General features: G+C 39.3%; 2 protein-coding genes, 1 long non-coding RNA gene and 1 pseudogene across 4 annotated transcripts in view; 3 read left to right on the top strand and 1 right to left on the bottom strand.

Annotated features, from left to right (window-relative positions):
- Abca9 (ATP binding cassette subfamily A member 9) overlaps nucleotides 1-30,835 on the top strand; it is a 72,046-nt gene extending 41,211 nt beyond the window's left edge. The window contains exons 23-39 of the mRNA XM_059272042.1: nucleotides 3,531-3,638; nucleotides 6,542-6,715; nucleotides 9,134-9,247; nucleotides 11,990-12,109; nucleotides 13,996-14,064; nucleotides 15,604-15,695; nucleotides 17,263-17,383; nucleotides 18,301-18,418; nucleotides 19,384-19,475; nucleotides 22,236-22,396; nucleotides 23,029-23,104; nucleotides 23,178-23,272; nucleotides 24,148-24,267; nucleotides 24,456-24,596; nucleotides 25,597-25,676; nucleotides 29,023-29,078; nucleotides 29,577-30,835. Of these exons, the coding sequence (XP_059128025.1) occupies nucleotides 3,531-3,638; nucleotides 6,542-6,715; nucleotides 9,134-9,247; nucleotides 11,990-12,109; nucleotides 13,996-14,064; nucleotides 15,604-15,695; nucleotides 17,263-17,383; nucleotides 18,301-18,418; nucleotides 19,384-19,475; nucleotides 22,236-22,396; nucleotides 23,029-23,104; nucleotides 23,178-23,272; nucleotides 24,148-24,267; nucleotides 24,456-24,596; nucleotides 25,597-25,676; nucleotides 29,023-29,078; nucleotides 29,577-29,675 (1,836 nt within the window). The 3' untranslated portion in view covers nucleotides 29,676-30,835. The remainder of the gene's footprint in view (nucleotides 1-3,530; nucleotides 3,639-6,541; nucleotides 6,716-9,133; nucleotides 9,248-11,989; nucleotides 12,110-13,995; nucleotides 14,065-15,603; nucleotides 15,696-17,262; nucleotides 17,384-18,300; nucleotides 18,419-19,383; nucleotides 19,476-22,235; nucleotides 22,397-23,028; nucleotides 23,105-23,177; nucleotides 23,273-24,147; nucleotides 24,268-24,455; nucleotides 24,597-25,596; nucleotides 25,677-29,022; nucleotides 29,079-29,576) is intronic.
- Nucleotides 17,180-24,251, bottom strand: LOC131917903 (uncharacterized). The gene is made up of 3 exons (XR_009380772.1): nucleotides 24,022-24,251; nucleotides 23,130-23,341; nucleotides 17,180-17,541 (listed from the first exon to the last, which is right to left on the bottom strand). It is a non-coding gene; the product is annotated as an uncharacterized LOC131917903 (long non-coding RNA).
- A 3,342-nt stretch (nucleotides 30,836-34,177) lies between the features above and the next one.
- Abca8 (ATP binding cassette subfamily A member 8) lies at nucleotides 34,178-111,566 on the top strand. 2 transcript variants are annotated; one of them, XM_059272040.1, is made up of 39 exons: nucleotides 34,178-34,913; nucleotides 39,103-39,204; nucleotides 40,763-40,967; nucleotides 52,119-52,283; nucleotides 55,811-55,914; nucleotides 56,610-56,836; nucleotides 60,080-60,221; nucleotides 60,485-60,670; nucleotides 62,093-62,234; nucleotides 65,457-65,622; nucleotides 68,702-68,760; nucleotides 69,358-69,468; nucleotides 70,384-70,559; nucleotides 70,986-71,105; nucleotides 71,295-71,433; nucleotides 71,875-71,965; nucleotides 72,602-72,741; nucleotides 75,527-75,646; nucleotides 77,709-77,898; nucleotides 79,159-79,325; nucleotides 80,297-80,430; nucleotides 81,761-81,898; nucleotides 82,680-82,787; nucleotides 87,244-87,417; nucleotides 88,089-88,202; nucleotides 91,195-91,314; nucleotides 92,457-92,525; nucleotides 93,567-93,658; nucleotides 95,413-95,533; nucleotides 97,472-97,589; nucleotides 99,751-99,842; nucleotides 104,916-105,076; nucleotides 105,537-105,612; nucleotides 105,897-105,991; nucleotides 106,662-106,781; nucleotides 107,018-107,158; nucleotides 108,764-108,843; nucleotides 110,614-110,669; nucleotides 110,836-111,566. In XM_059272040.1, exons 2-39 carry the CDS (start codon nucleotides 39,109-39,111, stop codon nucleotides 110,932-110,934), a joined length of 4,854 nt encoding a protein of 1,617 aa, XP_059128023.1. In that variant the 5' UTR covers nucleotides 34,178-34,913; nucleotides 39,103-39,108; the 3' UTR covers nucleotides 110,935-111,566. The 2 variants fall into 2 exon arrangements, with proteins under 2 accessions (XP_059128023.1, XP_059128024.1); XM_059272041.1 differs by lacking the exons at nucleotides 39,103-39,204; nucleotides 40,763-40,967 and having other exon boundaries at nucleotides 34,179-34,913.
- On the top strand, nucleotides 83,462-84,532 carry LOC131917901 (transformer-2 protein homolog alpha-like; annotated as a pseudogene).
- Nucleotides 111,567-144,179: the final 32,613 nt, after the last annotated feature.

The raw sequence follows: 144,179 nt of genomic DNA, 5'->3' as shown, positions 1-144,179 counted from the left end.
GCTTGGGTGAGCGGGAGATCCCAGCTGGATCAACAACAGAGAGGGAGAACAAGGAATAGGAGACCATGGTAAATGAAGACCACATGAGAATAGGAAGAAGCAAAGTGCTAGAGAGGCCCACAGAAATCCACAAAGATACCCCCACAACAGACTGCTGGCAATGGTCGAGAGACAGTCCGAACTGATCTACTCTGGTGATGGGATGGCCAAACACCCTAATTGTCGTGCTAGAAACCTCATCCAACTACTGAGGGATCTGGATGCAGAGATCCATGACTAGGCCCCGGGTGGATCTCTGGGAGTCCAATTAGCGAGAAAGAGGAGGGTTTATATGATCGAGAATTGTTGAGACCAAGGTTGGATAAAGCACAGAGACAAATAGCCAAACGAACGGAAACACATGAAATATGAACCAATGGCTGAGGGGTCACCAACTGGATCAGGCCCTCTGAGTGGGTGAGACAGTTGATTGGCCTGATCTGTTTGGGAGGCATCCAGGCAGTTGGACCGGGTCCTGTGCTCATTGCATGAGTCGGCTGTTTGAAACCTGGGGCCTATGCAGGGTCCCTTGGCTCGGCCTGGGAGGAGGGGACTGGACCTACCTGGACTGAGTCCACCAGGTTGATCTCAGTCTGTGGGGAAGGCTTTGCCCTGGAGGAGATTGGAATGGGGGGCGGGCTGGGGGGAAGGTAGGGGGGGAGGGGAGAAAACAAGGGAATCTGTGGCTGATATGTAGAACTGAATTGTATTGCAAAATAAAAATTTTAAAAAAAATAAAAAATAAATTTAAAAAAAAAGAAAGTCCTTGTAATGCAAGAAATAACATCATGTCAGTTTTGATGAACCTGATGATCTTATTTATAGTTTATACATAAATAACACATATTCCTGCATGACTTAGCTGTGAACATAAAACAGTATAAACAGTATGGTTTGGGGGCATTGAGACAGCAAGAAGTACTATTAATTGGAAAAACTTTGGTTTTCCTTTTTTTTTTTGCAGCCCTTGATAGTGGGGCATAGTTGTAGCAGAAGTTTTTCAATATTTGACTATGTATCCTTCTTTAAAAAAACAACTGATTTTTGTAGTCTTTAATACACTAATTAACAAAATGTACAAATAAAATATCACCACAAAAGTTTCTGCCAAGGTAAATGTGGTAGGGTGTGCACCCAACTAACTTGGTTAAGGTAGTACAAAGCCAAACAATGAGGCATGAGAATGTAGGTAATTTGCTCAGTGAATTACAGTTCTGGTCATTATTGCTGTTAATACTATTTCACTTGGAGATGCATTAAGAGAATCTTTCAATATAGAACTTCCACCCTTGACCAGATTAGCGTGATTATAAGTAGGAACATGGCAATAGTTCTTGATTATTTTAAAGGTAACTATTATATAAAAATTTCAAACACGTTAACAGAGAATTTAATAACATACCACATTGATAAGCCAACTTCAGTTATTATAAAAAACAAAGCCTTAAGAGTATTTGAACTAAATTTAAGATCATATTATTGTATCTATAAATATTTTACTGTATATATCTGTTAAAGGAAAGAATTGTTGTGGTTGATGAGATGGCACAGTTGGTAGAACATGCTTGCTGCCCAGCCTGATGTCCTGAGTTCAACCCCCGGGACCTACATGGCAGAAAAAGAGAACTGACTCTTGAAAGTTGTTCCCTGCACACACACACACACACACACACACACACACACACACACACACACATACACACACACATACACACACTAATTTTTTAAAAGAATCATTTATGAACAACTATAATATCCTTATCACATATAAAAGTAGCTCCTCAATTATATCAATACCACTTTTCTTTTTCTTATGTAAAATATGTTGTCCATATGAGCTTACATCCTCTAACAGTATCTAGGTTAGGGAAAGGATTGTAGTGTTGAGTCATCATTTTACCTTGCTGTGTTGAATTTCTTCTGTCTTAGAAAGTGATACTATGAGCATATTCCATTGTTTTTAAAATCGCCTTTTGTTATTAAGAATGTGCCTGCTCTTGGGACTCTCTTCCCCCTGTTGGTTTGCCTTGTGCAACTTTGATATGATAGTTTTTGCTTCATCTCATTATAGTCTATTTTTCCATGCCTGATTGTTACCTCTTAGAAACTTGTTCTTTCCTAATGGGAAACAGAAAAGGAATGAATCCAGAGGGGAGGGATGGTAGGGAGGAACTGGGAGAAGTAGAGGGAAGAGAAACTATAATCAGGATATGTTGTACGAGAAAAGAATCTGTTTTCTATAAAAGAAAAAATCATGCTGCACTGCTAAGTTGTGGTGTGAGACGTGGGGAAGAGATGGAGACTGTGTGTTGCTCCTTCATTTCCTTTACAAAAGTCTGATATGTTGGATTAGAAAAGGAAGTGTGGCTCAGCCCTAAATGCCTGCATTCCCTTTCCTTCTGAGATGGTTGTGGGCTTTTTGTTATCTATCTGTCTATCTGTCTATCTGTCTATCTATCTATCTATCTATCTATCTATCTATCTATCTATCTATCTATCTATCTATCTATCTATTTTTAAGTATCTTGTTGAGCATGGTGCCACAATCGTTTGATCTTGGCACTCAGAAGGTGCAAAGGAGCTCACTGGTTTAATGTCAGTCTAGGCTATATCATGAAACTTGGCTAATGATAGAAATTAGATGTCTTAACAACAAAAAATTGCTAGCTACTAGCTCAGGTGACTTTGAATTTATACATAGATAAATTTAGAATGTGGTCATAAATTACACTAGTATTATTAGTAGTAATAATTGCAGGTTCTCCTTCAAGATCCATGACTTTACTAGCCCTGGGTAGTTGGCTAGGTTTCCTGTACCAGGAATGATTTCCCTTTTGTTGAGCAGGGCTTTAAGTCCAATTAGACAACTGTTGGTTACCAACAAGATAAGAGTCATGTTGGTCATTATTTTAGTTCATAGGCATCATAGATGGTAGGGTTATTGACCTCTGCCACACTGACCTCCTTTGGAAATTCACATGGAACCTTCTGGTACCATGAAAGCTTGTCCTCAGGGAGGAGCTTTCAGATGAATTATTTTCTAACATTCATGTACTTACTACTTTCTATCTGAAAACATTTAAATTTGATACTTTTGCATTACCAGGAAGCAGAGGAATAACTCTTTATAAATGTTGAACTGAGCTGCTTTGGCACAAGTTTCTAAGATTAGAAAAAATATCTTCTCCATTGGTGGTCCAAGAATATGTATTATTTAATAAGTGGTGTGTGTGTGTGTGTGTGTGTGTGTGTGTGTGTGTGTGTATGTGTGTGTGTGTGCAGAAAGAGATATAGTTCAATGTAGATATAGATATGTATACTATTGATGTGTGGAATGCTGTAATCTCAGAGTCAGAAACTGGAGCTTTATGAGGATTTGGGAAGGGCTTTGAGGTGTATCTCAGTTCATTTATTTGGTTGATATGGTAAAGACAGTATAAATGAACCAGAGACCTGGTTTCTATCTGCTCACCGTGTCTGCATAATTTTAGGAGCATATGTTTTATGAGCATGGATACATGAGCAACGCATTCTTCTGGATACCATTGGCTGCCAGTCTCACTCCTTACATCGCAATGAGCAGCATCAGTGACCACAAAGTAAGAAGCACTAAAGTCTTCAGATATTTTTTTTTCCCTGGAAAATTTCCTTTGAATGTTGTGCACATAGATTTTCATGCAGGTAGTGAATCTAATATATGTGTTTACTGCAATGTATAACCAATCATTTCAATAATAGGTTGTCAAAATATGAGTAAAATACATTTTCCTTAAACAGGGAAATATCACCAGCTTGTATTAAAGACAACTTTTAAGTATGTATCACTTAGTCTCATTAATAGACACCTACAGACAGACAGAACCACACTCTCACTTGGTAATGAAATTACTCAGTTAAATAGTCCAGATCCAATCACTACAGTATTTTGACTATTGTTGAAAAAAAAAATTCCCCTTTAACTTAAATTTGTGATGTTTTCACATAAAATTCCAGAAGTCTTTGTCAGTCTTTGTGCCTCCCCGGTACTCCCAGTGCCCATAACGAACCCCTTCCCCCTCTTCATGGTGTTAACATCAGCACCAGGTGCTGGTTTTGTCACACGGAACCATGTGAGTGCCCAGGAGATGTCTTTATGGGCTGGAGTTAATTTTCGTTTCTTCTGCTCTTAACTCTTTGGTTTTCAGGCTGAATAAATTTTAAAAGCTATTTATTCACACACTTGCCTTAGTTTGTCACCGATGAATTGCATGATGGTTACATCTGGGTTACAGCGGGTTCCCATGAGGAGTCGGTGAAGTAATACTTAGTGTGTTTGATGTCTAAATATATAAAGTGTGGTGATTCCCCTACAGGTTTTACAGCAGTCAGGGAAAAATGATCCACCAAGAGACAAGAATGAAACTCTCCTCAGCCTGATTTTGTTGTAACCAACTCTGGATCAGGACTTCCAGAGTCTGACCCAGATCATTTTACTTTAGCCATATTTAAGCACAGCACAATTTTTGAAAAAAAGTATTCAGATAACAATTAACCCAGTCCCAAGTGCACAATTTAAGACATGTTTGCATTGAGATTCCTTACAAAATACGTCTGGCTTCTTTCAGAAGAATGGGTACTATTGACTCAGAGATATCGCCAAAGATTTAGGGTCTAAGAAGAATGACTGAGGTAAACATAATGCCTGTGGGAGTCTGGATTGATCTGGCCCTAAGATAACATAGATGTCACTTAGGCTGTGTTGTACAGCACAAATGACATCATTTTTAAGAGTGGGTTTTATGGTCTAAAAGCAATGCTCACGGTTTAGGGGAAAAGGTCTTGGGTAAGAAAAAACATAAATTTCTGGGAGATAAGGCAGAGGCTGTCTCATTAAAAAGCAAAGGATCACCAGGTTGTAAAGCTACATCATTTCTGGCAGTCCAGGAAGAGCAGCTGTGCATCTCATTAATCTCTTCAACAAGAGATAAGCTGTGTATTTAACTTTCCTGGCTTTTCCAGTGCTTATCTGTGTACACAAGGCTTTTTGCCCTCTACAATAGAGTTTAGTGTGAGGGTCCCCTTTCACTACTCTCAAAATTATCAATGTCTACATATATCACAAACCAGCTGATATTTCCATAGAGATGAGAAATAGATATTTCAAATTTGAACAAAAAGGAAAAGTTTTCCTGGGTAGATCTGCCATCTCTAACCCTTTTCACCTCAGTAAGTCTTATTAATAATCTACATTTGCTCTGGTGTAAAACTCTGGATTTACCTTTATTTCTTTCCTTATTCCTTGTACACTTCATCAGTAATTCCTTACGTTCTGTTCCCAATGATCAAATCCATCAATTTCTTACTGTCGCTGTTTACATCCTAGTCTGTATCACCACTATTCCTGCTTGGACCACGGCAGTAGCTACCTGTTGGCATCCTTACTTGCAATGAATTCCTTCCACCCAACCAGAATGAACATTCAGAAGTTCAAATAACAGTATCTAGTTAACTTCTCCATGCAGCTAGAATTGTCTTAATTTTTTACATTGTCTGTCAGAGCCCTGCACTATTCATCTTCTGTCCATTTCTCCTCGTTCTTTACTGCAAATTGCCCTTTATCTATCCCATTTTTTTAATATGGCTTTCACACTTACCAATGTCAAATATCACTTGATTATTCTTTGAGACCCGTTGTCCTCTCCTTCACCCTGTTCTTTATTTATACAGAAGACTTCCTGTTATTCATATGTCAACACAAAAATAATTTCAGACCAATCCCCTCCCCTGTTTAATAAGTCTGAGTAGATCCCCATCACTGTCATGTGAACTCATTTAAGAAATATATAAGTGGCACTTATGATTATAGGACTTCTCTCATTTGTTAACTGTTTCTTCTCCCTAGCAATGAATACCACTAAAATAGGAATATTTTTTCCTGTAAATTCTGCCTATTCTATCATTTCTTATTTACATGAGTAATGGGTCAGTTTTCATTCTTCTATTCCTTAAGACTTATTTTAAGTGTAAGAGTGTTTGTCTGCATGTACATTATATATCACATGTATGTAGTGCCCAACAGAGGTCATTAAGCATGTCAGATTCCCTGGAATTAAAATATCTGTCCCTGCCCAAAGCAGCCAAGCACAGAATGTGATAGCTACCAATCAAAGAGTCATGCCCAACAGTTTTATCAAAAGGAAACTAGATGTAAAAAGCTTTCAATAAAGATCTATTATTAACATCAATATTCTTGACAGTATTCAACAATGCTCAAGTCCTAGATGAATACCTTTATGGAGAATTGGGTCAATCTATCCATCTCGTTTTGAAATAGTATCAGTTCCTCTCAGGTATGGTTATGACAAGTAGCAATGTCATTTGCCAAACAAAAGTAATAACTGTAAAGAGATATAGTAAAAATAGTTGCTGTAACTATGTATTTACAGTTTCCCTAGTTTCGGCTTTTCAGAATTTTATGATGATCTTTCTGGTTTTTTGTTTGTTTGTTTGTTTGTTGTATCAGAAAAAAATTCTTTCCCAACTGTGGACCTCAGGCTTATACCCTTCTGCTTACTGGTGTGGACAGGCTCTGGTGGATATTCCCCTGTACTTTTTGATTCTCCTTCTCATGCAAATAATGGACTGTGTTTTTAGCCAGGAGGAGATTATATTTATAATTGAAAACCTGTTAATCCAGGTAAGTGTAAAGATTTAGAATACCTTACATTTTGGAATAAAGTTTTATTAGACCATCTTTTCCACGAATGTTGTCACTAGGATCACAAGTCTCTTTTGCAGGTTCTATCTGGGTCCCTTTGATATAAGAATTTAAAAAAACTTACTCAGAAAGGAATTTGAGAATAATTTGTTGAGGTTCAAAAGAGAAAAATTCCAGGACATGCAAGCTGGAAATGTCAGCAACTGCCAAGAGAAGGGATTGGGAACAATAAGAGGAATAGTTAAACTTTCATAGAGCACAAGGAAAAAGATAGACCGTGGAGGAAGGTGAGAACGCTGTGAAAAGAGAAAGAAAGAATGAGGTGGTCATTTTCACTGACAGGGTGAAAAGACGGTCCTTTTCCAAGGTAATAGGGATTTGGGCACAAAATCAGCTCGAAAGCAGCTCTCCACACTTTTGGATCAACAGAGTGGGAACAATCTTACATTAATTAAGATAGCATTGTTTGACTTAGCCCTGTAGTGAGCTGTCAGTTGCTCTGGGGGGCTTAGGCTTCAGGATATGTCAAGGATAAGAATAGATAGTAACGAACTGCTCATGTTATTAACTTACCTTTTGGTTGTATTAGCTTTGGACAAAGAAGGAGTAACAGACACCATCTTATATTGTCACTTTACCCTTCAGTGTTGCTGTTGTTGGGCCATTTTCATTGAAGGCCCTGTCACGAACCTTGCAGTTAGTCACAAGCATCCTGAGGACTGTTATTGCCTACTGAATGGCCAGCAATGTTGTATTGTTTTGATCTTATTTTAAGATGGTTCTTTGAGAGCTTCATACATTTTTTGATCCTATGTATCCCCTGTCTCCCAACTCTTAATTCACCCACTCAACCTTTGTTAATCTCTAATCTGTGAGGAGAAAAGCCACTTCTACAACCGACCAAATAAAGCAAACTTTATTTTAAAGGTGCACCCAGGTCTGGCCAGCCAGCTGTCTCACCCTAAATCAGAACTTTAGAGAGCAGCCATGGGCTAGCTTTTTGAGGTCCCTTTTATGAGGAAGAGCCACAAGGTTAATAGAAAAGAACTGCAAGCGCATTCTCGAGGGCTGTTGTCAAAAGGCAAGAATATACATCATGAAGGTGGAGAGTCATATATCATGGGATTGGTGGCCACGGGTATAGATCAAGGTATCCTGAAAACATATTTCACAAGGCAAGGGACAGTGATGCATCATGGGGTCACAAGTTCAGTGCAGGTTCAAAGACATGTTTTGCAAGGTACAGCAGGTTTAGAAAACAGAAAGTTAGTCTCTCCCACCCCCCATCCCCGTTATTTATTTATTTAAATTAATTTATTTATTTTATATCCCAGTCGCAGTTTCCCCTCCCTCCTCTCCTGCCAGTCCCTCCCCGACCCCGTTCTGTCTCCACCCCCCAGTACAGTCCTCCTCTGTAGAAAACTATTCTTGTAGGGTATGGGAACTTAACAATATGGCTCCTGTGTTGAAGTGAAGCCACCATGGCTTCTACTCTGGCTTCATACCTCACGTCCTTAAAAATCTTTCAAGACCAGCTCATGCTGCCCAAATAGTTTCACAAGTGTGGTTTTCCTCTGGAGATTATGCAACTTACCAGGGGCTACACTCTTAGAAAACACCGCCTCTCCACCCCTAATAATTGCCAGTAGCTCCATGGCTCAGAGTAGAGTTGTGTGCCTAACTTGGGCTCACACAATCTTATGCGTGCTACCACAACTCCTGTGAGTTCATAGGGGCAGCTGCCCTGCTGTGTCCAGATATTTCCTCTTGTCGTCTATCACCTCCGGCTCTTACACCCATGCCGCCCCCTCTTCTGCGGTGATGCCTGAGCCTTGCAGGGTGGTGGGGAGAGGTGTGTGGTGTTTATGTTCCATTTAGGACTCAGCATTCTGCAGTCTCTTATACTCTGGCCTTTGGCCAGTTGTGAGTCACTGTGCTAATAATCTCCATCTACTACAAATAGAAGGTTCTCAGCACTGGTTTATTTTATCAAGCCTTGGAAGACTAGTACTTGAAAATTTGTTACAAGCAGTTTAGAAATGTTTCAGTGTAGCACTTAAAATTTGTCTACTTTGACATTTTTAAAATTCCTTATCTGCCAGGTATTAGCAACCATCAGTCAGGCCATTCATTTGGGAGGAAGCAGACATGTTGGGATTCATATCTCAAATGATGCCTGGAAAGGAGATGGCAGCAGGGGGCCTTTTCATTCCCTTTCCTCCTGCCTAGCCTTCCCCACCATTATTATTATTATTATTATTATTATTATTATTATTATTATTAAACCAAAGAACTTTAAATTGCCATGCTTCTGATGATTTTGAAGAGTTGAGGGTTAAGTATGAATACTTTCCTAAGTAGTAGTCACCTATGTAACCTGAATGTTTCTGTTGTCAGATCCTGTGTAGTATTGGATATGCATCATCTCTTGTTTTCTTGACATACGTAATTTCATTCATTTTTCGTAATGGCAGAAAAAATAGTGGCATTTGGTCATTTTTCTTCTTAATTGTAAGTATGCATGTGATGCTTCTTGTTTTATTTTTAACTCTTTCTTAAATAAATCTAGGAGCATATATTTTATTTTACTTAAAATTTGTTTTAGACTTATTTGTTTTCTATTATGTGTATGAGTGTTTTGCCTGCTTGTATGTATGTATACCACACGTGTGCCTGGTGCCTGTGGAGTTCAGAAGAGGACATCAGATCCCTTGGAACTGGAGTTAAGGCTGTTTGTGAGACACCATGTACGCACTGAGAAATGAACCTGAGTTCTCTTGAAGAGCAGCAAGAGCTCTTAAACCCTGAGCCTTCCCAGCCTCAAGAAGCATATATTTTAATCACTGTACTAAGCAGAGCAGCAAATTAATAATTCTTTTTAGAAAATTTTAATTGCTTTAAGATAATCATAGATCTATGTAAATTGTATTGTAGGTGTGGGTGTATGTATACAGAGCTTGAGGGATCCAGGAGGTAGAGATTTCTACCCCCATGGCCATTCATTTATTTCCATTGCTATACTATACCATTGATAGATATATCCATCAATTGATTTATCCATTGTTGATACCTATCAAATGGCTTCCTGTTTGGGGCTGTTATTGATAATACTGACAGGAAGTCAGTATTGTGTATACTTCGGCACATTTATGTATACATGCCTATATGTATTCAGGGATACAAACCTAACAATGGACTTCTTAGGAATAATTATTTATATATTCGCCTTTAGTATGTCATGCAAATGAGTTGTTTAAAGCAACATGAACTCAAAGAATTAATTTCTTATACAGTTCCTTCAAAACAAAAACTGAATAAAACCATTCAGCACACACAAAAGCTTTATGAATGTTTATAGCAGCTTTATCAATAATTGCCCACATATAGAGCTAACCAAGACATACCAAGATGGTAAATGGTTAAATAAATGGAAGAATAGCCATGTGATAGAATATTATTTACTTCTAAGAAGAAATGAACTCTCAATCTCTGGAAAGACAAGAAATAAACTTAAAGACAACATGAAAGGGCTACATATCATGATTCTAATTACATGACATTCCAGAAAAACTATGAAAATAATAAAAAGATTAGTGGTTGCCAAGAGTTATGGAGGTGGAAAGATGGGTAGGTGAGCATGGGGAACTTTTAGGACAATGAAATACTTTGCATAATACTACAATGGTAAATACATGTTATTGAAACTTCAACAAAACTTGAGATCTACCTCTGCTTCCTGAGTGCTGGGATCAAAGGTGTGCACCACCTCACCTGGCTTAGAAGAAATTTAAGAGAGTAATAACAACAAAAAGTGAAAGAGGACATGAAGCTGGGGAGACCTTGAGTATGTACTAGAAGGAGCTCGAGGGAGGAGGTAGTGTTGGATGGATATGATCAGGATACATTGTATAAATGCACGGTTACCTTCCTCCATAAATAAAAATATTTAAATACTGCAAAAAGAATAATAATGAACAATAACCAATAATGATTGATTCCAGAATGCAATGTTGATTGAGTATTAGCAACTGTCAAAGTAAAGGAGGGAATCACACAGGTTAAAGAAACATCATATGGTTTCTGAAACATGCCCAGTCAAAAATAAACATAAATTCAAGAGTACAGATTGGAGAAGCCAATGGCAAATGCCATAATAAATGTTAAAATTATAAATTACTCATTCAGTGTTAGCTCTTGGACAGTGATGCCTACAATAGTTAGCTATAACACCTTGAGTGATCAAGGCACAGCATAACATACACTCCTATCACGGCTTTTGGAGGAACAGAATTGTCACAAATATTTTTGGAAATATTTTTGACAACTGATTTTTTTTTTTTTTTTTTTTTTTGGTTTTTCGAGACAGGGTTTCTCTGCGTAGCTTTGCGCCTTTCCTGGGACTCACTTGGTAGCCCAGGCTGGCCTCGAACTCACAGAGATCCGCCTGGCTCTGCCTCCCGAGTGCTGGGATTAAAGGCATGCGCCACCACCGCCCGGCTGACAACTGTTGATTTTTAAATGCACAAAGAAGATTTTAATTTGGGGGAGTTGGACAGATGGCTGAGTGGTTAAGAGCACTGGCTTCTCTTCCAAAGGACCAAAGTTTAATTCCCAACACTTACATGTTGGCTCACAACTGTCTATAACTTCAGTCCCAGGGAATCCAACATCCTCTTTTTGGCCTCCCCAGGTACTAGGCATTCACATAGTGTGCAGGCATGCATGTAGGCAAAAACAAAATCCTGGACACATAAAATAATAACAGAAATGAAAAATCTAATAGAAAGATTTTAATCTCCAACACTGAAAGTGTCAATATAGAAAATATTAAGGTATACCACAATTAATATGACCAGAAAAGTCAAACAACAAAAATTGATGACAAAATTATCAACTCTTACACATTCAATCAAGGAAATATCCAGCTGTAAAAATTAATAGTATCCTTAGACTTGGAAAGATATCCAAGACTTACGTTGAAGTGAAAAAAAAAGATGTATAGAAATGAATGACCAAAGAATGCCATCATCAAAATCTGATTTTTACACACATTGTGTTTGAAAAGCGTTGCCTTTCAATAATATTGTGACATGGTTTGCAACACAAAGGAAAAAGTATGATGGCAATGCTGTATCGCATGAGAAACAAATCTATAATAGGAGCATTGATGAGGTGAACTCCTGTTCTCTCTGAAAAGAAGCTGTCATTCATATCACTGTGCTTTAGTGACACTGTACTGTGCTTTCATTTCAGGTCACGATCTTCTGCATCGTTGCTACTGACATAAATGAGTATGGGTTTCTAGCACTCCTATTCTGCACCTTTTTAATACCGCCCTTCACGCTGATTGGCTCTCTATTAATTTTTTCTGAGGTAAGTAGTTTCACTCTTCTCCTACCATCATCAAGTGTAACACTACCAAAGAAGGCCTTGAATATTATCAATTCAGGCAAAGTCTGCTCCGGCTGTGCAATGTTTGAAGCTGTGGTTTTCAGAAAGTGATTTCTCTACAACATGCGAAGGGCACAGCCACGTTCTTTATTACTAAAAAGCCCTGCCCTGGTTCATGAAGGCCAATGGAAACTCCAGACTAGTAGCATTTCACAGCCTTCTCTCCTGGGAACCCTATTATAAGTCAGAAGAAAAGTCCCTCTTCTGTTCAGGTTAGGATGTATTACCTGAAAAGAATCACGCAACAGCCCATTGTATATATTGACCTGGAGTTTAGCCTCTGAAGAGATTAAGACAGCAGATATCTGAGATTCATCAGTTTATGAGTGTTGGTAAAATCAGTATAACTGAGTAATGTGACTTACACAGCAAATAGAAGTTGGAATAAAAAGAGTCAGGACTTGACTTTGAACTCCCAAATTGAGAAGTTTGGAGAGAAGAGTCAGTAAATCAGTGTGAACAGGAGCCAGGGAAATGGCTGACTTCAGATTGTCATCCCCTCGCCCAAGCTCTGCCTCAGCAGTGAAGGGTCAGTTTCCAGGGATGAAATAAGAGTGTTTCTATAAATAAAGACCTAGTAAGCCACCAACTGCTACTGAACAGTCCAGAAGGATGCCAGGTGGAAAAAGACCGTTCTGTCTAAGGACAGAAAGGTCACTGGTGATATTAGCAGTGTCCGTTTCAGTGAAAGCATCAGCTTTACTCAGTGAGCCTAGCAGAGAATGGGAGGCGAGCAAGTGCTGGTATGGCAAGCATGTCTATGCATTTTACGTCAAGACAGTAGGAGTGGAAAATCAGGAAGGTGGTTGATGTTTTCAATTCAGTTTTGCTAAGGAGTGTCATACTGCCCTAATGTGAAATATGAAATTCCCCATAGTAAGAGAGAAGAGCATTGTCCAGGGAGTAAACTCTGAAAAGGTGAATGAAAACCATCAGCATGCATTGTACAAGTGGAGAGGTTGCTGTCCATTACACAGGATCCATCATCCACTTAAGAAAACCGAGTGTGTGGAGATAGAGAATAGGCTGTCTCTCTTTTGGAGAATGAGATGTCTCTCTTTGGAAGGAATTGCGGTCATTAACTGTATGTGACATGTTCAAGGCACAATTAACACTTTGATGCCAGAATAAAATATATGAAAAATTATATGAAAAATTATTTCTGGGATTGAATCAGTAGAATTGGCAGAGCTGTGAGAGCAGAACTCGCTTTTCAAGTGGAGTAGGCAAAATTGAGAGTTAAAGCTATCCAGAAAGATCTCTTGATCTTACAGCCCAAGAAGTGAAATTAGCCATTACCTTTTATCCATGATACAATGAGATCTCCTTTGTTGAGATCTAATGGAATAGGGTATTTAAATGTGGTGCATGTGAAACTCCATGTGAAAAATTTGCCTGGTTTGGAGGGCAGTCATGATTACTTTCTAAAATGAGTGTCAGGAGATAAGAACAAGATGAATCCAGGGTCTGCAAAGGAGGAATAGCGAGGAGTATGAATAAGAACAGAAAAGCAGGTGAACTCAGCTCGGGGAGACGGTTTGCTTCAGAAAGACTTGCCAGCATCATCTTCAAGGGCAGTGTCTGCCAGCACTGCCCACAATCTTGCTCATTCCCTGTGTTGCACAGAACAGTATCCTCCTCCTCGGCCTGTGCACAAGCTCAAGATCACGCAAACACTAGGGAACAAGGGCAGCATACCCAGGTCAGGAACAGACTCTGCCCAGTACCCAGGTTACATGGGTTCACTGCAAACAAGATGAATCATGACCAGAGGAATGTTCACTCGAACATGTCTTCTCATTTTGCAGGTTTCTTATGACTCTGTGGATTACTTAGGAGCCTCAGAATCTCAAGTCCTGTTTCTGGCATTGCTGATAGTAAGATGGTGTTTCCTTTTATTAGGAGACACATTTGTACATTTTTAAGCTTTCTTTGTATTTATTCTATGTGTCTTTTTTACATCATGTATCTTGATGTATTCATTTCCCTGTCCCTTCTAATCCACCCTCTATCCCTGCACTCCCCCCACCCAATAAAACAAAATTTAAGAGAGAAAAAAGGGGAAAAATTAGAAATCTCATCATGGAAGCTACAGTGTGACACAGTGAATCATGAAGTAAACCCCTTTGTCCATGTATCCTTACTTGCAAGTGTTCATTGTGAAAAGTCGTTGGTCTGGTTTGAGGCCTCTGGTTTCTACTACACTATTAATGCTGGGCCCTCGCTAAGGCTCTGCAGCTGCCCAGGCCCAGAATCGGGGTTATGACTTGGCCTGCTCTAGCATCTACCCCATCTAAGATCTGCTGGAGCATATGAAGGGACCTGACCCACAGACCCAAAACTACATGATCTCCATAACACAGGGCAAACTGTAGACAGAAGTTTCTCAGTCCTATCTTGCCTGGCAGTCCAGACAAATCTCTCCCACCCACAGTCCCACAGCTGCTTATAAAATAATTACACAGAGACTTATATTAATTACAAACTGTTTAGCCTATGGCTCAGGCTCATTATTAACTAGCTCTTATAACTTATTTCAACCCATTTCTATTAATCTATATTTTGCCACATGGCTTCATGGCATTACCTGGTCTCTCACATCTTGCTTCTCCTGGCAGCAGCTCACAGCTTCTGCCATGACTCCACCCTTCTTCATCTCCCTCTTCAGTTTGAATGTACCGCCTAACCTTATCTGCCTCGCCATTGGCCAAATCAACCAATGAGAGCAAAACATATTCACAGCATACAGAAAGACATCCCACAGCAGGTAACAATAGGACATTCGTACTTTTTTGTGTTTCTTTAAATTTCAACAAATTATGTGGAAATTTGGAGGCATAAGAAATAACACACACACACACACACACACACACACACACACACACACACACCCCTTTAAATCTGAGCCACTCACATGACAGTGATCATTTGATGACAAGTGTGGAGCCCAAACTCTAAACAGCGTTACTAGTGCTTGTATCAACTCATTACTACTGTTAGTTTTTTTTAAACATTTGTTATTTATTTATTTATTTATTTACTTATTTATTTACTTGGGAGGGGAGACATGCTATGGCATGCATGTGGAAGTCAGAGAACAACTTGTGGGAATCATTTTCCCCTTCCACCATGTGGGTCCCGGGGATTGAACTCAGGTCATCAGGCTTGGCAGCAAGCATCTTTATCAACTGTGCTTTCTTGCTGGCCCACTATTACTATGTCTACAGTATTCCTTTTTTGAGTAACAAAAGGACTAACTTTGACAGATTCAGACAATATCAAGTAGATTATATTCAGGTTTTTGAGAATGTTATCAAATGCCATTTTATACATGGTCAGTCTCATAAATTAACTCCAATATGAAAGCAGTTGTGTTTATGATGAAGCTAATTTTGTTTTTCTTTCTCTGTCCCTAGCCTTACTTCCATTTTCTCCTTTTCTTTTTTGTTCTGCGATGTCTGGAAAGGTACCTCAGGAAGAAATCACTGAGAATGGACCCTGTGTTCAGGTTGAGAGCATTCAAGTACAATTTCATGTTTCATTTCATCTTCATTCTTTAGACATTTTAATTTGCCTAAATTAATTAGTGGGGGGACAACCCATGGTTGTTTTTAAGGGCCTGTGTTGCTAGCAAAATTATTATAATTCATGATCTTACAGTCTAGTAGGCAAAGTGACATTAGCGTACACAAGACCCTGACAAATTAGGAGAGATGGAAATTTCACTGGCACACTTAGGTTATATACAAGAGGTAGTATCTTTAAAAGAATGTGAAAATACAGATAAGCAATTGGATACATGTTGACAGTGCAAGAAAGAAATACACTGAGCAATAAGACAATGGTTGAGATGCAGGCCCTTTTCCCACAGACTTGAGGAGACAGCTGGAACAAATTTAAAGACTTGTGTTGAAGGATAGCAAAAAATAAAAGTGAAGCTGGATATTGGAAGATACTGAAATAGGGAAGTATGGGGAAGGTATTAAAAATTAAGTAATGAGCAACTGATGTATTGCTCTTATGTTTTGCACACTTAGTTACTGTCCTATTTCTTCAAAGAGACACCATAACTAAGGCAACTCTTATAAAAGAAAGCACCTAACTGGATGCTTACTTACAGTTTTAGAGGATTAGTACATGATTAACATGGAGGGAAGCATACAGGCATGGCGCTGGAGCACTAGCTGAGACATTTACATCCTGATGCACAGACAACAGGCAGAGAGATAGAGAGGAAGACTGGGCTTGGCATGGGCTTTTGAAGCCTCTAAGCCTACCCCTAGTGATGCACTGATTCCAACAAGGCCACACCCACTTCAACAAGATCACACCCCAGTCCTTCCAAAGCAGTTTCACTATCTGGTGACTAAACATTCAAATATCTGGGCCTATGGAGGCCGTTCTCATTCAGATCACCACACACACACACACACACACACACACACACACAATTTCTCCCACAAAATAAAAAATCAAACTCAAATCTACATTTGATGAAAAGAAAAAAAAAAAGAGTGGCCAGCTGATATCATGGTTTAGGGAAACCATCCAAGCATAGTAACTAAGGTGAGCCAAGGGAGAGAAGAAAGAATCAACCAACTCATTATTGTTGATTAGAAGTCTTGTTTGACAGCAGCAGGAAGGGCTGACAGACACATTCTTAAGAGCACACCAAGTAACTGAATGGACTTTGGGATGCTGATCGGACACTCTGGTCTGACTGGGCTATATTCCTAATTTCATGTGCTCTGGCCCTTTGTTTTTTATGAAACTTACAGCATCATAAAGTATACCCCACTTCACTTCTAGATTTCTTTCCTCAAGGAAAGCTGCCTTAACATTCATAGCAGTGGGAGTGTGCTGTTTGATAGTTGATGGGAGAAATGTCATCACTCATTAAGAGAACTATATTTATTTAAAACACAAGAATGAATAGGAGCAGAGTCATTTGACTCATTGGTAGAAAAAAATGAGGATATTTGAAAGGTACACAATAGAGCAGAAGACCGGAGTGGTGCTGTTCCCAGTCGTCTATTTCAATACCTGATAAGTTTAACACACTGTTTGGATTTTAGAATTTCTCCAAGAAGCTGTAATGCTTTTCCAAACCCAGAAGAACCCAGAGAAGAGGATGAAGATGTTCAGATGGAAAGAATGAGAACTGCAGGTGCTGTGACTGCCCTACAGATGGAAGAGGTGGAGCTCATAAAAGTATTCTTCCTTTCTTCCTCAAACAATTCTGCCAGCTAGACGAGAAACATTCCAATCTTAATTCTCTTCAAAGCTGGGAGATGGGGGTTCTTTTGCTCTTACAGTTCATCACTTGATGTCCGTAGGTATGCAGTGACCACAAGCTATGAAAGCAAAAGGAACACACACACACACACACACACACACACACACACACACACACACACCAACTTGTTATTTTTCAGAGTCATAGTTTGATATGTACAGTTAAACATTAGAAAATTTAATATTTTAATGAGTTTCTTTTAAAGGACTGTTTTGTATTTTATGTGGACATACATGTGCCTGAGTGTATGAATGGGCATCATTTTACATAGATGCCCACAAATGCTAGAAGCCAAATGAGGGCATCAGATTCCCCTAGAAGTGGAGTTACAGGCAGTTCTGAGCCGCCTCGTATGGGTGCCAGGAACCAAACTCAGGTCGTCTACAGGAGCAGCCAGTGCTCTTAACCACTGTGCATCTCTCCAGCCCCAGCTTTTACGAGTTTTCTAATCAAAGTTAAGCTAGTTGCAAACAATTCAGAAGAGAGTTCTCCTGTGCCTGAGTCTGTGTCTGTGCATGTATGAGTGTGTGCGTGTGTGCATGTGTGTGTGTGTGTGTGTGTGTGTTAACAAATTATTGGTTATGTGTGTGGCCTCATTCCAGCTCTCTGCAGAAGAGCAAGCACAAATTACACACAGCACTGCAAAATCAAATGCCCACAGAAGGACTTGGGAGAGTTCACTTGAAAACAGCAGTCTGTAGCAGAAGTGGTTTGGCTTGTGATTCTATGTGAGGGAAGTCCTGGTGGAAGGGGTGTGAAGAAGTCTCTCCAGGGAAAGTGAGAAGAATGCTGCACTGATATTCACCTCTCTTTACAGAGGCCAGTCATCATTGCTAGCTGTCTGCGGAAGGAATACACAAGCAAGAAGAAAAAATGCTTTTCCAAAGCAAAGAAAAAGGTCGCCACAAGGAACGTCTCCTTCTGTGTTAAAAAAGGTTAGGAACCACGGTTCTGTCACTAGAGCTGTTGTGGGCTCTGAAGCCTGGGCCTTTCTAGTAAGGGGCTATGAGTGTGAGACTATGATCATCTGTTGGTGAACACTGAAAGGCAGCTGGCTCACCAGGAGCTTCAGGCTGTGCCTTCCAGCTGACAAACCTCAGTTTTAATCATAACAGTTTTTCTTTGCAAAGGGAAAGTTAAGCCTCTCTCTTAAAACACACTGAAAGAGGTAAAAAGGATAGCATAGACTTTATTTAATTTTTAAGTATTTCAATTATTTGTTTGCTTTTCAGTATTGAGGATAAATCCAGAGCCTCATGAATGCTAGGCAAAGATTCTACCAATGAGATACATTCTAAGTCCTGGCATAGGGTTGATTAATTCCTGGCACAGGGAAAATTGAAATTTTCCAAAATAGACAGGACTGACTGAGTCACAGTAGTGTATATTTCATTCTTAACAAATAGTTTATGGTAGTTAGGGATAACAATTCATGCCTATAATGCCAGAACTTGGGAGGCTAAAGCAAGAATATTATAAAATGTTCAAGGCCACCCTGAGATATATACATGAGTTTCAGGGCAGTCTGGACTACATAGTCAGAACCTGTCTCAAGTTGAGAAAAAAAATAGTGTTTGCTATGGAAGTAACTGTAATAAGTGTTCTTTGAAATTCCAGCTTGGTCTCTTAGTAACTTACCTTAGGCAAGTTGTCTGCGTTCTTTAAGATTCAGATCTCTCCCCTATAAGATGAAATTGGTAATGATGTCAAGAGTGTGTGTGTGTGTGAGAGAGAGAGAGAGAGACAGAGACAGAGAGAGAACGGGAGGGAGGGAGAGACATTGAAATAATGTACATAGTACATTTTGTATAGTGCCTCTCTGCAGAGAGAGTGCACAAATTGTATTTAGTTTTATTTTTTAACTTATTTGTGTGCTCTTGAGTGTACCTGTTTCTTCCAGGTGAAGTTCTGGGGCTTTTAGGACACAATGGAGCTGGTAAAAGTACAACAATTAGTATGATAACCGGAGACACAAAACCAACTGCAGGGAAGGTCAGTAACACATGAAGAAATATGTTCCACAATGTTGACTAGAACAAGCATTTTATAGTGATCATTCATGTCAACCTAAGAATACACAGTTGGTCCTTAGTCGATTATAATGATATGAATTGAAGACGGTTGATTAATTTTTTCTGCTTAACGCAAAAAATAATTTTTGAGAAGAGCTAATCTTATCAGTATAGTGCCCTTGAGTAGAGAATATTAATAAAAATATTATATACATTATACAAATACACACACACACTCATGTATACTTTCATGAAGACACCATGGCTTTGTTGATTGTCCCGAGAACTTGGTAAACTGAGTTTTCTCATCCAGCATTACACTAAAGACATCTGCTAAATCCCCAACAAGTCTTGCTAATGTGGTTACAGTCATGAAGCCCCATATTTAATAACTGTTCTCTGCTTCCATGCTGTATTTAAAGGCTACATGCCACTTGTGTAGCCGGAGGCCAAGGTTGTCTTTGCAAAGAAGACAGTCAGCCAAACTTTCTGGTGATAACTGAGATAAAACCTGGCCAGAAGGCAGATGGAGAGATGCTGGCAGTGTCAGATGCTCCTGGAGTTGTACTGGGTTCTCAAAGCACCCCCCTGGTGCTGTGAGGAGACCTAGAACTTCCTAAGATGACAGACATTAGAGACAAGCAACACAGCTGTCCATGGTCTAGGATAAAATCCTAAATTGTATATAAACTGAACTTTTCTAGGCCAAATTAAATAAATGATGGACAGAAACCAGAGTTACGACTTCCGAGGAACATACTGTTGCCGTTTGATCTGAGGTGAAGGTCAGAGGGCAGGTTAATGGAGGATTGCTGTACAGGGTACTGATTGCTAAAGATACTTCATGAATTGCCTTTCCGTTTCCGCTCTTACCTGATGCAGCTACTGGAACAGTCCTTTGAAAATGCAAATGAAAGCACATCACTCTCCTGAGTGCAAACTCTTAATACAGTGGTCCAAACTCTACCATGGCTGCAGATGGCTTAGCACAATGTGGGCTGTGCCAACTGCCTCCCTCTTGCTCTGCCCCTTGCTTGGATTGGCCCTTGCTTGGATTGGCCCTTGCATACCCTCACTGTAGGGTATGCAGGCTTGAACTCCCAGTGGACAGAGCAATCTTCAGGTGCTTGGCCATCTGCTTAGTATCACTAAGTTCCACTTGCTCAAAGGACCTTTTATTGCCTGGATTATTCACTTTATTAATTTATATATTAGGTGCATGTATTCTCATGAAAGCAGAGGCTGTCATCAGTCCACCTATGTTTCAACTTATTATTTCCTGTTTTCTCTCTAGAATGAAAGTTCTCCAAGGCAAAGTTAACTTGTTTTTTTCTTCTTTTGTACCAGAGAGAGACAATAACAGAGGATCATGGTCAAAGGCTTAGGTTCTAAAAGTCAATTAGACTAAAGTTAGTTTCAGGTCCCAAGTTTGTCTTCTGTGACCCTTGTGCAAATTTCTCAACCTTTGAATGCATTAGGTTCAAATATCTAATAAGAACACAGCTAACTGTAGGGATTTTTGAGGATAACATAATTTAAGATCTATTAAATGCTTAGGTTTCAGCACACAGGATCACTGAGTGCACATTAGCTGTTAAATACAGCACAGTGCTGGTCTCATCAAAATAATAAATATTACCATTTTGTTGGTTCTCATGTAATAGATACATTGCTAAGGGATTTTTCTCTGTTAGTCACATCAATGTTGCTCAACTTTAGAACGAATGACATTGTGGATTGGATAAATGTTGTGTATAGAATATTTCACAGCATCTCTGGCTTTTACCCACTAGATGCCAGTAGTACCCTTTCTACCACAGAAGTGAACACAGTTGTGACAAGCAAATATTGTGTCTCTAGATAGTGTGAGATGTACCCTGAGAAGAGAAGTGCTCTTTACTAAGAACCACTGCCCTACTGGGGAAATGGAATGCTTAACAAGTATCCATTGTTTTGAACATTTGGATCAGTGAAAGAACTCAAGTAATAAGTCACCGACTAAGCAATCTTAACTTGAACTGCAGTGGTGGATTTAGTCATAAAGTCTAAACTTAGAATCCTAAGATATAATAATGTGGAACATTTGCCTTTTAAATGGTTGAGAGGTCCATCACTTCCCCAGAGCTAAGTGATTACTTAACTCCTTAAACATTTAATGATTTTTGTGTGAACTTCATACATGAGCACTGCATGTACATAATTCCTGCCTCTTCCTCCTCCTCTCCAACTTCTCCCATGTTCCACTCCTACCTCTCAAACTCATGGTCTCTTAATTATCATTGCTACATGTAAACATACAGATAGAGATAGATAGATAGATAGATAGATAGATAGATAGATAGATAGAGAGAAATACACCTCTATCCGTCTTTCTATACGCACATATATACAAGCTACTGAGTCTGAATAGCATTGTTCATATGAACATGTGTCCAGACCTGACCACTTAGGTTTAGACAAGCTATGTGGAAGCTCATCCCTGGAGGAAACTGATTCTTCCTCTCTCAGCAGTCATTGACAAACTGTAGATTGTCATCTGGAGCCTGGGACCATGTGAAATTTCTCTTATCTGGCTTGACATGTCAAATGGTATTGTTATAAATGGTCTTGTTAAAGCAATTGTATTTTTACTATTATGCTCTTAGTACCCAGGTGCATGAAGAGAACATCATTTTTGGTATCACTTACATGCACATGCACAGCTTTGAAATGAATCTGAGAAAGATTTTATTGTGTGTAGGTATTTTTGAAAGGGTGTGGTGAAGGTGCTGCCCTCGGGTTCTTGGGGTACTGTCCTCAGGAGAATGTGCTGTGGCCCGTCCTGACAGTGAAGGAACATCTGGAGCTGTATGCTGCTGTGAAGGGGCTGAAGAAAAAAGATGCCTTGGACACTATTACACGGTACATGGAAAAGACACACTCACTTCCTGCTTAGGAGGGTGATATCTTATTAATGGTGTTCACACAAAATTAAAGATTGGAGCTCCTAACTAGTGGCCCCTTGATTGTGGGAGACTTGGCCATCTAGAACCTAGCTCACTATTGTTTTTTCTTACTTTAAGTCTAGAGAGAAAAGTCTACCAAATTTTTTTAATATGGAAATAAGAGTGTGATGAGCAAAATGGGCTATAAAATACCAGCATTAGCCAGCTTCATGTCACTTTAATCTATGTGTCTGGCTACATTTGAAGAAAAGAGATTTAGCTATTTAACTCCATTTTGGAGGTGAAAGTTCAAGATGTCAGCCTTTGATCTAGCCTTTGGTGAGGGCCAAATAGCAATGATATCAGTGCAGCATTGTTTATGAGTGGGAGATGATATGGCCAGACAGGAAACCAGAGAAAGATAAGAATAAGTGCATGAATCCTTGGTGAGCAAACCACAACTAAACAGTAGTAGTAACCTAAGGGATATCGAAGTTGTGACCACTCTGTTGACTTTTAAATCTCTCACTATTGTAGTATTATTTACATTTGCTTGCTATGTTCCTTCCTGCTCAAGCATAATGAAGATTGACTCATTGTATTTCTCAGGTTGGTGGATGCACTCAACCTGCAGGACCAGTTGAAGGCTCCAGTAAAGACCCTATCGGAGGGAGTGAAGAGAAAGGTATGGACAGGGCTCAGTATCTCACTCTGCATCCCGCAGGCTGATGATAGACGGGTTGTTCCTCTTGTTGCAGCTGTGTTTTGGGCTGAGCATCCTGGGAAACCCGTCTGTGGTGCTTCTGGATGAGCCGTCAACTGGGATGGACCCTGAGGGGCAGCAGCAAATGTGGTAAGATCTCAGGAGCAGTACTCATGTAGATTTATGTATCGTGTAAAAACTGGCTTTCAGCATGGTTTCCTTAAAAGCATAAAGATATTCATCCTTTAGCAGGAAAAGCAACATTAATAGAAAAAGTATGCAGTTTCATATTCTGGCCAACACTTGTAATACAAAAGCAAGAGACATATTCCTTACATCTAACACCCACTGTAAGAATCCTGTTTTCCTTTTGGATCTCAGTATGCATAGGGCACAGTTAGTCCACTCAATCAATTATTAAACTTCAAATCCTCTGCAATAACAACCTGATGTGGAGATGAAAATAAAAACCCCAAGTCCTCAATATATTAATTAGTTTATGAAATTTCTAAAATCGATCATGTAGATACATTATGATTATCACATATTCTAGGAAATTCTCACTTCTTCCCCTATGCCATATTACTAATTCTCCTGCTGTTCAGCACTTTTTTTTTTTTTTTTTTTGGTTTTTCGAGACAGGGTTTCTCTGTGTAGCTTTGCGCCTTTCCTGGAACTCACTTGGTAGCCCAGGCTGGCCTCGAACTCACAGAGATCCGCCTGGCTCTGCCTCCCGAGTGCTGGGATTAAAGGCGTGCGCCACCACCGCCCGGCATGTTCAGCACTTTTGAGAGCAACATTTCGTCACTATCAACCTCCATGCCTGGCCCCAAACCGTTTCTAAATGACACACCCTAACCAAAAGTTAGGTTATGTATCTGTCAATCTTACAAAAATACCTTGGTTTTGATTTCTCCTGGATGCGCTTCTTGTTTTGCCTGTGTGCTAATGGAAACATCTTTAAAAGGTTCTACGATTCCTTGAGAATTCTCTTTAATCAGCGGCTCTCCTTGACCTAACCTTAGGCAGGCGATCCGGGCCACCTTTACAAACACAGAGAGGGGTGCCCTCCTGACCACACATTACATGGCAGAGGCAGAGGCTGTATGTGACCGCGTGGCCATCATGGTGTCTGGGAGGCTGAGGTGAGTACCGGCCAGGCCTGCCCTTGACCCCAAGTTACCTTCTGTGATAGAACACTGCCCACTGTGACAAGCTGGAGAATCAGGGCCAGTTTCTGCCTGGCCCTGCCCCTAGCACCCAGGTGATGAATTGCATGAGCCATAGAGAGCTTTTTTGCCTTGCTTGACTTTAGCCTCCTATTTATCTCCAGATGTATTGGTTCTATCCAACATTTGAAAAGCAAATTTGGCAAAGATTACCTGCTAGAGATGAAGGTGAAGACCTCCATGCAGGTGGAGCCCATCAACACAGAGATCATGAGGCTTTTCCCCCAGGCTGCTCGGCAGGAAAGGTAATGCAAATGTATCATTTTAATCTTTATTTTTGGTGGGGTGTTTTTTTTTTTTTGAATCATGAGAAATGAAAGTTCTATCTCCTCATTGTTTTTAACTTCAGTCAATGTGAGAACCTTCATGACTAAGGAAAACTTATGTTCCAATGGCTGCCACAGGAAATAACTAAGACAATAAATTGCTCATTGGAGGCTGGCTCTTGTGAGGGAATTAGCATTTGTTGGGCTCTGAAATGTGCCATGTACTACTGTATGTTTGTGGCTATATTATCTTTGCCAGAGGGTGTAACAGTCCTTATTAAAGGAGATGCCCCTGATAGGGCTCAGTGGTAGTAGTAGACATCCATCAGAATCCATGAATGGTATCTCAGCATTTGTACTATGTGGTGATAGTAGACATCCAACACAGTCCATGAATGGCATCTCTCGGCATTTGTATTAGTGGTGGTAGTAGACATGCATCACCATCCATGAATGGTGTCTCTCAGCATTTGTATTAGTGGTCGTTCTTGAGGCTCAATAAGGTGATACCAAATAACTCACAGTTTCTGCTTAGATACTCTCTTGTTCCTAAGATGGAGGAACAGTCTTGTTCCCTCCCTTTTTAAGGCATCTTGCTACTGGTCTCCTCTCTTGTGTCCCAGTCTTGCTCCTCACAGACTGACTTCTTGTTGATCAGAGAGTACTGGAACTGCGGCCATCTCAGGTCATAAAATGTACATTTATGCTGGGTGGTGGTGGCGCATGCCTTTAATCCCAGCACTTGGGAAGCAGAGGCAGGCAGTTTTCTGTGAGTTCGAGGCCAGCTTGCTCTATAAAGCGTGTTCCAGGACAGCCAGAGCTGTTCCACAGAGGAATCCTGTCGCAAAAAAAAAAAAAAAAAAAAAGAAAAAAGATGTACATTTACACAAATAGTTGACAGGATTGTTGTTTGTATTCAGGCATGCACGCATCTGAGGGTACAACCTTGAAACCCAGTGTTCTTCCTCCTTCTTCACAGATACTCCTCTCTGATGGTCTACAAGTTGCCTGTTGAGGATGTACGGCCTTTATCACAGGCTTTCTTCAAACTGGAGAGACGTAAGTGAATGTTTAGAACTAAAACTCCAAAAAAAAAAAAAAACCCATAAAAATTCAAACCAGCTTTAAAAAGCATAGAATGTTCATGATACACAATTAATAAATTACTAAGACATCCAATCCAGTGGTTCTCAACAAGAAGTGATTTAGCATGTCCATCTCATAACGCGAAATGCATTCAGTCTATCTTAAAAGTCCCAATTCTGCTCCAAAGTCTTTCATGGGACTCAAGACACACTCTAATTTGTGAACCCTGGTAAAATAAAAGAGAACGCTACATACTTCCAACAAACAATGGCCCAGAGAAACAATTCCTATTTAAAGGGAGTAGCAGAAGGATAGCAGGCAGAGATTTCAGAAAATCACAAAACACGCAAGGTCAGTCACATTAACTCTTGTAGCTCCATGTCAGACATCCAACTCGTGTTTTGGCATGAGGTAACTGCCTACAGCATTTTGTATGCCCTTCCTATGAGTCTGCCACTTCTAGCACATATGACCTCCTTCTTAGGCCTGTTCTACTCAAAACCTGAACACTTCCTTAGCAGATGTTCTTCAGCTCTGGCATCTCCAACATCCCAAAGTCTTTACTGCAACTTAGACTTTACACTTCAAAGCTTCGTGATGGCTTGCCTTTCGAATCTGACTCTACTATACATTTCCTGGCCTCCCAAGCTTTTCTTGGGAACCTTGGTGAAAGACCCAATCACTCCATAACTTTTGCATTATGAATACATGCAAAACTTGCATCATGTGAATGATTCCAGGTTCTGTGGTCAGTTTGAGAAATACCCAGATGCCTTTTCACCAAGGCTGCAGCAGCCTCTGAGTGCCTGGGTATCTGGAACCAGAAAGTTCTATATCCATGATCCTTCACCAGCAGAGTGCCCTGGTACTCTACCTGCTCAGTCACTTACTTTCCAGCTAAGCTTACATTTCTAGACCTTACGGTCTTTTATGGAAAAGTCTGGCTCTCAAGGCAACTTTCCTATTTTTCCACTATTTTTCTTTACTGGCACTGATGATTCTAAGAGTTGCAGCCACTCTCTCTGCACCAACTTTGCTATAGTAACTTTAAATGTACCCACAATCCACACTTTTTCAAGATGTTTATTTCACTTGTTCCTCTCTCTCATTGTAAAATTGGCTAAAGGCAATGAACAATAGTTATGCTGTATTCTGATGGCTATTTTGTCTCAAATTTCTCCACCCAGCTAATCAGTCTAATGCATGAATGTAGCTTCACTCAGATTCTCAGGACACAAACTGGAGCAGACATCTTTTCCGGAAGTCACACAAATGACTTCCAGGCTAACTCCCAATGAAGTTATCACCTGAAACCTCTGAGTTGTTCTCATCTGAAACCTCATGAGTACAGTGTTTACCAGCTGCATTTCTACTGGCATCTGGGTCTTCCTCCAGAAGACTCTGCTTATAGTAATCTAGGATCCTTATAGCCCTCTCCTCAACCTTTTCCACATTCCTCCCATAAACCAGTTTCAAAGGTTTGAGGACCAAATGGTCATGTTTAATCACAGAAATGACCCCACTTCTGGTACCACTTTCTGCATTACCTCAGTGTTGTTGTGACCAACTTCTGTTGTGACCAGAAACAACTTATAAGTAGAAAAGCTTAATTTGACATGTGGTTTCAGACAATTGCAATCCATCATAGCAGGGAAAGTATGATAGGGCAACTCTGTTAGATGGGAGCATGTTACTGGGGCTCCTCACATTATTGTGTCAGACCAGAAGCAGAGCAAAGAGAATGTGCAATCTTCAAAGGCTCATCTGTAGTGACTTACTTCCATTAGTCAGGTCCCATCTCTTAAAGGCTCCAAAGCTTTCAAGTTAGTTTCACAAACTTGGGACTATTTGGATAGCTTGTGAAGGACATTCTAGATTCATACTAATATATCCCCCATGCCCCTTTTTGGGCTGTGCTTTCAATCTTGCCCACTGTCTTCTGTTGAGAACTCACACTGCCCAGCTTGTGTCTTCTTGACACATGGATAGGGCCACTCATATAGGTTGTTCTTTTCTTATCTTACAGTACACTCTTACACTATGGTCTGTTTTCCAGTAGGGCTCATTTTAGCCTGGTTGATAGGTTTGCATCATTATGATAAGGATTCCATGGAGCTCTTATAAACAGGATGTATTTTGTAATAGATAAGTATCAATGGGATTGGTATTCCAGGAAGGCTGACTCCTTGGAATAATGTAAAGCTCTTCTTTAAAAGCCTTCTGATATTTATGCTTTCAGCAATATCATTTTCTAACTTATATTCCTTTCCTTTTATTTAATTTGTTAACATTGAGGTTCTCGTTTTGGGAGATTTTTAAACAATTTTTAATGCCATTTTTCTACCTTATTCTGGGAAGATTATACAAAGTGCCAAATGTAGGTATGTAATTAACATTTCCTCAAGTGTCATTAGACACCATTACGCTCTCAGCTTTAATACATTTATTGAAGGAACTAGGCTCAGACTTTTCAAGAACAATGCATACTCCATGAGCATCCATATAGATTAATTTTTCCATACCAGCAGATCAAATGTGGGTAATGCAAACCCCAGCACAACTCTCGGGTCTTTCCTCTCTCAGGTCACACTTGACTACAACCAGGAAGGTGCATTGTTTTATTTAATCTCTCTTCTTATTCTGTTCTCTCCTTGTCTTATAAGCTGGTATTAGGAGGCCCCCTCTGTGGGAAAGTGGGAAAGGAAGAGAGAAGAAGTAGCATGGCTGCAAGATGGCTTGACCATGGGCACTGTAGTCATCACATCCGTATGAGAACACAGAACATCATCTTGAGACTGTAAATAAGCACAATGGTTACCATTGTCATTGGATCTAAAGAGACAGAAAGACGCAGCCTGGGGCAGAGTGGTGTAGGATTTTTCACCTTGAGAGAATAGTGACCATCAGTCAAGAGATGTCTGTCAGGGAGGGAGTGAAAGAATAAACGCCATGACCTCTCTTTCTTTTTATCCTTTCTGTTGAAAACCCGCTGGGACATGTTACTTAGTACCAGCCCCTGAGGCAGAAAGAAGGGCAGATGTAGGAGGCACATGGAAATTTTCTAGCAAAAAGAGAGCCCTGTTTTACCTTTATTTCAGATTGGTATTTTAGAATATTCTCCTTTTTCATCTTCTTGTGCCTTTGGCAAAACTCTAAGAAAACAGAACAGTATTTCTATCTTTTTATATGACTAAATGGTGTATTTAATTTCTAATAATTAACTCAAAGTACTTATCTTATATTTTTATTATTTGTACATGAATTGGTGAAATTCCTTGAGAAAAAAAATGAGCTCCTAATGGGTATTCAACCTTCACAGTGAAAGAGAACTTTGACTTGGAAGAATACAGCCTCTCACAGTCCACTCTGGAGCAGGTGGGTAATTTTTAGTGATTGTATATCATCCTAGAAATGAGTTAATAGCTGAGGAGATGGCTCATTGGATAAAGCACTTTCTGAACAAGTGTGAAAATTATAGTTTGAATCCCTAGAGTCCACACAAAAGCCAAGTGGGCATGGCTGACTCCTGTAATCCTAACACCGTGGAAGCAGAGGCAAAATCCTCAATCAGGGCAAGCTGGCTAGATGGACTAGCTGATTGGAGAGCTCTAGGTTCAGTTGAGTGTCTGTGCCTCTGTAAATAAAGTGTGAAGAGCAATTGAAGAAGACACGTGACATCAACTCCAGGTCACCACGGATACCTGTACATACACAAACCAACATAATGTGGACATGAATGCATACACATCACATACACATGCAAACACATAATGAGTAAGCTTAGGAAGAATACACAATCTTTGCATCATTTGCAGCTATAGAAGGTAGTATGGTATGCCTCTCATTTTTTTCTTTATTCATTCTCTTTTCCAGGTCTTCCTGGAGCTCTCCAAGGAGCAGGAGCTGGATGATTTTGATGAAGAACTAGATTCCTCAGTGAAGTGGAAGCTCCTCCCACAGGAAGAGCTTTAAAGTTCAAAATGTTCTGTTTATCTTCAAGCTCACGTCCCTTTTAAAGACAGTATTCAATATCATTGATGTGTCTTAGTTATCTCAGATGTGGCGCTAAGTATTTTCGAAACTCATGTCAGAATTTTTCTGAATAATATTTCTGACAGTGGTGACCAAAGTGAGAACAGGCAGGTACCCTCAACCAAGTCACATTTCACATGGAATGGAGTTTTAAAACCCATTTATAATAGTATTGATGTTTCGGAGTAAGCTGCAGCGACTGATTGATTTTCCCCCCTCCCCTGAACTTCAAAACATTAACTATTTTCTTTCCTTATTGACTAGGTAAGGTATAAAAAACAATATTGATTTCAGGGAAAAGGGCATCAGCTGATTGCCCAACAGCACACTATTTGTTTTTTGTAACTCACTTTGACCTGTTCATCATTCCTTGGTTCTTCTTTACTGAACAGTTTGCAGACTTTGGGTTACAGAGAAATGTGTTGTCTCCTGTGACAACACAAGTAACTTTAAACTTGTGGGAGTCAGTATTGCAGTCATTAATGACTGAGTGCATATTTACATGCAAATTTGAACCATTTCTGAAATGTTGATTTTTTTAATGATGTAAATGTGTACTCTTAGATAAAAGGACTAGCTTTGCAAGTCTTTATTTACCAAGTCTGTGTATGCTGAAACCTATCTACTGCAATATCATTACAATTGCCACAAACTCTTATCTATGAGATTTCTGTTGTTACTATTATTTTTACTAGTTAACCAAACATTTACAGGCAGTTATGTGAAAAAATTTACCTTGATTCTAGAGTTGTATGTAGTGTATGTGAATACCAATTGCCCTCAGTGTATGAGAATTCTCACACAGGATCTTGAGCAAAGGCTCCAAGCCTTCAATTAAAAAAAAAATACATTAATACTGGCCCTACTGATTTACCTGGCCTTATAAATGACAAAGTAATTGATACAAGTCAATACATTAAAAGCACTTTACTTGGGGCCAGAAAAATGGCTCAGCAGTGAAGGCTGATGACTTTTCAAGCCTGATGGCCAGAGTTTGATCCTGGCGGCCCCAAATTGTGGAAGGAGAGAACCATCCCTCAAGTTGTTTTCTGACCTGCACACACACACACACACACACACACACACACACACACACACACACACACACGTGTCTACATACATGCACTCAGAACAAACAAAAATGAAATAAAAATATACTGGGTTTCATTGTGGTGTTTTCATATGTACTTTGTTTTTGTTGATCCCTCTCAATCGCTCCCCTCCCTCACCCCTGCACTACTCCTGATGGTCGTCTCCCTCACCCACTAGCCTTCCTCTATTTTTATGGAGCATGCATTCCAAAGTCTTCTTTGACTGTGCTCGCTAGTGTCTCTCAGCTTGACACAGACTAGAATTACTTGGAACAAAGCCACCTCAATTGAGGAATTGTTGGCATGTCTGAGAGGCATTTTCTTTATTTTTATCTTAATTGCATGTCTATCTGCGCATCACATGTATGCAATGCGAATGGAGACCAGAGGAGGGCATCAGACCACCAAAGACTGGAATCTCATACAGACCAGAGCTTCTGTGTGCCAGAAACTGAACCCAAGTCCTCTGGCAGAGCAGCCAGTGCTTTTAGGACTGAGATGTCTCTCCAGCCCCCAGATGTTTTCTTGATTATCTCCAGCCTGCTCTTGATGGCACCATCTTTAGGCAAGTGAGCCTGGGATGGGTAAGGAAGGAAACTGAGCAAACCAGGGCAAGCCAGTAAGCAGCATTCCTCCACGATCTCTGCTTCAGTTCCTGACTCTAGGTTCCTATCTTGAGTTCTTGCCTTACCAGGAAGACAGACTGTAACCTGTAAGCTAAAATCAAACCCTTCCCCTCAAGTGACTTTTGCTCATGGTGTTTGTTATATTAACAAAAGCAACTAGGACTCCAATCCTGAGTCCCTCTTTTCCTCTTTCGTGAGCCTCTTTTTAATTTAATAATCTATTCTCTATGTGTGTTTGTACACACACACACACACACACACACACACACACACACGCACGCACACACGCGCGCGCGCACACACACACACACACACACACACACACACACACACACATCTGAATCTAGGGTCTACATACAAGCATAAATAAGGGGCATTTGTCCCAGTCTGGGATACTTCAAATAACATAGTATTAATTCCACCCTTTTTCTACAAATGTCACGCTTTTAGTTTTCTTTACAAATGAATAAAATTCTACCATTTGCATATACCACATTTTCCTTACCCATCCATCTGTTGTTAGAGCACTAGGCTCTTAGTTATTGGGAACGGTGCAGCAGTAAATATAGACATGCAAATATTTCCATGGAGAGACTTCCAATCTTTTGAGCATGTCCCCAGGCAAGCACTTTACCCACCATAAACCAAAAGCCCAAGCAGTGCAATTATCCTCTTGTTACACTGCTTGCCTCTATCAGGCTTCAAGACTCTCTTCATTTGCACTATGAGCATCCTTGTAGTAAAACACACTAATGAGAATGTGTTGGTGGACTACATTATGGGAGCTAACCAAGAAAGGTATATATCATTTTAGTACCCTGACAGTACCTTCTCCAGGATAAGAAAGAAGGTAAAACTGAGAATGAGACTGTCTCAAGAAGACTTACAGCTAAGAGTTCTATAAAAGAAAACAATACAACAGACTTGAGCTACATAGAATTTCAGAACTGTGTTCATTTCAAAAGCATAATACAGTAATGGCAACATCACTAACATTTAGATGACTAAGAATGCACACAGAATGTGGTCATTTCTGTGAACAAATGGATGGTTTTAGAAAATGCTCCTAACAGTATTGCACTACATTGTTTTTTATTTGCAATTGGCACTGTAGAATGCACGTTTCCAAAAAGGCCCACAGCTCCCCTGAGAAGTTAATGGTTGTTGAGGGAGAAGGCATCATTTTTCCTCAGTGGTATAGATGAAAAGTTGTTGGGAAGTTGGGAAGAAAGGTTTCAGTGAGAGAGGATGGGCACAGATGAAAGGGAAATAGGAGCTACAAACCACTTAAAGTCATTATAGAAAGACATGGAACTGTCAATGATGAGATAAAATTCAAAATTCAATAACTTAAGTAAATGTTAAAATGGCCCACAAAAGATGTCTCTTCTAATCTCTAGAGACCAAGACTGGTTGGTATCTGATTACTCCTTCGTATCTGTTACATTGCATGACACACTTGATATTAATATCATCTGTGTGGGGACAGATAATCTAATCACCTGACTCCAGAGCTTTTTCTGACCAGTGGAAGGAGGAAGTTGCAGAGGTTCAGAGCAGGAGAACCATGCTATCTGCTTGTTTTTGAAAATTATGAGGTCATGAGACAAGGATGTAGATATCCTACAGTGGAGTAGTTGAGAGGAGCAATAAAGAAGAAAGCTGAACTTCTACAAACTGCTTTGTGATATCAAAATAATTGAAATTTTAGGATTGTTTATTATAACAATTACTTAGGATTACATTGACCAAAGTAGTAATTCAAGCCAGAGAAAGCCTATGTTAAAAACCTGAATTATGTGTTTCCCATCCAGGGCACTGATAAACTGTTGAGACCTTTGAACTAAGCCATATTCTCTGTCAAGCCAAAGGTTTGACAATCTTACCATCTTCATACAAAACAAAACAAAAAACAAACAAACCACACACAAACAAGCAAACAAATAAAACAAAACAAAAACCCGGTAGATTTTCTTCATGGGGGAGTTTTGGGTCCTCGCTCTCAGAACACTGAGCCAATCTACAAAAACAACAACAACAACAACAACAACAACAAAATTAAAACTGTTTTAGAACAAATTAGTGAATTAGTATAAAAATGGTCAGTATGAAATCATGTAGTGCAGATGTCACAATAACATCTTATTTTGTAATTCCTGGCTCTTTGCATGTTTACAAGACAACAGAGGTCCCAGTGGTGTGTTGCACAGTAATCTGTAAATCATTCCTGTGGGGGTTGGGGGACTCGACAAAGAAGAGCTAACTCAGGAAAACCTTTGACAAAGCAAATGTGGCAGACTTCTGGACATGAAGACTCTTTTCAAGGAGGACAGCAGCAATTATAGAAGAAAAGGCTGTTTCTTTGAGTGTCTTGACCGGGAAACTTGAAATCAGAGCACAAACATAGACATCAGTTCTTACTGAGCAACAACCCCTTCCAAGAGCTTGTGAGTTTATTTCAATCAGCAGCGCAGAAATAATCTCAGAATTCCAAATAGATGAAGATCTCAGAGATTCAACTGCATTTGCTTGTTTTATAAGTTAAAATCTGACAGGAATCATTGTGTAATCATAGAGACTATTATCTGAAGTTACAAGTAATTTTTGTAGACTTGTATTTCAAAAGTGCACTGATTCACAGAAACTAATTTTCGTTATTTCAAGCTATGTAAGTAAGATAGAATTTTCTAAGTATTGGCTGGACAGTGGCTTATGCTTCTCTCCTTACTAATAACTCTGCATTAAAGCATGGCTTGTTTTACCAAGATGAAAGGCCCTTTTATGGTTGTCTTAGTTTAGATTTTCATATCCTACTTATAGTTCAATGTTGTTCTGAGCCATATTTCCCAAGCCTCATTATGAGCACATTTTAGAAGTGGAGCCTATTGGCTGATGCCGTTAAGACCAGGAACTGATGAAGTAGATAGAATGGAAGATGTGACACAGAAAGAAAAACAAAATCAAGAGATTGATTTCTGTACTGTTCAAAACCTGATTAGATTATCTGACAACATCAGAAAATGAGTTCAGAACTCTGAGCTCTTTATGTTTCACCTTTTAAAAGACAATATTTTGTTCTTTGAAATCTGACAATTTCTTTTTTGAGGGGCATAGACAAGTCACAAATTTGGATTCCCTCTGCAACACACATTTTTAAGCCATTATAGTTAGTCAAATAAGTAAGGTTGGCAGTTCTCTGCTGTGGGAACTGGCTGGAAGTCAATAAAGAGATTTGTTCAAGGGTGGTCACGTGAACACAGCGCTCAGCAGGGCAAGAAAATGACAACCACGGTCTTCCTCCAAAAGCAGTCGTTCTGACGGGGAATACTCAAAACAGGCAAGTGGAACGAGCACAATACAGACATGACAGAGACCGGGCAGAAATAGAAACCATTTTCTTGAAGCAAGGAAACACAGGGGCAAATTAACTTTCTAGAATATTTTCTTCAGACATTCCAAAAGTAAGTTCATTTTTGCTTCTGTCTTGTTTGTGCTATGTAATTACAAATGAGATTTTATGTAATCAAAGACCAATTTTTAGGGAGAAATTATTTTTAAAAACAATGACTTTAGTGTTTTGGGATTTATTTTTTATGTGGTCTACAGGAAAAGGAATGGGTAGTTTTAAAGACATTGTCATATTTTGTTATTCTAAGTAAAAATGTATGAATGTGCCAGTGATGTGTTAGTGATCATGAGGGATGTAAGAAGATCTTCTGGAAGCATTTACAGTGTGAATCTGAACATGGATTTGTTGACAGGCTGCATTTATACACACATGTAATTTTATTGCACAATAATTTGCAGGCATTTCCAATATTCTTTCTCTAATCCTGAGAATTGTTTAGAATGCCATTTAGAGAAATGTTTTTGTATGTCAGCTTGTCATTCTCAAATTTACAGTTTTTTAAAAATGTAAGATACTTGCCTGCACATTTTTATTTGTTATGCATGATGTATTTAATCCTATTGAGACAAGCGCCATTTCATTACAGTAGTATTTCAAATGTCACATCCTTTGCTGTCTATAAGAGTTTATAGTAAAACAGGGTTTTATTGACTGGTGTAGAGAGTCAGTAATAGTCATTCATGCTGAAACAAAATCTTCATTTTTATTTGTACACGGGCTAGCAAGCATCTAGGAATCAGAGAAGGAAGGAAAAGCAAGGAGTAGGGATATTTTAATGAGCTTATTTATCCTGTACAACTGATTTACAGTGAAATTCTGGGATTGGGAGGTAGACTCAGTTTTTTTGCCTACAAAGGGCGGTGGCTGCTTTCTTGGCTGGTTCAAGCTGTCCCATTTCTTAAAAACGTTTACATTACCAGGAGAAATTCTTGGGACTCCTGGACATCCTGACCTAAAACATTTATTATTATTATTATTATTATTATTATTATTATTATTATTATTATGAATTTTTACTAGTTCAACAGTCCCCTCCATTTGTCAGTCCACATACTTCCTAATACCTTTTCTCTATCCTTTTGTAGTACGCCTTACCTAATGGCCACATATTGTTTCCTTTTCTGGAAATAAGTCTGTGAGCCTCTGTCGCTACTGTGGTCCTCCCAATGGGACCGTCCCCTGAACACTTCACCTGGACTTTCTTCCTGGGAAACAGGCAGCTCTCTGGCTGAACCTGTCTCATGAATGGGATGAGAACTTCATGCGGAGAAACTTCTATTCTTTATCTACATGGCAATATTCCACCACAACCTTGTGGACCATTTTTAGGCAACATGGTGGTAAAAAGGTTACTTCTACCAATTATTAGGACCTAAGAGCCAATTGATACTGGCACACCTCCCCCAAAAATCGATGTTCCCTATAAAGTAACTTGATTGTGTGAATCATTCTAAGCAAACTCTTCCTTTACACAATGTAAAGTTTTAATGAACTTAATGAAGGGTTTTCTGTTTTGTTTTCTTTTATGTGTAGCTTCCAGAAAGGCCTGACAAACTGGATTTGTGTATGATTTCTTGGTTCGGGTATGGGAAGATGTTATATTCAACTATGTTCTGAAACTTGTATTTTGGGGAATGTTCTGCTAAAGGAAAATATTTGTATAAGTTTCCACATTGTGACAGTTAATTTCATGTGTCACCTTGGTTGAACTATGGGATCCAACTGTTAGACCAGATGCTAGTTTAGATGCTGTTGTGAAAGTGGTTTTAAATACAATTAACATTTAAATCAGAAAGCTTATAAGGTTTTTTTACACTTATTTATTTATTGGGGTAGCAGGGGTGTGGGTGTGGAAAGGAAGGGTGTCACTGTATGTGATCCGAGGACAACTTGTGGGAATCAGCTCTTTCTTTCCAATATGTGACTCCTAAGAATCCCTCTCAGGTCGTTAGGCTTGGTAGCAAGTGCCTTCACACATTGAGTCGTCTTGCAGATTCATCATTATATTATACACCAATAAGATAACCCTTCATTAGTGTGAATGGACTTCACTTAATCACATGAAGGCCTTGCAAATGCAGTCTGAGGCTCACCAAAGAAATTCTCTTCAGACTTTAAAGCCTAGACGCTCCAACTGAGTTTCCAGCTCGCTGTAACACAGATTTGTATGAAAGCCTGCAACAATTCATCCCTCCATTGGCATCCTCTTTGCCTTCCCTATCGGTCATGAAATAACTAGCCCACATAGTTAAAGGAGCCAGTTCCTGAAAGTAAACTGATTGGTCTTTGTCTTTGCACATAGCTTCTTCTTTCACATTAAAAAAAAAAATCTCTAGATTGCTAGATGTTGATACACTTGTGCTCTATTCTCTCTGTTTCTCTGAAGAGCCTGGAAGAGCACACTTTAGCCAATTCTCAGAAGTCCACAGGCTCAGTGAACACTTTCACTACTAGTGATAAATGCTGCGACTGATTTGTGGTTTCTTCTGGGAAGGGGCTGCTCTGCAGCTACACTGTGCTTCCTGGCTGCTCACACACAGAGTTCCTTCCAAAGACTTCCAGGGCTAGCCTTCATTTCTGTGTCTATAATGCTCTACCACTCACCAAGGTCATCTCTCCATCCAGAAATTCCATGGTACCCATGTATAACACACACACACACACACACACACACACACACACACACACACACACACCAGACATCATTGCTTCATACTATTGGCTACTACTCTCTCAAGAAGTTCGGGGTGACTAGACCTGCCACATACTGCACCCACACCAATCCTCTGCCCCTTCTTCATGCCATGCCTTTCCATGGAAATCCCTGTGGTGCATTTCAATAGGCTTTATCTCAACTTTAGCTGGTTGTCAGCATTGGAAAAAGCCCTGTTCTCTCAAGGCATTCCTCTGAAGTATCTCTCAAGCTATTTGTGAGGAAGGAACATTTTAGTTCTTTTCTGAAGACCACTGCTTAAAAAAAAATCCAACATGTAGAGTTATGTTGCAAGAAAGTTAAACATTGCTATAAAACCTTCTCAAACTCTTCACTTCTTCACTGACTAGTAACCTAAAATACATTGAGTAATGGCACCCTCCTCGGGTGCCTAGTGTGAAATTATTGGGCATGGTGCCCACTGTAATCAGCATCGTTTATCAGAGAAGAGTATTAAGGAAATTATGTTTACTCATCAGGCTCACTCACCATTGTGTATTCTCTACCTTGTTACTACTATGACTAAAACAGTAAATATCACTTCCCCCATTCCCAGCTTCTCCCACCCAAACAAACACACTTTTATGCAGTATGCCTACCTCATTAAAATGACAACTACTTCCTTTTTAATCCGTGTCATTTTGATCCCTTGAGATGACCAACAACAGAAAATTGAAAAATTCAAAGCTCATGAGTTTTAACCCAGCTAAAGCCTACTTGAATCTCAGTTTCAAGGGAAACTTTAGCATCACCTCAAGCACATGCCCAAACACAATGTGGCTTTCCCATGCCAACCTGTGAAATTTATTTCATCACCTATTCAGTTCATAATATATACTATAGTACATCTACTTTGATGTATTATAAAGATAAAACAAACTTCTTTGCAACAATAACAAGGGCTAAGAGGATTAAGCTCCTCACCCAATACTTTCAGTTCTTGTAGACATATTCTCCCATATACGCACAGGGCACCAATACTATTCCTGATACTGATTTCTTTATAGTGTTGGAAAAGCAACCATTCAGATCCAAAATTCTGATCTGTTTTTGGAACTGTTACTTCAACAGTTCAGTGTTTTCACAGATTAAGTTTTTCTCCTAGAGAAAGTGAAATATAGTAGTCTTCTCATACCAAATCAATATATACCCATTACATTGTGTTAGATATGTTGATTTATAAATTATATGTAAAGGATATCCAGGTCTAGATTCATTTAATTAATTCTCTCTTTCTTTCTCTCCCTCCCTCCCTTCTCTCTTTGTGTTTATTATACAAATTAGAATATTAACATATTTACAAAACCAAGAGCTGCATGTCATTTAAGAAAATACACTTGAAGGAGTCTATGTGTGAGGAGAGGAGAAGGGAAGGAAATAGAAGAGATCCCCAGTGGATAAGCTGAGAATTCCCAGAACTGAAGCACTTCCTTGGGAATAAAGGGCAACCAGGCTCTGACATCTGCAGAAAAGGTCCTCTTAAGATCTTAGTATTTATTGGCTCTTCTCTTTTTCTCTTATTAAACAGACCAAAATGGTTAACAGAGAGATAAATGTGTGCCAACAAACATGGGCCTTACTGTGCAAGAATCTGCTTAGAAAATGGAGAATGAGAAGAGATACATTTTTGGTACGACTTGGGATCTGCCATGCTTCCTGTTTATGATAGCACAGTGTGTTTCTCCTGGGTGCAAGTACTGAAGATCACACCCCCCAAAAGAAATCACTCCCCTAAACAGAAGCAGAAGGCCATTATCTAAGGGCTAAATGTAACAAAGGAGGGTGCCAAATGAGAACACAATAAGTACCTTAAAACCTTACAAAGGCATTCAAGCCGGGCGGTGGTGGTGCACACCTTTAATCCCCAGCACTGGGGAGGCAGAGGCAGGTGGATCTCTGTGAGTTTGAGGCCAGCCTGGGCTACAGAATGAGTTCAGGAAAGGCTCCAAAGCTACACAGAGAAACTCTGTCTCGAAAACCCAAACCCAAACCAGAACCAAACCAAAACAAACAAATAACAAACCCCAAACCCAAAGGCGTTCAAAACTGTTTTTTCCTCACAGACAAGATTAAGACAGTAGCAGGTGAAAGTGACTGTGCTAATGGATGCACACACTGATGGCAGAGGCCTTACTTTGTGATCTCTTTCTCTTGTAAAAAGACATTTGGTTACTTAAGAACACAGAGACTTTGGGAAATTGTCACGAAGAAAAACCTTCCCGTATAATCTTTCCATTTAAGTATCAGATAGTGGAACCAGGTAGCATTTGGTAATTAAACTGTAATTTTAGTAAGTACATATTCAGTGAGCTTTTAAAAAGCCAAGTATTGAAAAAAGATACCAGGGTTGGTAAGATGGCTAGGTGGGTAAAAGCCCTGGCATCCAAGCCCGAGGACCTGGATCTGGTCCCTAAACCCATGATGGAAAGAGAACCGACTCTTGTGAGTTGTCACTGACCTCTGCACGTGTACTGTGGTGCTTGTGCATATATATGAGTGCATGTGTGCAGGTGTGTGTGCATGTGCACACACACACATACACACACACACATTCTGAACATTAAAAAACGTTTAAAGTGATGGCTCTTTGTAGCTCACAGGTATCCTTGATGGACACCTATCAAGTCAGAACAGTATTCTGAGGTCCCTGCTTTCTTTGTTGAGTTTTCTACCCTGCAGTTAAAAATATGACCAAAATAGAAATTATTATTAAAATATCAATGCCAAGACAATAATAATTGTTAAATTATCAATGTCTTGGAACTGTCTTGGCTGAGCTGCCGAGAGTTTGTGCCCTATCACAGCCTACTTCTTAGAGTTTTGCAGCGTTTTTATATTCAACTCATCTCCTCACACCAGCGTTACAGAGCAGGAAATTTCACTGCCATCCAAAATTCCCTACAGGAGGCTAGGTGTGGTGTCTCTATGCCCACACTTGGTAGGCTAAAGCAGGGGAATCACAACTTCAAAGTCAGCTTAGGGTATACAGCAAGATAATATCTTTAAAAAACAAGTCGAGAATTATAGGGCAAGTTTAATGGCTGTAGACTGAATATTTTTTTAAATCCATCTAGGAGACAGAGAAATTGGAAAATTAGTCAACAATAATCATAGCTATATGGCAAAACTGATGGTGTTTGACTTATTTTACATCACAATCGTCTGTACTGTTTTCTCTGGCTTTGTAGGAATTCCTGTACACATCAATTATACTGTTTAGTTTATCTATATTTCCTGAAATCCATAAGATTTATGATTTTTCATCTTGGCCTGATGGGGACCTGGGACGTATCGACTCGTTTAATGACTCCACCTTTTTGATTGCATATACACCTGTCACTGAAACAACTCAGAGGATAATGGATAGAGTCTCTTTGGCCTCCTACATGACAGGTGAGTTTTCTGCTAAATCAGAAGGAATCTGTCTTCCTAGTTCATTTGGTTACACACCCTGGTTAATGTATGCTTCACTTGATAAGCTCTGGGGTGTGTGTGTGTATGTGTGTGTGTGTGTGTGTGTGTGTGTGTGAGTGTGTGTGTGTGTGTGTGTGTGTTCCATGCACAATAGCACCCAGGTGTGGAAGCCAGCGAGGCTCAAACAGGATATGGCCTGTCTTCATTTATCACCCTCTACCTTGCCTTGAGATGATCTCTCATTGGGATATCACTGTTTAGGATAGGTTAAGCTGACTGGCCAGAAAGCTCTCTGAGTCCCCTATCTATGTATTTTAATAGCCAGGGTTACAGGCATGTGTAACCATGTCTGGCTTTTTATATGGGACCTGAGAATTGGAATTGAGGTCCTCATATTTGTGGGGCAACACCTTACCCATCGAGCCATCTCTTCAGCACATTATTTAATTAAATATTTTCAAAAAGATTTACTTCTGTTTTATGTGTGAGGTGTTTTTTTGTTTTTTTTTTGTTTTTGTTTTTTTTTTTTTTTTGTTTTTTGGTCTGTGTGTATGCTTGTATACCACATGCATGCAGCATCAAATCCTCTGGACCTGTGCCATAGACTGGCCCACCGGGAGTACCACGACTATAGGAGAAACAGGGCTTGGGTAGTCAGGAAGGCAAGGATTCGGCAAATGACAGACAGACAACATACTCAGAAGTGGTTTGAATCTGCTGCAATTTTACTTCTGCAAATCAGTAGTTTATATGCAGAAAAGAAAACTGTCAAGTCATACAAGGAACAGCAAGAGCTTGGCAATAATTCAATTACATCATCTTTAAAAAAAAAACAGCAAGCACACAATTATTAATTGGCGCTAGACATATCCCTTCACCCACAAGAACTTTATGACCCAAAGAGCAGTCTGTGTTTTTTAAACTTAGTACAGTCCATAGACTTGTGTAGGCTTCTTTTCGGTTACAGCTGTGTCCTTCATCTTATCTAGTTTATTATGCACTTCTACTTTTCTGGTTCTCATGACCCAATTTGGATGCTGCAGACCCTCTCCAAGTCTTTCTTCAGTTCTTTTATCACATCTCTCTTTTAATATAAAACCTTTTTATCTGCTGGAATATGGACTCTTGTACTTTTACGCCTGTAAGGGGAAGGGGTTCTGCTGTAGTCCTTAAGTTTCCCATGCTGAACTTCCTCAACGGGGGGGGGCCCACCATCTGCCTCCTATGAGATAAAGTTTTCTGCCATAAATCACTTAAGTTGGGATTCCTAAAGGATTCCTAGTGAGTGAGTGTTCATTCCCTAGAAGTGCCTGAACCTTTATACTTTCTTTGTCTAGCGGCTTGGGGTCTTAAAGAAATAGCTCATTCTGCTATATCTAAATAAGGTCCATGTCCAGCTTGCCCTTTCCTCCATAGTTCACAACCCAAGCATTCATTAATTTTTGCTGTGCTTTATAGATTAATTAGAACATTATCAGAAAAGCAGTTATACAGAACACACAGCCCAGGGAGCTCATGATCCATGAAGCACGTCTTCTTCGAGAAGGAGGCATAATGTGGGCACTCTGCCAGGGACCTCCAGGAAGCTTAGTCCCATGGGACACGTATCTCCCGTCTGCTATTATTGACATAATTGTTTATGTCACACGGACGACACTGGAGTTGGTGTGGCAGACCTGGAGCTACAGATGATTGTGAGCCGCCATGTGGGTTCTGGGAACTGAACCTGGGTCCCGTGCAAAAGCAGTCAGTGCTCTTAACTGCTGAACCATCTCTCCCACCTCACTTGATAAAAATCTCAGTCGACAAAATTACCTAATAGTACATTAGCATGATATCCGTTGATCATATTCTTGGCCTAAGAATAATTAGCATTGCTTTTTTCCAATTTAAAATTCAATTATTGGCCCTTTAACACCAAAATATATATTTCTTTATTAAATAAAAATAAAATCCAAGACAGGTTCTCACTGTGTGTCCCAGGCTGACCTGGAACTTATAATCCTCCATTGACTTCCCAAGTGCTGACATGGCACTGTGCCACTGTATGCAGCTTCAGCATTCAATTTAAAGGTTCTTTTAAAATGCATCATTTGTTTCAATCTTTTTATATTAGGTTATTTACACAGAAAGAGCATTATGATAGTCAAAAGAACTTGATAACAATTTTTCTTTTCAGAATGCTAGAGTCATTAAATGATTCAGTTCCACTCCAGGTCCACATCAGTCAGTGACTAAAAATGGTTTTGCTATATTCTGATGTAGTACTTCAAGTATTTCCTAAAGTGCCTTTGAGGCCCTTTCTCCTCATTTATAACATAAGGACGATAACGTGTCATTCTAATGTACATGTTTTAAATGAAATGATAATTCATTACTTTTTTGTCTTGTTCTAAGTTTGTTCTGTAGAGTATTGAGAATTTAACAAGTTCAGCAGCACAGGTAGACATCAAGCATGTCTTTCCTATTAGATCTAGCTCAGCTCAGGTTCTAAGCCACCCCAAAAACACACCCAAACCATGTCAACTTAAAAAAAAAAAAAACAAGCAGAGTAGTGTAGTGTTGCAACTGAATCTTAGAATGTTTACTAGAAAAAAGACAAGTTAAATTAGCGAGTGAAAAACAACAGATTTTTTTCTTTTTCTTTTCATTTTTCTTAAATACAAATTCAAATCCTACAGTGTTCTTTTTGTTTGTTTGTTTGTTTTGTTTTTTTTTTTGTTTTTCGAGACAGGGTTTCTCTGTGTAGTTTTGCGCCTTTCGTGGGACTCACTTGGTAGCCCAGGCTGGCCTCGAACTCACAGAGATCCGCCTGGCTCTGCCTCCCGAGTGCTGGGATTAAAGGCGTGCGCCACCACCGCCCGGCCCTACAGTGTTCCTTAATATAAAGCAAGTGGAAATGAATCTCAGTGCGGCAATAGCCCCATGATGTGAGTTGAATCTGAGTGTGAATGCATCTTAGAAGGAACTAGTCATTAATTGGCAGTATTAACATGGTCCATCAAAGGCACTACTGTAAGGTGGTTGACCAGTTGACTGGACACAGTCACTGGAAATCTCTATAATCTTTCCTCCCTTTCTCAGTCATATGCTGTCCACAGAGTTGCTCTGGCTCAGGTAACCATTATTTTTGCATTTGGACTTTGACCTCAGCAGCAGGTTCAATAGCTCAGAATCCACTATCAACACATTGTATGCTTTGGCAAACCACTGGCTAATAGGAGTCTCTGCGGCCTTAGTTCCCAGGCAATGCTGAGGTTTTCCTTCCTGTCTATGCCTCCCTGGACACCATGGGCCACAAGGATACAAAGCGTTCCAAACCTGTCTCCCCCTGACACCTCATTAACCATCTTACTGATATTGACCCCTGAACTTGAATGTCTGCACTGGGCATCTTAGTCCTCAACACTAAATCTACTTCTGACTTAAGATCATATCATGGTCTAAGCTTCCATCCATGGCCCACATCTTTCAATTCCTCCAATAATATTTGGCCTGACTCTTTTTCACAGGTGTTCTCTATGAGATGAAAACACTTCTAAAGAACTCCCGAAGGCCCAAGCAGGAATATTAACAAATAATTGTTAGGTGAAAACCACTTCCTAGGTCTACACAGAGCTTATCTTCACATATACCCATTATCTCTAAGATAACTTAGGGGCAAATGCTTGGGAATTTGCCAAGGATCCCACATATTTAGTTTATGCACAAACCTACTTTAGTGAGTAAGAACACACTTTGTCTACTCCCTTCCCTTTTATGAACACTTCCAACACAGAAAAAAAAGTATTCACTTTTGTTCTTTTGGGCTTGTTATTACTTATGTTTATGTAACATAACATATACTTACACAGTTTAGCACAGTATCTGTATAAAGTAAGGATCATGTTAGTGATACATACTATACTCGTCTCCTAGTTAAGAACTTTACATTGTTTAGACATGTTAATAAAACATAATGGGTTTTTAGAAAAAATGAATTTGAGTAATGCCTTTTCCTAATAAAAAAGCAGTGTCTACCTAAGCTACATAATACTCACTTTGTTTTTGGTTTTGTTTTTTATAAATTCTTCTCTTTCTTTAAATAGTAAATATTCTAATTGGAATGTAACATGAGAGTTTGTTCATTAGAGTATATGAAAGAAAATAACTAATTAAATACATTCCTCTGATTTGATCTACAACAGTGGAAATATGTTTTGACATTTTTAGTTTACATTTTAGATTTACTCAAGGTCATTATACAACTTGGGATCATTTTCATTAAAACTTTTTTATAGGAGGAAATTGAATAAGGTTTCTCTGGTGGTTTGAACGAGAAATGGACCCTTAAGCTCATACATTTGAACACTTTGTCCCCAACTGTTGGTGCTGTTTGGGGAGGATTAAGAGTTGTGGTCTTGCTGAAGGAAGTGTGTCACTGGGGGCAGCCTTTGAGAGTGTATAGCCCTACCCTATTTGCAGGCCACTCTCTCTGCTTCATGCTTACATTTGAAGATATGGGCTCCCACTTTCCTCTATGTCTGTGGCTTTCTGCCAGGGCTCTGCCTTGCCAGGATGGACTCCTTTATTTTTTATTTTTTATTTAATAGTTTGCCATTTATCTTTACTGTTTTTTTTTGTTGTTTCTTTGATTTTGTTTTTACATCCCTACTGCAGTTTCCCCTCCCTGCTCTCCTTCCTTCCTCCCACCTTACCTATGCCCCTCCCCCTCATCCACTCCTCCTCTCTCCTCTGTTTCTATTCAGAAAAGGGCAAGCCTCCCATGTATATCAGCCAGCCATGGCATATCAAGTTGCTGTGAAACTAGGCACTTCCTCTCCTATTAAGGCTGAATGAAGCAACCCAGTAAGAGGTAAGGGTCCCAAAAGCAGATGACAGAGTCAGAGACAACTCCTGCTTCCACTGTTAGGAGTCCCACAAGAAGATCAAGCTACACAACTGTAACACATGCGCAGAGGGCCTAGGTCAGTCCCATGCTGGCTCACTGGTTGTCAGTTCAGTCTCTGTTAGCACCTATGAACCCAGGTTAGTTGATTCGGTGGGTTTTCTTGTGATGCCCTTGAATACTCTAGCTCCTACAATCCATCCTCCCTCTCTTCAGCAGGATTCCCCAACCTCTGCCTAATGTTTGGCTGTGGAGCTCTACTTCTGTTTCTATCAGATGCTGGATGAAGCCTCTCGGATGACAGCTGGGCTAGGCACCAATCTATGAGTAGAGCAGAATGTCATTAAGCATCATTACATTGACTTTTTTTTCCCAGTCGTGTTTGGTTCTATTCTAAATCTCTGGGCTATCCTACCTCTGGGTCCTGGGCCTCAGGGGTGAGTTCCCTCTCATGGTATGAGTCTCAAGCTAGGCCAGTCATTGGTTGGTCACTCCCACAATTTCTGTGTCACCTTTACCCCAGCATACCTTGAACACAGGACAAATTGTAGGTAAAAGGTTTTGTGGCTGGGTTGGTGTCCCAGTTCCTCCACTGGAAGTCTTGCCTGGTTATAGGAGATGGCTGGTTCAGGCTCCGTATCCTCCATTGCTAGGAATCTTAGCTAGGGGTCACCCTCATGGATTCCTGGGAGTTTCCATTGCTCTAGGTTTCTAGCTCATCCCAGAGATGCCCCATATTCCAGTTGTCTCTCCCAGTACTCTTTCCCTTCATCCTCCCCATACCTAATCCCTCCTGTTCCCATGTTCACTCCCTATCCAGAGCCTTCCACACATCCAAAGGCAATGTCTAGTCTATTTCTCCTTTACAGTGATATTCATGCATCCTCCTCCTCCTTGAGTGCTCCTTGTTACTTAGCTTCTCTGGGTCTGTGGATTGTAGCATGGTTATCCTTTACTTTACAACTAATATCCACCTATAAATGAGTACATACCACCTTTGTCTTTCTGGGCCTGAGTTACCTTACTCAGGATGATCTTTTTTAGTTCCATCCATTCGCCACCAAATTTCATGATGTCATTTTTGACAGATGAGTAATACTCCATTGTGTAAATGTACCATATTTTCTTTATCCATTCTTAGGGTAATGGACATTTAGGTTGTTTCCAGTTTCTGGCTATTACGAATGATGTTGCTATAAACATAGTTGAGCAAGTGTCCTTGTGGTATGGTAGAACATCTTTTGGGTACATGCCCAGGAGTGATATAGCTGGGTCTTGAGGTAGATGGATTCCCAATTTTCAGATAAACCACCATATTGATTTCCAAAATGGCTGTACAAGTTTGCACTCCCATCAGCAATGGAAGAATGTACCTCTTGTTTCACATCCTCACCAGCAGGAGCTGTCACTTCTGTTTTTGATCTTAGCCATTCTGACAGGTATAAGATAGAATCTCAGAGTCCGTTTGATTTGCATTTCCCTGATGGCTAAGGACGTTGAACATCTCTTTAAGTGTTTCTCGGCCATTCGAGAGTCCTCTGTTAAGAATTCCCTGTTTAGATCTGTACCCCATTTTTAATTGGATTATTTGGTTTGTTCATATCTAGTTTCTTGAGTTCTTTATATATTTATTAATTATCAATCTTAGCGCCTGTCCTATTGGTGTTCTATTCTGGAAGTTGTCTCCTGTGCCAGTGCATTCAAGGCTATTCCTCAATTTCTTGTCTATTAGATTCAGTGTATCTGGTTTCGTGTTGAGGTTTGTGACCCACTTGGACTTGAGTTTTGTGCAGGATGATAGATATGGATGTATTTGCATTCTTCTACATAGTGACATCCAGTTAGACCAGCACTATTTGTTGAGGATGCTTTCTTCTTTCTATTGAAATATTTTGCCTTCTTTGTAAAAATCAAGTGTCCATAGATTTGTGGATTTACTTCTGGGTCTTCAATTAGATTTCATTAATCAACCTATCTGTTTTTAATGTCAATACCATGTGGTTTTTTATTACTAAAGCTCTATAGTACAGCTTCAAATCAGGATGATGGTTCCTCCAGAAGTTCTTTTATTGTACAGGATTGTTTTAGCTATCCTGTTTTTTTTCAAATATGAAGTTGATTATTGTTTTTTCAAGATCTGTAAAGAATTGTGATGGAATTTTTATGCAGATTGAATTGAATCTGTAGATTGTGTTTGTAACATGGCCATTTTTACTATGTTGGTCCTACTGATGATACATGAGCATGGGAGATTTTTCTATCTTCTGATATCTTTTTCAATTTCCTTCTTCAAAAACTTGAAGTTTTTATCATATGGGGGTCTTTCACTTGCTTGGTTAGAGTTATCCCAAGATATTTTATATTATTTGGGGGCTATTGTGAAGGGTGTTGTTTCCCTGATTTCTTTCTCAGCCCATTTACAGTTTTATTTATAGGAGGGCTACTGATTTTTCTTTTAGTTAGTCTTGTATCCAGCTACTGCACTGAAGATGTTTATCATTTGTAGTAATTCCCTAGTAAAATTATGTATACTATCATATCATCTGAAAATATTGATACTTTGATTTCTTCATATCTAATTTGTATCCCCTTTATCTCCTTAAGTTATCTTATTGCTCTAGCTAAAACTTTAAGTACTATATTGAATAGATATGGAGAGAGTGCACAGACTTCTCTTGTTCCTGATTTTAGTGACATTGCTTTAAGTTTCTCTCCCTTTAATTTGATGTTGGCTATTGGTTTGCTCTATATTGCCTTTATTATGTTTAGGTATGCCTGTAGCATGAATCTTTAAAAGGTCTTATTAAATAAAAAACATAGGAGCCAAATATTGGGGTGAACACTGAAAGATCAGAGAAACAGAACAAGCCACAGCTAACCTCACCTCACCAATTCCTCAGCTGATCTTGTTTCCTCAAAGTGGAAACCTCTGTGTCTTCATCCGAATGGCTCTCAGCTGAACTGCTGCTAAAAGCCTAAAAACTTAGCAAACTTAGTTCCTGGTCCTCATGCCTTATACACCTTTCTGCTTCCTGCCATCACTTCCTGAGATTAAAGGTGTGTGTCACCATGCCTGGCAGTTTCCAGTGTGGCCTTGAACTCACAGAGATCTGGATGGATCTCTGTCTCCCAAGTGATAGGATTAAAGGTGTGTATGCCACCATTTTCTGGCCTCTATGTCTGTCTAGTGGCTGTTCTGTTCTCTGACCTCAGATAAGTTTATTAGGGTGCACAATATACTGGGGGACACAATATCACCACATATGCCCCTTGTAATCCTGATCTCTTCAAGACTTTTATCATGAAGGTGTGTTGGACTTTGTCAAAGGCTTTTTCAGCATCTAATGAGATAATCATGTGTTTTTTTTTCAGTTTGTTTATGTAGTAGATTACAAGAACAGATTTTCCTATATTGAAACATCCCTGCATCTCTGGAATAAAGTCCACTTGATTGTGGTGGATGATCTTTTTGATGTGTTCTTAGATTCAATTTTTGAGGTTTTTTTTTTTTTTTTTTTTGTATTTTTGCATCTGTGTTCATGAGGGAAATTGGTCTGTAATTCTCTTTCTTTGTTGAGTCTTTGTGTCGTTTGAGTATCAGAGTGACTGTGGCCTTATAAAGTGAATTTGGGAATGTTCCTTCTATTTCTATTTTATGGAATAATTTGAGGAGTATTGGTGTTAGATCTTCTTTGAAAGTCTGGTAGAATTCTGAGCTAAAACCATCTAGGCTTTTTTTGGTTCGGAGATTTTTAATGAATGCTTCTGTTTCCTTGGGTGATACAGATCTATTTAAATTGTTTATCTGATCTTGATTTAATTTTAGTAAGTGATATCTATAGAAAAAATCGTCCATTTCTTTTAGATTTTCCAGTTTTGTGGAGTACAAGTTTTTGAAGTATGACCTAATAATTCTTTGGATTTTCTTAGTTTCTGTTATACCCCCCTTTTCATTTCTAATTTTGTTGATATGAATATTCTTTCTCTGCCTTTTAGTTAGTTTTGATAAGGGTTTGTCTGTCTAGCTGATTTTCTCAAAGAACCAGCTCTTTGTTTCTTTGTATTGTTCTCTTTGTTTCTATTTTATTGATTTCAGCCCTCAATTTGACTATTTCCTGTCATCCATTCCTCTTGGGTATGTTTGCTTCTGTTTGTTCTGGAGTTTTCAGGTATGCTTTCAGTTAAATCACTGGTATGAGATCTCCCTTAGCGCTATGAACTTTACTCTTACTTTCATTGTGTTCTGTAAGTTTGGGTATGTTATGCCTTCATTTTCATTGAATTCTTAGAAGGCTTTAATTTCTTTCTTTATTTCCTCCTTGACCCAGTGGTAGTTCAGTAGAGAGTTGTTCAGTTTCCATGAGTTTCTAGGCTTTCTGTTGTTTCTATTGATGTTGAAATCCAGCTTTAATCTATGGTGGTCTGATAAGGTACAGAGGACTATTTCAGTTTCTTGTATCTGTTGAGACTAGTTTTGTGACTAAGGATGGTTAATTTTGGAGAAGGTTCCATGAGGTGCTGAGAAGGTATATTCTTTTGTGTTTGCGTGAAATGTTCTATAGACATCTGTTAGGTCCATTTTAGTCATAATGTCTATTAATTCCATTATTTCTCTGTGTAGTTTCTGTCTGAACAACCTGTGCATTGGCAAGAGTGGGTGTTGAAGTCTCCCACTATTTATGTGTGGGTTTCTATGTGTGATTTACGCTTTAGTAATGTTTCTTTTACAAATGAGAGTGCACTTGCATTTGGGGCATAGATGTTCAGAACTGAGATGTTATCCTGGTGGATTTTTTTCCCTTGATGATTATGAAATTTGCCTCTCCACTCTTTTAATTTTTGTTTAGAGTCTATTTTGTTTGATAATAGGATAGCTATACCAACTTGCTTCTTGGGTCTATTGGCTTGGAAAATCTTTTTCCAGTCCTTTACTCTGAGGTAATATCTGTGTTTCTTGTTGAGGTATGTTTCTTTTATGCAGTAGAATGATGGATACTCTTTTCATATCCATTCTGTTAGCCTGTGCCATTTGATTTTCAAATTTAGTCCACAGATGTTGAGGGATATTAACTACCAGTGATTGTTAATTACTGTTATTTTGGTGGTGGTGGTAGTGTGTGTGTGTGTGTGTGTGTGTGTGTGTGTGTGTGTGTGTGTGTTGTGTGTGTGTACGCATGTGTGTGTCTCTTCTTTGGATTTTGCTGGTGCAAGATTAACTATTTCTTGTGTTTTTGTGGGTGTAGTTAACTTCCTTGAGTTGGAATTTTCCTTCTAGCACCTTCTGTAGGACTGAATTTATGGATATAAATGGTTTAAATTTGACTTGGTCATGAAATATCTTGTTTTCTCCATCTATGGTTATTGAAAGTTTTGCTGAGTATAGTAGTATGGGCTGGCATCTGTGGTCTCTTAGAGTCTGCAAGATGTCTGTCCAGACCCTTCTGACTTTGTAGTTTCTGTTGAGAAGTTTTGGGTGTGATTTTAGTAGGTATGCCTTTTTATATTATTTGGCCTTTTCCCCTGCAACTTTTAATACTTTTTCTTTTTCCTGTATGTTTTGATGTTTTGATTATTGTGTGATGTGAGGACTTTCTTTTTGGATCAAATCTGTTTGGTGTTCTGTAAGCTTCTTGTACCTTTTAAGGCATGTCATTCTTTAGGTTAGGAAATTTTTCTTCTATGATTTTGTTAAATATATTTTCTGGGTTTTTGAGCTGGGATTCTTCTCTGTCTTCTATTCCTATTATTCTTAGGTTTGAACTTTTCATACTGTTCCAGATTTATTGGATGTTTTGTATTAGGAGTTTTTCAGATTTAACATTTTCATTGACTGATGAATCCATTTCTTCTATTGTATCTTCAATGCCCGAGATTCTCTCTTCCATCTCTTGCATTCTGTTGGTGATGCTTGCATCTGTAGTTCCTGTTTCTTTAACCAGATTTTTCATTTCCAGAATTCCCTCAGTTTGTATTTTATTGCTTCTATTTTGATTTTCAGGTCTTGAATAGTTTCCTTCATCTGTTTTTCCCCCCTTGGCTTTAAGGGATTTATTGATTTCCTCCAATTTTTCAAGATGTACTCATCACTTTGGAACCATAAGCTAAAATCAACTCCCTTTTCCTTAAATTGACTTTGGTCATGGTGTTTTATCACAGCAACAGAAAAGTAACTAATGTAGCTTCTCATAGGTATTGCTTATAGGAATTTACTTATAGTAGTAATCTTTTTCTTGAAATTCCAGGAAGAGAAATATTGGCTTTTCCAGATGAAGAAAATATGACAGAACTAATTTCAAACCATTACAAAGATGTAGTGAGGGTCATATTCACCAACACTTACTCCTATCATTTGAAATTCCATAAAGGACTAAGGATTCCAACCATGGAAGAGCATAAGGACCACACAGGTAACTATGAAGCTCCCAAACTGGATGGCTTTCCATTCCTCCAATGTTATAGGAGTATGTAGGGATATGTCCTGGCTAGTTTTGTTGTTAACTGGACAACTTGGGAAAAGGGAACTCAACTGGAGAATTGCTTCCCTTGGATTGGCCTGTGGGCATGTCTGTATCACATTTTCTTAACTGCTAATTGATGTAGGAGCATCTTGTCCACTGTTGATGATACCATCCCTAGGGAGGTGAACCTAGTTTATAGATAAATGTAACTGAACAAGCAAAGGGAAACAAGCTAGTAAGCAGCATTTCTCAGTGATCTCTGCTTCATGATCCTGCCTTGGCTTCCCTTAATGATATACTATAACCTATAAGCTAAAATAAATCCCTTAATTCCCTAGTTACTTTTGGTAAGCTTTATTGGTTATATCACAGCAAGAGAAAGTAAACTTGAACAGGATATTAATTAATGCAAATTAATAAGTTTCAACAACAAGGAACTGAGAAGATAGCTTAGTTAGTAACATACTTGCTGTGCAAGTGTGAGGATGGTAGTTTGATGCCTAGAACACATGTAAAACTCATGGCGTGGTGGTACATGCTTGTGATTGTAGTGCTAGAGAAGCAGTCAGAGATGGCTCCCCAGAAAGCCAGGCTACCCCAATTAGTGAGTCCAAGGTCCTAGTGAGAGACCCTGTCTCAAAAGACATGGCGGATTGCTCCTGGGAACAACACTCAGGGCTGACCTCTGACCGTCACACACATATGCACACATGAGCATACATATTAACTCATTCGTCCTACCTCCCACTATAACAAAGGTAAAGTCAATTTCTAGAAGTAAATAAAATTAGACAAACAAGAAATGTTGCCCACACATACACACACAAGAGTGCACATATATTCATCCTAAACTAAAATCACATGAAAAAGAAAATCACAGCAGCCAGTAGTGAAAGTGATTACTAAACATCAGTGTGTTGTGTTTATGTTTCCTGATGACATATGGGTCTAACTGTTTTTTTCCAACAAGAAGCTTGAGCTTCAATGGCAAATTTAGGATAAATCAGATGGTGTCAAGCTTGCCTCAGTTGGAGCTATGTCATCAGGCTGAAACTTTCAGAAAGATGTATCCTTCAAACCAAATGTAATGACTTCGATCTGTAATCCCAGCACTCGAGATGAGAGGATGAATGTAATGTCAAGGCCAGCCTGGGATACCCACCACGTTTTAGGCCAGCTTAGGTAACAGAATGAGACCCTTTCTTCAAAACTAAAAGCAAAAACAAACAACAGCAACAAAAGATGTGCCTTTCATCAATGGGAAGAGTGGAGGAGGAATCATCTTGTAGCAGAAAAAAATAATGGAACAAGGAAACTTCTTTCTTTTGGGTTCTAGGCAATATTATGTCTTTTAAAAGACTTCAACTTCAAACTTTCAAGTAGAAATAACAGTCACGTGAAAAATAGGAGTGCATCAGTTACATAAATTGAAGGCATTATCAAACTTGTCTGGAATGTTCTCATACCAACCCAGAACACAAAGATGTATTTCTGAGTAGGAAGTCTCAGTTCACAATTACTAAAAAGTTGCTATATGCAAGAGTTCATAGGAAAAAAAGCATTTGATAGTCAGACATACAGAAAATAAACGATGAAGCTGGGCGGTGGTGGCGCACGCCTTTAATCCCAGCACTCGGGAGGCAGAGCCAGGCGGATCTCTGTGAGTTTGAGGCCAGCCTGGGCTACCAAGTGAGTCCCAGGAAAGGCGCAAAGCTACACAGAGAAACCCTGTCTCGAAAAACCAAAAAAAAAAAAAAAAAAAAAAAAAAGAAAATCAACGATGAAACATAAGACTGCAAAAACAACTGTGACTCATAAAAAGAAAAACAGTGTACCACTAGGAAACTCCAGAGGCACTGTTAACAAATGCTTATCAAAGAAAAAATTGAAATATGTTCAATAATTGTAATTATATTATTGTAATATGAAGAGGAAAGAATCTCTAAATAAGAAGAGAAAACCTTTTATGAAATGCTTTAAAAAGGACCACAATAATTCTATTAATGAAAAGGAATCTTATTTTTACATCAGATCAAACGGACCAAAAATATGATTCTGAAAATACAAAAGACATTATTAGCTTGTAAAACTATGTGGTAAGATTTGCATAATTTTTAAACTACTTAGTAAGTATTGCTTAGGAATATAGACATCTTTTTAGAAATCTATAAATGGCCATAAAGTTTAGGGAAGTCGTTGTCATAGGATGATGATAGATTTTATTGGTAGAATAAGACCACAGAAGAAATGGGGAATTTTGCCTTTCTAGTCTTCACTTCTTCTTTGTTTATTTATTTATTTTCTATTCTTCTCTCATATATTACATCCCCCTCCTTCCTCTCCTCACAGTTCCTCTTCCCAACTCCCCTCTCCCACAGATCCACTCCTTCTCTGTTTCCCTTCAGAAAAGGGCAGACCTCCCAGGGATATCAACCAAACATGACATAACCAATTACAAAAAGATTAGGCACATACCCTCATATCAAGGCTGGACAAGGCAACCCAGTAGGAGTAAAAGGGTTCTTAAAGCAGACAAAAGAGTCAGAGACACCCTTATGCCCACTGTTAGCAGTCCCACAAAAACACCAAGCTGTACCATAACATACAGAGGACTTAGCTCAGACCCACACAGGCTCCCTGATTGCCACTTCAGTCTGTGAGTCCCTACGAGCCCTGGTTAGCTGATTCTGTGGGCTGTATTCTTCTGGTTAGATCTTACTTCTTAATGTGTGTGGGTTAATGTACAGATATTTCTTCTGCTTGTATTTATGCCATTTTAAAGTCTACATATGCCCTTATCACTTAAAGTTAATATAGTGTAGAACAAATTTTCCAATTTAATGATGGCTTATCTTTAATAAACTGTAGATAAAATTTCAGTAGAGGAGTAATTTTGACTTTTCATTTTCAAAATAACTTTTCTTCAAAAGACTACCTAATTATTATCTTATTATGAACTCCATTTGCCCATTATTTTATTATATCCAATTATCTCACTAGAAAATACTTGATTGCAGTGGGGTCTTGGTCTTATTTTAGACTACAGAACTACCTTTTGATAATCTTAAAAGTTATTTTAAATCACTAATACAAAGGTTGGGAGTATAACTTACTGGTATAATGCTTGCCTACCAAGTATAAGGTTATAAATTGAATTCCCCCCACACCAAACTTCCTAATAATAATAATAACAATAAATACAAAAGCAGCAAGAAAAAGCTCAAAAATATGAACAATAGAGAAACAAAAGAAAATATGAAAAAGGTATTGACTTAGAAAATATAGAAACAAAGAACACTTTCTAGGGTAATGGCTTTGTATCCTCACTTCAACAATTATTAGTAATTATAAATCTGAGATTTTATGGATTTCAAGGCAACAAATGTGTTTTTGGTATGGGAGGAGATTGTAAAATTCTCTGCTTGCAATAATTAGACTCACACCCCATACTCACATTCTTTTCTTTGTTCTCAAAGCTCATTGTTCTGCATATGAAGATAATATTTTTTGTGACGTTTCATACTTCTGGACAGATGGGTTTGTGGCTCTTCAGGCTGCCATTAATTCAGCCATCATAGAAGTGAGTGCAAAATGTGGGATGAAACACAATTCTGTTCAGTTCTGTGACTGTGTCAGTAGATAGCTGTGTTCTTTCACTCTCTCACTTATTCAGTTACTTGTTCACTCGAATTCATTCATCTACTCGCTTTCCCCGACTGAAGTTCACCAAGGCTGCTGCATTTCCAGTTGTAGTAGAACAATGTAGATAGTAACATCAACAGAATAAGATTTTCTTTTCTCCAGGGAATCAGTACTCTAAGGAAGTCGGATGTGTAATCACATAATTAGAACAGGAAACTTGTACTGTCATGGAATTATAAACAGTGCTCTTATCTATAAAGAAACACACAGTTCCCAGCCTTGATGGAAGAATTCTTATTAAAATGATCTTCTGAATGATCATTTTAATCAATAATGATTAAATTAATGATTTAAATGAGTCACTGAATGATCAGGTGGGAATCATGTCTACCTTATACAATAGAAAAAAAATTCCAAGAAAAATGAACAGCCATTAGTTATCATGAAGCTGATAAGATTCTAAGTAGTGTAGGGAGACCAGGATGAAAGATATGACTCAAGAACCTAAATAGCCACAGAACATGTGAGAAGAAACTCAGGCTAGCATCAGATCCAGTTATACATTCAGGGGAAGCAGGATGTTCTCTGTGTACCATGGTTATGCCTGTTCTCTTCACTGATATCTTTGTTTAGATCACAACAAATCACTCAGTGATGGAAGAGATGATGTCAGTAACCGGAAAACACATGAAGATAGAGCCTTTCATTGCCCAAGGAGGAATAACGACTGATTCTTTCCTTTTTTTATATATTATTTGTTTTTCCCCACTCACCTACTATATCTCAGCTGGTGTTACAAGAGAAAGGAAAAAGATGAAGGGCTTGATGACAGTGATGGGTCTTCAAGATTCTGCATTCTGGTAAGTTGATGGAAGGGCTCGGAAAGTGAGTCTCTAGGGAGAAAACATCATTGACAAAGGGAATGTATTTCAGCTGGCAGAGCGCTTGCCTTGCATTTATAAAGCCTTGACTTTGATCCACAGCACTATATTTACTGGGTGTGGTGGTACATATCTATAATCTCAGCTTGTGGGAGGGAGATGTAGAAGAAACAGAAGTTCAAGATCATCATTGGCCATATATGGAGTTCAAGGTCAACCTTGGGTACATGACACTGTTTCAAACAAAACAACGATCCTTCCAAACTCTCCATCATTATTAAAACGTAAATCTTTCTTGCTTCCATTTCCTGTGAATTACGTGGGCTCTCCCTGGTGTAATACTGCACTGAAAAAGGATGAACTTCGCCATACTTAACTCTGAATTGAGCAATGAATTACATATTTGCCATTGAATGATATTTCAGATATTGTGCAGCCAATGTCTCTTGCTTTAAAATACATGAGAACTTAGAACTTCTAATGTTCAATAAAATGCTTGCTTTCGAGCTGTTTGTTGTTGTTGGATCAACAAGCAATTCGTTTGATCCCTTAAATGGGGTGTTACGCTAAAAGCATAATGAAAAAAAACACTGTGGAGCTGAATATATTAAATGTTATGCTCCTCAAGCAGCAGCTTTAGCCAAGAGAAACAGAGGAGCAAGAAAATAGTATCAGTGTTTACCTACGTCTCACTTGCCCCTCACCAGTTGTTATCATAGGAAAACTGCATAAATCAGTGAGCCTCAATTTCTGCCTCTGCAAGAGTGGGGGATATATCCAACCATACCATCCTTGGATGGTTGTTGACATGATTAAGTATGCTCATTATTTTTAAAAATATATATTTTCTTATTTTATGTGCATGGGTGTTTTGCCTGCCTCCACACATTTCTGTGCATGGCATGTGTACCTGGTGCCTGCATGTCCAATGCTAGATTACAGATATTTGTGAGTCACTATGTGGATGTGGGAATCAAAACTGGGTCATCTACAAGAGCAGTCGGTGCTCTTAACCACTGAGCCATATTTCTGGCCCCTAGGCCCTTTCTTATAAAACCCTAGCCTACACTTTGAAAAGTATTTGGTGATCAGTAGATGCTAAATATTAACATGTGTTTTGGCAGTTAGAGTTATGACCTCTGTATGAAATAGCATAAAACTTCAAGTTGAAAGCCCAAGTTTCTGCTCTTTAATTATCATAAAGTGATATAGTGTCCCTTGGTCGTGGGATATATCAGAATCATGCCATGGCAAAAGCATTATTTAATTCATACTTTTTAAAAATAATAGTCTTTATTTCTTGAGCAGAAAGTAGAGGCAGCTCACTTCTTCCTGTAGACTTTCCCTTGTTAGTCATGTGCATAAATGTTATATATTTACCATAATTAATAAAACAGCAGTTGTTAGTTAATAAAGAGCATATTTAAACTGGGGCTCACTCTGTGTTGCTCAGTGAAATGATTGTCAACAAATGGGTACTGTCTTATGTCTAGAGTCCCAGTATCATGGATTATAGCTTTACTCTCCCAAAACTGTTCTGTGTTCCATTTGTTCAACTTTAGTGTCTCTCTCTCTGTACTCCTAGAAATTACTGGCTATTTTAAGCTCTATAGTTAGCTTATTTTCAAGTTGGGATCTATATTTACAATGGTTTTTGTTTTATTTTTGGGGTTTTTTTTTAGAATGATCAGGAAAATGGTAGGTAGTTGAGATAAAGATATAACTTAAGATTTATATTCTTGGCCTGACAAAATTAATTTATATTGCATGAATAGGAATTGCATGTGTAATCAGGGAGCAGGAAGCATTCATCTTATCAAACTCCTACAAGTTAATATCCATCTGTCTCTGAGATCAGAGGAAGTAAATGAATCATATCTTTTTTTGTAGGATTCTGTTTTGTTAAATTGGGAGAAATAATAACAGCTACTGGAGCTGTAGACATAAGACAGTACCCATTTGTTGACAATCATTTCCACTGTGCAATACAGAGTGAGCCCTCATTTAAATATGCTCTCATTTATTAGTGAACCCTAGTATAAATATGTTAGTTAAATAATAACTAACAACTATGGGCATAACATAAGCTGTAAATCAGTAAATAATAATATAGATAAAGTAGGAAATGCTATAGGAATTATCTATCAAAAATAATAAAACTGGTTAATTTCTTATGACTATAATAATACATTCACACAGTATTTTTTACTGGTCACTAAGCTTCATGTGTTAGTGTATGTGTGTGTTCTTGTGTGTGCACACATATGTGTGCATGTATGGTGGCCAGAGGTCAACTTATAGTGAGGTTCCTCAGTTATTGTCCATCTGACTGAGTCTTTTATTGGCCTGAGATTCTTTGATTAGATTTGATTGGCTAACTAGAGCTCTATCCGTGATCCATTGGCATCTACCTGTCTCTTTTCCCCCAGTTCTAGGATTACGAGCATTCACCACTGTGCACAGTTGTTTATTTTTGTTGTTGTTTGTTTTGTTTTGATTTGTTTTGTTTTGTAGGTTCTGGGAATCAAACTCAAGTCTTCATGCTTGCATTGCCCAGCACTTTACTTACCAAGCTGGCTCCCTGTATACCTCATTGGCATTTACTATAAACACTTTAAGACTGTAATTTGACAGAAAGTATTAATGAAGAAAAGGAAAATGACAAAGGAAAGACATTATAGTGCTATAATAATAATAATAATAATAATAATAATAATAATATGAACCCTCATCTCATGCTATCTCAAACAATATCTGACTGATGTCAAAGTGTATAGAACAGTTAGTGTTCCTATAAGGAGAAAAAGGAACTTTATTGTAAGCACATTAGGGAGAAGAGGGAAGTATAGAATTAGGCATTCTTGCTTCCATAATAAAGCCATGAAAAAAAAAAGTTAGATCAGAGTAACTTTACATGGAATAAAGAGACTTTAACTTAGTTATATTAAAGGATTGAAATTCAGCAAGATACATGTATATTCACACCTGAAAGATGAAAAAGACTGTCAATATTCAGGAGATTCATCTTGAATCTTTGTATTAATTCTATGTAAGGTTATTTACATCCCCAAATTACTCTATTCTTCTTATATATTCTAGAGAAGATTCTATGAAGTCTGTTGAGTGAGTACGGGGCTGGAAGAAGGGTAGTATAAGTAGCCAGAGTAGGGACTCTTTTCCATCTAACTATGAAACACTAATAGAATTTTGTTTTTATATAAGGCTGTCCTGGGGTTTGCTCTATGGTGTCATTGTCCTCATTGTGGCCCTTCTCTTGGCATTTATTGTAAAGTTGGTTCAATTTGTCATTTTGACTGGATTCATGACGATCTTCAGCCTCTTTTTCTTCTATGGCTTATCTTTGGTGAGTTGGTGAATAAAATCTTTCTGTGTCTAGTTTTCAGTCTAAGAAGCAAAGTTGGAACCAATTAGGCAATTTCTGTGTATCCCTATTTTTTATTTGCATGAGACAATCTGTAGATAAATAATATTGATCTATAGTTCTTGATAGTTCTAATTTTCTGTAAAATTTGTAGAGAAAACTAATTCTATATAAGAAATCATTTGTTTTGTTATAGTAATAATTTTCAGATAAACATACATCAACTGGGTCTTCTCTTGTTATAGATCTCTTTGTCTTTCTTAATGAGTGTCTTACTAAGGAAGTCTTTCCTCACCGACTTTGTGGTGTTCTTTCTCACTGTCTTCTCCGGAAGTCTGGGATTCACAGCATTGTACAGATACCTTCCTGTGTCCCTGGAGTGGGTTCTAAGTTTGCTCAGCCCCTTTGCCTTTATGCTTGGAATGGCCCAGGTGAGTGGGAAGCCAGCCAGCTTATTAATGATATTTCTGAAATATCTTTCCTCCCTGGAACTCTATAGTATATAGTCATTTCTACACGTAGCCTTTTGAGCACTGTAGTTCAATGGAATGTACTTGTGAGATTTCAGAGAAGAACCCTAAAAGCCAGAAGTCATTTTCTTCTGGAAAATAAGTTCTTTTATATGTCAAAAAAGACAAATGGATTCATAGTTCTTTAATGTAGTGTAAATGTTTTGTCACTTTCCAAAGTTTATGTTATAAATTGAGTTTGAACTGATGTACCCCAGTTAGCCATCTTATTTAATTTTAAAAGGATATGTGGTTTAATTCTGAGGCAATAACACAAAGCAAAATAAAATGAAAATGATGCTCAACCATTGACTGGTAAATCCCTTTTTGATCCTCAAGTATTTTTTTATTCTCCTTTTCTACTTAGTTCTTAAGCTGAACAGACCAACTCTTTCCCTCAGATATGGAATTATTTAATCTCCATTATGATGTGATGATAAGAATTACTGTAACTATATAATATATATGACATGTAATGCTGATTCTCTTGAAAATTATGGATCAGTCCATTTTTTTTGGGGGGGGGTTTCGAGACAGGATTTCTCTGTGTAGCTTTGCGCCTTTCCTGGGACTCACTTGGTAGCCCAGGCTGGCCTCGAACTCACAGAAATCCGCCTGCCTCTGCCTCCCGAGTGCTGGGATTAAAGGCGTGCGCCACCACCACCTGGCCCATTTTTTTCTTTTATTAAAAATTTATTTTTATTTTTTTCTCTCTCCCCCTCTGTGTGTGTGTGTGTGTGTGTGTGTGTGTGTGTGTGTGTGTGTGTGTGTGTGTATACACATGCTCAACTGTGTGCAGGTATCTGAAGAGGTCAGAAGAGGGTATCAGATATTCTGGAGCTAAAGTTACAGGTGGTTGTGAGCCACTCAGTGTGGGTGCTGGAAACAGAACATGAATCCTCTGCAAGAGCATCAAGTGCTCTTGACCCCTCAGGCAACTATCCAACCCCTTCCGTCAGTTTTCCTACGGTCTTTGTTTAAACATGAAATGCGTTATTAATTTTTTACTGTCAGGCAGCATCTCCCAGAAAGTCTTTTCTTGTCCCTTTTTCCAATTAGCAAGCCCTTATGTGACTATCACACTTTTGCTAAGTTCTCTTTCTACTTAATGTGTGTCTCATTTGGAACATACATTCACTGTACTAAACACGATTGGTAAGTTGCATTATAGTTTTTACATATCTTTGTTTTCCAGTCAAAATCTGTAGTCTTGGCAGTCAAGTGATTTAACTTTGTCTTTCAGGGACCTAGTAAAAGATAACAGTTACAGTCCATGAAATAGCTAAGCTATTTCTAAAAGGTGATTATTTGCCTTTGACTTACTGGGTTATTTTTAATTTCCAGCTCTTACACATGGATTATGATGTGAATTCTAATGCAAACCCATCAGGCAACTCAAATCTAATCATTGCCACAATTTTCATGTTGTTCTTCGATAGTGTCTTGTACCTGATATTGACATTTTACTTTGAAAAGGTTTTACCAAGTAAGTAGTTCCATGATAAGACTTAATAGAATGTTTGTAATCTCATTTATCAATCATATTTTATATACAATTAACTAATTATTTGATAAAAATTTTGATTAATTAGTTAATAATGAATTAAAATGTGAGATTTTAAAAATATGTCTTTCAAATGCATCACCCACATCTCCAGAACATGTCCACTTACAGGAAGACAATGAGCAGAGTCACTCGGGAAGAACTGGCTCTTTCATCTCTCTTGCAATTTATCAGCTCAAAACTGAAATCAGAAGTTTGTGATTGTGGAATATGTAGTATTTTAGATGAGTGTGCAGTCCATTTCTCTTTATTTGTCTCTGACTACTTCCTACAATTTAGGGCTTTTTATTCCTAAATGTTTGTAGTTGCTGAAAGATCTGTGTCTCTACACTCCGTATATCTGAGCTATGTCATGAGCTTTATCATTCAACTGATAAATGAACACATATTTACTACCTATAATATGAAACATATTATGTTTTGAAACATAGCTACATTGTGATTGACTCCGTTGAGCTAATCAACATGTGTATGTGTATTACCTCACATACTTGTTTTTGTGGTAACCTACTACATGAGATTTTCAAGAGTACGATACACTGTTACTGACTGTAGTGCCATGTTCTGAGGTCCCTTGAACTCACTTCTCCCTTTTTGCTGAAACTGTATGGGTTTTTGTCAAAAATCTCCCAAGTCTTACCCTGCCATTTGGCCCCTGGGACCACCATTCTGCTCTGTATTTATGAACTCAACTCTTTATTCCCAAATATGTCAAATCAAGTGACACTTTCCTTACTGTGTTTACTTTCCTTCATTTAACAATAGTTTAGTTCACCCATGTCATTATAGGTGGTTTAAAGTAAGAGCAACTCTGCTCAAGCTAAGCCATGCTTACTTAAATGGTTGCGAGTGGAACCAGGGCACCTGTATTTTCAAGGTCGGACAGGGATAATAACATGCAGCCATCCTACAATAATATATAGTCACATCTGAAGGACATTTATAATTGTATTTCCCTTCAATTTATTAATCCATATAAGCTTCTCAAAGGCTATGATTTTGGTCTTATTGGCTGACTGAGCTCAAACACCCCGAGAGGACTTGGTACATCCTGGGACTCAGTAAATACCTGTAAAAGGTCCTTCCTTTGCTCCTCTCTAGTATACTTTATCTGCTCGAGAGCACAGACTGTTTTTCCTATGTGCATTTCCTATGCAAGACACCGGGGCCAGTGCTCCATCCCAGAGCAGCCACGGGTAAACACATGAAGAAAAGGTGAATCAGTGAGAGGCAGCAAAAGAGAGATTTTCCTTTTTAGTTAATAGTTGATCTTCCTGATTTTGAGTGAATCATACATACATGGTAATTGTCTCTGGTGACTTTCCCAAAGTTTACTGAAGAATAAGTTATTCAATTTATCAGCTTTGTTAATGTGTGTATACATAGAAGATGAATAGTTTATATATACATAATTCTGCATAATTCTTGGTTATGTTTATGTGTGTAAGTATAGTGTTTATATGATATATATGTATCATATATGCTTATATGTTTTATTTCCAGTACTGATTAAACAAAACTTCTAGTGAAGGAGTAATGCATAGTCTAAATAATACTGATCTAACTTAGACAAATTTCCTTAAGAAATGTTTACAATACTTTTTTTCTATGCTTTAGTGTTAAGTTTTTGCCTTTATTGTTAAATTGCCAAAGTCCTTGTTTGGGAGTCAAATTTTAGTTTTTATTTCTGGTGCACTCATTTCAGGTGGCTCAGAATTACTGTAATTCATTCCAAATCTTATTATAGAAAGATGTTACTATATTTTTTAATCCCTAAAAGTTGCTTATTCTTTGAATCCCCCCCCCCCGCCCCAGCACTTTAGTTGACAAAAACCTATTACATCTCCATTGCCCCATCATGGTAATGGCATCTTAGGCAAATGACTTCTCTACAAATAAGTATAAATTTTAATGTTCTTTCTTTTAGGTTTTGATTTAAACCTTATGCAATATGTGATATAATTCATTTTTTCTCAAGACTCAATTTAAAAATTTTTAAATTTAGTTTGAAATATGTGCTTTTCCAATTTTTACTTACCAATATTTCATATTGTTTTGGTATATTTCTACCCAATTATCTTATGTTTACACTAGTCTTTATTTTGCCTTCATTTTTAAAAGATATGTTTACACTGAGTGCAGAGCTCTAAGCTGGCAGATTTGTTTTTATTTCAATAATATAAATCTGCTGTTTTTAATGTTATTTAAACTTGAGACATCACGATCTTCTGTCTTGCATGGTCCCCAACAGGAAATGTCTATTCATTGTTATCATTATTTCCTTTGTAATGTCCAGTTTATTTTTGGCATCTTTTAAGATTTTTATCTTTTCTTTTTGTTGCTTTTAAGCCTTCTAAATTTAAAATGAATTTGTCTCGTGTGTGTGTGTGTGTGTGTGTGTGTGTACACTTATGTGCACACATACATGCTCATATTTAGATTTCCTTAAGATTTTTAAATTTATGACCATAAATTTCATCAATTCTGGGAAAAATTGGGAAATTAATTTTCTTTACATTCGCTGTTCTTTTAGGAGTCCATTTTGAATGAGTATTAGACCAGTTGAGATTATCTCATAGCTAGCTCACTGGCTATCTTTTTATTTTTATTTTTCTTGTACCAAGTAAGTTGACATGATGAGAGGAACTTATAGAAAAATTGAACTTACTTTGATTATATACTTAGGTTCTCCTGCCCTTCATATTGTTTGGATTGATGTGCTGTGCCCCTTTCCACTCTTTCTTATGGCCCATCAAATAATTGTTTTGTTATGTTGTCTTGCTTTAAAATGTTCATTTAATAGTTAGTAATTGTTTAATTGACTGCGTGAACTCATACTATATTTGGATATGTAATTAGTAATTTCCTCATCCTTTTAGTGACTGTATAGACATAATATATTCGGATCTGCATTTTGGATAACCCAAGATTAGAAATGTCTTTGATTTTGCTTTATATTTTCTCTTTATTTTCCCTCAAAAAATCATTATTTATGTAGCTAATCTAATATCTTCATATTTTTCTCTAGTAGTCCCAATGTCAAAACACCTTAAGACAGTGTTTGCTTGTGTTGAAACATATTCACATTTAGAGGGGATTTTAGAACAGTGGCTGATTCCATATGTAATTACACTGGTTTAATAGGTGAATATGGACGACGACATCCACCCTTGTTTTTTCTGAAATCCTCGTTTTGGTCACAACAAAACCAAGCTGATCAGATAGCCCTTGACAATGAGACAGACTATGAGTTTTCTGATGACTTATTTGAACCTGTGTCTACAGAATTCCATGGGAAAGAAGCCATCAGGTGAGATCTCATGTGGTGCAGAGGAAAGCCAGGATGGGGCAATGCTATCCACAGCCTAAAACCTGCTCCAGACATGCATTGCAGTTAAGCCCTGCAAACCCTCCATTGAGTCCTTCGTAGGGTTCCGACCTAATCTCACGTGCATTGTCTGTGATTTTCTGTCCTATATTCTGATGCTTCTAAAAACTATGCTTCTTTTAGTGACAAACTTAAATGTAAGACATCAGCAGCCACAATTCGGCAAACCTCCTCTCTGCCTGTCACTTACTGCTTCTGTTCTCCCCTCTTTTTCTTTTCCTTAGCTTCAGAGATTCATGATTCCACCTTGTTAGTTATACCAGCCATTTTCCCTTTGCTCATCTTAATAGTTCTTCCCTTATGAAGTCATTGTTTCTACTAAGAAGACAAAGAAAAAGGGAAGAATGAAGTGGAAAGGCCTGGAGACAGATGGGAAGTCAGCTCAGTATGCCTTTCAGTCATGCATATCTTCATTCTGGGTTACCATAAAATACCTGTTTCACGTAGTACTAGTTGCATTTATTTCAAATAAGGAAGAAATCCTCAAGGTCCTTATGTTTGCTACTCTTACTTTAGATAGTATTTTTGACTTATTTTTTGTAAATTTTACGAATATATACAGTGTATTTTAATCATATCCAGCACCCCACTAGCCACTTCCAACTCTCACGGCTCACTACTAACATGTCCTCCTCCCAATTTCATGCCCTGTTCATTAATATATATAAATATAAATATTAATATATATCCCATTGAATCCAATGAGTACTGTCCATTTGCACATATATATTGTGAGAATATCCACTGAAATATGGGCAACCAACCTGTCAGTGATCACACACCCAAAGAAAAATGGCTCTCTTAGCAACCATCAAAAGTCAATAGCCCTCAAGTCTGGGTGTGTCTCGTAAGTCCATCCTCCTTTTTTTTTTTTTTTTTTTTTTTTTGAGACAGGGTTTCTCTGTGTAGCTTTGGAGCCTGTCCTGGAACTCACTCTGTAGCCTAGGCTGGCCTTGAACTCACAGAGATCCACCTGGCTCTGCCTCCCAAGTGCTGGGATTAAAGGCGTGCGCCACCACCGCCCGGCCCATCCTCCTTTCATAGTGGAATTTGGACTGGCTTGATCTTGTGCAGACAGCCACAGCTACCGTGAGTTCATGAGTGACAGCCGTGGATGGAGTTTGCAGGCACACTTCCCATCCTCCAGCTTTTATGTTTCTTCTTGTCTCCTGCTCTGTTCCCTGGGCCTGGGCAACAGATGTTGGTATTTTCTAACTTTTAGCCATAACTTTCAATTCCTAACACGTGACCTGCTTTATAGTTACCCTTATTGTCCTGAGTTTGGATAACTTTTAACCTCAGGCAGAGAAAGTCATAGTAAGATAATGGCTGTTTGGTCTACTGGTATCTCTCATTTTCTCTTTGGTATCTCACTGAACAAAAAGTGATGTGGAAGAATGGGGAGTTAATGTTTGAATGAAATAAGAAATCAATTTTTCTTTATTTTTACTTGCAATCTTTTTATTTTCATGTAATATATTTTGATCATATTCTTTCCCCTTTCTCAACTTTCTCCAGATCCTCCCTATCTCTCTACCCACCCAACTTCATGATCTGTGTTCTTTCTCTTTCTCAACCCCACAAAAGAAAAACAAATCAAACAAACAAAGCCAATAAGACAAAAAATTCCAAAACAAAACAAAATGTCCCCTCCCTGAAAAAATAAAACAAAACATGGAATTCATTTTGTGTTGGTCAACTACTCCAGGGCCTGGGGCCTCACCTGGATTGTGGATGAGACACCCAGTGGCGCTCCATGAGAGAAGAAATGACTCTCTATTTTCCAGCAGGTATCAGTTGCAAACAGCTTCTTGATTGGAATGGGACCCCATGTCCACTTCTTCATGCTGGGATTTTGTCTGGTTTGAATCTGTGCAGGGCTTGTACATGCTGTCTCTGTGAGTTCATATGTATATCATCCCTGCTGTGCCTTAAAGATGCTGTTCCCTTGGAGTCATCCACCATGTCTGGCTCTTAAAATCTTTCCACATCCTTTCTGAGCCCTGCTTGAGGGGAAATGTTTGATAAAGACATCTCCTGAGGGGCTGAGTGATTCAAAGTCTCTCACTGTCTGCACAATGCCTTGTTGTCTGTGTGTTAATTACCATCTACTGCAAGAAGCAGCTGTGAGAAATATATTTTAAGCAACATACATAAACCCTGAGTTGCATGAAAAAAGACAGTTGGTGGCATAAAACAAATGTACAGTTACTTGATAGAACACAACCAGATAGAATATGCCTGCATTTCCAGAACTACAGTGGTTTCTGAATTGCAACATATAAATTTAGTATTTCACAGTACTTAAATTATGATTGTTCACACCCCTCTTAGTAACCATAATCTTCATTATAGAATCAATGGCATCCAATACTTTTCATGGACCACTTTCTCAGCATATAACATGAAACACTTTGTTAGTCTTCAAACTAACTACAATGCATGTACTGTTAGTATTCCTTTCAGAGCAGGAAAGTAGTTATAGGGAATAATTATATTTGTCAGCTACTAAACAGTTAAAGTACAATGATAGCTAAAAGCTTCGGATATTGTTCACGACATTTCTTCTTGCCATTCTCTACTGCCTGACTGACCTAAAGAGATTCTGGGCTTCATGAAGATGTCACCTCTAACATTTGTATGTCACTCTGTTCCCTGCTCAGCCTTGTAGTGTTAGCTGTCTATGTTGTATCCTTACCGAGCTTCCCCATCGCTAGATATGATTCAGGTCAGGACTAATGCTCATGGTCAAGAACAACATTCAAGCCTTTGCCCACACTGAAAGAAGCAACCTTTCTTCCAAGGGAGCTCAGGCACTTGTTAAGTTTTCAAACATTAGTTAAAGTACCATTGCTGTTTCATTACAGCTAAACGAAGCTCACATGCTTCCCCTCATACTCTTGCACCCCAAATTTACCCAGATTTTTCAACCAAACTCGGAGCTAGACAATAAAGAAAAATACTGCCTTTTAAACAATTTATTTCTTGCTCTCTTCTCCAGAATCAGAAGCCTTACAAAAGAATACATAGAAAAGTCTAAGCGTACAGAGGCTTTGAAAGGTAAGTAATTAAGATACAGAAAATCTTAACTTTTAGTTAGTTAACATTCTCTCTGTGATGAGTTCTAGACTTTGTAAATAGGTATTGAGTCTCATGTTGTTATTGCTTTGCTCCCCACCTAACTGAACTAATATTGTCATGCTGGGTAATTTTTGTAATCACATGAAAGATGTATACTAGTAGGAAACTTAAGAACACCTTTGTCTACCACTTTTAGTTCAGTATGGCAATCAGATGACCTTCTTCAATATTGTGTGTACATTTGTGAAAGGAGAAAGCAAAATTTTATTTGGTTCATAGGATTTTTAGTTGCATAATAACACTATTGATTTGTTTTAAATTTAAGAAATTATCAAATGGCTATAATGTGCCAAGGTGATGTTGAATCTATTCAGGCAAAACAATTTCCATTCCACTAAAACTGCATACTTCAACATTTTTAAAAGTGAAAAATAGAGCATTAATTTTGATTTAATAAATGAATGAATGTATTCTTTCATAAATTTTAGCTGCATACTATAAATACATAAGCACAATATGAGCCCTGCATTAAACCTACATTTGTGATTTTAAACCTTCATGCCGTTTCCCTCCCAGATCTGGCATTGGACATATATAAAGGTCAGATCACTGCAATCCTTGGTCACAGTGGAGCTGGGAAATCAACATTGTTAAATGTCCTTAGTGGGCTGTGTGTTCCCACCAAAGGTAAGAGACTTTCCTCAAGGTTGACAAGTGGATCATCTGTGCTTTTGTTACACATCTGAGCATTAAGTAAAGACAGAGATAATTAAACTCACAGAAATTGACATTTAATATATATATATATATTTATAAAATGTATATGATATTAGCTTAACTTACAGAATTTTAGTATTTTAGGAATATTCAATTTTCATAGAATTTACATTGTTTCAATAGATATTGATCACATATATTGATCACATTCTTATGTATAGATAAAGTACTCTCAAAACTCAGCAACTTTAAAAATATCAGTCATGTATATTTATCATAATTAGATGGGTTAACTGGAAAGGTCTCTTAATCTTACTGTTTGACTGTAACTTATGGCCTACGATGGTTTTACCTATACATCTGAGATTTTAGCCTTATTCTCTCTCTCTTCATCTCTGTCTGTCTTTCTCTCTGTGTGTGTCTCTGCCTGTGTGTGTGTCTGTCTGTCTCCCCTGTCTCAGTGTCTCTCTCTAGTTGCCTCTCTGTGTCTCTTTCTCTCTGTTTCTGTCTCTCTCTCATCTCTGGAAAATTTCTAGGGCTGAGGTTCTAAGGATTTTGAGCAGCAAAGGAATCAATGCCAATGTAAAACAGCAGTCTCGTGTTCTCTTTCACTATTATTAACTCACATTTCACTGCTCCAAGCAGGTTACACACATAGCTAAGAGGTTTAGAGGAATTGACTTCATTTCTTGGTGGTAAAAGGTAGGATGTACCATATTCTCAAATACAGGTGAGATAGGATACTAAAATGAAATTTGGAATAGATAGACCACAGGAGTAATATAAAATCACATATCTAATTTTATTTTGTAAAGTTTTTTAAGTTACTGTAGGTGAAATGTGCTATTTTATCTTGATAATGTTTTTTGAAACCCCTGTTTATAGGCTGTGTCACTATCTATGATAACAAACTCTCAGAAATGACTGACTTGGAAAGTATCATCAAGCTCACTGGAATTTGTCCACAATGTAATGTACAATTTGATTTCCTCACTGTAAGGGAAAATCTCAGGCTATTTGCTAAAATAAAAGGGATTCAAGCACATGAAGTGGACAATGAGGTACATGATATGCAAAGACTAACATGAAAATTCCAAATGTTTCTAAAATGTTTAATCCACTTTATTTTGATTTTGGTTGCATTAAATTACCTACATACAAATCAATGTATTAAGGTTGGCTGCAAAAATATAGGAATAACAAACACATGTAACCTGTGATACCATCTTAGATCATTAAGTATATTCCTTTAATCTTAAAAAAGCCTTAGATAAGTAATTTGATTTTCTTCACCTTCAAATGAGATTAAATCATGAAGAGGTAGATAATTTCCCCAAGTCATGTATCAAGTAAACATGGAGTCATATGAAGCCCAAGCAGATATCGTTGCTTTTTGAAAACCGTTACTTTATTGCATAGTGTTAAAAGTTTCAAAAAGCATTCTTGTTGTAGCTTAAGTGTATCTTTGTGTGTGTGTGTTTGTGTAGATACAAAGAGTTTTGATGGAATTGGAAATGAGGAATATTCAGGATATCCTTGCTCAAAACCTAAGTGGTGGACAGAAGAGAAAACTGACTTTTGGAATTGCAATTTTAGGAGACCCTCAGGTAAGTCAGAGAAGATTAATAGATAAATTCAAAAATCAATTTGGAAATGACCTTCTCACCCACAAAGGCACTGTGATGGAGGTCCTATGGTAAAGCAGTGGGTGCTGTAGTGAAATATATACATACTTAGCCTCTGTTCTGCCTGCTCCCATTGTCAGTGAAAATTCTTTCATTGGATCCCTCCTCCAGATTTTCCTACTGGATGAGCCCACTGCTGGCCTGGACCCCTTCTCAAGGCACCGGGTGTGGAATCTCCTGAAGGAACGCAAAGCAGACCGCGTGGTCCTCTTCAGCACTCAGTTCATGGATGAGGCTGACATCCTGGCTGGTAATTGCTGACTTCTTTAAGCATCATGATGAGGACTTAGGTCTGAAAATCTTGAATTATTTTCTTGGTGTTTTTATGTTGCTGGATGCTATGACCCAGGTCTTTTTGACAAAAGTTTGAGGTGTCTGTACCCCTTCATGTTCTACAGCATTGTGATGATGCAGAGCATGGCCTGCTTAGGAAGCTCACTAATTGCAAGATAAATGCCATTCAGTTGAATTTCATAATTGAATAAATCAACTTGAAATGTTTGTGCACAACAAACATTCTGTTCAGGTGTTTGACACGTAAATAATCTACATAATCATCAGAGATGATGGCGGGCTTTTCTAACTTAATAGCATCTGACTTTTAAAATTGTATAAACTCCTGTGCAGTTCACTATACTTCATATTTCTCTAAAATGAATGATATCTCCTTTCTTTGTTTCTTCCTCTTCAGACAGGAAAGTGTTCATCTCCAAGGGGAAGCTGAAGTGTGTGGGCTCATCTCTGTTCCTGAAGAAGAAGTGGGGGATTGGTTATCACCTAAGGTAGGTCTTCTAGGGGAGGGTGGGGGGAGATGGGAACTGGGCTAGAGCAAAAGGTGGTGCTGGATGCAATCCTTGCAAGAGGAGAGGGGGCACAGGGATCTGCAAGGAGTTAGAGGGATGAGCAGTGGTGAATACAATCAGCATACATTGTATACGTGTCTGAAATTTTCAAAGAATTAATGAAAATATATTTTAAAATAAAATTTATATGCGTATAAGTGTGCATGTATACATCGTGTGTGTGTACGTGTGTATGTAGGAAGAAGTAAATGGTGGAAGAGAGGGCAAGGTTGGAATATAAGATGACTGTCATATTGTAGAGGAAGTATGAGATAGTATGAGATAGTATAGATGTAGCTAAATGTCTACACTATTTGATTACTCTAAAGTCCAACAACTTTCTCAACCCCAACAAGATTCTACTTAACATCCTTATTCTCACTAACCCAGAGTAGTAATATTGTCTCTTAACTAAAATCCTAGTTAGTTTGTATGTATTTGCATTAACTGACTTACCTCTTTATTTCAAGTTTGCACAACTTGTTTTTTTACATTGAATTTATAAGTGCTCTTTTCTGGTTATTTTTGGATGTTGGAGACTGCTTGGAACAACATATTCCATTTTTTAAATAACAGCTTGCAGCTGAATGAAACGTGTGTGCATGAGAGAATAACATCGCTTGTCAAACAACACATCCCTGAATGCAAATTGTCGGCAGAAAGCAAAGGAAAACTGAACTACATATTACCCCTAGAAAGAACAAATAAATTTCCAGGTAATTCATTATCCATGAGCTATAAAATTAAATCCACAATAATAGTGAATAGCATGGAGCATCAGGTTGATATGCATGAAGTATAATATTAAGCGTTTGAGGTGATGCATCACTCAGAGTTCTCTTAATAATAATAAAAGCTTGATGCAATGACTGTCACATTTTAGACACAGGAAACAGAAGCAGAGAGAGTAAAGTTACTTAGCAGAAGTCACTGTTGCAAAGGCGAGTTCTGCCTCCAACCCTGTCTCCTCAGAAATGAGGGTGTGTTAAATCCTTTGGTCATAGTTTCAAATACTAGGAGCTTTTTCCATTTTTTCCGAATTCCTCACAATGGTGGTGCTAAATACAGGTTTACAGTAGCAATGTCTCTTTAATACCGGATAAAACGACTCTTATTGTTGCTTCATTCTGAAAACTGAGTTGGATGCCTCTTACCAAACAGTAGAGAATAAAGCATAACCTGCCATGGGGGGGGGGGGGGATAAAAGAACAAAGCAAATAAGAGACAATAAAACAATGGGAGTTTATCAAAACCTTCAAGGAATATGTGCATGAGTGTATGAGGAAGAAGCACCTGAGTCATAATGATATATGCTGATGGACAGCAGAGTTAAAGATGATTGCACAGCTAGTGTGTGACACGTGGACTGTTTCATAAATATTCAGAAATAAGAAAATGCTTTAGAGATTGTATCATAATGCTGAATGACTTTTAAGTAAGTCTCTTGTTTGCTTTTCATAGTCTTTCAGTATCCTTGATTTATTATAGCAATATGCTAGAGCTCATTAATCTGCAATGAACATAGTGACTTAAAACTTTTGGCTTCACTCATTGGCTAAAAGTCCCATTGTGTGGTTATTTTATTTATTTATTTATTTATTTATTTATTTATTTATTTATTTATTTATTTATTTGGGGGGGTCATGACTTTAGAAACTATCCTTGGTGTCAGGACAGTGCATGAAATAGAATAAATGTGTTTGGCTTTCAGGGTGTTTGCCCAAGATCATTAGGGACTATGAGAGCCCATGTTAAGTGAACAAGACCAAAAAGAATTGCTATATATATATGCTTAACAAAGGCAGTGCCTTAGTCACTGTTCTAGTGTGTGAAGGGATACCATGACCATGGAAACTTTTATTTAAAAAAAAAGTATTTAATTGGGAGATTGTTTACAGTTTCAGAGGGTTAATCTGTGACCATATTTGTGGGGAGTGTGGTGGTAGGCTGGCATGGCGCTGAATCATTAACTGAGAGCTTTACATCCTGATCCAAAGGCAATAGACAAAGAGAAGAGCCTGGGCCTGGTATGGGCTTTTGAAACCTCAAAGTCCCCCTCCAATGTCACGCTTCCTCCAACAAGTACATACTTATTCCAACAAAGACACACCTCCTAATTCTTCTCAAACAGTTTCAAAACTTATGACTAAACATTCCCAATATATGAACCTATGGGGGCCATTCTCATTCAAACAACCACAGGCAGATAAATTACAAAGGAAGGAAACTCAAATATATACTTTGTTAGGAAAATATAAGTATGCTTTAGAATCATGAGGACGTGTTAACTGAACAATAATCATTCCACTTAAAAAGACATAATCTAGAAAACAACAGAAATTCAGGTAGAGTGAAACCTTGCAATCAGTACTTACTAACCACTGAAGACTGTGGCAGTCCCTCAGCCAGCCACCATTAACTGCCAATAGCACCTCAGGGAAAGGTGAGGTTCATGAGCATCTTTCCATCCATGAATCAGTGTTGAAGGGTCCAGTCTTGTACAGATCTAGAGCAGGTAGTCAGAGATGCTGTGTGTTCATGATTTCAAAAGCCATGCCATATCCAGAAGACAATTTCATGGCTCTCCTCCCATCCTCCAGCTCTCACATTCTTTCTGCTTTCTCTCTTGTGATGCTCTCTGAGCCTTGGAGGGAGTGATAGACATAGATGCCTACATTTAGGGTTGAGCTTGCCAACAAACTCATTCTTAGAATGATGAGAAATTGTGTGTGAGTCTCTGCATTATGCATCATCTACCATAAAAACAGCCTTCTTGAAGGCTCCCTCCCACACATATTTTATTTATTTTACATGTTTTTGGGGAGGGATGCATGAACGCTACAGTTTGAATGTGGTCAGAGGACAACTTGTGAGAGGGTTCTCCCTTTATGCCTTATGGGTTCCAGAAGTAAAATAATGTCACCAGGCTTGGTAGCAAGTGCATTTGCTCTCTCTGTCATCTCTCCAGCTCTAGTTCCATCCATTTTCTTGAAATTTTCTTAATTTTATTTTTCTTTATGGCTGAATAGAAAGAATTCCATTGTGTGCATGCACCACATTTTCATTGTCTATTCATGGACATCTAGGTTTATTCCACTCCTATCTATTGTGAAAAGAGTAGCAATGAGCATTGATGTACAGACATCTCTGTAATAGGATATACAGGCCTTTGGGTATGTGCTCAATAGTGATATAGCTGGGTCATATGGTAGTTCTGTTTTGTTTGTTTCTTTGTTGGTTGGTTTGATTGGTTTTTTGTTTTGTTTATTTGTTTGTTTGTTGAGCTTTCTGAGAAATCTTCACATTGATTTCCATAGTTGTTGAACCAAGTTACACTCTTATCAGCAGTGAATAGGAATGCAACATTCCCCGCATCCTCTCCAGCATTTGTTGTTATTTGTGGTTTTTGATGATCTCCTTTCAGACTGGGATGAGATAGAATGCCAAAGCAGTTTTCATTTGCATTTCCCTGATGACCACATTTTAAAAATTGTTCATTAGATCTTTACAGGGATCTTGAGAGATGCCCAGACCTGGGAATTGAGAACTATGGTGTTTCTCTAACAACATTGAATGAGGTGTTCCTGAAACTGGAAGGAAAATCAACAATTGACCAGTTGGGTAGGTAAAAAGAATGAAAGCCATCATGATATGTCCATTTTGAAAATGCTACATTTCAACAGTCACGACAGTTGTTGTTGTTGCTCTTTGAAGTTCTATAGAAATGAGTAAATCCATCGCCATCTCTTGCCATCTCTACCACAGATATGCCTCACCTGGGATGTCTGACAAGAACTGACCAAGTGTTTATGTATCCTAGATTCTCTATCCTGTGTCTATCAAAATGCTTTCTTGGAAACTTCTATTTTTAAAAAATGATCCATTTAAACTTTGGACATGTGTTACTCATATTACTTGATACATAGGAATAAATTACTTTTTAAAAAGATTTATTTCATTTTTAAGTGTGTGTGTGTGTGTGTGTGTGTGTGTGTGTGTGTGTGTCCATGTCCGTCCATGGAGTCCAGAGGCGTTGGATCCCCTGAAGCTGGAGTTTTAGGCAGTTCTGAGCTGCCAACATGGATGCTGGAAACCAAATAAACTCTGGAAGAGCAGTATTAACCACTAAGCCATCTCTCCAGTTCCAATAGGAATACATTTCTAAAACAGGAAGCTTAAGACATTCAAAAGTAAGATCAATAATGGATGTAGTTTGAGGAAAAGGAATAATTTTTGAAGATAACTTTCCTTTGACTTTATTAATGAAAATCCGGGGCTGGAGAGATGGCTCAGAGGTTAAGAGCATCAACTGCTCTTCCAGAGGTCCTGAGTTCAATTCCCAGCATCCACATGGTGGCTCACAACCATCTGTAATGAGACCTGGCACCCTCTTCTGTGTACATAATAAATAAATAAATCTTTAAAAAAAAAAAAAAGAAAATCCACCCAGGTTTCATTGAAAACAAGTTGGAGCCATCAAGGTAAAGGAAAGAGAGGCTGCTTCTCTAGTAAGAACTCTAATTCTTGAGGCTATTTCTTACCCATCTTTTCACAGCTGTCTGGGTTCAACATGGTTTTGAGTTCCTGTAGGAATAAAGTACATTCCAGGGCTACCTGCCTTCAGGAGTATTTGAGTCAGTTACTCCAACGTTCATGGTCTCTCTTGTTGTTGAGTTTCTTGTGCGCAGACAGGAAAAGAAGCAAGTAATAGGAATACTACTTTGTCTCCTTGTCAGAAGCCATTGGTCTCACCCGGTCTTGGCTGCAGTGGTGATGGCCTAATAATAGTTACTCATATCCACTTTTCATTATCTTTTGTAACACCCTCTAGTTCCAGTAATTTGTTCAAAGAGGGATGTGTATCATTGGGGAGTCAATAAGTCTGTTCACAAAGCACTTCTAGCTGGGCCTGGTGGTACCCACCTATAACCGTAGCTCTTGGGAGACTGAGGCAGGAACATCATGAGCTCAAGGCTGACCTGTATTACAAAGTGAGGTCCCTTCTCAAAAAGACCCACAAAATTTAAAATCTATTTCTATTATTTCAGTACACACAAATACATTTAACTTGTGTAAATTGACCTTGTAACAAAAACAAAACCCCAAAAGACTCTTGTGGGTTCTCTTATTATTGTCACAGTTTGTTAGAGAAACTGTTGAGTTTATGGGTCAATGTTATTATCTAGTTAATGAATTGTAATTTATATAACATGAGCTGTTCATCTGCTGTTTTTTTTTTTTTTTCCTATTGAGGAGTTCGGCATCAGCTGCTCTGTAACACTCATGTAAAGCAAGCTTTAGAATGTTTTCTTTACCCAGCAAGCTGCTTTGTGCCCTCCACAAGTATCTCCCCCATGAGATTCTCCTTAAGCAACTTATACTTTTCTCTGCTCTGTGCCTTGATAAATAAATGGAAAAAATACTGTTTTACATTCTTTTAGGTCAGCTCTGCTATCATATGCATTAGCATGTGGCTATTCCCTATGCTGTTATATTTCACATCTCTCTTTTAAAGAAACATCATTTGAAATAGTTTCAACTTTCAAGGTTGTATTGACACATTTTTGTTTTATCTTGGAATTCTGTTTTCCCGCAAGAGAATTTTTTTAAATATCTGGATTAAAAAATGCTTTCAGAGAAAAATTTAATCACTTATTAGAGATTGCTTGTTTTTGTTCCATAGATGTCAATGTATCAGAAGCTGCAGGAACAAGGGGCACAGGGAGGCTTGCTGAAATAGAACAACTTGTCTCTTTACTCAATGAGGCGAGCAATAGGAAAGGGGGCATGATGCTCTGGTGGCAGCAACTCTGTGCAGTTGCCAGGCTTCGCTTCTTGAAGTTAAAACACGAAAGGAAATCTGTCTTTTTTCTGTGAGTATTAAGATATCCTGGCATCTTCCAATTGTTGCATTAAAATACACCTAAGTAGAACAGCAGAAAAAAAAAACGATAAAAAAAATTCCAGTGCAGGTATGTACCTGTTATTTCTGTTAACAGTCTTGGTATTTACACATTATTATATTAATACATTGGATGAAAAACCTCTCAGAGATAATATGAGGTATAGACCCTTTATTACTGTTACTCCATTAAAGTCTTCGCAGTAGAAACAATGGACACCTTAGAACTTAATGTTGTAGGTGTGTGTGTGACTCCTGACTCACAGATTTCACGGAATTCTCTGGAACTGGAATGTGTCTGTAAAGTTGGTACCTGTTCACATTCTCCCGTGTCTCTGGGTCTCTTATGTGAAGGCTGACCCTTCTCAATGCCTGCCAAATGTCGGGCACTGTTAGGAGCTGGACATGAAAGACATCAGTTGACTCCCAAGGAATTTGTCTCGTGACATTAGACCCCTGTGCTCATCTCATAGTCAATCAATAAGATGTCAGTCTGTTCACACATGGGAGCCAGGACATATAGAGAATTCCAGTCGTACTTGTTGAATAAGTGATTCAAATTGAAAACATTTACAAGGTTGAGATCAAAAGAAAAAAATCTTTGCAGATAATTCAGAAATGCTTTGAAAATCAGAGTGGGAGAATCAAGAACAGAGGTTTGGCAACCACAGAGCCCAGCAGGCGAGAAGTCTTGGAGTTCCCCATGCCTGCAAAGGACATAAGGATGAGGTTTCGGCATTAGTGCTGGAGTTCTGAAATACAATTTTTACATGTTTTCAGATGTGGATCAAAGGAAAGAGAAACATAAAAAATGGATGGCATTTTGACCCTACGAGGATTAGAAAACTGTGTTGCCATGAGCAAGAGTAGAGACAGTGGGGTGGGAGGGAAGAGAGCAAGACTTGAGTATGGGGGGGGGGGGCAGGCGGGACATTAGAATAGAAGCAGGTGAAAATGAGACTAAAGCTCAGCTTATAATCTAAGGAACCCCATTCTAAAACTGTACGGGCTGTCCCATGGTCAGAGAGCAGCAAGGGAAGTGTACTGAGGAGAAGTCCTGGTTATCACTCCCATTTCAGAGATGAGGAAAAGTTCAAGAACTAAAACAAAGCACCATGCATACGACTGCCTATTTTTACTAATGTCTTGCTTGTATTCTATCCATATCTTTAAAAGTATGTTTTGAAGACTGGTCTACAGGTCTATGTTGTCAATTTTTTTTTCTATGTAGGATTCTGATTTTGGGGATTGGACTTCTGCATATTTTGTCAGCAAATATTCATAGGATAGTACATGACAGCGATTACTGCTGGGAACTGTCTCCTCATATGTACTTCCTCACCCCTGGCCAACAACCACGTGAGCCTCTCACTAACTTATTGATCATCAACAAAACAGGTAAAAATGCTACTAATATGTAGTTGAGGAATATTGTCACTGTTAAAAAACATTGCTTAGAAAAGACACACATGAAAAAAAGATGAACATGTTTTGCGCCTAGTTTAGGAAACTCCATCCTAAATTAGAACAATGATGCCAGAAATATATGATAAAGGAGATATGTATTATATCAGCGCACATTGAAAATCAAGAAGTTTTACATAAAAATACTGTAAAAGTTTAATGTCACAATGACCATAACAGGAGATTTGAGAAGTTGGATAGAATAGCATGTTGGTAGGAATAACTTGTAAAATTTAAAACATTTTAATTATATGACCACTGTTGCAGCCATTAGTATAAGGCAATAATATATTGTTTAGTTCATTTCTATTTCTATTCTAAAACTCACAAGATGTTAGCAAAAGTTATTTTTAATGATCAGAGTTATTTTTTAACTAAAAGAAGTCAGAAGTATACAAGCATTATTATTAATATCATTATTGAACCATATTTAGAAAGTCTATAAAAGAAGAGAAGACCTAGGAAGAAGGTTCAGTGCAAGTGTGAGGACAGAGTTCTGATCTCCAGAGCCCCCATAAATGCTTGTTGGGTGTGGAGGCCTCTCTATAATCCCAGAGCTCAGGAGGCAGAGACAGCACCACCCAGAACAAGGTGGCCAGAAAGACCAACTGAATGGGCGTGTCTGGCCCACGTGAGAGACCCTGCTTCAATACATACAGTAAAGATCAAAGAAGATGCCTGGCTTCCACTTTGGCCTCCACATGCATATACTCACATGTGCTCCCACACATATGCTAACATGATACAGATACATAAAGCAAACAGGGAACAACAGGTATTTGTTCAGAGGAGAATGAAAATCTATACTGTTCCATGCTGTAATATATAAATGACAGAAGAGTCATTTTGATACATAATCATGTTGCATTCCCTTGATTTATAGTGCCTGTTTTACTGTCTATTAGGAGCACAGATTGATGACTTCATATATTCGCTGGAGAAACAGAACATATCTTTGGATGTTGATGCCTTTGGGACTAGAAACGGCACAGAAGAGACTCTGTACAATGGAGCTATCATACTGTCTGGTGGTGAGAATGTACGTGCATCTCCAGTTAGTGACTAGGAACAGAGCTGTGGCTCTGATAGGGCAATTTGGTGAAAAATGGAGTCTGAGACATTTTATACCAATAATGTATATGACCATATATTTTAAATTTGGGGAGAGAATTAGGGCTATGATTATACCATTTAAACCTAAAACTTACTTAAGGGAATGCATAAGATTCCTATTTTCATTCATTATTCAGAGAACTTTGTTCATGAGCTTAATAATAATAAAGTTATATTAATTACTAGCTCAATATACAATTATTACCTGAGTTTGATTCCTGGAATCCACATGGTGGAGAGAACTGACTCCTGCAAGTTGTCCTCTGACCTCCACACATGCACATATGTGTACATGCATAGATGTAGACACACACACATAGATTAATGAATGTAAAAAATTAAAAACAATACAATTTCTAGTTGTTATTTGAAACTGCAGGCCAGAGACCCCAAATGTAACCCCTAAATTAGGTACAGTCTGTAAATGTTACATGGCCTTTCTTGAGGAGATGTGAATAAAACAAAAGACCTTATTCTACACATCTAGCTTAGTAAACCAATCAGTTTGTTGGGTTTTCTTACAGGAGTATGGGTGAATCTGGCATCTGTATTATCATAGGGTTCACCCCAGCATGAGTAACAGTTCCCAAAAGATGCATCACTACAATTTACGGCACAGTTTGTAGACAGCTCCACAGAAGAGTCTCTTCTCCCTCAGCAACTTAACTATTTCATAGCCACAAGAAGGGGCCTCATAGGCCATGTAATTTCCTGAACTTCTTGATTCTTATCCATCTCACATCTTTTTCAGGAGGGAATGTTTCAATTCTAAGGAATAGCTACATGACTGTAGTCATAATTAGTTTGTCCTATTAAAGGTTTGTTTTAAATTTTACTTATTTTCCAATACTTAACTAGGGTATTTAAAAATTATGGCATTGATTTGTGCATCTTTCTTTTTTTTTTTTTTTTTTTTTTTTTTTTTTTTTTTTTTTTTGGTTTTTCGAGACAGGGTTTCTCTGTGTAGCTTTGCGCCTTTCCTGGGACTCACTTGGTAGCCCAGGCTGGGCTAGAACTCACAGAGATCCGCCTGGCTCTGCCTCCCGAGTGCTAGGATTAAAGGCGTGCGCCACCACCGCCTGGCTTGATTTGTGCATCTTTAAGGAAAAGGGAATTGAAGAAGCACCAGTACATCAACCACATCACAAAGAATGCACCCTCTTGTCAGTCAGCATTTGAAAAGAGTGTTTACACATTGCACACACTGCTTTTATGTTTCCTCTTTCTGTGCTGATACTCTTTTTGTTACATTCTAGAATTACAACTTTACATTAGTATGCAACACCAAGAGACTGAATTGTTTTCCAGTTCTGGTGGATATTGTGAGTAATGGGCTACTTGGACTGTTCACACCATCAGCACACATTCAAACTGACCGCAGCTCATTTCCGGAGGTTGGTGTGTATGTGTAGATTCTACTGTATCTCAAGCTTTCAGGATCATTCCATTCAGAATGAGCTCTATGTTATTGTTAGAGTTTCTTTCCTACATTAGATCAGCATTTGGATCTATCTTAGTATGTATTTATATTAATTTGATATATACACTGTTACAGTATATTATATATGACTATGCATATTCAGTTGAGCTGTTGCCTGTAATTACTAAATGATAAATTAGGAGAGAGAATCCAAACACGCTGACTCACACCTATAATTCTAGCACTTGTGAGGTGAGGTTAAGGCAGGAACATTGTGAGTTCAAGGCTAACCTGCATTTTCATGATAAGAATATATATATATATATATATATATATATATATATATATATATAAAAAACAGAAGGAGGAAGACAGGGAGGAGGGGAAAAATAGAATGTGAAACTTGTAAGGTTGGAATTCCTGAATATTAAATTGGTTGCATTGGTTTAAACTGCCAAAATATCACAACAGTTATTAGAAGCCTAAAAATATTGATCATCTTTAAATGTCAGCCTAAATTTTAGAATTTTACAGTCATAATAATGCCTTGTTCTCATTATTATTTCCGTTTTCATAATCATGGATATATATAAGCAAAATCTATATTGAAAATTGAATTAGGATGTAAAAAGGAGGAAATCTCAAAACAAACCCAAGGCAATATTATAGGAAATTGATTATGTTTTGAGCAATGTAATCTAGATAATGATTTTCAACTTTGCACACTAAGTACACTGCATTACTTTCATTCCTAGGATAACAGCTACAGACTGTTGGATCATTTGCCTTATTTCTTCTCATGTATCCTCATGATGGCCTCTGTTCCTCCTTATATCTCCATGACCAGCATTGATGACTATAAGGTAGTAGAAAATAATGGAAATTTTAGTTGATTTAAGCAATTGGAAGTTATTTATAATGTGATAGTGGGACTTTTCTTTAGTATGGTGTGCATGTTTATACACTGAGCAGTTGATTCAAATACAATTGCACGTTATAGAAGTAAAAAGCAAGACTGAAATAAAAGGAGGAGGGAGGAGCAGATGTAAAGATGAAGAGAAAAGAAAATGAGAAGTAGATAAAAGCTTGGTTTGTTTTACTTCTGGATAATGGAGGCATTGTGATGAGATTTGACCCCCTAAAACTTAATCTTTTCAGTAGAAGACTGGGTGAGATTTCCTTAGAAAAAGAAACAATAAATTTGAGTTATATGTCACACATTTCTTCTTGGAACTAATTCATGAAACAGAGAGAGATCTCAAGCAGCACACAAAGGTCTTATTAAACTAAAAAGAAGAACTCGGAATCCAAAAAGATTACAGTGGCTAGAAGTTGCATATAAGTGTGTCAAGGAAGAAATTACATAGAGCAAGGCCTATAGAACTCTACACAGGGTTGTTTAGAGTCTGTGCCAATACTGAGCCATGCATACATACAACAGAACTTCATGGTGTCAAGAATGTACAAGTCTCCATAAGATGAGCAAGTTCAATATCTATTTCCAATCATCAGTTGTAGGGGCTCACCAAAGGATTCAACTTCGGAGCATGATTTAAGAACTAGGGACAGATTTTGCCTGAGCATGCGAGCTAGTGGGAGTGGAGCGCACTGGCCGTGGTCGCCGTTGCCTTCCTCCTCCCCAAACTCCAGACAGAGGGGTGACTAGGCTGTCGGCCCTGGAGCCGAGACTTGTCTCTTATTTAGTTCTTGGGAACTCCTGGCCAACATGAATGATGTACACGAGAACAACTTGGAGGGCAGTGAGTCTCGCTCTCAGTCAAAATCTCCAACGGGAACTCCTGCTCGCGTAAAATCAGAGAGCAGGTCAGGATCTCATAGTCCATCAAGAGTTTCCAAACATTCTGAATTCCATTCTCGATCAAGATCAAAATCCAGGTCAAGGTCAAGGAGGCATTCTCATAGATGCTACACTCGGTCCTGGTCCCACGCTCATAGAAGACGATCTCGAAGTAGATCCTATATGCCAGAGTATCATCGACGAAGAAGCCGGAAGTCACTCTCTAATGTCTAATCGCAGAAGATATACAGGCAGCAGGGCAAATACAGATCCCAACACTTGCCTAGGTGTCTTTGGCCTCAGTTTGTACACAGAGAGAGATCTTCGTGAAGTATTCTCTTGATATGGACCATTGAGTGGTATCAATGTAGTTTATGATCAGCGAACTGGAAGGTCACATGGATTTGCTTTTGTGTATTTTGAGGGGATAGATGACACTAAGGAGGCTATGGAAAGGGCAAAGGGGATGGAGCTGGATGGAGAAGAATTCGTGTGGATTATTCTATCACCAAGAGAGCACACATGCCTACACCAGGCATTTACATGGGCAGACCAACTCATGGCGATGGAGATGGAGGTGGAGGAGGAGGAGGAGGAGGAGGAGGAGGAGGAGGAGGAGGAGGAGGAGGAGGAGGAGGCGGCGGCTGTGGTGGTAGACAATGAGATTCTTACTATGATACAGGATATGATCAAGGCTATGACAGATATGAAAATTATGATTACCGGTACAGAAGAAGGTCACCTTCTCCTTATTACAGTTGATACAGGTCACGGTCAAGTTCTCGTTCCTATAGCCCAAGACGCTATTGATAATGGAGTGGTTGTGGCCAAGGACTTTCCTTTTTTTTTTTTTTTTTTTTTTCTTTTTCTTTTTCTTCCCTCTTTGATTCTGGACTTCCAAGCTTCCAATGCTTCCCATTCCTAAAAATAAACAAAAACCTGGTTCATTTCATCTACAATGTGGCCAGTTGTGTCGCTGTTTTCCACCCTTCGTTATACTCTTAAAGGTGTAATTATCATTTAAGTCGTTGAACATCTGAGTAAAAAGGAGCCCAGTGTTAGACTTTGTGGTTCTCTGCCTTTACTATGAGGAAAGAAATGATTTTTTGAAAGCTTTTGTGACAGATATTGTAGTAGACATCCTTTTATTAGAAATCTGCAGTTATAACAAACTGTTTTTTAACCTTCTTTGGGGAAGTAGATCAGTCATGTCAAGTTTGTCTGGAGTGGCATGGAACAGTTGATTAGTTGAGTGCAGAAAGTTTGAAGCTGTAGGAGAAAATATGAAGAATGTAACTTTGAACCTAAAAAATTAAGCCACCTTTTAGGAATTAAAAGCTTGTAGATTCCTATAAAACTTGTTATATTTGAAGTTACATGTTAAACCTTATAAACTTAAAATGTGGTTTTTATGTTAAATTTACAGAAACTTAAGTATTCCCTTAATCACTGAAGGAAAACCTTTATTTATTACCTAGGACAATTGTATAACTTGCTGTTAGAAATTTTGGTATTGGTTGGTTATTGGTTTCATGGGTTATTGTATAGGATAGGATTCTAAAATTCATGTGGGGAAGAGTAATTTCAAATAAAAGTTAATTTGAAAAAAAAAAAAAAACCAGGGATACAGTTGAGCGAGTAAAGTGCTGGCCATCCAGGCAGCGGGACCTGACTTTGATCTCCAGCATCCACGTAAAAACCAATCCGTGGTGGTATGCTCTCAACTTCAGCACTAGGAAGCAGAGACAGGAAGATTCTAGGAACTCACTCTAGTCAAATCAATGAGTCTGGTGTTCAGTGAGAGATCTTGTCTAAAATTAATAATAGTAATAATAATAATAATAATAATGTTATAATGATAGAGGGAGATACCCAATGTTGTTAGAATCTTAGATGGTCTTTTAATAGAAAACCCAGAACCAGATATCAGGGTGAAAGCTGAAAGATTAGAGAAGCAGAACAGCCAGCCACTAGTTCTTATCTCTGTGAAATCCTCATTCTAAAGAGAGTGAGTTCCTGTTTCCACACACCTTACATACCTTTCTCTGCCCTGCCATATTACTTTCTGGGATTAAAGTCATGTGTGCTTCCCAAGCAAAGGCATGAGATCTCAAGTGCTGGGATTAAAGGTGTGTGCCACCACTGTCTAACCTCTATGTCTAATCCAGTGGCTGGCTCTGTCCTCTGATCCTGACAAATTTATTAGGGTACACAATACATCACCACAATCCAACATCAATCTCCAGCCTCCAAAGGCACATACATCCATAGGATGCAAACCCACACCTATGCATTCACATGTGAACACAAATATGTATACACACACACACACACACCTCATCCAAAAGAATAGGGCTAAAGTAGTTCCTGAGTAAAGCATTCTTTAAAAACAAAAGGCTTAAGTTAATCTACAGGAAACTTTAATGATTGCCAGGACAAAATCAAACCTTCTTAAATAAGAATACAAACCAAGTATGTGACAAGGTAAATTCACAATGTCCAATATCCAAGAAAAATTACTTGGATTTCAAAGAAACAGGAAAACATATACTGAAACAAGAAGGGAAAAAGTCAATTGAAAACAGACCCAGAAATGACAAGGAAAATAAAAGAAGTAACATGTAAAAAGAAAATGTTAATATGATCAAGGTTTTAACTAAAAGAATGAACATGGTAAGGAAAGTTATAAGAAACAACTCAAGTGGAAATCCTATAAGTACCTGACATATCTGTATGAAAAACAACGAATGTGACTTAGAATAAAACACACAGGTGAAAAAAAGAGTCAACTGGAAGACAGCAACAATAGACCGTAAAACTGAAGCACAGAAAGGAAAAACAACTCTGGAAAAATAATCTAAACTTTAATGATTCATGGGATAATATTAATTGATCTATCATATATTTACTTAGATTATCCAAAGCAGGAGAGATAGAAACGACAGATAATACACTTGAAGAAAATTTTGATTTGTATCACTTGGTAGATTTTTTTAAATATAAATTTTAGTGCAGCATATATCTGGAACATAAAATAACTACACAGCCAATATATATTATTATGAAATATATTAATGACTTTAAAATAAGCAACTCCAAAGCTATCATGCCATATGCAATTATTTACAGTGTTTTAATCAGAATAAAACAATGAGAATTTTACATAGAAAAAAATGGCTACCTTCATTAGTGTAAGAGATTAATTGTTTTACCACTGAAAGTTAATGCTTAGATGGGGAATTTTCCTTCTTCGGCTATTAAGTCAATGTTTAATTGACTGCACTATTGCTCTGTCAGTGACTTTGGATGATTTATTTTTATTAACTACAACAGCACATTAGGATAAAATATTTTTATTAATAGCAACAGCAAGTTTTGATAGAGAAGCTTTAGGATGATCTGCTTCCCTTAGTCTGTGTAGTGTTTAATCACTAATGATGACTATCTCATTTGCTTATTTTCTATATGATTTATAGTTTTACAAAAATAATATCCAACTGATGATTGCACTTTCATATCAGAACAGAGCTCAGCTCCAGCTGTGGATTTCAGGTCTCTGTTCATCTGCATACTGGTTCGGGCAGGCTCTGGTTGAGGTTCCAATCTACTGGGCACTCACTTTATCTATGTGTGTTGCATTGTATGCCTCAGTCCCTCAAGAGAGTATGCTTGCAACTGGAGATCTATTTATTCAGGTAAGTGACAACATTCCTAAAACAACTATTATTAAATGATTCAACCAAAAACTTGACATTAACATATAATACACTATTTCAGTTTTTAATATTTTCATTTTTATAAGGCTTTCTTAAAGTGTGGTTAAAATATATATGACATAAAATTGTTGCTATGGCTTTTTTTTGGACAGGGTCTAACTGTGTAGTTCTAGCTGGCTTTGAACTTATGGAGATCCTCCTGAGTGCTAACACTGGTTGCATATTCTCAAATTATATTTTCAAACTTTTTTGTCACCCCCACACACAAAGCTTCAGTTAAGTGGCACCAGAAACCGAGATCCTGTACTGAGAATACAAGCATCCATCGGTATGACTATCTCCAAGCAGGGGCTGTGGTAGGTCAAGAGTGATCAGAACACACCAAAGCCCTCTAAGTTGTTGTTTTTTGAGTTAGTTGTTGTATGTAAACTTTTGTTTGCAGAAAACTGACAGTTGCCTCTCTCCTGGTTTTGTGTAGTTTATAATGTTCCTGCTGAGAAATGAGAAGTCTAAGCCACCTACTCTACCACTCTCTGTGATATTTAAGTTATTATAGATGAAGGAACATGAAAATATTGTTTCATGATATTAATACATTCAAATGTTTTTATATATCACAATATTTATTCTCATATTCCTATCAATTTCAGATTCTGTATGTTGGTGGTTATGCCATGTCAATTATTTTTATGACTTATGTGATTTCATTCATCTATCGCAAGGGGAGGAAAAATAGTGGCATTTGGTCACTTTGCTTTTATATTGTAAGTATATTTACTATATTTTTATTTTTATGGTGAAGTTTAGTACTAACACTTTTTTAATGTTTTTGGTTGGTGTAAAATAAACTAATTATACTTTAAAATATTTCACATGTATTTTTCTGAGAATTTTCACTTGTTCCATGATAAAATTATGGAAATGTGTAATATATATATATGTTAAAATTTCTCTATTTACATTTCACTTTCTTTAAAGGTAACAGAATAAGTTATAGGGTCATAAAAATAAACCTAGAGATAGTTTTGATATTTCTTTTGGGAAAAAGAATTAAATGAGGTACAAAGGACATGGTAATTTCAGAAGACTAGAAATTTTGTTAATTTAAGAATCCAAAACGTAAATGTGATTCTTGAGAGATTCCTTGTTAAGAATCATCAAATGACATCACTTTGTAAACTTATAAGGGAAATATGTGTGGCTTATATGTATTTATTCTAGCTTTTATTTTTTGAATGTCTTAATTACATCACTATCTAACAAATACTTGATTTTTCTCTCTGTACTAGAACTTGAGGAAGGAAACATGCAGATTATTTAGTCTCTGCTTCCAGGGAGCTAAATAAGAACTAACCTTTGCCCCTAATATTTTGTATTTGAGGCACTGGAGGGCTTGATATACTTCAGCATCAAATGATGCTGTATTTGCCACACTACTCACATTCTCATTTTGTACAAATTAATTGCAATAGTTTATAGTCACTTATTTCCACAAGTTAACATGAACATTGACATATGTCATGGCATAGTACCATAAAACTGAATAATTAAAATAATATATATATACACACTGCACATCCACACAACTGAATAATTAAAACCATATATGAAGCAGAGATTAATTCCTGAAAGTTAATAGGGAGTAAGATTTCCTAATAATGGTATTTTTCTAAAGACACATTTTTCTTCTTTATAAGAAAAGGCAAATAAGACAAAAAGCCAAAAGAAGAGAAATCCGGGCCTCTCCTGTAAAACAGTAGAACCTGAAGAAATGGTGTAGAGTAGAAAGCAGAGCACAGGTTAGGGTGGAAATTAAGGCTAGAATCATGGCTCACCGTGAATGACGTTCTCACCCATGAATCCTACAGTCGTCTATGTTTTGTTAAGGGAAAACTTAGAAGGTTGTAGAATGGAAATGCAGCCAGAGAAAAGTACTCTGGCATCAGAATGAAACTGAAGAAAAGCAAAGAACCTTCTAGAAAAGCTTTGACATATCTTAGAAATGAAAAGGTGAGGCCATGATGTTTTAAAGTTTGCACCTGTGACTTCTGTTCTGTTGGTAACTGCTGTTGTTTGCTTTTTATTCTTTTGGAGGGTCCACCACCCAGCTCCCAAATAAATCACTCACAGAGACTTATTCTTAATTATGAACTCTCAGCCTTAGCTTGGCTTAGTTTCTAGACAGCTTTTCTAGCTAACTTATCCAATTTATCTTTTGTCTCTGGGCTTTTCCCATTCTTTTACTTCTGTAAATCTTACTCTTACTCTGTGGCTTGCTGTGTAGCTGGGTGGCTGGTCCCTGGAGTCTTCCTCCTTCTCTGGCTGTTCCATCTCTCCTCCCAGATTTTTCCCTCTATGTATTCTCTCTGCCTGCCAGCCCTGCCTATCCTTTCTCCTGCCTTGCTAATTAGCTGTTCAACTCTTTATTAGACCATCAGGTGTTTTAGATAGGCACAGTAACAGCATCATAGAGTTAAACAAATGCAACATAAACAAAATTAGCATACCTTAAAATAATATTCTACTGCAGGTTCCAGTGCTACTCAGAGCCATGTTGCACGCCTAAAATTCTCTTATCAATATATCTGGGTGGGGGAAACCTCTAAAAGAGTATTGCTTCCATTCAATTTCAAACCATTTCTCTTTGATTATTGCCTATAGCTTATTTCACTCCCTAGACAACATCAAACCAATTTTATTTTTGTTCTTCTATAATTAAAACTGGATATAGAAACTTCATGCATCAGATCCTATATCTGTCCAGCTTTGCCAAATTTTGAATGTCAAGCCAAATGCTTTTAGCTAAGTCAAGGAAGAAAAGTCAATTTTAACCTAGTTTATGAAATGGAAATCAGATTAGAATATATTCAATGCAAGCTTTCTCTAAATTGAAAGCACATTTGTGGTGATATATTGTTAAATATAAATAAATAAATATTGATATATATTGATAAATAAAGCTTGCCTAAGAATCAGAGAACAGAGACAGCCACTAGATTAAACATAGATGCCAGGCAGTGGTGGCACACACCTTTAATCCTAGCACTCAGGAGGCAGAGATTCATCTGGACCTCTGTGAGTTCAAAGCCAACCTGGACTACATGAGATTGACTCAGTCTAGAAGAGAGACAGAGCCAGGTAGTGGTGGCACACACCTTTAATCCCAGTACTTGGGGAGATCTCATGCCTTTGCTACCAGTATTTGGGAAGCACACACTCCATTAATCCCAGCACTAGATAGGAAGTGAAATGGCTGGATGGAGAAAGGTATAGAAGGCGTGAGAAGACAGGAACTACAGCTTTTTGGCTGAGGACAAAGAGACTTTCAGTCAGAGGATTTGTGGAGATAGGATCTCACCTTCCATTCAGCCTGAGAATTCTGTAATGGAGAGAAATTTCTCTAGTGACTTGTTCCTTTGTCTCTCTGTCTTTCAGCATTTACCCCAATATCTGGCTCCAGGTTAGAACATTTAGAATTTGAGCAACACACATTAAATTTTTGGTTTTAAGATTTATTTTTATTTGTAATTATGTATATGGGTGTGTATTTTCAAAAATAGAGCTGCAAAAAAAAGAGGTGTTGTGTCCCTTGAAGCTGGAGTTACAGGAAGATGTGAACTGCTTGATATGAGTACTGGGAACTAAATTCAGGTCCTCTGTAAGAGCAGTACATGCTCTTAACTGCTGAGCCAACCTGTAGCCCCTTACATTGCATTTTAGAAAACAACTTAAAGTGTGTATTTCATTTTCTTTTAGGTCACTCTCTTTTCTATGTGTTTTATAATTTTTGGTCCCTTTCCAGACGAATTTCTGTTTTGTGCCATTGCCCTAATCCCACCTGCTACTCTGACAGGCTGCACATTACTACATTTGCAGGTAAGAAATATATAACATTTGTATAAGTGTCTCTGAATAGGTGGTCAGTTAGAAAAGCTTTGTCCTCAAGTTAGAAAATATGTACTTGGAAGAGCCATGAAGATTTTGCCTGAGGGGAGACCATAGCTCCATTTACCTACAAGTTAAAAAAAAAAATGTAGCCTTTGTGGCTATTTCCTGGGGATATTGGTAGTGAGCAGTAGGGAAAAGAACACTAATATTAATAAAATCCTTGGACATGCTCAACCCAGATAGTACATATGAAATTCTTTCCTAATTTTTGAGCTTTGAGGCTTTCAAGTGCTAATATTTGTATCAATTTTTATGCTACATTTTTTTATTCGATACACTCTAACTAGAGCTGATACAACAGCAATCCCAGCTTGTGGGAGGCCTGCTCCCACCTTTTAAAGGGTTTCTATGAGGAGGAGAGAGGAATAAGAAACTTTCAGATAGAAAGATATCAGAGAGGAGACAGACAGAAACACAGGATAGCTTTGGGAGGACCTGGATCAAAATCCACTGGTCCCGTCTATCTTTTCAAAAGGGCTTTTTATAACAATGCCAAGGCACGGGTCAAAAGACCTCCTCCTTGCTAGATCAAAGCACACTGCAAAGCCAAGTGCAGACCCTTCTACACAACTGGTAACTACACCTGTGGTCAAATCATTCCTTTATGCAGCTCTGCTGGGTAAAGCAAGTTCAGATTCTCATTAGGAAACCTCTGTGGGTCTCCATACCAGCTTTACTCACAGACTAGATGTATTCCCTGAAAACGATTATCACTTCACCCTTTAGAGTTTCTAGTGGAGGATCATAGGATGGAGTGAGGTATCAGAGAGGGCCATGAGTGTAGGAGGGGAAGGTGCTGGGAGAGACCCTGTCTCCTCTGCTTCCTGGGTTCTCTCAGTAGATGATCCACAAACATTGAATGTCATCCTTCAGAGAAAAGCTGCATGGCTCCCAGACCATGAAAAGAATGGCAAGCTCTCACTACATATTTAACAATTGGTACTTCCTTTGTGCCCATGGAAAACTCTGGGGAAATACTAGACTTACAGAGTTGATCAATGGTCCAATCACATTTGGATAACATTTATAACTTATAAACCTTTGTATTTAAATTGCTCTTTCTTTTGCAGAATTCTCAATTTTATAATATAGATTTTGAAGAATCAAGCAGGGACTATTACTTTCTGTGGTTCCTAGTAGTAAGTACCCCCTCATTTAATATTACTGAACAGAGATACCCTTAAGTAAATGGTGCATGGGTGCTTTCTTGATCATATTTTGGGGAGAAAAATAAAACCAATTCTGGAGACCAAATCCAGAATGTGTACCTGTTACACAAATGTTCTGCCACTAAGCAACATCCCCAGCCCTAGTTTGAAAATTAAGATGTTTTACCTAACTAATTTCCAGAAAATTAATATGTTTCTAAGTATAGAGCCATTTTTTTTTTACAAATAACCAGTGACAAAATAAACTGTACCTTCCAATTCTAAAGACATAGTCTAGAGCAGTAGTTCTCAACTGGTGGGTCGTGACCCCTTTGGCAAACATCTGTCTCCGAAAATATTTACATTACAATTTATAATAGTAGCAAAAGTACAGTTATGAAGTAGAAATGAAAATAATTTTATGGTTAGGGTCATCACAGCCTGAGGGACTGTATTAAAGGGTTTCAGAATTAGGAAGGTTAAGAGCCACTAGTCTAGATGGTTGGGGATATAGCTCAATGGATAAATTGATTATTATACAAGAGTCAAGACTTGGGTGTATATTTATATTTCCAGTATTCACTTAAATGCCAGGTGGGCATGACATCTCTGAACAAGAACCAACATGGTCTGGGTTTAAGTGAGAGAGATGCAGGCTCAGTTAATAAGCTGGAGAGTGATTGAGAATGACACCTAGTGTCATCCTCTGACCCTTCCAGACACCTATATGCATACATGCATGCACATACATACATATATACATACATACATGTGTACATACATACATATAGTGTAACCAAAGTATGAATGAAGTTCAATGTATAATATAATGTAGTATATTGTGAACACTTCCAGTGTTTCTGTACAAAGAAATGCAATTGGATTTGACTTGTTTTGTAAGCAAATGCATAGCTGGTTCTTGAAATTTTAACCATCCTGTCTCATGTACATCTGTAGAAGGCTGAGAGCTTGCAGTTTACTTCTAATGTTAGCATTTGGTATTTCTAATTGACAACGTCTCTCTTTCCCCAGCCTTTCCTACATTTTGCCATCTTCCTAGCTATTCTTCGATGTTTGGAAAGCAGACTTGGAATGAAAACAATGAGAATGGATCCTGTGTTTAGGTTTGGAGAAATCAAATAGTGTTGTGTTCTTTACTGAATGATTTTGTATGAGAGCAACATACAAGTTCTCATAGACATCCTGCCCATTGGGCTGTGGTGAGGAGATAACTATGGGAACAGAGATGCAATCATCAAAGCTTGGGGTCTGGATCTTAAAGATGATTGTGATTCCATGGTCAAAATGGGTCCAACACACCAGAAACACAGGAAATCCAGGGTTTCATCTGTCACTGTATGCAGGAAAGGACCAAGAATCATCACACACAACAAGATTAGGTTGAATGACAACTGCTCTGTGTACTGGAAAGCTTCAGGGACATAGCCAATGCAGAAAGGACCACAGAGGTAAAGGGGGAGGAACTATGACAGCAACAATAATTCTCTTGCTGATGGAGTAAGAAGCCTAGCTAGTGGGTCATGTGCATTTTCTATCAAACTATAATAGAAAAAGAAATGGGATTAGGTATCCAGGGAGCTTGAAAGTAAGTATGCTCTATTCAAGACTCAAGAACACAATCAGAAGCATATTAGTCCTTTTTAGTCTTCATTCCTTTTTGGATTCTACCTTTGGAGTTCACCACTTGTGTGGGAGAAGGGAGTGGCTGAATGGATAAAGGCACCTGCCACCAACACTGGGGGTCTGAGGTCAACCCCAGTCCTATGTTGTGGTAGGACAGAACAAACTCTTGCAAGTTGTTCTTTCCCTTTTCACCTCCTCCCCTTCTCTCTCTCTCTCTCTCTCTCTCTCTCTCTCTCTCTCTCTCTCTCTCTCTCTTTCTCTCTCTCTCTCACACACACACACATACACACAATAAATAAACAAATGTAGAAACAAACAAAAACAAAAAATAACAAAAATGATGAGCGGGAATGCTACATGCTTTTAATCCCAGCACTTGGGAGGCAAGCAGATTTCTGTGAGTTTGAGGTCAATCTGGTCTACAAAGTGAGTTCCAGGAGAGCCAGAACTGTTTACACAGAGAATCTTTGTCTTAAAAAAACAAAACAAACAAAATGACAAATGGCAAAAAACAACCAAACAAAAACCCAGAAAATGAGTCTCCACTTGGCTGGGACTTCGCAGTTTGCCCCTGTGAATCCCAGGTGTCAAAGCCCTTCTGTCCTAGCTAAATGAGAATGGCTGGCCAGTCTACTCCCACATTAGCACCATCTTTGTTACAGAAAGTTGGATAGTAGAGTCAACCTTTGATCTATCACCTATGACCACAATGAGGAAGGGAGAAAGAGAAGAGAGCCCAAAGTAATTATCTAGTCATGAAAGTGTGAGCTGGAATGGAGAGGCAAGGGTTCCTCTGACACACCCCAAAGAAGTGGCTGTGCCTATTCACACAGCTAGACCGATTCTGAGCATTCTGGTCCATCGCTCTAAAAACACTCTTGACAATGTTCATGATTTGTATTCATTTTATTCCCAGAGTACTTATTCCATAAGATGTGATGTGAAATTTGTTTGCTAAACTATGCATGTGAAGCTGCCCATTGAGGTAAAAAAATGACATGTCCATAAGAAAGAGAACTGACAAGAGTCAAGAAGCAGTAACTGCTTTATTTGGTGACACTTCGACCAGTAGTTGTTGAGGTGGGAGGGAAATGGATTTGCTGACAAGAGATGAATAGTATAAAGATTTATTGTTCATCCAGTCTACTCTGATATAAAATGTAGAGAACAGAATTGGTCTTGATACACCCATGGACCCCAAGGATCACTTACTAATGGATTGCTTTGTCTGTAGAATTTCTTCAAGAAGTGGTCATGTATTTAACAATCCAGAAGAACCTGAAGGAGAAGATGAAGATGTGCATCTAGAAAGAGTACGGACAGCAAGTGCTTTGACTTCGGCGGACTTCCAGGAGGTAAACCCTGTAAAGCAGCTCACAGCAGAAGTGTCCTGAGACTGTTTGCAGTTAAGGCATGTGTTCAAGAGTTCCGCTTTAAAAGAAGGAACACCTGCAACTATGTCACATGTCCTCTTAAAAGAAATGAGCACTTTTCCTGAATGCATGGTGATAAAGCATCATTGAGTGGCCGTTGACTTGATCTCATGCTCAGGGACCAGCAGCCTTACTCTTCAATAAATTTGCATTTCGGGTAAAAATCTTACTGCACTCGGTCCTGGTTGAAAAGGTGAGGTGCAGGGATAGTCAATCTGACTATTTCATCCATTCTTAGATTTTGTCAATCCAGTTCCACGAGCTCTGATAATAGAGTGTAAACTAGGTTACAAGAGCTATCTTATCTATTTGAAAGATGAAAGTCTAGTGATATAAATGAGATATGAGTTCAGATGTCAAATTTGCAGCTAAAAATTTTATTGTTGGAAATAGCCACCACTGTGACTGCTTTTGATGTCCTTTCATTCACCCATCACTGGAGAATGTACCTTTACCAAGCTTTTTGAGTCCCTCAGACACTATGCAAGTTTCTTTCTTAATTGTTCTATAATTAAACACCCAGAGGATGTCCCAGTGGACCTTTTATTTCTTTCAGTAAAAGCTGTAACCCTTTTGGGCACTTTCAAACACTAGCAAGTATATTTAACTACTAAATCACCTTGTCATCATTCCCTTCTGAGTGATTGTGATAGAGTAGAAATTGGGATGCCCTTTGGAGGTTCTAAGGCTCATTACTAAAATAATTTAAGACTGGGCTCAAATGGAAACTTAAGGACAATTTTATTATATTTTAAAAGAAAACCCCCATGGCAGGCAAATTGTAGCACCACAGCAGGTGCCTGGAAAAGGAGAACCGGGGGGGGGGGGCGGGGGGGGGAGAAGGAAGGAAAAAACTCATGCCATTTTAAGCTGACATGGAGATCCGACAGATGGTGGATGAGCAGCCATATTGCAGGGAGGGAGGCTTTAGAGAAAGAACAAGGAAACTCAAATGTTGGAAGAAAAGCCTGAAGTGTTAAGGAACACATGCTTAGAAAAGAGATAGAAGGAAGAGAATGAGAAGTTACAGTTTTCTGAAAAATTCAGAAACTATGTAGGCAGGTTCGGGGCCTTTACACAGCTCACTCTGTGTGCTCCTATACTAGGGGTGAGGGTTCTTGAAGGTGTCAGGGCAGTACAACATCTCATCAAGGAAGTAACTATTACACCTTTCTCTCTAGCATGTGGGCTTACGATGATGAGCCCACTTTCCCAGGGGTGGGCCCCTGGCCAAGTAAAAGACCTAGCCCAGCTGGAATGTTGAGAGACTCTATTCTATTGACCATAAGTTTTTTACCCTAATGATTGTTCCCAGACTGATACAAACACTCACCATCCACAGAGTAATATTCAAGATGTTCTGTACAATAACGGACATGATTAATGCTTTAAAACCAAAGGTAAATGACAGGCTTTATTGTACTTGTTTCTGTTTTATTTTATTTTTTATAATAGATCTTTTCCTTCAGTGAACTCAAGAAATCAGGTCTCTTTGAAGGCTAAAAATTCATCCTTAAATGTAAAACAATAATAAAATTATATTATTTTGAAACCTTATTAAATTTGAGATTAGTGGATTTTAGGTAAAATTTACAGTTGCAGATGTGTTTCAAAAATATTTTATGATATTATTAAAACACAAGGAAAGTATTTCTTTCTTGCTGTGCTCCCATGTCAATGCAAACACAGTTCTAGGGATTCAAACTATCTATTCATTGGACATCAATGAGATTCCATAGATAATAGCTGTGCTAGCTGGAAATGAGTAGAAATACCAAGGTCAAGCTAAGTTGGTTTTCAGATGCTCCATGCAGATGTATGCTTTAACCACCATTCACTGGCATGTCTTTTTGCTTGCAGAAGCCAGCCATCATCGCCAGCTGTCTTCGCAAGGAGTACAGGGAAAAGAAGAAATGCTTTGTTTTTAAGAGCAAGAAGAAGATCGCAACAAGAAACATCTCTTTCTGTGTTCGAAAAGGTTGGACAGAGGTTCTGCTCAGAAGCACCCTCCAAATGTTAGAGTCCCTGTCTCTTCGGCATGCTTCAGAAACTATGCTATTTCTTTTTTTTCACAGTGGAGTGATCCTGACTGTTTCTTTTTTGGTGAAAACGACTTTCCTTTGAATAAGGGCACAGTCACATGACATGAAAAAATATCACATTTTGTTGTTGTTAATATTGTTGAACCTTTTAAAATATGGTCTTCCTATTCAGTCAGTGCTATTGCTCTCCTAGTGATCAATACTGTTTACCAGGGAACTGACCTATATTCTGCTATTCCATTCTGATATCTTTTTTTTTGTTTCATTTTACACTCTTCCCCCTCCCTCCCCTCCTCCCTTTCCCCTCCTACCGGCCCCCTATCTCACCCCCCATTCACTCCTCATAGGGGGTAAGGCCTCCCTTGGGTGGTCAACACGGCTGGCATACCAAGTTGGGGCAGGACTAAGCCCCTCCCCACTGCATCAAGGTTGAGTAAGGAATAGGGAATGGGCTCTAAAAAGCCAGTTCATGTACCCAGGATAGGTCCTGGTCCCATTGCCAGAGGCCCCACAAACAGATTGACTGTCAACACGACTGTCACCACATTCAGAGGGCCTAGTCCAGTCCCATTCAGGCTCCCCAGCTGTCAGTCCAGAGTCTGTGAGCTCCCACTAGCTTGGGTCAGCTGTCTCTGTGGTTTTTCCCATCAGGATCTTGACTCCCCCTTGCTCCTATAATCCCTCCTCCCTCTCTTCAGCTGAACTCTAGGAGCTTGGTCAAGTGCTTGGCTGTGAGTCTCTGCATCCATCCTGATATCTTAACCACAGGATAAGAGGAGCCTATTTGCTTACTTCTGTCTTTCTCCATTGGACACAATATGACTTAGTCACTCCTCCTGTGGCTCTGGTCAAGTGGCTGAAACCCAAGAGTTTCTATTCCTTTTGAGGCCATTATCCCACTCACAGCATCATATAGTTTTTTTTTTAATTAATACATATTAATTGTACAAGTTAATGGGATTCACTCTGACAATTCCATACATGCAAAATGTGGTATACTATTATAGCCAGCTACCCAAAATCCGCCTGGCCCTCCACTCCACTCCACTCTCTGTCCACCATCTATCCAGTATCTACTGTTCCTCTTCAGCTTTCACTTCATTCTTTTGTTTGGTTGTGTTTCATTTCTCAGTGTCTCCAATTTCTTTTTCCATCATTCTATACTTTTCATTATAGAGATTTTTTTCACCCATTTAGTTAGGCTTATTGCTACATATCTTAATTTGTGTAATTGTGAGTGGGTTGGGTTTCTCAGTGCATTCATTATTGATGTATAGAAAATCACTGGAGGCTAGAGATATGACTCAGTGGTTAAGACCACTTGCTCTTACAGAGGACCTGCATTTGGTTACTAGTGCCCATATGGCGGCTCACAACCATCAGTAATTCAAGTTCTGAGGGATCTTACCCCCTTTTCTGACCTCTGCAGTCACCTGGCACTCATGTGATGCGCAGGTATAAATGCAGACCAAACACCTATACAAATAAAATAAAATAATTCAATTTAAAGTGAGAAGATAAGCTAGCCATTTTGTATGCTGATTTCCTATCTTGTTACTCTAATCTTCCTGTGAAATTTTTAGAGATTTTTCTATGTATAGAATCATATTATTGGCTGACAGGGATGATTTGATTGCTGACTTTCTGCCCATAGGCTTTTTATTTCTTATATAATTGCTATGGTTGAAATTTTTGTAGTATGTGGAATAAAAGGAGTAAAAGTGGACACCCAATCCTTTTCCTGATATTAGAACCAGGTTTTTAGTTTTCTCCATGAAATATGATGTTTACTAAGGGTTTTTTAACATGTAGTCTTTATTATGCCTGAGCATGATCTTTCAAAAGATTTATTTTGTTTTTAATTATGTGTATATTGTGTGTCTATGTGTGGGTATGTGCACTTGTGAGAGCATATGCTGCCAGATCGAGATTGAGAATCAGATTCTCTGGAGCTGGAGTTGTAAGAGGTGATAAGATGTCTGCTGTGGGTACTAAGACCCAAGCTTAGGTCCTCTACAAGACACATTCCATAGCACTTATCACACAGTGAGATTTGCAATAGTCATCACCACTACTAATGTATCTTCTTTTTCTCAGGTGAGATTGTAGGATTATTGGGACACAATGGAGCTGGTAAAAGCACATCCATTAAGATGATAACTGGAGAAACAAAGCCAAGTGCTGGACAGGTAGGTAGATGAGATGTAGTGTTTTATATAACAGTATCCAGATGACAACTTGAAAAATGTTATTACTCAAAGTTTTTAAAATATTACATTGAATTACAAACAAGTTCTTACTTTAAGTGGCACAGATACTAGTATTCAGTGGGGATTTTTTTTTATTCTTTGATAATTGTGTGTGTGTGTGTGTGTGTGTGTGTGTGTAATTCATTTTTATTATATTCAGCACCCATTGACCTTTCCCATTCCCTTCCCTCTCACACCAAGACCATTTCTATTCCTCTAAAGTCCCCCTCCTGCTTCATTTCTCTTTGTGACATGTTAAATTTCATTAGAGTTGCTTGCATCAGCATGGGCTAGGGTATATTTACTAGAGTATGAACAGCTTACCAGTAGCTACTCCACTGGCTGCTATTAACTGCCAATAATCTCTCAGGAAGGGATAGGCCTCCTGAGTGTCTCCTTCATCCATGAGGAAATGTTGACAGGTCCAATAGTATACAGGTCTTGTGTAGGTAACTACAGCTGCCATGAGTTTATGAGTGCAAAGCCCACGTCATATCCAGGAGTTCACAGACTCCATCCTACCATATGACTCATATTCTTTTTGCCTCTTCTTCAATGTTTCTGGAGCCTTGGAGGAGGTGACATAGGTATTCCATTCAGTTCTGAGCACTAAAGAATCACTTAGTGTCAACACCAATTATGAATCTCATCCCACTGCAAAAAGAGCCTTCTTTGACCAAGGTTGAGAGCAGCACTGATCTCTGAGTATAAACATAAATGCGTAGAAGCCATCTGGGAATGCTTTGAAACTATTTTTTACCTATGAGTCTACTAAGAAAGAATCTAACTATTCATCCTCAGAATAGTAATCATTATGAAAATCTTGATGGATTCTGTTTGTTGGACCACATAATCCATTCATTATCATTTTAAATGAACATTAGCATTTCAGCATGCTACTGCTCAATCTTGAATAGAAATGTTTAAAACAAAAGTTCTTATTTACTTGTCTTCATGAAGTGCTATTACCAATTCATAAACCTTGGAATGTATACAATTGGACTAAAGTTTTTCCAAGTGCAAATTCAATAAGGTGCTTTCTAGAGCAGCAGAAAGTTGAGAAGCATGAGTGTAAAACTGAATTGTTTGCCAGCTCATCACTTGTCTCAGAAGCAAAACAGCCAGGCAAAGGAAGTTCTGAATTAGTCAAGAGAGGTGATCACAGGGAAGAGAGACAAGATCATTCTCTGAACAAAAGAGGACCTGGGACATAGAAGGAATGCAAAAACAAATGCCACAGTTGGCAGGGTAATGATCTGCATGAGGCAAGAAGGAAACTCAGTTCAACAGAACTTAGCCAGTGTCAGTTCAAACATCTAGGGTTATCAGAATTTTCCCAAGGGTCTGCCCTTAGAATATCCTTCCCAGGGTCCTGGGGAAGATGCTATGTCTGGCATGGGGTTATCTGAGGGAGAAGAACCTCTTTTCATCCATTTACTTTATTTCTCTATAACAAACTTCTATCTACACAGCTTCAGTTTCGTCCTGACACTCAGTTCCTCTCTGTCCCTTCTTTTTCTGTCCTCATAGTAAGCTCCTATGCTTTTGATCACATCTTCGTCTTCAGTTCTTTCATCCTCCATCTTTCCTCCTCCTCCTCCTCTCTTGACCTGATTCACCCACAATCTACGAAAAACTTTTATTTGCTCCTTGGCCTGAGCCACACTCTACAAAAGATCTGCCCTGTTCCTTCCTCTCTGGCCACACAACTCTGCTTGTCCTAGGAATTCTGCTCCAGTCTTTACTGCACCTGGTTATGCAAAAAGCCCTATTATCCTGAGTGAATAGCTCTGCAATGCTACTAGGCCTGAAGGCAAGGGATGGTCTGAGCTTCTTTTGCACAAGAAACAAAGCTATGTATCTACAGTCTGCCTGTCTCCTAGGTGCTGTAGGGGTGTTACCTAGTAGATCAGCAGTAGGTCTCAGAAGCTTATTCTGTCTGCCATAAGGCCTAGTAGTATATGAGTGCACAAGACATGAGGCAAGAAGACAGCTGATATATAGTAAAAGCTGAATAACACCAAATATTCCTTGATAAATGGTTTCCCTCTTGAAGGACTCCTTGATTGATCAAGGTATAGCTTATTATATACAGCTGGACCTCTATTTCATATTCTTGTGGCCTGTGACATAGAGTCTTGCCCTGAGTGGTTTATTTTTGACATATTTAAGCACAGTACAAATTTTGAAAAAAGTTTCCTCTGATAATTATCACAATAAAGCTTAAGACATTACAATATAAAAAAAATATAGTTGCCATGTTAGATAATTAAATTAAGGTACTTTATTATAATGTAAAAGCTCAGCCATAATGTCAAGATACAATAAGTCTGGTACGGTTCATTTTTCTTTTTCTTTTTAAAACACAATTAGCTAGGGAGAAAGACTGGCACATTCCTGCCTTGTCTACTTGGTAAGTTCCAGAAACCCAAAAACCAAAGTAGGATCTGAGGTGATAGTTCAGTTAGTAAAGAACTTGCTATACAAATATGAGGACCTGGGTTCAGATCCCCAGTACTCACATAAGGACCTGAGCATGGCAGTAAGCATCAATAATCCCATCACTGAGAAGGTAGAGACAGGTGGGGCCCCTAGAGCTTACTGGCCCACCAGCCTAGCTGACTCAATGAACCAAGGTTCAGATCTTATCTTAAAAACAGTTGGAGAACAACTGAGGGAGCCACCCAACACTGACTGGCGCATGCACACACCCACATGAAAACATACATATGTTAGACATAAGCACATATAACACAAACAGAAAGAAAATGTGGACAGTGATTGAGGAATGATACTCTAGATTGTCCTCTGCCTACCCAAAGCACTCTCTCTCTCTCTCTCTCTCTCTCTCTCTCTCTCTCTCTCTCTCTCTCACACACACACACACACACACACATACACACACACCCCTACACATACAAACACACATGCACACAAATAAGTAAAAATAATTAGGGCTGGAGAGATGGCTCAGTGGGTAAAGCACTTGCCACACGTGTGTGGACCTGAGCGTGTGGACACACCTAAAGCTGGGTGCTGTAGAGCACAATCCCAGTGTTCATACTGCAAGATGGAAGGCAGAAAGGAGAACACTAGGAAGCTCACAGGCCAGCTAGCCTGGGGTGCACAGTGGCGAACAAGAGACCCTAATCTTGTGTGAGGAAGAGGGTGAGGGATGACACTTGAGGTATCATGCATGTGCCCACACTCACACACACTCACACAGACATACATACACACTGAGTTTAAAAAATATTAATTGATCTTTAAAAAACTTTTAACTGACATTACAACTGGACATCTTCATGAGATATGATATGGTGTTTTGACATGCTTACAACATGGAATGAGTAAATCAGTCTAATTAACAAATCAGCCATTTCACAATACTTATCACTTTTCTCGTATGTGCTTGTAATCATCGTCATTCCGTGCAATAAATCCCTAGGGCTCACTCTGCCTGTCTAAATGAAACAGCTGATTTAGATCCATCTCTCCCCTTCCTTTTATGTCCCTTCTTCCAACCTCTGGTGCCCATCATTCTACTTTTTACTGTTGCAAGTTCAACTTACTCCAACTGCATGTGCATATTAATCAGGTCAGGCAGCATCTGTTGCCTGTCTTATTTCACACACCCCCATTATCATGGTTAGTTTTTGTCAACTTGACACAGACCTAGACATACTTGGGAAGAGGGAATCTCCACTGAGGAATTGCCACCATCAGATTGCACTGTGGGCGTGTCTGTGGGGACATTTTCTTGATTGCTCATTGATGTAGAAGGGTACATACCACTGCCAGCAGTACCACCTTTGGGCAGGTGGGCCTAGACTGTATAAGAAGGGTAAATGAGCAAGCCAGGGGAAGTAAGCCACTAAGCAGCGTTCCTCCACAGTTTCTGCTTCTGTTCCTGCTTCCAACGTCCTGTATTGAGTTCCTGCCTTGACTTCCCTCAAGCATGGACTGTGATTGGAAGTGCAAGCCCAACAAACCCTTTCCTCATCAAGTTCTTTGGACCAGTGTTTTATCACAGCAATAGAAAGCAAAGCAGAGCATATTTTCTAGGCTCATCCATGTTGTCACAGACAAAAGGAAACCCTCACATTTTAAAGGCTGAAAGTATTACGTTGTGTCTGTTATCAACATATTTGAAAATCCATTAACCCCTTAACGGATATTTGGTTGATTTCATATCTTCTCTATTGCAAAGAGTGCAACAAAGAACACAGGACTGAAAATGTCATTTTGGGGGGGAAAAGAAAAGAAAAAAGGGTGGGGGGAAAGCTTTCAATCACTTTGGAAACATACCAGGAAGTAGGCTTTCCCGATCCTACCTCATGTTGAGGATCATACCTAAGTTTTTGAGGAGACATTGCACTATTTCCCATAACTGACTATACTAACATGCATTTGCACCGACCTTGCACCAGAGTTCCGTTTCTCCACCTCCTCATCCTTTAACTTTCCTCTTTTTGATAGTAGCCTTTCTAACGGATATGAAGTGATAGCTCATTGGGTTTTTGTGTCTGTGTCTGTGTGTACATGTTCATGTGTGAGCATGTGTGAGCATGTATATGGAGCCCAGAGGTTGATGTTGGATGTCTTCCTAAACAACTTTTTTTTTCTGAGACTGTCTTCCTATGAACCTGGGTTTACTGATTTGCAAAGCCTGGCTGGTCATCATGTCCCAGGCATCTTTCTGTCACTGTCTATCTAGCTTTGGGATTACAGGCATGTCCTGCTGCTGCACCCGTAATGTTGATGTTGGGGATTGGATTTGGTTCCTTGTGCTTTGCAGCAAGTGCTATCCAGACTGAGTCATTTCTCAGCTCCTGGCTGAGGTTTTTGCATTCCCCTGTGGATCATCCTCTGACATAAGATGATGTGACACCTTTGTATACACTTGAGTTCATGTATCCATTCTCTGAATGAAGGCTTTCTCCTTTGTGGGATTATCACTGAATGTGGTCACAGCACAGTGTGAGATCTCTGACAGTGACCTGTTATCTATAGGTGCTGCTGAAAGGGAACAGCACAGGGGACACCCTGGGGTTCCTGGGGTACTGTCCTCAGGAAAACGCTCTGTGGCCCAGCCTAACGGTGAGGGAACACCTGGAGATATTTGCCGCAGTGAAGGGGATGAGCAAAGGTGATGCTGCAGTGGCCATTGCACGGTACACAGGGGTCTGCACCTGTTTGCTTCTGCGCCCGGGTGATGGGGAGAAGGCTGGAGGTAGCCACTTCCACAGACATCTAGGGTAGGAGACTCAATTGCCTACCTAGGTGGGGTAGAGGAAACTCCCAAAGTTTTCTTCACTTTCATTTTAAGCATGGAGAGAAAATGGTTAGTATTCAGTGGTAAATGACTGAGTGTACTTAACACTTAACTATAAACTAAATTGCAGAAATATTTGAACACTGTTCTAATAGTTTTACAAGAGGTTCATGCATCTCTTTTGGTAGGGGGACTCACAACCTTTATCAGCCTACCCCTGTTGAATGTTTCCGTGCGTGTGTTTCCTGAACTGCCTGCCTGGGCCCGGCTCCTCCATCTTGCACGGGCTCAGCACCCCATCCTCCCATCATCTCTCTTCATTGTGGAATGGACTGTGAGGCTCCACTGTCTCTCTTCAGGTTGGCAGATGCGCTCAAGCTACAGGAGCAGATAAAGGCTCCCGTGAAGACACTGTCAGAGGGAGTGAAGAGAAAGGTATGCGGAGGGCTCCATCTGGGCACACTTCAGGCTGGTGCTCCATTTGGGCACACTTCAGGCTAGTGCTCCATCTGAGCACACTTCAGGCTGGTGCTCCATCTGAGCACACTTCAGGCTGGTGCTCCACTGTTACTCTGAGCACACTTCAGGTTGGTGCTCCATTGTTGCTCAGGACACACTTCAGGCTGGTGCTCCATCTGAGCACACTTCAGGCTGGTGCTCCATTGTTGCTCAGGACACACTTCAGGCTGGTGCCAGACGAGCTGTTCCTCTTGTTGCAGCTGTGTTTCATGCTGAGCATCCTGGGGAACCCGTCTGTGGTGCTTCTGGATGAGCCGTCGACCGGGATGGACCCTGAGGGGCAGCAGCAAATGTGGTAAGACGCTGCCACCATCGAGGCTCAACCATGGCTGATGGAGAGTTCAAGAATTTTATCAATATTGTTAGACAAACAAACTGTGGCCGGCACCATCCAGGTCCTTAAAAACCAGTATTTTGGGAGAAAACACGCAAACACTTCTTGATGGTTTACAATCCTGTTCACTGGAGGGGAAATAAGCTTTGTCAAATTCAATCCTTGTCCAGTTTTAACCCATTTGATTGAGCTTGTGGCTGTAAAGCAGCTCCTGTTAGTACAGTCAGCGACTCCGATCCTGGCTGGAAGATCTGGTTTGTCACACAGCTCACGAGGTCTGGGTGTCCACTTGCTGTCACCATGCACGCTTTTTGCCTAGCTCCTCAACCCAGAAAGTTCCCAGGAGGGCACCGCTTATCTCTGTCTGTCCTCCCTGTCTGCCTCATCAACAGTTCCTTTCTACTCGGAACGCTCTCTTTCAAGTGTCCTTCAAAGTGTTTTCTCATGGCAGCCTCTGACACATCGCCAGTGTTTCCTTGGGAACTGCCTCGACAGTCCTCTTCCTCTGTGACTCCATCTTTCCTAGTCTGCACTGTTGTTTCTCAGCTCTGCCTTGTGGAATTTCCTCTCTGCGATACCCAGAAGAGTCGGAGGATTTCCATTCATCACACTTCTTCTCTTGACAATATAGGAAGGTCATCCGGGCCACCTTTACAAACACAGAGAGAGGCGCCCTGCTGACCACACATTACATGGCAGAGGCGGAGGCTGTGTGTGACCGCGTGGCCATCATGGTGTCTGGAAGGCTGAGGTGGGTGCCTGCTTTCATCCCACACCTACCCACTCTGTGATGAGCAGAGGCAACAAGTTTGCTTCTAAGTAACTCGGCATTTCTGGGAAAGAGTTGGAGATCTGTCACTTCCCTATTCAACAATGGTGGGACTCTGGTTTGGGGTGTAGTGACCAAGTGGAAGCCTGAGCATATTCGCAGGTACTCTTCCGACACCTGTCTGTCTTGTGCCTTTGTAAGTCCTGTTCCTGCTCCAGGTGTATTGGATCCATCCAACACCTAAAGAGCAAATTTGGCAAAGATTACCTGCTGGAGATGAAGGTGAAGACCCTTGTGCAGGTGGAGCCCATCAACACGGAGATCATGAGGCTTTTCCCCCAGGCTGCTCGGCAGGAAAGGTAAACACAGTTTCTGGGCGTGTGTGTGTGTGTGTGTGTGTGTGTGTGTGTGTGTGTGTGTGTGTAAGCCAGAAGTCAGTGTCCCTTGCCTTCCACTATCACTATCTTATCATCTGAAACAGTGTCTTTCACTGAGCCTGAGCTCAGCATTTGGCTTCAGTGGCTTGCCAGCAGGCTCTAGAGATCAGCCTATTTCTGCCCAGCTCTCCCCTACCTCTGACCAGTGCTGAGATTACAGATACACTTAGCCACGTCCAGTTTTTCTGAGTTCTGACTTATGAACTTAGGTCCTCATGCTTACTTGGCAGTCATCTCCCCAGTCCACACTTCCTGTTTTTGATACAGCAAAGTATACCCACTTTCCCTGAGGCGTGGTATACACTGTGGGTCACGTTTATACTGTAAGAAAACACAAAGAGATCACTGAATTGTGGGTACCACTAGAAATGTAATAGAGAACAAAGAGCTGATTGTGAATCTGAGGTCACATGTGTATGACCCTACTATGTGCCAGGTCCTGTCCTGGTCTTGGGTTATCTAATTGTCATCCTGATGTTTAAAAGTAAGTACTGTTTTAAGCAAACCAACATTCATGGGTAAGAGTTGGAATTGCTACTTCCCTGCTTAACAGTGAGGGACTCTGGATGTCTGTCTATGATGGAGTAGCAATCTGAGCATGCTCACAGGTACCCTTCCCACATTTGCCTTGTGCCTTTGTAATTCCTGCTGCTGCTCCAGATACATTGGATCAATCCAACAACTACAGAACAAATTTGGCAAAGAAAATCTGCTGGATGAATACTTGGGTAAAGACTCAGTGTTTATAGGAATGCACTGACTGTATTGCATTAGTCTCTTCACTAATGGAAGCAATAGAAGCTTCATACAGACACAAGTGAGGTCACAATGACAGGGGTGGTTAATGACAAAACAAGGGTGCAACTCCTGTTTTTATTACAGGTTTGTAAGAGCCCTAATTCTATATAAACTATCTCACACAGACATAATAAACAAACAGTGTAGGTGAAGTACAATGCTCTGTAAATGAAAGAAAACGATTTCAAAATTCCTTTGAAATAAAATCAATCTCTTCTGATTATGTGTCGACAGCAGGTAGCTAAATACATACCTGAGCAGCACTTGATGAACTCTGGGCCCCTCTGAATAAAACTTGATTTCATTTCCTGAGGACTTTCACTTTGCTTTCAGAAACGCTTTTACTTGAGAACAGCATTGAGAGTTGAAGGAGGGGTGCCTGAAGGTGGGCTCTGTACTACAGAGGCCTGGATTCCTACCCAGTTTGGAAATTCTAGAAAGCTGTAAGGTGATAGAAGGAGCCTGAGTTCCCAGTGTTGAGACTGGGTGGGAAAGATTCGTCTCTAAACGTTGCTTCGACTGGCCCTACACGTGTCCTTCCAAGGAGTCCAAGATATTGAACCAGCTCTCAACCTTGTTTCTCTACCTTCCTTCTTGTCGACTGGCCTGCCTCAGTGGGCTCACTCTCAGAGATTCAATCGTGCCAAAGAGTTTATGAAGAGAAACAGTGAATGCCATACATGTTGATCTACGTGCTTAGAGACCAACCTCGCCCTCCTGTCTTCCCAGGTACTCTTCTCTGATGGTCTACAAACTGCCCAGGGATGATGTGCAACCTTTATCCCAAGCCTTCTTCAAGTTAGAGACGGGTAAGAAGCTAGTTAGAGATGAAACCCCGAGAGCAAATAATTCCAGAACTTAAAAGAACCCACAGTGGTGAGAAATTGAATTAGAGCATTCTGTGCTAAATGTAAACATTCAAAGTTCATTTTAAAATAGAGAAGCAGAAAACTAAGGAGGTAAGGTTGTTCTGTATGGGTGTGTGCATGACAAGGATTGTTGCTTTTACTTTTGTTTAGTATTTTTATTTTATTTCTTTTACTTTACACATAAGACAAAACTCACTACACTTTGAAGGTTACATTATTTTAGACATAAAATCTATTTCACTTCATAGATCATATTAAAAGTGTATAATTTCAAAATAAATTTTATTTTATTGGCTCAGGCCAGTAATGATCTATAAATTCCCATATAAGTGTGAACAATCCAGTATCCATTGTTGGGCTTTAGTGTAAATTCGAACACACTGTATGCATCCCTCTAGCAGAGTTTTCTGTTGTTCACCTTTTGGTTTTCCTTGTCTGCTTGCCTGACTTATCCCAGGAGCCCTTTGTTTGTAAGGCTCAGTGACATCTCCTCTTGCCTGTCACCCACCCTACTAAGGAAAAGCTAGCCATCTCCTGTCCCATAGATATCTTCTGGTTTCTGCTGGCTACATCCAAAGCTGTCTTGGATGTACCTTCTTTCTAGATCGTCTAGATTCAGCACCTAAACTTTCTGGGTATGTGATCCTTCTTGTACTCCTAAGATTAACACTACTGCCATGATTCTTCTGGGATTTTTTGGTGGCATCTTTCCACTAAAAACTAGTATACCATTTATCATGACTTGAACTGTCTTTCTGTATAAATTAGTTAAATAGAGAGTTTTCAATGCTGTAGTCACTTGTTAGATAACCTTTGAGGTTATCTCTGTGCCTTCCTTTTCTTTTTTCCCAAAATATCTTCCCCTACAACCTACTTCTGTGCCAAGTCTACTGAATCAATGGTCCACATTACGGGAAGAATGTTGTTGTTTGTTTTTGCTCTTTTAGGGGGGCTGCCACCCAGCTCCCAAATAAATCACATACCAAGGCTGCTTCTTTTTTTTATTTAAGAATTTTTTTTCTTTCCTTTTACATGCTGACCCCTGTTCTGCCTCCCTCCCCTTCTCCTGCTCTCCTCAACTATCTCCATCCTACCCTCATCCCCTCTTCATAGAGGGTAAGGCCTCCCTTGGGTAGTCAATATAGGCTGGCATACCAACTATAAATACCTGGCCTTGGCTTGGCTTGATGCTAGCCAGCTTTTCTTAACTTAGAACATCTGTCTTTTGCCTCTGGGCTTTTCCCATTCTCTTACTTCTGTAAAGCTTACTTTTACTCTGTGGCTTGCTGTGTAGCTAGGTGGCTGCCCCCTAGAGTCCTCCTCCTTCTCTTGCTCCTAGATTTCTTCTCCTTTATATCTTCTCTTTGCCTGCCAGCCCCGCCTATCCCTTCTCCTGCCTTACTATTGGCCATTCAGTTCTTTATTAGACCATCAGGTGTTTTACACAGGCACAGTTAACACAGCTTCATAGTGTCCCATGATGCAGATTTTAAAACCTGCACAGCCTGCAAATGTAGCGCTGGCTCTTTCCCCTCCAAATCTAAGCAAACGTTGTGCATATTTCAGTTGTGTAACGTGCTCAGAAGAAGAATGTCTGTCACTTTGTTTAATGGTTCCCTGCAATTTGCTGCTATTTTTGCCTTGTGATGATTTAGTAAACATATAAGACTTAACATACAAGAGTCCTGACATATGACCATCCTTATACAGTTAAACAGAGCTTTGACCTGGAGGAGTACAGCCTCTCACAGTCCACCCTGGAGCAGGTGGGTCAATTTCAGTGGCTTTTGTTTACAAAGATTAAATGCATGGTCTTTGAATTCAGTGTTATAAGAAGCAATACGATCTTAGTTTCTCTCTCTCTCTCTCTCTCTCTCTCTCTCTCTCTCTCTCTCTCTCTCTCTCTCTCTCTCTCTCTCTCTCTTTCTCCAGGTCTTCCTGGAGCTCTCCAAGGAGCAGGAGCTGGATGGTTTTGAAGATGAACTTGATCCCTCAGTGAAGTGGAAGCTCCTCCCACAGGAAGAGGCTTAACACTGAAACTTTTAGCTATGGATGTTTTCTCTTCCAGTAGATTAAAGTAATTTTGTCTTTAATGCTACGTATTCATCGTTGATGAAGAAATCATTGACCATGGAGGCAGACACGGATGAATATGAATGTGAAGCTTTTATGAATGGGATTAGTGATCATAAAAAGAGCCTTTGAACCAGCTCCTTCTCTACAAATTTTCGCTATATTGTCATCATTTTAACACACATTAATTGTATGCATTAATGAGTTTCACTGTGACATTTCAGTACATGTGTATACTGTGCACAAAGAGCACCCATCCTCTTTCCTGTCCATTCCCACCATCCTCCCTCAGGACCCTTCATTGTCCTTTATGTCCTTCTACTTTCAGATATTTTGTTTTGTGTCTTTCTACACATAAGAGAAAACACGCACTTCTTGACTTTGTGTCTGGCTTGTTTTGCTCAGCAAGATGCACTCCAATTCCATGTATTTTTCTTCAGATGATAGGATTCCTTCTTCATTACAGGTTAATGATCCTTCATTGTGTGTAGATATTTTTGCTTTATACCTTCATTTATGATGGGTTTCTAGGCTGATACTATATCTTATGTATTGTGAATAGTACCACAATAAACATGAATATGCATGCATTTTTTTAATGTTGACTCACTTATTTTAGACATACACATAAAATCAGAATAAGTGGATCCTATGATAGGGATATTTTTGGTTTTGGGGGAATTTCTATATTGCTTTTCAGAGTAGCTGTATTAATATACATTCCCACCAATACTGTATAAACATTGTTTTTTTTTCTCTACATTTTCATCAGCAACTTAAAAAATTTAATAATAGCTATTCCAACTAGAATGAAATAGATTCTCATTATAGCTTTGATTTTTATTTCCCATAATACAAGAGTTGATTTTTTAATATATTTATTGGACACTTGTATTTCTTCTCTTGGGAAATGGCTGTGCAGATTCTTTGCTTATTTGATTGGATTATTTTAGGTTGGCTGTACTTTTAGTTCTTTATACATCAAGGATATTAGCCTTACAACAGATGAAGAGCTGGCAAATATTCTCTCCCATTTGTTTTGATGACTGATTCCTTTGTATAAAACCCTGTGCTGGTTGGTTTTTGTCAGCTTGACACAAACCTAGATGCATCTGGGAAGAAGGAATATTAATCGTGGAGAACTGTGAGAAAGGCACCAGGAGAGAAGGCAAAGGGCCCTTTACCTCAGGTGCATTTTGTTCCCCAGATTGTTCCTGGATGTGATTTCATGCCTCCTGGGACAAATGTGGCAAACATTTACACTCAATTTATAAGATATGTTTACTCTTGTTGCATGTCAGAGCAGCTATAGAACCCGATGTGGAAAGAGGATGTGCAGAGTGCTGTCCTCAGTGTACCTGAATCTGGACATGACCCTCTGCCTTGCTTTTGTGCTTTCCCTGATATAGTCTACAGTATGTGGCAGGCAATTGTGTTTAAATTGGTCTGTTCTGAAAAAGTTCTGGGAAAGAGCTGCTCTGTTAATATTTAATATGTGCTTACTGGCGTTTATTTAAATGATTCTCTGAATTCAAACAACCTTCCTTGGATCATTGCTTTCTTTGTTACATTCATGTATAAAAGTACACTGAAACTGAAGTAAAGTTGTCTGCAGCATTAGACTCTAGTCAGCCCCTTCATTCAGGTCTTCAGATCCCAGGTATCACAGACACAGATCTGCATAGGTTGGCAAAAAGTCAACACTAACTCTATGGCATTTTCTTGATTTAATGATTAAGGTGGGAGGACTCAGCTACCAGAAAACAGTGCTATGCCTGGGAAGGTGGTCTTGGGTTTATGTAAGAAAAAGGGTTGAGCAAGATATGAGGAGCAAGCTATCAAGCAGCATTCCTCCATGGCTTCTTGAGTTACTGCCTTCAGGTTCCTGCTTTGAGTTCCTGCTTTGTCTTGCCCTCAGTGATGGAGTGACCTGAGAATTACAAGATGAAATAAACCCTTTCCTCCCCAAGATTCTTTTGGTTATGGTGTTTACCACAGTGGGTAGAAATTCATACCAGGTTCATGGGCTATTGCTGTGACAGAATAGACCATGTTGTTTTGGGGAGGATTGTGGGAAGAGTTTAGAACTTTGAGCTAGAAAATGCATTGAATTTTTTTATGGGCTGTTATGGGAACCTGAAAGGCAATGCTAAGAGCAGTGAGAATAGTGGAGGCCACTTTGTGAAGTTTTAGAGAAAAGTTTGAGAGCCCCTTAAAGACTATCAGGACTGCTCAGAATCTGGAATGAAGGATCTGTTGGCGATGAAAATCAGTTGTGATTAAGAGGATACCAGTATCATTGAGGAAAGATCTGAGAATTGTTTCCTCAGGATCTGCCTGGTGCTTGCCACTCAACGTGGTAAATGTGTAAGGGTTTCCTGAGTGGTAATGGTGTGAAGGCATGGGAGAAGTCATAGAGAGTAGCTGAGGCGTGGCTCTGTGAGAGGCAAGGAGAGTCCATTGAAGGTGAAGCCCCAGTTTCTGTAGAAACTCAGAACTGAAGGGGTCACAGAGAGAAGTTGAAGTTCGGCATCATGTGGCAGGAACACACGGGAGAGGTGATGCAAAGTGGAATTGGGGATCTTTATAGTCAACCTAGGTGTATTACACCCAGCTCATGAATTGTAGTGCACAGACTAAACTGTGTTACCAACCAGGCAGTGATATTTGGATAGGACAGTTACCAGCAACCTCCAGATTACCAACAGCTGATTTATGTAACATGTTTATGATACCAAAAGCCTGTGTTTGCAATACCCAGTGAGTGATTTTGTGATTAGAATAGGACACATTAGTTTTGAAATAGTGGTCTCCATGATAAAAAATTGTTTAATGAATCCTTTTATCTATTTACACATTGCTTAATTTGTGCTAGTTTTATATAGTGGGAACTCTGGTCATTAATTTCAGAATTTTTAATGGTAGTATGTAAAATCGTAAACATTTCTGTGTAAACTATTTTATGTTCATGTCACAAATTTGATAGTTTGGACTTTATTTTATCACATGAAAATATTTTTTAAATATGTTTTAAAATGTAGATTATTAGGAACATATGGTTATATTTCAATTACTTGAGAATTTTCCAGACAGATTCTTTTATTAAATTTAGTCTTACTCCTTTTTTGATCTAAGCACATGCCTTTAATTCCAGCACTCAGGAGGCAGAGGCAGGTGGATCTCTATGAGTTAGAGGCCAGCCTGACCTACAGATTGAGTTCTAGGACAGCCAGGGCTACACAGAGAAACTCTATCTCAAAAAACAAAGTGTACTTTTAAATATTTTAATTTGTTGATATTTGTTTATAGTTCATTAGAGGGTCATTATAATTGTCAACCTGAATCATCTGAGAAGAGCAAATCACCAGTGAAGGATTGTAAATGGGACTGACCTGTAGACATATGGGGGGGGGGGGAATTGTCTCGATTAGTAATGGTAATTGATGTGGGAAGACCCCGCCCATGGTGGGAGGCATTATTCCCTGAGCAGGGGGTCCTGGACTGTATCAATGTGCCACAGGGTTAATGTATGCATTCATTCACTCCTCTCTGCTCTTGACTAGAGATGTGATGTGACAGCTGTTTCACATTTCTGCTGCCTTGGCTTCTCTGCTATGATGGCTGTGATCTGGAAATGTGACCTAAAATAAATCCTTTCTCCCCTAAGTTGATTTTGGTCATAATACTTTATCACAGCAGCAGAAAGGTTAATTCCATTACATCCATAAAAGAATTCTCATTTGTTTGGGGGATTTTTTTTTTTTTTTTACCTAGTGTGTTTAATAAAAGGCCACGTAGGCCAATTACTTCGATGTTTTGTTCAAACCTCCAATCCCCTTACTGATGCTTTTATCCATTGGTTTTATCAATTACAGGGAAATAAAAAAATTTTAAGTACAGATTTGTTTATTGTCCCTTTAGGGTTTTTTCCACTTTACTTCATTCATGAATTGTGGAGCTATAGTGTCAAGCCTAAGCACAGTTATGTTTCTAATGTTTTTAAATGAATTAACTCCTATACAATTATATTATCTCTGCCAGTAACTTTGGCCCCAAAATTCACTTTCCATAAATTCACAGAGGCTCTCAGGTTTTCTGTGATGACTGTTTATCTGAAATGTCTTTCCCTAGTTTTTTAGCCCTCATCTGTGAATCTTTAAATTTAAAGTAGGGTTTTTAAATTTTCATTTATTTAGTCTTTTTGCTGCTTGATAGCATATATTAATATCATGCCTCCCTAAAATTAAATCTATGAATCAATCTTATGATTCGAGTACTTGAATAACTACGTTAGCATAATCATTGAAGTGGTTGGAAGACCTGCTGTGTGTGTTTTTCCCTTCCCATAACTTTTTTCTCTATTCTTACCTTCTTTTTGACTAATGGCATATTTTAGTATTTCATTTTATGTTCACCATGGGTTTTTTAACTGCATTTTTTTATTTCCATACTTATTTTGTGGTTGTCTAGGGCTAAAGTAATATGGTCAGTATTTACTATGTGCCAAATTCTCTCAGATGTGTTTGTTTTTCCAAAAAGTATTTTATTTTGTCTTCAGTTTATAATTTATTGTTGCTTAGTGGGAGGCCTACATTGACTAAATTCCTCGTATATGCTGAAGAGCTTACTCTGTTATCTGTTTGCTTGTGTAGTTTCTGATAAGATTGGTCTGGCTTTTATATAATTGTTACAGAAACAGTAATCTAAAACTGGGAGATAGTTTGATTAGTGTAGTGCTTGTGGACATGAACTCTGACGCCCAGAACCCATGTGAAAAAAGCAAGGTATGCCAGTGGATACTTATACTCTCAGTGTAGGAAGGAGACAGGCAGATCTCTGGGACTTGCTAATCATCCAATTTAGCCTACTTGGAGAATTCCAGGCTAGTGAGAGATCCTGTCTCAAGAAATAAAGTGCCTGAGGAACACTCAAGATTGATCTCTGACCTACACACACACACACACACACACACACACACACACACACACACACACACTTTCACACATATCCCTCCTCAGAAAAATCAATGATCTAAGTCAATCTGCTACATCCTATCCGAAGTCACAGATACCCAGTCAACTTCTATTTGAAGTTCATGGGTCTGTTGAACATTGGCAAAAGGACATGAGATACAAAGTCAAGTTGCTCAATCCCCTGTAAATCATCTGTACAGAGGAAAGCAAAGAATCAAAGAAAATGAGGTAGAGTGAGATCAATATCATTTCAAAAACTTCAACTGTTGCAAAGGTTGTTAAAATTGGAGAGAAGCCATCTGATTAGATGAGGCTGTTCCCTAAACTGATCCAAAGGCTCTCCTGGGAGATATCACCAAAAAAAAAAATAATAATCCTGGAGAGTCAGTGTTTGTTTAAAAAATAGTGTCTTTTTTTCAGTACTGTCTAAACAGAAGCTCTTTGTTGGAGAGTAGGAAGTTCATTTCTGCATGAATTGTGATATAACCATAGAATATAGGATTATGTTGACTACAGAGATCAAATTGTCATTTGGTTACTGTCTTAGTTAGGGTTTCCATTGCTGTGATGAAACACCATGACCAAAAAGAGAGTTGGAGGGGAAAGGTCTCAAGAATTAAGGACCAGCCTTAGTAATCTTCTTCCCAGGGGCCCAGAAGAGAAGCTACGAACAGCGCAAATTATTTTGGGGAAAAGAATCTAAGTATACCCAGCTTTTTAGTCCGTCTACTTTATTCCTCTGAGATAAGATTCTGTCTACACAGCTTCAATTGTGCTCTCATACCTAGCTCCTTTCTTGCCTCTCATTTCTCTCTACATTTATCTGCTGTCCCCTCTAAGTTCTATCTTAATTCTCTCATCTTAGTTCTGCCCCATCTAGGTTCTCATCCATCTAGTTCTTTCCCATCTTAGCTCCTCTTCCATCTCCTTCTTCCTCACCTTGTTCTTCCCCATCTGGCTCTTCCTCATCTTGTTCTTCCCCATCTGGCTCTTCCTCATTTCCCATCTCATTCCTCTAGTACTCTCTTCTAGCCCTTCAATCTAGCTCTTCCCCATCTCAGTTCGTTCCCCTCCAGTTCTTACCCATCTAGTTCTTCCATTCTCTTTTCTCCATCAAGTTGCCCCTCTCTGAAAATAAAACTGCCTTTTTATCCCTTTGACCCTTATCTCTCCAAGCTATCTCTGCTCTCACCATTTCTGGCAAGTATGCCCTGTCACTAGGCAACTTGGTTAGGCAACTTCCGTCACAGCTAGATGTACCTGTAAGTAGGAATCCTTTAGTTCTGAGTTAATTGTTAAGGGTGGATCTAAAACCAGAGATAAGACTTTGGAAAGGAGAAAATTAAGCTTAATTAGCACATTCGCCAGGCCTTCTCATAAGTCTAGATGCTTAAGTTTGTTCTTAGAAGAGAGTACAGAGGTATCTCTGATAAGATACTTTCATCCGTTCGGGGATGGTCCTGGTCAGATGCTGCTAATGACAATAATTACAGAAAGGCATGAAATTAGGGATCCTGGCTGTGTTACTGCACAGAATGTTAGCTAAATATTCCTTTAGTAGAGGGGAAATGGTGCCCAAATGAATGATGGAAAAGCTATAATAGCACACAAGAAATCCATAGTAGGAAAAGGCTAATAATCAAAAGCCAAATATCACCAAGGCTCCTTGAGCCTTAGTTGCCCTCTGGAAGGCCCTGAAGACACCGTCTCAAGCCAGTTCTCCCCATCCTCTGACCCTTAACAGTCTTTCTGCCCCTCTTTCCGTGATGTTCTCTGAGCCTGGCAGTGGTGTGATGTAGATGAATAGGCAATAGATTTTTTTAAAGTTTTATGTGTGTGTGATGAAATACTGTTCAGCCTTTAATAGAAAGAAACTGTAATGCACAGCTTGAGAACGTCACACTAAGCAAAATAAGTTAATCATATAAAGATAAATGCTGCATGATTCTACTCGTGAGGTCTATCAAATAGTCAAAGTCTTAGAAACAAAAGGTGAAATGCTGATTTCCAGGGTTTGGGAGTAGGGAAATGAGGAGTTTCAGTTAAACAAATGAAAAGGCTCAGCTGTGCAGCATTGAGCTCTATCACTCTATCCTGCACTTTAAGTTTTGATAATGGGCAAAATCGCCAGTCAGTAAAGTGCTTGCCCCGAGTTTAATCCATATAATTCACACACACACAAAAAAAAAAACATTAAGAATGTGGTGACACCCATTTGTAACCCTAACTCTGGAGATGTTCATAGGGAAGCAGGAAAAGGAAAATCTCTGGGGCTCACTGGCCAGCCAGCCCAGTCTACTTGGCAGAATCCAGCCTGGAAAGACACTGAAATACAAAACAAAAATGTGGATGTCCTGGGAACAGTGCCTAAGGTTCTCTGGCTTCCAAGTGTGTATGCACACACATACACACACACACACATTCACACACAACATGGACATACACAGAGAGTAAGAGAATAGATCTGTTGTTAAGAATTCTTAGTCTTAATTAAAAACAGTAACAACTGACCACAGTGATGCTTGTAGGTTTATATCTGTCTTAGCTGGTGTGTCTTTCCTTCACTCTCTGATGATGGTTTACAAGTTACCAGTAGAAGATGTGTGACCTTTATCCCAAGCATTCTTCAAGCTAGTGAAGGGTAAGAGCCATGTCTCAGAAAATAAGACCCTGGGAAGAAAATAACTTTAAATCTTATGATAATCTGTGCTCATAACAGAACTGAGATGTGACATAATACATTAAGATTAAAAGTTAAAATCTTAAACTGAATTTTGGAAGCACCAACACCAAGGAGTAAAAAAAGGCTTCTCGTGGTGGGGGAAATAAAAATGGGGATAAATTTTACTTCTGATTTCCAGGATTTGGTGTGTTTTTGCATATATAGGTACAGCCTAGGATACTTAGTTACATTTAAGAAAATGCTTTCTTTCAGAATACTGATGCACATGTTACTTTAATTTTCAATCAAATTTTCTATGGCCTGGTATATTGTTTTATTGCCTTAATATATTAAGAAACGGTACTGCTAGGCATAGTAACTCATGCCTACAATCCAAATACTCAAGAGACTAAAGCAGGAGATTGCCACTTGTTCTAGGCCAGCCAAAGCTGTGGTGTGAAACACTGTCTCAGAAAAAAAAAAAGAAAGAAACTGAGCTGAGTCCCCTGTGTCCACTGAAACTACCATCTTGTGTAATGCCTTAGGCTGAATAGTCTGTACTGTCATCATAGGTTGCTATCAGCCTTGCCATCCAATCCCACATGCCTCTGCTCTGGACTGTGCTGGTCTGAACACTTCCCTGTACTGCTTTCTGTGGCTACTGCTCGGTGGTATCGCCACTCCCTTCTCACCTGCCCTGTTAGATCTACTGGATCTAGAAAACCTTTGCAACTCCTGTTGGCAACATCTGCAGCTGTAGTGCTGCATCTCCCTCCCGCTCCTCCCTCCTGCTGAGCATCCCACTGTCCAGTCTTCTGGTCATTTGCTGCACTCCGCAGCTCTACTCTGAGCCCAGCATTAGCCTCAGACTTTGGGGAGGAGGCATATTTCTATGGTGATATTTTATTTGTATTAAAATGTTATTTGTATGTTAATAAAGTTGCCCAGGGTCAGAGCTATTAGCAAGCCATAGGAAAGCCGGGCGGTGGTGGCGTACACTTGTAATCCAGCACTTGGTAGGCAGAGCTGGGTAAGTCTCTGTGTGTTCAGGGATACAGCCAGTATTGTATACACATGCCTTTAATCTCAATACCAATCATAGAAAACCTGGAGGCCTTTACAGACAGGCCGTGACGAGGTGATCACGTGGTTGGGTTTACAACCAATGAAAAGGCAGAACCAAAACTATAAAGACTTTAACACAGAAAGTAGTTCTGGTTCGGAGAGGTAGGACCACCACAGGAGGAAGGGTAAGGTTTTAGCTCTTAGCTCTGACCTCTTGGCTTTCTTCTTTGCATTGGTTCTGTGTTTCTTATTTAAAAAGACAGTTGGTTACATCTACATATTTCCAACCTACAAATCAATAGTCAAAGATCAGTAGCTTCACCAAAATCATGGGATAGGCAAAGAGCCCTTCTGTGGGATGACTCATCCCTAACAGGCTTGAGGGCCAGCTGGCCCAAGCCAGTAAAAACGATACTTTCTGAGAGCCAACCTGGGTCTGCCTAAGGGCCTTAACAACAGCAGCTGAAACATGACCTGGAGATGACCTGGACCAATGAGAGGCAGCCATGTCACACCAGTAGATGCGTATTCATCAGACCTTCCCCTAAGGCAGGGTAGAGGGTAGATAAGGCTTGCCTCTTCCTGAATAAACTGAGTTTGTTTCAACATTCTCCCAGAATCTGTGTTGTTGACTCTGCACCTACTTGGCCCCCTCCCCCAAAGGGAACAACAGCACAGGACCCTGCCGCAATACTTGTTTACCTAATTATGAAAACTGGCATCAATATTATTTCTGTTTTCTAGTTATGCTGGAGGCAGGGGGTGTGATACATTGTCCCTCTCTGCTCACTGATCTGCATGGTGTTTGTCAGATGTGTGCAAAGTGGATTTAACCATACAAGATTGTCTTGGGGGGAGGGTCACTGTTTTACTGAAAGACATAAAGTAAGACAGAACTCTTGTTTGTCACTGTTAAACACTTTGCCATGGTCTTGTTCATCCTATAAGGGTCATTATCTCAACTGTATTATTTAGTCCATAACTTAAATGATAGATTTGAGATGCACTGTTTGTTTACTCAATGATAAAAGCTAAAACAAGCCAGTCCTGAAGATGCAGGAATTCTCTTCTGTAGTTCAAGCATTCTCAACTGAGTGACTGCAGAAGTTATTGTGTTTGGTTTCTAAGATCTGAAACTAATAATAGTCTACTTAGAGTCAAAGAAAGTGTTTATTTCAGGTTCTGAGCTTTAGAAACCCTCACAGAAATAGTGTGCACATGTATGCACACACACACACAAACACACTCATGCATGTGCACACACAAATAAATACATGCATGCACATGTATATACATGAATATAAGCACATATACATGCACATGCAATTTGTGAAAGAACACATAAGATTTCTTGCTGACATAATGTGACCAAAGGTCCTAACCATCCATTCTTAGGACCAACATTGTCTCAGGCTTTGGGAGAAATTTCATATTTCTTGCTGTGTGTCCTCAAAGCCAAAGAGATTATATACAGATTACGTAAAGATTCGTTGGTCTCAGCTTCCCTACTAAAATGGATGTTGCTTCAGCCTCCAGGGAAAATCAGGGCTATAGAAGGGTTTAATTTAGAGGAGGAACAGATTAGTTTGTCAGATAATATAGTACATTACTGGGTAGCATGCATCTAAAGATTATTACAGGCCTACATATCATTTTCTCATAATGTCAAACACTTATTTTCTTGTTTCTCTTTATATTTTGATGTATGATCCAAAGGAATTCATAAATCATTTGCAGAGTTTGCAAGCTGAGAAATATTTTATATTATACAGTCCACCTTACTGGTAAATTTGCATATATGGAAATAAAATGCATGATATCTGACATTGATTTTTTTTCCAAGAACTGAGTAGATATCAGCCACTGAAATTGAATATAGGTAGATAATAATGTTACATTGTATTTTTCTGGTTTCTGCAGTTACTCCAGGATATGTACTCACATCTGAAGATTTGGAGCTAGGAGCCTCTGATAAGAAAGAACACATGTTGTTTGTCTTTCTGGCTCTGGGTTACTTCATTCAATATGATCTTTTCAAGTTTCATTCATTTTTCTGCAAAACATTACAATTGTTTAAAAGAACAAGTTCCCTTTAAAATTCCAAAATCTCTTAACTGTGGGCTTCTGTAGAATAAAAAACAAGTTACATATTTTTTATTCAAAAAATAAAGAACCAGAACGTAAGAACAATAGAATTAAAGCAAAATCAAAATCCAATACTATAAGCTGGTCAATGTCCTATACCTTGGACTTGCTTGTGATCTTCTGGCCTCTAATGGACTCAGAAAGTCCCAATTTTCTAGCTCTGCCATCTACAACACACACAGTGTGTCTCTAAGGTTCAGGCCAGCTTCACACCACACCTGCTGCTGTCCTTGGTGGTCATCCCATGATCCTGGCATCTCAAATATCCTATGGTCTCCACACAACTGAGGCTGAGCTTCCAACAGAGGCTTATCTTGGCCTTTCAGGATGCCAAACATCAACTTCCCCTCATGACCCCTCAATCCTAGGGTCTTCATTGCAACTGAGACAGTACCTTCATCAGTTGCCTGTCCTGGCCTCTCTTCTAACCTGCTACACAGTACCAAAGCTCAGCTGCTCTCCATGACTCTTTCATACCTTTAAAACAGGTACCATGTAGGAGACAATTAAACATTGCAAAGTCCAGGTGCCAGCTCAAGGTCCAGCCTTGGCCCCCTCTGGACCACAGTTTCTGTGTGTTGACCCTGTGGAAATACTTCTCAGAAGATTGTACCTCAATGATGCTTGTCTTTTACTGACCACTGATCTCTTACTGATCAGCTGAATTTTTAACCCCAGTTAACCAGCATCCTTTATCCCAGTTAAGACACGGAAGGTTTCACTTCTAAAGATTGTTATTTTAAATATGTCATACAAACAGCCTTGATAGAGCCTTTTAGGGAGGGATGCCCAAACTCTCCTCTGAAACTTCACAAGTCAGGCCTTAGAATCGTCATTTCTCTCAGGATTCTGATCCTCCGACTTCCCACAGAAGAGCCAGCCCATTAAGCTCTGAGTACTCTGTGGCTTTTCTAGCCCAAAACTCTACAATCCTCCCCCAAAGAACATGACAAGCTCTATCATAGCAAGACCCTATTCTCTGGTACCAATTTCTGCCCTAGTCTGTTTTCTGTGGCTGTGAGAAAACGTTGACAAAAATAAACTTGGGGAGAAATGGGTTTATTTCATCTTCCAGCTGAAGCCAATACAGGGACTCAATGCAGGAACTTGGAGGCTGAAACTGAAGCACCTGGCGTGGCCCCTACCCCTTCTTATATAGCCCAGGCCCACCTACCTGTCTAGGAATGGTACTGCCCACAAAGGTCTGGGCCCTCCTTCATTAATTAGAAATTAAGAAAATTCCTCACAGACTTTGCCAAAGGCCAATCTGATCTAGAAAATTCTCCAGTTGAATTTCCCCTCTTCTCAAGTGTCCCAAGGTCTGTGTCAAGCTGACAGCTGGCCTTAACTATGCATCATGACAACTCAGTGTAGACTCCAGAAGCTTCAGGATAAGAAATTGGCAAAGGCTTCATCTTATACTGTTCCCTTAATTTTGGCTGAAATAATTGCCAAACTATAGAGCTAATAATAATTTAATAAGTCTCTTGAGAAGGCAGAGATATGTACTCTCAGCCCCACCAATACATGCATGTTGGATCTAGAATTTTAATGGTAATAGGTTTTCTGCCTCCCAATAATGAGTTTCTCCACTGATGCAATAAGCCAGATCAAGCCAAACTGAAACAATATAGCAACAGGTGTATTGAGCAAAGCAACTCTTGGGCAGGTTCTCAGGTTCCTGAGATCAAGGCCAAGGAAGTTGTCCCCTGAACTAAAGCAGGGAGATTTGATAGGTTGTAGGTGAAGGGTGATGGTGTGCTTGCTCACCACAAGCTGGGTTTGTGCCCAAGTACGGTCAAAAGCTGAGCATTTAGGCAGGGACTTGTGTGGCTGACAGCTTCAGGGGAGGAAGCTGCAATAGCCTAGCCATCAAGAATGCTGAACTGGCCTTTTGGTGCCTTTCCTTTGTTTGGAGACTCTCTGAGGGGGCAGGCTGTAGAGGATAGCTGTTCTGTGTATGACCTTGAAGTACCTGCCCCTAGGGCATGGCTCAGAGCTGCTATTAAGACCTGACATGCATATACACTGCTCTCTTCTCTTGCTAGTGGGCTGGATGGTACAGACATCTCAGCAGCAGAACAGCGTTGAACTGTACCTCAGCTTTCCAGGACCCTGCGACGATTCTCCTACTCTGTATTTCCTGAGTGTATTTCCCCAATTTATAATACATCCCTTTTGCCCTTAAGCAGACTCCTGTGGATATATTAATATAGCGGGGTTTGGAGAGAGAGAAAGAGATAGGAGTGGAGCTTTCTGGATTGTATAGGGGTGAGCTAGAGGCTCCAACCAAACAAATAGTATTAAGTTCTATTACTAACTTTCTCTCAGGGCATCTACTTATGTTAATATATTAAAATATCTCAATGGGTGTTGAAACTCTGTCGTTCCCCCTCCACTGGGACCTGTCTTAGTTACTTTTCTGTTGTTGTGATAAAAACACCATAATAAGGCAACTTACAGAGGAAGGGTTTATTTGGGTTACAATTCCATAGGGATAGACGTCCATCACCATCATGGCAGGGAGCATGGCAGCAGGCATGACACTGGAGAAGCAGCTGAGAGCTCACATTTAGACCCACAAAAAGGAAGCAGAGAGCACACTGGGAAGGGCATGAGTCTTCTGAAACCCCAAAGCCCACCCCCAGTGACACACCTCCTCCAACAAGGCCAAACTTCTTGATCCTTCCCAAACAGTTCCACCAAGTGGGAACCAAGTATTCAAACATATGAGCCTATGCAGGCCATTCTCATTGAAACCATCACAGGTCCCAAGTTATTAAACTGATAGACTAAGTTGTCTCAAATGTGTGCATGTTTTATTACACATTTTCCATAATATCGATAGCAGGACAAGAATAGTTTTATTGTTTAGAAGAACCTGGGTTTTTAGAAGACTGAGAAATTGAGGTCATTTTTTTGTTTTGTTTTGTTCTGTTGCTTTTTCCTAATTGCTTGCTCTCTTAAGATGTTTGCAAGAACGAGTGCAGAAAGCATGGGAGTTATTTAGTAGCTGTTTGTTGCCGTATATTAAAAACCTGTATCAGATTAAGCATGCAAGTATTTTTAAGAAAAAAACCCTACAGAATTATAGCGTAACATTCTGGTTTGTGTGTCTGTGTGTCTGTTTCATGTATGTGTCCACATGTGTGAAGTAGGTATGTCTTCATGTAGGTATGTGCATTTGTGAGTGCCTGTTGATGGCAGAGGTTGAGGTCTGGGGTTCTTCCTTGGCTTATTTTTTTGAGACGTGTTCTGTTATTTATCCTAGAGCTAATTGACTCAGCTGGGGCTGGCGGCCAATGAGCCCTGCTTCCCAGCACTGCAGGGTTACAGATGCACACAACCACACCAGGTTTTTTAAATGGGTAAGAGAAATCTAAATGCAAATGCTTGTTTGTATGGCAGACTTTTTACTGACTAAGCCATAGTCTCAATTCCCTAACATTCTCATTTTTTTATTTGTGCCTTCTTGTATTGCAATAATGAAGATAATCTACCTTTATATTAAATAATAAAAACATGACTGTTCTATTTGGACAAAAGTAAAAGAACAGAAAAAAATAAAACAATGATATGTAGGAAACACATAACGAGAGGAGGAAAATGATGAGTAAAAATTAGGCACATGGAAAGTTATTATTCCATTTCCATTTCCACAAATGGCTTTAAAAGACAATTTTTCACCATCAGAAGTGGCTACAGCTGTATCTCTAAGGAATTAATTTCATCTGTCCAGCCACATTTCACAGTCAATGAGCACTTGTACTGCAGCTGCTGAAGACCCCTGGGACAGAAGGATGCATCTGTGAGGAATATCCCATAAACCAGAAAGGAAATGAAAAATACTCTTTGTAGATAGGTAAGAAAATAACTCTATAATGCTGGCATTATATCAAGAAAAACTTATTTTTTCTATTGAAAAAAGAATAGAAATGCTTGCACATGAGAACCTTAAATCCATTTGTCTTGCTTCCCAGAACAGTCATAAGGACAGCTTCTGGTAAAAAACAGTGTGAGTTCAGATAATTCCCTTCACACAGACCCAGTGCAAAACTAGATAAAATTGTTTAAATGAATAAAAAAGAACCATCATGAGATGGTGATGGAAAGACCTGAAAAAGACATCTAATTGTCACCATTTTCTTGATAAAATTGTTTCTGTGGTTGAACAATGTCAGGTGCCTGGTGTTCCTGTCTGAAGTGTTCTCATCACCACCCTCCCCCGCAACGGAACCTGAAGAACCTTCTGTGAGCCTTACCTGGGGAAAGAGACTTACATTCAGTTTAGAGCTGGCCACAAAGACCCACAGCTCAGCCACTGGAGGTAGAAGACTCAGCAAGCCAGTGAACAGGAAATTTAATAGAGATAGTCTAGACACTGAAAGGTCATAGAAAAACAGAGAAACCGTAATCATTTCCGCAGAAAACTGTGGTTATGTTTGACTCTGAAATGGCCTCCATAGGTTCATATTTTGAGCACTTGGTCCCCAGCTTACAGAGATATTTTGAAGCCTGGGTGGCGCCTTTAAGAAGTGTGATCTACCCAGCAGGAAGCATGTCACCAAAGGAGGGCTTTAAAGGTGATACCTGAGCCTGGTCCTAGATTGTTTTCTGCCCACATATGTAAGTAGAGTCTGGTAAAGGCTTTCTCTCCCCTCACGCCTTCCCCATGATGGACTGAACTCTCCTCCAAAACCCATGAGCCAAAACAAACACTTCCTCCCTGAAATTGTTCCTGTCAGATATTACAGCCTTAGAACAAAAGTGACTAATAGTCCTGTCTGCAAACCTGTGGGTGCATGGAACACACCCATGACAGCTGAGAAAGTATAGAAGTTGAGGGATGTGAGAGCTGAACCCTTCCTCAGCTTCCACATGGGCCAGGCAGCAGCTGAAGAAGGCCTTGCCTGCCCAGAGTGTCTGGAATGTAATCTCTCTTCAAAGTGAAAAGACGCTGGGGGGACCTGCAAGGAGTCAAGCTCAACCCTTACGTCTGCTGTACCTACCCAGGGAGCCATTATTACTCAACCATGTTTTCCATGTGGTTCAGGGGCACTTGGAGACCAGGGAAAGAAACACTTATAAAACAGGTTGCATTAGTACTGGAAATTAAAGGTAGGGTTGTGATAGGCAAGCAGCACAGAGCATATGCCCAATGCAGACATGGAACAAGGCAAGACAAGGTCCTCATTCCACAGAGAACTGGAGCAGTATGCAGTGTGAAAATGTACCCACATCAAGGAGAAAGGCACAGGAGTGTTTAAACTGAGCAGTTCTTGGTGGGAGATGGACACAAGCAAGGATCAGTGGGTGCGTGGCCTCTCTGCCCCCCTAACTGGCTTTTAATCAACATAGTGCTATTCCTAGAACAAGGACCTGGATCAAACTAATTTACCCAGTTATAGTTGATATCTTTTCTCTCTTCCAGCTTTCTGATGAGATGAGCCAGTACATCCATATAATTACCCATGAATTTTCACATACATACATTTGTGCCACCAACAGCAAATCAAGAGGATTGCCACTCCCAATCCAATGGCTCCTGGGACTGCTTTAAACATCTTTATGGAAATCATAGAAGTCACATCTAGCTGATGTTAAGGGGTCTACTATAAAGGTAATTGGGGAGTTCACAGAAATTCTAGAAAAGCTGAAGAATCTGTCTTGGAAACCGGAAGTGAGGTAGCAGAGTACAGCTGTCCTCACAGACAGTCTGAGGGTCACAATGTTACTACCACTACCACAAAAAAATGGATGACAGCAGAACCGGATGCAGCCATCAAATTCTCAGTATGGTTGGCCAATATTGCTGCAAAGAAGTTGTCTCTTCTTTCCATTTATCTTTGATTGCTTTCCCTTGGTCCAAAGGCTCAAGCAGGAACATCAGAGCTGAGTATCTCTGCCTGACCCAGGTTCCCAGGGGAGTGTAAGAAGGAATATTTGGTTTCTGTAGTGGGCAGTCTACTTCTGTCTTCTACCAAAGCTCAAAATGTATACAGTACTCAATGGCAGTATTCAAAGAATTGTGTTCAAATTTAAGGAGGCTTGCATGATGGTTTCTGGGGTGGGGGAAAGCTCTTGAGCACAGAAAACTTCAGAGACTGAGAAAGATGACTCATAGTGAAAAAAATACAGTCCTTTAAAAGACAGCTTCTCAGGAGAGAACATCTGGGTAAGAGTGTTCTGGAAGGGTTTGTGAGAGGGGACAGTCTCTTAATGACAAACAGAACATCAGATTTATTGCAGTGTTTTTTGTTCCACCCCTTGGAGATAGTACGTTTGGGATATTGATTATTAGAGATCCTTATACATGTCTTGATACTCATCAATTATTATATGACTTAAATATTTGAAATATTCAGGCTTCACACAAGATCTTTTTTTCTGTACTCGAATAAAACATTCTAGATCAAAACAAAGCACTAGATGCTAGCTCTTTATCCAGAGACTCAACTAATTTAATAGTCTTTGTGTTTCCCCAGGATAGCCCACATCCATGAGCTGACATATTGGAAATCAGTTGGCCATATCTACTTGTAATAGCTTTGATCAATTTTCTGGTTGCTTTTGGAACCATTCTTTGAACCATATTCTAGGAGCTTTTCTCTCCTTTTTCCTCAAATCCACACTGGCTATATCCATGCAAATTTTGCCAAACATTTACTCCAATAAGAAGTATTTTACAATTTAGTTAATTTGCCAAATGATACTTTCAAAGTCAAAACCGAAACCTGAAGTGCCACAAACAGGATCAATATTAGAGGCAAATGAAAGAAAATATTCATAGCACCCTTTGCTTTGTATTTCTTGTTTGGGAGCTTGGAGTTGATGCCATAAGAAACCACGTATACTTTATTTTGTGGCTATTACAAATCAGGAGGGGGCAGAGCCCAGGTCTAAAGAACTAAAAATTTTTGATAAATGCTGAGAGAAAAACAAAACACCTGGGCTCTTACATAAACCACCCTTGAAAAGGCAATTAAAACAAAAAGCAATTTCTCTTTTTTGCTTATTGTAGAGACTTTGGCATGTGATGAAACCAATTTTCACCACCCTATCCTGGGATGCCCCTGAGAAGCTCTTCCCAGCATTCTCAGGGTTTTTAATTGAGCAGGAGAATAATGGAGCCTCACAGTGTGTCCACTGTTACCCTGTAAACAATGTAATTACTCAGTAAAGTCTTTACACAGAATCTTCAGAGAATAAAGAGGAGGAAAATAAGAATTGTGCAAGCTTGCATCCTACCCAAAGAGCTCCCCAATGAAGCTTGCTGTGAGGAAGCCACATGCAAGGCAGAATCTAAACTAGGTACAGAAGCAGAGCCTGGGCTGTTCACAGTGCAGAAAGAGAAATGTACTTTGAGAAATGCCTCTTTGCTAACTCAGGAATGACTATGGTACAGCATGCCCATAATTTACCAAATTTACTAGAAGGCCATGAGTTTTGTGGGAACAGAGAATGGAAAAGAGAAAGAAATCAGTGTTTGTTTTCCTTGTTTCTTGCTGTCTCAATCAGAAGTGGATGATTTCCCTTCCAATATAAATGCATCCTTCCAGCCCATTCTAAATCACCAGATTTGTAACAACAAGTTTATAATGAATATGAAAAATATAAATAAACGAGACAATTGGTGGACCAGAAATTGTAAAGAATTCTTATAGAGGAAAAAAAAGCTAGAAAAAGCAGGTTGAAAATAGAAAATTGTTCCAAATGCAGATCACAGAGGATGACAGAAAAAGAGGGGACTGATAGCTACAGAGCTCCACACTCAACAAAATAGACATCAGAAGAAGCAGGGCATAGAAACCCAATGACATAATGACTTGGGGACAGACTTCCCCTCTGTTGGGGTCCACAGAGGTTTCCTAGTGAGATCTGAGTTTGCTTTATACAGCAGGGCTGCATAAGGGGATGAACTGACCATGTGCGTGGTTACCAGGTGTTTGGAAGGGTCTGCAATTGGCTGTGCTAGGGGGAGGTCTTTTGCTCCACCCCTTGGCATTTCTATAAATAGCCCTTTACAAGAGACAGAAGGGGCTGGTGGGTTTTGACCCAGGCCCTCCCAAGGTTATCCTATGTTTCTGTCTGTCTCTCTCTCTCCTCTATATTTCTTTCTAAATATCTTTCACTTCTCCCTGGGGGAAAAAAGTGGGAGCAGGTCTCCCACACCCCTCTGCATTATTTCTCATATAAGCCAGCCATTTTCAGGCAACACTACCAAGAAATAGAAGAGGGCACTGGGTAATAAGCACAAGACCAGGATGGAGGGTTGTGTTGGCACCAAAACTGCATGTCCACTAGAGCAGCCCTGCATATGTCAACATGAAAGCTTTTACCTCATCGGCTTCTGCTTACAGAGCCCGCAGCATGTGTTGTTGCTGATGGATGGTCCATGTTTCCATAGTGGTGCTTTCTTTCCCACTGAGGCCATTCAGCTTGGCTGCTTCTGCTTCCCTCCTGAGTCCCGACTCTCTTTTCTTCTAATGTATTGATGGTTGCTCAGGAATGTTCCCGAACATTCTCTCAGGAGACAGCACAGGAGGCATCACTTCTCACCTGGGAGTGTGGACCTAGCACATTACCCAGCTCTGCCTGCTAATATAACTGTCTCTGGAGTCCCCAGTCATCTGTGGTGTGCCTATCTCTTCTTTTCTGCCCTAAAAGTGAACATTTCAAGAGTCTGCCTCTGAAGTAGGGATTTTATGGAATTGTTTTATTTAATTTGGATTTTTGTATCGGTTACTTTTCTGTTGCTGTGATAAAAATACCATGACCAGAGGCGACTTAAGTAAGAACGTTTATTTTGGCTTACAGTTCTAAAAGTTCCATAGTTCATAATGGCCGGGAAGGCACACCAGCAGGAGCAGGAAGCTGAGACATCACGTCTTTTACACACACACACACACACACACACACACACACACACACAGGAAGCAGAAAGTGAATAAACTGGAAGTGGGGTGAGGCTCTAAACCCTCAGAGCCCCGCCCCCTGTGATGTACTTCCTCCGTCAAGTCTCCATATCCTGAAAGTTCCACAACAGCCCTACACAGTACCACCAACTGGGGACTAAGTATTCAAAGACATCAACCTATGTGGGACATTCATCATTCAAACCATCACAGTTTGGATAGACTTTCAGAACACTTTAATAGCAAACCTGAGCAGGAAATTTACACATATACAAACTTCAACCAGCACCCCCAACACAGTACATTTGTTACAAAGCCCATTTTCACACACTGTTATCCCCCACAGCCCATAGTCTCCATTAGGTTCATGCTTGGTGTAATACCCATTATGAATTTAGGTTATGCATCCTCCAAAGTGGATCCCACTGTCCTGACAGAATCTCTGTGTCTATGCTTGGCTCCCCTGTCTCTCCTGCAACCGCTGTGTTCTGATCAAATGTAATCACTTTTGCTCTTGTTTTTATTATGATATTTGAAGATATGTTAGGATTGCAAGAATCCAGAGGCCATAATAAGTACAATTATACGGTTGTGTCAGGTAAAGATGCTTGCTGCCAAGCCTGATGACTTGAGTTTGATCCCTGGGCCAGACTTGGTAGAAGAAAAAAAACAATTTCAAAAGCTGTCCTCTGACTTTCACATGTGCATTGAAGCTCACAGGTGCATACATGCACACATAATAAATAAATACATAAGTAAATAAATACATTTATTAAAAAAATAAAGTAGGGGCTGGAGAAATGGCTTAGTGGTTCGGAGTACTTTCTGCTCTTGCCAAAGACCTTCATTTGGTTTCTACCACTCACATAAGGTACCTTACAGCCATCTATAACTCTAGCCTCAGGAACCCCAACACCCTTTTCTGGCCACCACAGGTACCAATGCTCTCATACACCTATCCATCCACAGACACACATATATTCATATAATTAAAACATTTTAAATCTAATAAAATTTAAAATATATAGATTACCTATAGTGCTTTATATGCATTTGTTTGTGAATTGTTTTCTTGGAGAATAACATGCACTATTTTTAGAAAAGCTGATTATAGAGTTGTGTAAGTAAACAGGAATTGCAATAGCAGGTGTTGGCAAAGGCAGGAACAGGAACCTGTTCAAAGCGGAATTTAGAGTTACTCCAGAGAAACTAGATTTTCTCTTTAAAATTAAAACATCGATTTGTGTCCACACTGATGTGGCCTAAGCCTTGCATCAGCTTCCACAAAAAGTTGGGTTTTCTCTTTATTTGGGCGATAGCCTGGATTTCAGGACGTCAAGTGGCCAGGTCAGTAAGATCAAGAGTTACACCAGTGCTTTTGGCTTTAGCGATTTTGCTTAGGCTTTGCCAGTTGTGGTTTGTGGGGAAGCATCACTTTGAGGGGATAAAATATAAGCCATGGTAGTAAAATATCAATGGTTATGGTACTTAAAACCCATCATACATTTCTGGGACCCTCCCTAAGATAGGATGATCATTTTGTCTTTTGGTTATAAATATTTGAAGAGGTTTTTTTCCCCCCTTTGAAATGTCAAAGCATTTTTTTCCAGCATGTGTGGGACCACGCTTTTTCTCAGCACCTCTCTCATCTCTACTCTCTAAACACAATTTTTCTCAAGGGAACTTGGTCTCCCACAGCACTGTCCAGTGGAACCCTGGGTGGGTGGGTGGGGGGCCCAGACAAAGAGCTTGTGACCCGGGAAAAGACACTTTTTATCACTCTGGTGTTCAGAGCTGAAGCATGTGAGCTTATTTTACTAGTGATGGTTATGATAAGGAGATGGGAGCATGACGCTGTCTGCAAAAGGCTCCAGAGTCAGAGAAAAGCAGAGTTGGAAGAAACGAAGTTGCTCTTCAGATGAGCAGAGGTCAGAGATAACAGGCGGCTCACTGTATCTTCCTTGTACAGGGAATTCTGGACTCTTTTAGATGAGGACTCTTGGGGGAGTCACGTTAAAGAAAGGTATGTAAAGATGAGTAGCCAAGGGCTGACATAGCAAAAGTCTGCTGTGGGATGTTCTGTATGGCAAATGTGTTGCTCTGATTGGTTAGAAAATAAAACACTGATTGGCCAGTAGTCAGGCAGGAGGAAGTATAGGCGGGACAAGGAGAGAGGAGAATGCTGGGAAGTGGAAGGCTGACGCAGAGACACTGCCAGCCGCCATGATGACAAACAGCATGTGAAGATGCCGGTAAGCCACGAGCCACGTGGCAAGGTATAGATTTGAAATGGATTAATTTAAGATGTAAGAACAGTTAGCAAGAAGCCTGCCACGGCCATACAGTTTGTAAGCAATATAAGTCTCTGTGTTTACTTGGTCGGGTCTGAGTGGCTGTGGGACTGGCAGGTGAGAGAGATTTGTCCTGACTGTGGGCCAGGCAGGAAAACTCTAGCTACAAAAGTCTCTTTTAACACTTCTTTCTTTCTTAAATATTCTTGATTATGACTCCAAAAAGTGAAGACCGGGGAAGCTTGATACTTGATTTGTGAAAGTAGCATCATCTATTACATGCACGCACAAACGTGCAAATATGTATATATGTGTACATAGGAATGCATGTATAATATATTTTAATTTATGTAAAGTATAAATATATGTAGTGAGAAAACAAGAATAGAGAAAATAAATACAAACATTTCAGTGGGTATAGTGCTCATGTGTGTGCACATGTGTGTGCAGCTGCCCACGCAAGTGTGAGAACATGCAGGTGGCAGCCAAAGGCCAACATGATTACCTCCCTCAATTGTTGCTCACTTTATTTTCCTTGAGGTCTATCACTGAACTTGGAGCTCACCTATTTGGCTAAACCACCTGACCGGAAGTCTCAGGCACTCTCTTGCCTCCACCTAGCAGCCCTGGCGCTAGGATACAGGTGCTCACCGGAACCCAGCTTCTCCCACATGGCTTCAGTGGATCTGAACTCCAATCCTCATGCACTTTACTGACTAAGCCATGTTACCTGCCCTTGTATTGTGAGTGAGTGTGCATGTGTATGTATGTGTGTGTGTTTGTGTCTGGGGCGGTATACACATTCATTGTGTGCACAGGTACTTTTTGTGTATGTATATAATAAAAATAAAATTTAAAGAATTTCATACTCTATGAAGAATTTTACTCTTTTCCTCCAATATCATTCTCCTTCAAAGAAAATTAACTAATTAATTAACTGACAGCAGAGCTATCAACAAAGAACTATTAAACGGGCCAAATAGCTCTCAAAATGAGACCTACTTAGAGTATAATATATACTCAATCAAGAATACATATATTCCACTTGTCACACATTGCCTGAGCAATTAAAATAAGGCAGATACTTTAAATAATTGACATAATCATAAGAAGGATCTCCAGGGGGTGTGGCAAAACTCACAGGTAGAGCCTGGATCTACAGACTGAAGATTCTTGCAAGTTTTTCCTTACAGTTGTTTTTTGGGGACTTTGTTTTGTTCTTCTGGCTGGTTTAGGTAAAGCATGAGAAACTCAGTAATGTTACACAAGAAAGGAGACTAACTTTTCAGAGCACAAAGTCCCTCAACTCAGAGACCAGCACGATGGAAAATCACTGACAAGCCACCAGGCAGCTGCCATTCATCTGCTGCTGCTGAACATGTGAACCTTTCCAGCAGTCCTAAATAACTATAAAATAAAGTGGAAATGATTATTTCCTTCCTGTTGAAATATGCTTAGACAGCAATTTAGCACACAACTTCAAAATTCTAGTTCTACCAGTCAGCAAATGCACACATGAGCTTTTCTCACATCTGTGGATGAGGGCTTTGTTTTCTTCACTTTTTTTTCTTTAATTACTTACTTAAATGCCAAAAGTTTATCTGCCAGAGTTTCGTCTGACCATTATTAGTGAGTCCAAAGTTAAGAAGCATTTAAACCAAATAAGTAAATACAAACCAGAAGAAAGAGACTTCTTTGAAGAAATTGGTGCTCGGCTATTTAAAATGTCCATTTAATTCCATAATAATTTTGGCAGATAATTGTGGTTATTTAAAAACATGTACAAATTGCTAACTCATTGTATGGTAAGTGAGTTCACTGCAGCACCTACACAGTAAGCAGGCAGCAGGTTAACAATGATTTGGTGTTCCTGGTGTGCACTACGGTGAACGAGGGCTGAGATCCCAGGTGAAGCTGCAGATTTTAGGAGGTTCTTAGCAGATCCAAGAGTGGGAAACTATACTGCACAAAGCAGTCTTGGTTATTGGCCCATATGCAAATGTCGGTTATGCCTCTGTGTGCGAGGTTTTGTGTGTGTGTGTGTGTGTGTGTGTGTGTGTGTGTGTGTGTGTGAGAAACCCAAGGCCTTGCATATGATGTGCAGATGTCAAATAAGCCAAATTCCCCAGCTTACAATTATACCAATTTTTAAAATTGTAGCACAGTTTTAAATGTTAACTATAACACATAAAAGAATTTTTCAAAGAGATTCTTATTCCACAAAACTTTGGATATTTCTTTTTTAGAACAATGTATGCATTATTCTAATATATGCAAAATACGTCACTGTTTACACCTCTCCAATGACTAGACCACATATTTCATTCACTAGCTAAAGCTTTATTGCATCATTAATGTGTGGTTTATTCTAAGCGCACAATGATGGATATATTGTCTACTTTCAAGAAACACAACTAAATAGAAGAGATGGGAATAAATTGGGTGATTTCAATAAAATATTATAAGTCCCTGAATGTGAATAGTGTATCAGAGAATCAAAGAAAAGGGAGTTAAGAGCACTTCAAGGGAATTTTTCTCCAAAATGGCTGCCATCATCTTTGTCTCCTAACTGGCCATGAGGTCAAAGGGAAGTATGAACATTAATATATGTTATTAAACAGCTGGACAAGTAGCTTGACTAATAAAGTGCTTGCCACACACACAAGGGGACCTGAGTTTGTGTCCTAGAACCCATGTAAGAAAGCTGGGCATGATAGTATGCGTTTGTAACCCCAGCAATGGGGAAGAGGAGTAACGTCATCCTTGGCCCAGACAAATAGGTTAGTTATAGGCTAATGAAGGGACCTGTCTTAAAAAAGAAATAAGGTGATGGTGTGCTGAAGAACAAGACACAAGGACATAATTATATGCACATCCACACCTGAACAAAAATGAACATGCACAGAGATACATATATGTGTCATTAAATGTAATATAATTCTCAATCTAAATTTTAAAATAAAATTCATATAAAAGCTTTACTTCCAAAAACTTTTGAGAAGAAATAGCTCAGGATAAAAGTACCAAGACATGATTTTAGGCTCAGCTAAAGTAATGTTACTGCCATTGCGTTTTCTCTCTGGGTTTGCAAAGTTACCTGCTAGCTCCAATAACGTGTGGTTACTTCTGTTATTGTGAGATGATAAATTCTAATCTGACTAATTTTCTCCTTAATTTAGTCTCTCTCTTTTGGCTGTCCAGTCTAATACTCCCTTGTACTTTGTTCATAGAAGACATCTACTGCTCCTTCAACCAGTGACCCAGCTACACATGAAATGTGGATTGTAATTCAGGAAGGAGGAGGAAAATTAAACACTTGTAATTGTATGACTTTCTTGTTGGACTCATAAGTCAATTATGGTTAAATAATATCTCAATCTCTGCAAGAAAGTTATGTACTACTTAGCCCCTGACATCTAAGTGACAATGGTTGTGAGAAACCTCATCTTGGGACTGAGCCCTGATTTTCTGAACCAACTTGAAAAGGAGGAGGAGGCCTGTGTTTGCCTTATGTCATGCTGCTTGAGTCAGTATTTTGTTTCTCTTGTTCTCTATTAGAGTGGGAACTTAGGGTTGTGCTCACTCTCAATAGATTAGATATCAGCACTGTTTCTTACTAAGTTGTTGATTTCCTGCAGCTGTTGAAAATTTTTCAAATTAACACCAGAGAACTCCAAGCTCCTCCAGTAATATTTTTCTTCTCAAATACCACACACAAATAATAAATCAACTCACATCCCCAGCCAATTTGGCAAAGTGAAAATTATCAAATTCAAGTTGATGTCATTCTCATTAAAGAGATCTGCTGGACAAGAGATCATGCTATCTTCCTTCAAGTTAACATTAAGGATGTTTTGCTTTGTATAACACAGTGGCACCTGCCTGTAATTCTGGCACATGGGAGCCTGAGACAGGAAAAATACAAGTTAGAAGCCAGGGAAGGCTATGGATTAAGTTCATAGACCAGGCTGAACTGCACAGTGAGTAGTGAGGTCTTGTCTCAAAAAGACAGAAAAGAAAGGGGAACAACAAAAATACTTTATTCTGTGGTGAGAATATGTGGATTAAGGTACAGATGGAAACGGCATAGCCCAAAGGGGTGGCATGGTTTGTCGTGTTCTATAGACCAGAGGAATAAGAACATGGAGTTACAATGTGCTACAGACAAAGCTGACAAAACGGGGCAAGTATCATTCTACCGTGGGTCAAGGAGGTGCTCATGCGGCTAGGTTGGCAGGTAATGGCTTCTGGTGGAAAGGAGTTATTTTTACTCCCCATAGTCTGGCCACTGGTAACCCGGCCAGGCTTCAGTAAAGAATTCCCCACCTATGCTCATGCAAACAACAGTGATTAAAGTCAATGGATCACAAAAATACAAAAGTAAAACCAAAACACATGAGAATAGGGCTGGAAGCTCATTGGAAGAAGAAGGACCCGAGGAATGAGAGCCAGATGAGAAAAGTGATGGGTGTGGCAATGACCAAGACACATGAGCACTTTAGATCGCAAACCCTCTCTCTTGCTCCCGCTCCCGCTCTCGCGCTCTCTCTCCCAGAAATTGCATCTTTGCCTACCTGCAGCTCATTGGGACAGAGTGCTGGTGAGGAAGCAAGTTGAGTCTTGCAGCTGCAAGGTGAGTGTATGAGGTAAGTGTATGGCCCTACCCAGTGTCCCTGTGCACATCTGTGCCGGGCTGAATTACATGACATGGATCTTCTCTCTGCCTTCTGGAAACTTACGAAAGTCAGGCATCCCCTGTGAATGGAGGTGAATGGAGTTGAGTATTTGCAGGATTTTCGTCAGATAGCCCCACCATCACTGGCCTACTATCTCTCCTAATGTAGCTCCATGTGGGAGCCAGAGCCTTGATCTCCTCAGGGAACCCTCTCCAATAAAGCTCTCTTTGAGATCAATTTTGTGTCCTTTCCCGAACCAGCTTTTTGGTTTTCTTTTTATTTCTAGCAAAGCATCCATGAAACTGTCAATGAACAATTTTTAAAATTATTATGAATTTTGAAAGGTGGTTCAGGATATAACATAATTAGGCATAAATTTTTACAATTGGGTCATGTAACCAAGGCTCACTGTAAAATCTTTAAGGGAATGTCTCTATTATGTGCTGCTTCTTTTTGTCCCAAAATAATATGTGATGGACATTCTGGTGTCAACAGTCTCTGAGTTCACTGCCATGTTCCCTTTGTGGTTTGGAGTTCTTCCACATGTAGCAATTATGAACTCAATAATGACCCTCATCCACATACAGCAATAAAGAATGGCTCAATACACAAGCCATCATCCATGTGTCACAACCATGAATGGCTGAATAATGGGCCTTATTCAGATATGGCAATCATGAATGGTTCAATAATTATCCTAATCCACATGCATCAGTCATAGATAACTCAATAATGATCCTCATCCACTGAGATTATGTGCATATACAACTCTAGCATAACTACCCATGAGCAGCCTTGCTCTTGATATCATTGTGGTTGTGATGTCAAGGATAAGGTTGAATAGCTCCAAGTGTGCCAAGATAACTGTACATGGAAGGTCTTCCTATGAAGCCTTGAGAGAGATGATACATCATGCAACTTAGAACAAATTTCCCCTAACTCTTCTTTACAGTCCCGGTCTTGGAACCTACCTACTGCCTTCTCTTTTCTTTCTCCATCCTACAACCACAGTCAGTGGCACTTTCTAGATGTCATTATTCTCAGATGACACTTGTTGGTGTTCCAAGCACCTTGGACAGTTTAGCTAGATGTGCCTGCTCCATACTGCCTGCCCAGCCCATGGTCAGTGAAAAAATGCCAAAGTGAGAATAAATATGAAGGTCCAGGGTTGCACCAGAGCTTTTTCCATGAATGGTAACTGTCCTAGTTAGGGTTATCATCGCTGTGGTGAGATATCCTGGCCAATGCAATTTAGGGAGGAAAAGGTTTATTTGCTTACACTTCCAAATCACTGTTCATCATTGAAGGAAGTCAGGACAGGAACTCAAACTGGACAGGAACCTGGAGACAGGCACTGATGCAGAAGCTATGGAGGGGTGCTGCTTGCTTGCTTGCTTGCTTGCTTGTTCAGTCCATGAGGCTAGATGTCTCAGCTGGTCTTCAGTATACACTAGAATTGCAAAGAAGTAGATTCTAAAGCCAGTGAAGGAATGGATTTGCTAGCAGGAGCAAGCAGGCAAAGAGAAACAGCTTCCTTTTTCCATGTCCTTTATATAGACTGCCAGCAAAAGGCATGGTCCAGATTAAGAGTGGATCTCATCTCAAAAGATCTGGATTAAAGGTTTATCTTCCCACCTCAAAGATCTGGATTAGAAGTAGATCTTCCCGCTGGGTGACGGTGGCACACGCCTTTAATCCCAGCACTAGAGAGGCAGAGCCAGGCAGATCTCTGTGAGTTTGAGGCCAGCCTGGTCTACAGAGCAAGATCCAGGGCAGGCACCAAAACTACACAGAGAAACCCTGTTTCGAAAAAAAAAAAAAAAAAAAAAAAAAAAAAAAAAAGTGGATCTTCCCACGTCAAATGATTTAACTAAGAAAAATCATCCCAGGTGTGCCCGGCCAGCCATTTGGGTTTCAGTGAATTCCCGATGTAGTCAAGTTGACAACCAAGAGTAGCTACCACAGTAATACAATGGGGGTCCCAGATGTAGCTCCTTTGCTGTTATGCCCAAGCAAATGTTTTCACTAAGAATGCTATTTTAAGGCCTGAGACAGTAGCTTACACTTGTAACCCCAGCACTTGGCAAGTTGAAGCAAAGGGCTCACTGTGAGTTTGAGTCCAGCTTGGGCTACATAGTGAGTTCCAGACCAGGCTGTGCTCCAGACTAAGACCTGTCTCAAAAATCAATAAAATAACAAATAAATACCTCTGTAAGAGACAGTAATTAAGAAGACAAGGCAGCCATAGTCCTTTTGAAGATGCAGCTCTGAGAAGACATTGAAGTGTGGAAAGCCTACAAAACAATTGATTTAAAAAAAAAAGATACTGAAATGACCTTAAAGAAGCAACCCTCATCCCACCATATTGTTGCCATGGGTATTATATTTTTATCTCTGGAATATTCTAAGAACAAACTACCTTTCATCAGAAAAATACAATCAAGAAGTAGACTTTAGAGACTGGAGATATGTCTCAGTGGTTAAGAGCACTTGGCTGCTCTGGAAGAGGACCTGGATCCAATTCCTAGCACCCACTTGGAGGCTCAAAGCCACCTGTAAATCTAGTTCCAGGGGATCTGATGCCCTCCTCTGGACTCCTCGGGGACTAGGTGCACACTTTGTGCACAGACATACATGTAGGCAAAACACTCATACACATAAAATATTTTGTAAGAAATAGATTTCACATGCTAAAAAATGTATTTTTATAACAGGATTAGGGGGTGGTGGTGGTGGTGCACACCTTTAATCCCAGCACTCAGGAGGCAGAGGCAGGTAGATCTTTGTGAGTTCGAGGCCAGCCTGGTCTACAGAGCGAGATTCAGGAAAGGTACAAAGCTAGACAGAGAAACCCTGTCTCAAAAAAAAAAAAAAAAAAAAAAACCAATAAATAAATAAATAAATAAATAAATAACAGGATTAGGATTCCTTCTTAAAGACTATTCTTTTCTTTCCTTACCTGAATTAAAAATCTCATTACCAGGAGCCAGAAAGATGGCTCATCAGTTAAGATCATTTGCTGCTCTCCCAACAGAGCAAAATTTAGTTCCTAGCAGCCATGTCAGGTGGTCCACAAATGCCTGTAACTCCAGCTCCAGGGGATCTGACACCTTCTTCTGTTCTCCATGGGCAACTGTACTCACAAGCATATACACACACATATACAAAATTGATCAAAAATAAAATAAAATCTAAAAATAAACAGTGCTTGCTACTCACCAAAGGATTGGAGTGATTGGGATGTCGTTCTGTATGTTATGAATTTGTGTTGCTCTGATTCGTTGATAAATAAAGCTGTTTGGCCAATGGTGAGGCAGAATAAGATTAGGTAGAACATTCTAACTAGAGAGACAGGAAGAAGGCAGAGAGAGACACCAGCCAGCCGCCCAAGGAGCAACATGTAATGGGAAACAGGTAAAGCCACAGAAAACATGACAAAACATAGATTAATAGAAACAGATTAATTTAAGATGTAAGAACTAGCTAGCAGGAAGCCTGCCATGGCCATAGTTTAAAAATAATATAAGCCTCTGTGTGTTTACTTGGGTCTGAGTGGCTACAGACCAGGCAGGACACAGGAAAACTTTCAGCTACACCTGAGTTCACTTCTTAGCTGTTATGTTGAGGATCTCACATCAGATTTTAACTCCAGCACCAAGGAATCCAATGTCCTCTTTTGGCCTCCTGAAGAGGAAGCACCTGCATCTGAGTGGTGCACACATGTGCATGTGCACATACACAAAAATAAATCTTTCAAAAGAACTTCATTAAGATAAGAATTATGTTTTCTTCTTTAGTGTTATAGACTCAGAGAAAACATTCTTAAACACTATTGCAGAGTTTCTACCAGATTTTATGTTGATTTATAACTAAATTATATTTTTTTCCTTAATATAATGTTCTGTGAGTGACTAGTATTTGTGTTTGACTCTGTCTTAGTTACTTTATACAGCTGTAATAAGATTCCATGACTGTGGTAACTTGAAAGAATTTATCTGAGACTTATAGTTTCAGAGGGTTAATTCATGATCACCATGGTGGGGAGCAAGGCAGCAGGCAGGCAAGCAGGTGCTGTAGATGTAGGTGAGAAGTTACAACTAGTTCACAAGCATGAGGCAGAGAGAGAGAGAGAGAGAGAGAGAGAGAGAGAGAGAGAGAGAGAGAGAGAGAGAGAGAGTTAACTGAGTATGTATGGCATGGGCTTTTGAAGCCTCAAAGCCCACCTCTAGTGACACACCTCCTCCAACAAGGCCACCCCTTCTAATCCTTCCCAAACAATTCCTCCAACTGAACCAATCATTCAAATATATCAGCCTATGGGGGCCATTCTCATTCGAACCACCAAGGACTTGTATGTCTAACTATCCATAAAATGTTTCATCAACTATTCCTTTGAAGAAAACAGATTTTTGTCTCACCTAATAGCAATCAAATGACAATAGTCAGTTTTCAAGAAATGATCTATATGATGTGACATATAAACCTCACTCCAAGACAGGCTGTGTACCCAGGAGTCTGTCAACACAAACTAGATCCCACCTTTTTAAAAATTTCTTTGGCTCTTGTTTTTAGTTTTAGGAAAGAGAGAATGTGAAATTGAGTGGGTAAAGAGGTAGGGGAGATGTTAGCATTCAGGCATTCCCACTGGCCTGCCCTCAGGATCTGAGCGACTGCAGAACACATCATCATAAGCTGCCAAGATGCAACACTGTCACTGTTGTACCCATTTCACAAAACCCCCAGAGACCACCAAGGAGCCGGTTTCCAACGCAAGCACATAAGGGTCCTTTTATTCAGGTTCAACCTGAGCCGATGCATGGCAGATGGAAGGAAATGTGGCGATGGCCATGAGCCCAGGTGTAGAGGGTTTTTATAGGGAAAAACCACAAGCCAGGAATTGGTAACTTGGGATTGGGTAGAAGGGGCAAGGTGATTTTTTGAAACTATTGGTCTAGACTTTTGGCAGGGAACGACAACCCGCTGAACAGGATTATCTGGACTGCTCAGCAGGATTATCTAGGTATCTCCAAGGGCCATAAACCACAGACAGGATCCTGTTAAGCTTTCCTTTCCTGTATAAACAGCAGACAGGATGTCTGCAGGAGGATACTGCTCTGTAACCGTTTGAGTTATCATGGCATATTCCTGAGCCTGTAAAGTTAAGTCTAGGCCTTCACAGTCACAAGTCACACGCTCTCTCTATGCACATGTCCTATATCCCCTTATAAAAAGCAAATGCCTTCTCTCCCCTCTCTCTTCTCCCTTCCACTTTTGCTCAGAGGCAGCCTCTGTACCTGTCCTCCCAATAAACCTCTCACATGAGATCTGTTGCACGGTGTGACTTTGTAGCTCCCCTTCTGTCCCTAAATCATTGCAAGAGGATCTGGGAGGAGTTAAAGAAGTGGAAGGAATATATATGGCTAAAATATACTGTATGAAATTTTCAAAGTATAAAAAACAATATTACTTTTTAAGTTTCACCAGCTGCCCCTAGTTTACAATGGAGCCCCCTTCCTTCAGTGGAGTACTTATTAGTAGTTGTCAATGGAATCTCTGACTATATGCCCTTCTGATTTCTTTGACGAGTTGCACTAAATATCTACAGTTTCCTTCTTGTTTGAATTGTGAAGAAATTGAAGAGAGTGGGTTTCTACCCCAGTCTATGTCTGATGAGTCTGAGGTAGTAGGAGCAGTAGAGAAAACATGCTTTGATATTGGGTTAATACAGGTTTTAATCCTAGCTAAGCTAATCACGTGTTATCTGATCTCTATTAAGTTACTAAATTGATAAACACTGTTGTAAACACGGTTGAACAGTAAGCATTGAAGGCCTGTTTTGTAAAACTTGGTGTTTGGAATCTGCCCCCACACACTTGGCAGGCTAGAGTCTGCCTAACAGTGAAGCATTTCAGTTCTGCTGGGTAAGCCGTTTGTTTTGTCCATGTCAAACAATGCACCCAGCGGAATCCAGTTCTCTGCTCCTAAAGACTGTCTGTGCCCCAAGATCTCCTACGGCGACTTTTTATTGACTCTCAAAACGACTCAGTAGGTGAGCAGAATGTGAGTGGGAAGTCAGGGGATAACAGGATTAAAGGATTTCCTGTTCATCACAAAGCTGGAAAGAAACCAGTCTAGGATTCTAAGTACCCTGCAATTTAAGAAGGGGGCAAAGGAGTGTAGAAGGTTGATGGATAATGAGTGCAGAGGTTCAGTTTTCCAAGTTACAGGGAGTTCTAGTGATAGATGGTGGTGACAGTTGTCCCAAAACGTGAGTGTAACCAAAGCCACCAAACTGCCTTTAGAAATTGTTAAAGAGGATAAATTTTGTACACGTTTGCCAGAATGTTAAAAAGTTAATATAAAATGCCTATAACATACTATAATCTACACGTATGCTTAGCTGCAATAGCTACATGCTGCCTTTCCCCACTCATACACATTCCCCTGAAGAGACCATCACACCGAGGTTTCATAAG

Source organism: Peromyscus eremicus, chromosome 8a (genome assembly GCF_949786415.1).
Source record: "Peromyscus eremicus chromosome 8a, PerEre_H2_v1, whole genome shotgun sequence".
In the NCBI taxonomy this organism is placed as follows: domain Eukaryota; kingdom Metazoa; phylum Chordata; class Mammalia; order Rodentia; family Cricetidae; genus Peromyscus; species Peromyscus eremicus.
This window is presented reverse-complemented; position numbering and strand designations above follow the sequence as displayed.

Bases quoted from the DNA above. Each gene is read 5' to 3' on its own strand.
- Abca8 (XM_059272040.1), top strand. From the start codon at position 39,109: ATGGTTAACAGAGAGATAAATGTGTGCCAACAAACATGGGCCTTACTG. The intron at 87,418-88,088 runs GTAAGTGACAAC...TATCAATTTCAG, and splicing joins CTGGAGATCTATTTATTCAG to ATTCTGTATGTTGGTGGTTA. The intron at 108,844-110,613 runs GTAAGAAGCTAG...ATCCTTATACAG, and splicing joins CTTCTTCAAGTTAGAGACGG to TTAAACAGAGCTTTGACCTG.